Genomic DNA, 125,811 nt, shown 5'->3' with positions numbered 1-125,811 from the left:
AAAAACACCCCACCTCCTGATCAAAAATCTTGTATATGGCCCTAAAACAAGGCAATATGAACTCGAAAAAAGCCACTGAGTAATTATATCAAAATCAGCAAGTTCTATCCTGACGGTGTTTGCACTTTGATGGTTACCACAGTAGCCAACGCAGGAGGAGCTTTGAAATAAAGAAAGTGCATTTTCGAGCCATGTTTTCCCACTATCTATAAGGGACAGGGATGCTTTGGGCCAATATCAGAGACTGGAACTCCCTCTCCTATCTATACCCCTATGTGTCCTCCTATGTGTCTTCCTTGGATAAAGTCCTCCGATTTTTTCCCAAGGCCTGGATCTACATGCACATCAGATTAAAGCCATGTAAGAACTGTGAAAACGCAGTTTTTGGGAGTAAAGGGCACTGGGGGCCGGGTCTTCTAGTCTAATATTAGGCGAAGATCTCTCTCCGTATTCCTTCCTATGCGTAAGCATATGACTATTACGCAGAATAAAAATATAACCTATACATTCTAAAACAACCGATTTAAGTGCACAAACACGACCTCCAAACACTTTTCTGGGATGGGGGTCTATAAGAATGTAATTTCCTATAGAAAATTATCAAATTTTTTCTTAGGATTACAGTATTATGTGCGGAATTACATTAAAACTATGTTAAACTAGTTTGGTGATGGAGATAGTTTTTGTTGGTATAACAATTAACTTAGAAACATGATGAAGCGTGGGAATTTTAGGTGGGGTTTCCTCAAATAAAAAAAGTAACTAAAAGAAAAAGCGGGAAAATCTATTTGAAGAAATAATATATCAGTGTAGCATGTTGAGACATAGTCCGGATTTCACGTGGCGGAGTCACTTAAGCCGACTTAAGCCTGGATTAACTGTGTTTTATTTAGAATTCAAAATATCCTGGGATAACCTGGGAATTAATCAAGTCAAGGGACGAAGCACTTAGTCAAATATTTGAAAATGGCGATTTAAGCCACTGGCTCACCATCCAACCCATTAGATATAAATGAATAAGAAATCGTGACGTAGGTTCACAAGTAAGGTGATTTCTTCACAGAAGTATTGTTTGATCCGCACTTTCTTACTTTTGTTAATTAAATCAATAAAACAAGTTTTTTAACTAAAAGTAAGGAGCAACGTTAAAAATTAAAACGAACAGAAATTAATCCGTATATGAAAGGGGCGTTTCCTTCTCAACGCCCCGGTCTTTACGCTAAAGTTTGACTTTTTCTCTTAAATCTACTTTTCAAAACAGTAAAAAACTTAACAAAATAGGTACTTAATTTTACTTAATTTTAAAATTAGTTATAGAATAAACACGCATCCGTGGTCTGTCTTCTGGCAAAAATGCGAAATTCCACATTTTTGTAGATAGGAGCTTAGAACTTCTACAATGGGGTTTTTCGATACGCTGAATCTGCTGGCGTGATTTTTGTTTAGATTGTATTACTTTTTGAGGGTGTTTTCCCCTATTTTCTAAATAAGGCAAATTTTCTCAGGCTCGTAACTTTTGATGGTTAAGACTAAACTTGATGAAACTTATATAATTAAAATCAGCATTAAAACGCGATTCTTTTGATATGACTATTGGCATTAGCATTCCGTTTTTTAGAGTTTCGTTACTATTGAGCCGTGTCGCTCCTTACTACAGTTCGTTACCACGAACTGTTTGATGAAGAGAAGCGACTGTCACATATCGCAGCCAATATCAAGGTAGTGTACTAAGCTCACTTACCTTTGACGTCAAAGAGAGGTGCCCCAAGAGGAGAAATTTTAGCGTCCAATTTTGAATGTTTGTATATGGGAGCCGACGTTTACTCTCTCTTCGGAAAATACTCCGCCGAAAAATGCCCCCCCCCCCCCCGCCGATGGTTGTGGAGGTCAGGATGAGGAAGGGACAGTTTGCCCATTCTGTGCGGAATAAATTCTGTTTATATTGGGGTTTCCTATTACTCTTTACTTTCATAATAACGGTGTAGACGAGAAGTTTTCCAAGAATTATAGAGATATGAAATATCAGGTTCACCGGAATGACCCGGCTCAATAGTAACCGATACTCTAAGAAACATAATATTGATCCCAAGAGATATACCAAAAGAATCAATTTTTTATGCTGATTTCAAATATATAAATTCCTTTAATTTTGGTCTTGCCCAACAAGGGTTACGAGCCTGAGGAAATTTGTCTAATTTTTGAAAAAAGGGCTTTTCCTCCTCAACGCCCTGCTCTTTACGCCAGAGTTTTTTTTTACTGTTTTAAAAGGTGGATTTAAGATAAAGAATCAAACTTTAGCGTAAAGCGCGGGGTGTTGAGGAGGAAAAGCCCCTTGCAGTCAAGGATGAATTTCTGTTCATTTTGAGTTTTAATGTCGCTCCTTACTTTCAGTTAAAAATTTTTTTTATTTAATTCCGTACTAGAGGCGGACTTTCCCTTCATCATCCTCACCTCTAGCTCATGGACGCAGAAACTCTGAAAGGAGCTCCTTACGTCGAAAATTGAGAGTTAGTCCTTTTTTTTATAAGTTAGTTTATATATATATATATATATATATATATATATATATATATATATATATATATATATATAATATATATATATATATATATATATATATATATATATATATATATATATATATATATATATATATATTATATACATATATATATATATATATATATATATATATATATATATATATTATATATATATATATATATATATATATATATAATATATATATATATATATATATATATATATTATATATATATATATATATATATATATATATATATATATATAATATATATATATATATATATATATATATAATATATATATAATATATATATATATATATATATATATATATATATATATATATATATATATATATATATATATATATATATACTAGCTGTTGGGGTGGCGCTTCGCGCCACCCCAACACCTAGTTGGTGGGGGCGCTTCGCGCCCCCCAAGCCCCCCCGCGCGCGTAAGTAATTACGCGCCATATTAGTTACGCGCCATTGTATTTGTGTCCCTATGTCCCACCTGTGAATATATATATATATATATATATATATATATATATATATATATATATATATATATATATATGTTTTTAACTACGTAAAACTTGCGAATATACAACATTCTTTGCTGTCCCATTGTCTGTGCATATAAATAGATTGTCAGGTTTACCGACTCTTGAACATGCAACATATAATGGTCCATGGAAAACAATCCGTATTCAGATCTATACCTCATGATTCTAATGATTGCCCTTGAGCTTTGTTGATGGTGATTGCTAATCGACCATTCCCTGAGTCGCCATCGTCATTTATATATCCCCCTGTGCACCCCGGCGTCCCCTTTGTAGTTATGTCCCTGTGTCCCGGTCGTCATTTATATTCCCTGTGTCCCGGTTGTCATTTGTGTCCCGGTGTTCCAGTCTGTGATTTCTCTTTGAGTGTCCCGGGCGTCATTTATATTCCTTGTGTCCCGGTGTCCCGGTGTCCCGGTCGTCATTTATATCCCCCTGTGCCCCCCGGCGTCCCCATTGTAGTTGTGTCCCTGTGTCCCGGTCGTCATTTATATTCCCTGTGTCCCGGTCGTCATTTGTATCCCGGTGTCCCGGTCTGTATATACATTCGTTTTTTAGTTTTGTTTTTCTCCTTTATTTTTTTCCTTTTTTCTTTTTTTTCTTTTTTAGTTTATTTAGATTTTTAGATTTTTTAGTTTTTTTATTAGTTTTTAGTTTTTTTGTAGTTTTTACCATTTTTTAGTTTTTTTAGTTTTTTTTTTTTTACTTATGTCCTGGTCGTCATTTATACTCCCTGTGTCCCGGTCGTCATTTGTGTCTCGGTGCTTTGTTGATTGCTAATTTATATTATATTTATATTTATATTTTTTATATTTATTAATATTTTTTTAGTTTTCTTTTTCTCTTATTTTTCAGTTTTTTCTTTTTTTTAGTTTTTTCTTTTTTAGTTTTTAGTTTTTTTTTGTTTTTTACCTTTTTTAGTTTTTTTAGTTTTTTTTAGTTTTTTTATTAGTTTTTAGTTTTTTTTTTAGTTTTTGCCTTTTTTTAGTTTTTTTAGTTTTTTTTAGTTTTTAGTTTTTTCCTTTTTTTAGTTTTTTTTTAGTTTTTTAGCTTTTTTAGTTTTTTTTCTTTTTAGTTTTTTTTGTAGTTTTTACCTTTTTTAGTTTTTTTTCTTCTTCTGTATTAGTGTGAAATAATTCAGACGTCATATGCGGACAAACACGACGTCACTCGACAGACAGACAGACAGACATAACCCACAAACAACTTATTTTTATATATATTTATTCATATTTTTTTAGTTTTCTTTTTCTCTTTTATTTTTCAGTTTTTTCCTTTTTTTTTAGTTTTTTTCTTTTTTAGTTTTTAGTTTTTTTTAGTTTTTTACCTTTTTTTAGTTTTTTTAGTTTTTTTAGTTTTTTAGCTTTTTTAGTTTTTTTATTAGTTTTTATTTTTTTTGTAGTTTTTGCCTTTTTTTATTTTTTTCAGTTTTTTTTTTAGTTATTAGATTTTTACCTTTTTTTAGTTTTTTTTTAGTTTTTTAGCTTTTTTAGTTTTTTTTTCTTTTTAGTTTTTTTTGTAGTTTTTACCTTTTTTAGTTTTTTTCTTCTTTTGTATTAGTGTGAAATAATTCAGACGTCATATGCGAACAACCATGACGTCACCTGATCCACAGATCCACACACAGACAACTTATTTTTATATATATAGATATATATATATATAATTCTTAACTTTTTTTCAATTTTTTGATTAAATAGCTACGGCCAGATTACGATACTGAACATGGGACATATTATAATAAAAATATAATTTAACTGTTAAAAGTTTGCCGAGTAACTAGATGTTCCTGGCTATTTTTTAATTCTTCTCATATATGAGATCGAGTTTTTCTCATCAATTTCCCATAATCTTTGCTTAATGCTTCAGATAAAGACTGCGGATTTAGAAAAAGTAATTTAGTTGTTATACTCCTGAGAAGATTGGAAGGAGCTGCGTGTCATTATTAGATGCACTTTGTAGTCCTAAAGAAAAAACATATTGAGTACCGACAATGTAAATCCTATACTTCAAACTTATTTTGGCTTTCCCTGAACATCGCCTGGTATTTAGGGTATTAAAACATTCATAGCCTTTCATAAATCTTTATTGCACCAGTACAGTGTCTAATGATCCATAGACACTGCAGTGTTGCCAGTTGCTTGATCTAAAGTTGCGCCACCCAAAAGTGAAAATGCGCAAAAAACTTCATTTTTCCTTGTGAAAATGAATTTTTTTCAATAAATTTGAAGTGATATATAAAGACATGAGAAAAAATCACAACGACAGAAAAAGAAACACTTCTGATCAAGAAAAAAAAATAGATCACAAACTGGATAGTAAGCTTATCTCTTATAGAAATCCAATGTGTTCATTAATCGAGTCGGTTTGTATCACTGAGAAATTGAATCACCAATGACCGAAATCACTAATTTTCAAACACTAAGTAAATATAGATCTAATGGCAAAAAAGATTAATATCTCGTTTAAGCATTTTATCAAAAGCGAGAAGGGAAGAAAATAATTAGCACATGCAAAGAGGAGGTAATAGCGATTTTCACCACTACCATGTTTAGCTGAAAATACGTGAAAACCGGGCTTGAGAAGAAATTCAAGTTCTGTCTTTAGTATCTGATTTTGCATATCTAAGGATTATAAATGATAGATCTTTTTCAGATTGGAGCTGACGGAAGGCGGAGTCAGATATATCTAGCCATGTCGACTGCTGCAGATTTTAGGGACCACCTTTCTACTTTTAGTGATTACTATGCATCATTAGGTGAGATTTGTGACTTTCTCAGTTCTGACACTTACCCTCTTCCCTTTATTTTCGTTTTCGTTGATTTTCGTTTTTTAGGGACCACCTTTCTACTTTTAGTGATTACTATGCATCATTAGGTGAGATTTGTGACTTTCTCAGTTCTGACACTTACCCTCTTCCCTTTATTTTCGTTTTCGTTGATTTTCGTTTTTTAGGGACCACCTTTCTACTTTTAGTGATTACTATGCAATCCTTAGGTGAGATTTGTGACTTTCTCAGTTCTGACACTTACCCTCTTCCCTTTATTTTCGTTTTCGTTGATTTTCGTTTTTAAGGGACCACCTTTCTACTTTTAGTGATTACTATGCATCATTAGGTGAGATTTGTGACTTTCTCAGTTCTCACACTTACCCCTCTTCCCTTTATTTTCGTTTTTGAATTGCTAAAGCTATAACTAATTTTTGTTTAATTCTTGCTTGGTCAACAAAATGTCGACATTTCCAAATATGATATCCGATTCATCGTCTCTGGTGACTATGGTGTCGACAGAGAAAAAAAGACAACAAAGAAGGAAATGACAATCTTTTCATGTCGTCAAAAGATGACATTTCTGTCGACAGAGAATGAATTGAACACTGCATCGTCAGCAATAATACGAATAAAAAACACACATTCTCTGTTTCATCGACAGGTAACATTGAACAAAGAGGCTCAAGTCTTGTTAATGACCGCAATGAGACCGTAGACTGTAATTACGAAGCTATATATTTTCTTTGATAGTTATTTTTTGTCGGATTTGAGTTTTTGAAATGGAAGCTACTGGTTTATTGGTATGCTACCCTCTTAATAAAACAAGACTGCTGAAACCTATGAAAAAGACTAAGTGAAAAAGATCTTCTGGCGTATGACAAGTGTGTTGCCTTATTTCTGACCAGGGCCATATCCAGGGTTCTTTTTTTTTCGAAGGAAAAAAAACATTTAAAAAAACATTAAAAACGCATCAAAAATGTGCTTATATTCATTTTTGCTATGTTTTTACGAGTCGGACAAACATTTCGGCTGGGGGTTTAAACCAACCCCATTAAATATAGCCTTTTGTTTGGTCCTCTTTGTGGTCAAGTTTGTGACTCGAAGGCTATACGAGGCTGTAAGTACAAAGATATACTTTTTTAATGTTGTGATTTTATCCGATTTAAAGTTGATCATGTTTTTAATTGTTTTCAAGGTGATGATGGAATTTATAACTACTGAGAGAAGTTGTTGCGCATAGGAGTTTGTGGCTCCGGCATAAATTAATGAATGTTGAATTTTGCTTAAATGAAAATGCATACGTTGGCCTCAGTGGCAAACCGAAAATATGGCCCAAGAAAACCCACCCTTTCTTTTTGTTTCTAGAAAAAGCGAAGGTGGCCTCGATTATTGACTGTTGAATTTTGCCTAGTTAAAAAGCAAAAAAAAAAGCCTAAGTGGGCACCCAAAAAGCTGATCTAAGAAAATTCCATTTTTTCTTCTTTTTTTTCTAAAATAAAAGTGGAAGCCTCGATTAATGAATATTGGCTTTTGCTTAGTAAGAAAGGAAAATGTTCCCTTCGGTGGCCGACCGGAAACTTGGCCTTGATCAATGACTTTAATCTTGCTTGATAAAAAAGGGAAGAAGTAGGCCTCAGGGGCCTACAGGGCCCTAATTACGGTATAAGTTTGTTAATAAAAAAAGGAAAAGTTTCAAGGTGTAGCTGATTTCGTTCGGAGACCATGACAAGAATCTGGAATCAATCTGTTTATGGAAAATGGAATCAATCTGGAATCCCACTAAGATGCTGGTTTTAGTTTATCTGGCTCTTTTTTTAAATCTGGAATTATAGGCCTAGGAATTCTATGAAAACTGATATGCCTAACCTGCCATGATAACTGATGGGCCTAAGCTATCCTATAGAATCTGACAAACTCAGCATGTGATTCAACAGAGACATTTGTTAAGAAATATGTAAATTTAGATGGCAATTACCTAGAGCAACATTTTCCCCATCTGCAAGGCTGTATCCAGAATTTTTTCTTCGAGGGGGGGGGGGGGGGGTACAAAAGGATTTTTAGGGGGTACAAAAAGATTTTTCGGGGGGGGGGGGGCTACCAAAAAAAAACTTTTAAAAATCACATCGAAAATTGGTTTGTATTCATTTTTGTCACATTTTAAGGAGTCGGACAAGCATTTCGGAGTGGGGGGTGACCTTTCCCCCCAGATACGGCGTTGTTCATTAGCCCCCCCCCCCCCCCCAAAAAAAAAAAACGATAAAGCATGGGCATTGGGTTTTGATACCTTGTAACTTCCACCCTGTTTTATGGACATCATCTGAAGTGACAATTTCTGGTCCCTGGGAATAAAAAAAAAAAAAATGCAAAAATTATCGGGTTTGCTGATTTGGCAACACATATAAAGTTAATTCTATGATGGACAGTAGTTTTATATTATCTAAGCAAATCTATTACACTGGTGTGTGTAAGCAATTATGAATATAAACTTTTTGTTGGATTTTTTTTTCCCGGCTAGCTAAGCATAGACAATTATACGGTTCGTAACGTAAACAACTTAACGTAAGTACCAATTTGAACCACTGTTCATGAATAATCTACAGGTGCAATAAAATTTCTGTGAAAAAAGTTATTTATGAGAGATAACTACCTATTTAGGGATTATTCAATGAGGTAATTTACCTATTACCGTTTGGTTGCCTTTTCACCAGCGTTGGCGTTTTTATCATAAGATGTTAATCAACGGTCGTCTGTCATTAGTAGTTTATTTGGAGTTTTTATTCTGTTACCGGTAGATGGTTGGTTCACTGAGAAAATCTACTTTGGAGCAATTCAAAATTAGATGGCACTGTCATCCATAAAGAACTTGAATTTTCAAAATGTCCAGTTCCTTCAGTATGCAAAAACTTATCTTTTTTAATTTTCAGTAGTCTTTAGGTTAAAATATCTTGATTTAAATTCAAGGCAAGTTTCAAACTATCAGTAACTCTTAAATTATGTTATGTTGGTTAAGTTTTCGCAAAAAATTTAAAGGTGATATCACTGCCCAAAAATATAGTCAAGACTCTGTTCTACTTAACAAAATCAATTTAGAAAAATCCTCATCACCTTCCTTTGTTACTGACGTAAAAAACATTAAGGCGATGGCTTTTTTTTTTTTTATATATATATATATATATATATATATATATATATATATCCGAAGGTAACCAACTTACAAGGTATAATACCTGGCTTTTCATTCTAATGATGCCATCTCCATGGAGACGATATCCTTGGAAGAAACAATTTTATTATAGTTTAACCTTCTAGTTTGTTTCACCCCCCCTGGAATTTGTACACTAATCGTTGAACCTTCTTGAGGATAAAATCTTTTATTTTTAACATAAATTTTCTATGACAAAAAGAAACATATTTGACCAAAGAGACTAGTGCTTTTCGTCCCCCTGGAATTTGAATGTTTATCTTGGACGTTAACTGAGAGAAAGAATTTTATATTTATCAAAGTCTGTGTTTCAGAACTAGGATGTTTTATAAAATGTTAGAGTAAAATAGTTAAGACTAGAATAAGGTTTTCCCCCCATAAAAAAATAAATTTTATAAATAAATAAATAAAATAAAAATAAAATAATAAATAAAGATAAAATAAATAAATAAAATAAAATTTTTAGTTCGTGCCGAATGTGTATTTTAGATAATATTTATAATTGCCGGAAATTGAAAAATAGAATTTTGTGTATATTCAGTTAAATCTGTGATTTGGATATAAGGATGTTTTATAAAATATTAGGATAAAACGCTTTTTTGTTTTAGAACATGGCTTTTCCTCATGTAAAATAAAATTTAATTTCTTGTCTGAAGGAACAAACGAAATACATCTAATCGTCGGACCTTTTCGCACTTTAAGGAATTTGTTCGCGCCTTGGTTTTTGTCTTTTTATCTCTGTAAGGTCTGAATGAACCACTACATTCTTTGTACTAACGTGGTGATATCCGTTGCTGCTGTCGAGCCTTTAGTTGAAAAGAAAGTAAAAGGAGTAACTCTTATTTATTTAGGCTCATCTTGGTTTGTGCCTAAAAACTGCGATTTTCTAGGTTTTTGTTTTGGCTGCTTTAAGTTATGACGTTTTCAGGACAGTACCACATTTTCGTTTGTGTTGCCATGTTGAACGAGCAATACTAATCAGTTGAATTTAACGGCACCTTTCCTCCGTAAAAACTTAAACATTAACAATCTATTGACTCCCAAAGACAACTACATTTTCAATGAAAAACTACACCTTTGTGATATATATATATATATATATATATATATATATATATATATATATATATATATATATATATATATATACATATATATACATATATATATATATATAAATCACCAATGCAACAGCACAAACACATAAAAAAAAGAAAAAAAAAAGAAAGAGACAGAAGGAGAAAAGGAAGACTGTTTTCCTAAATTAGTGATTAATATAGACCAGCACTTGAATGAGGTCTTAACCCTACTCATCCATACAATCACATAATGTTCATTATAGAGTATATTTAATTTTACCTAATGTTTTGTCTGGTGGCTTAGCGGAACGAATTTTCTTATAATGTCCATTTTTCGCACATTTACAGAAAAGCGAATCTTTAAGGATTCATTGAGTCTAAATTTCAAGTAGGTGATGAGAAACTGGTTGAAATAGTATAAAGATTTAAGCTCGTTTAATTTCACAAAATATATTGGGCCTGGTGGCTTAATTGAATGAATTTCCGTTGTTCTAGAGATGCTTACGTATAATCTCATCACCGGAATCAAATTCCGGCCCTTGCAGCGGGCCGGGCCCTACAGCCGGGTTCGAACTACCGATACCATATTATCAAGTAGAGAACAATTCCATTGCGCTACTACAGGTTTGAATTTTAACGTAAAATAGGACAAAAATGCTCCATATATGTAAAAAAAAATCCATTTTAACAGAGATGAAAGTGACTGTAGATCTCAGGCCAAACTACGCTAATATAGTTTGGAGGCATTTTTTTTATGCTTAAAGTTAGGTCATAGAAGTTATGCCTAAATTTTGGCCTTTTTATGCCTTTTATAAGCCTTTTATGCCAAAAATTTTGTCAAATTGTCTAACTGTCTAACTTTTAAATTTAAAATTGTCTAACTAACTCAGCTTTTATATTTGAACAGAGATGTAAATGACTGTTGATCTCAGTTCTCTGTTTGACGTGTTGATCTTACCGTTAGGGGAGCCTCCCCAGATAAATTTCTAGTGTCAATGCTTATATAGAATGCTTGCTTAAAGACCCTTCTCGATTTTCAGGACCACCCAATCCAGAGAATTTGCCTGAAGATGGCAAGCTCAAATCAGAGATGATAACGAAAGATAATCGCCGCTATTACTTAGACTTGAAAGAGAATTCTAGGGGACGATTTCTTAGGGTAAGCTCTTATATTTTAAATGCCCCTAAAAGTACCCTGGACAATAAAACCCTTTAGTTTTAATTTTTTTTTAATAAGATTTGAACAGAATAAACAGTAAATAAAGTAATTTAGAAAAAAAACTATGAAATGTTGGAATTATATAAAAACTATGAAATGGTTTGATTATGCTTAAGAAAGGTAGAAAATAAAATCGTAAAAAGCATTTATAAAACCTTAGTAACTTTTTGTTTTATGCCTTCTTTGTCAAATTATACATTGTTGTTTGGGTCTTAGGTTTGCCCGTCAGAGGTGAATCAGAATATTTTCTTGAGAGGAGGAGGGTAGAAGATAAATCTGAGATCATATAATCATGTTTTTAAATTGAACGGATGAATCTATCGTGTGACTTTTTCTTTTACGGTTACTAGAATGCTACGATATCCCGGCCGAAAAAATGTCCCCTCTTTTCTCATCTTAACAAAGTTATTTCTACAGTATGCAGTGCTAGAGTCATGCCTAGTCAGATTTCCCCCTCCCCCCTTTTCCCAGTTGAAATGCTGATTTTTTTTTATACAAATATCAGTTTTCTTTTAATATGCATGTGCAGAGGGGACTTTTTCTGGGAAGGATGTGGGGCTTTGGTCCTGGTCCCTACCCCTTTTCATCGCTTTGTGTTTTCCGCATAATTGCCTTTTTGTGTTTTGTAAGAACTTTTCCCAACCCTTAGTGTATTGTCACCACGTCTTGCTGAAAAATAAATTTCGTTGTACGTGTCTTCAAAATTTCCCTACCTTGCACCAAAACTGGTACAACCCTCTTGCCGAAAATATTTGAGAAAGCAAGTTAGAATTCTGAAAATGTAGATATATAGAGCCGAAAAAGGCAAAATACTTTGCATTTAAAGCATTTTCAATGATGCTGTTTGGCTACTTGTTTTTTGTTTGGAAGTATGTCAACTAGGAAGCAATTATAATCGTAGTCTGCTTAATGATCGTCAGTGTAACTATTGAACAGAAACCAGTTATCCTTTTTAAAACTGGCTTTTTTTTGTACTGACAGTTTAATTAGTCCGGAGTGTACTGGATACTTTTATTTAATAATTAAATTCGTAACAAATTCTAAATTTATGAAATTTAATAATTGAAGTTTTGCATTTAATTAATAATTTACTTAATATTTTTACTTACATTTTAAGTTGACTGGAGTGTACTGGATATATTTAATGAATAATTTTTAACAAATTAAAATGTATTAAATTTAATTAATTAGTTTAATATTCTAAATTGGTGTTTAAATAATAGTTCATTTAATATTTTGTAGTTTTTTGTACTTACATTTTTTCACAGTATTTTGTACTTACAGTAATTGGTTCTGGGTTTAGTTAATATTTGTTAATTAATCATTTGGTTTTAATAAGTAATATTTTATATTATTTAATATAAATTTCATTTAATTAGTTAAATGAAAGAAATAATATTAATAATCTAGTTAATCTTCTGTGCCTACAGTTTAATAGTTATTTTTGTATTATTAGAAAAGTGGTATAGTTTCTACGGTCTAATTTTTAGAAGGTTCCAGAAGGTTGCAAGCAGGGTTGTATCCAGAATTTTTTTTCGGGGAGGCGGGTTTTCTCTTTTTTTTAAACGCATCAAAATTTGTTTTGTATTCATTTTTGTTCCGTTTTTACGAGTCGGACAAACATTTTGGGGGTGGTGGGTCAAACCTCCTAATCCCCCCCCCCCATGGATACGGCCTTGGTTGCAAGTACAACCAGAATTCAAGTTGAAATAAACCTATTTTAGGGACAAGCCGTCCTAACCGAGTGGATTGATGCGCTGGATTCAGGACCCTTTGTCTGAGAGGGCGAAGGTTCGAATCCTAACGTACACAATTATTTAGTTTGGGACGGGGGTCAGTGGTGTGACTGTAAACTCAGCCAGAGTCGAACCAGCTCTAAATGGGTACCTGGAGAAATCTGGGGAAGGTAAACAGGAAGGGTGTGCGAAAGCACAGGATGGTTGGCCTCCAACCCCCCATTGCACTTCCTGGCTGAAGGGCCAAGAAACGGAGATCAGCACTGCCGATAGGGACTGTAAAGTCTAATGCAGTATTCTTTACCTTATTTTAGGGACAGATGTATAGATTTTCCTGGGTTTTCTCATGTGGTCCTTGGACGTTTCTTGGGGGATAATTTATGATATTTCCTGCTTTGTGGAACACACATTAGTTCTTATTTGGAGCCTGATACACTTAAAATATTCTTGCCTCACTAAACTTTGCTATTAATTAAGTCAAGGATTGGAAACTATTGCCTGTATTAGGGCTTGCTCCTACCATTAATTTGGTATTAATTTGGAAAATTGGTATTAGTGGTTGCTCCTACCTTTAATATAATGGGAATAATTTGTCATCACTGGAAGCTACTTGAGACAATTTTTCTTGGGCGCTCTTGTTAATACTACTACTACTTACAACTCATTGCAGCACCCAGCCGCCTAAGGCCAACATAGCTACGCATGCTCCTTGTCCATCCAAAACCATTCTAAGCCTTCCTCCTTACACAGGAAGGGAACAGGGGAATGGAACAGGAAGTTCCATTCCCCTGAAATCTTTCTTTCTGACAACCTCCCACCTAAATCGTGGACGATCTGTTTTCCGTTTAGCCCTAGACGGTTGGTCTAGAAGGACAATCTTCGGCAATCGATCATCCTTCATCCGTAGAATGCGCTCGAGCCATCTCAGCCTTTCTCACTTATAGCCCTAGAAAGCGGGGTCGAATCATACTTTTCGTACAGCCTACTGTTCTTGTTAATGTGAGCTAATTTAGAGCCTTAACAGAACACTAGCTGATTGATGTTCATTCCTGATAGGTCAGAATCTCTTCATATCTAATCAGCGAAATATGAACTGGTAGAATTTCAGTAATACATATTTCTGTATGTATGAGCCGCGTTTTAACAACATGCACCAAGGCCGTATCCAGGATTTGTTTTTCGGAGCGGGGGAGGGGGTACAAAAAGCTGTAAAAGTGTATCGAAAATGCGTTTATTTTCATTTTGTTACGTTGTTACGAGTCGAATATTTTTTTTGCGTGGGGGGGGGCCAAATGGGAGATCAGCCCCCCTCTCCTGGATACGGTCTTAACACGTACAATGTTCAACACTTTGAATCCTGATCAAAGGAAATCAATTATAGCTTTAAGAAAAGCTAAATCTACTCGTCTATGAATACAACTAACTTTACATTTATCAGTGACCCCAGTTCACAATAATGTAAAGGTCGAGAGGGCAAAAACTATTTTTTTTTTTTAAACATATGGGGGGAATGAAAACAGAAATTTATTTCAGCATCATTTACTAAAAAAAGTACATACGTTACTATTATTGCTTCTCATGCAGCATCTAAGCCCCTCCCCCTTACCTTAGACTCGCTACTACACCTTGGAATCTTCCCCTCCCCCTTTTCTTTTACACCCGAGTGTTAATGCATTTAGTATCTAACAGAGATGTTTAGTGCATAGCCATTTTATTTCTCCCTTTATCATTTATACCTGTTTATTAACCATAGTGCAGGTAAAGTTGCTGCTTTGTCGAATTAAACAAAAAAACACGTTTTTTTAAATGAAAGTAAGGAGCGACATTAAAACTTAAAACGAACAGAAATTACTCCGTATATGAAAGGGACTTTTCCTCCTCAACGCCCCGCTTTTTACGCTAAAGTTTAACTCTTTCTCTTAACTCTACATTTTAAAACAGTAAAAAAACTTTAGCGTAATGAGCGGGGCATTGAGTAGGAAAAGCCCCTTTCATATACGGAGTAATTTCTGTTCGTTTTAAGTTTTAATGTCGCTCCTTACATTCATTTAAAAAAACTTGTTTTTTTTTTGTTTAATTTCTGGACGTTTTTGAATTAATGCATTTTTTTTATCTTGGCTCTCCGCGCATAAATAATTAAAACGAAATTTGTATATTAATTTTTTGGGGCTAAATGGCTTTTTCATAGTTTTAATCGGAAGATTTTGAGAAAAAAGAAGCGAGAGAGGAGGCCTAGTTGCCCTCCATTTTTTTTACTTAAAAAGGTAACTATAACTTTTAATTTTTTACGAACATTTTCATAAGTAAAAAATATACGTAACTTACGAATTAACTTACGTAGAGAACTTCTATATTCGTATGTTTTTATTGGGTATATAAGGGGGCTCACCCTCGTCGATACCTCGCTCTTTACACTAAAGCTTAAATTTTGTCCCAATTCCTTAAGAATGACCCCTGATTCACAAAGGCCGTAGAATAAATAGTTGAAATTACTAAAAAATACTTTAGCGTAAAGAGCGAGGTATTACGAGGAGGTAAACCCCTCATATGCATAATAATTTTTGTTCGTTTTAAGTTTTAATGCTGCTCCTCACTTTCAGTAGAAAAAACTTTTCATATTTATTTTTTCATTGTTTTTTTATATAATGCTAGAAAATCCTACGCCCCCTCCATTGAAAGTCTCTTCCCCCATGAGAAGTTCCTCCATGGAAAGATCCTCCCACGTAACTCCCCTACTCTGCCCCCAAACCAAAAAATCCCCCTGAAAACGTCTGTACACTTCCCAGTAACCAATATTATATGTAAACACAGGTCAAAGTTTGTATCTTGCAGCCCCTCTTATGGGGACTGCGGGGGAGTAAGTCGTCCCCAAAGACATAGTTATTAGGTTTTTGGACTATGTTGAAAAAATGAAATCTCAAAATTTTGATCCGGTGACTTTGGGGAAACAATGAGCGTGGAAGGGGGCCTAGGTGCCCTCCAATTTTTTTGATCACTTCAAAAGGGCACTAGAACTTTTACTTTCCGTTAGAATGAGCCCTTTCGCGACACTCTAGGACACCTGAGTCTATACGATTACCCCTGAAAAAAAAAAAAAACAAAAAAACAAACGATTTGTCTTCTGGCAAAAAAAAATGCGAAATTCCACATTTTTGTAGATAGGGGCTTGAAACTTCTACAATAAGGTTCTCTGATACGCTGAATCTGATGGTGTGATTTTCGTTAAGATCGTATGACTTTTAGGGGGTATTTCCCCCTATTTTCTAAAATGAGGCAAATTTTCTCAGGCTCGTAACTTTTGACGGGTAAGACTAATCTTGATGAAACTTATATATTTAAAATCAGCATTAAAATGCGATTCTTTTGATGTAATTATTGGCATCAAAATTCCATTTTTTTTTTAGTTTTGGTTACTATTGAGCCGGGTCGCTCCTTACTTCAGTTCGTTACCACGAACTGTTTGATACGGGAGATGTATTTATGCCCTGAATAAGCCATTGATCTTCGTTTCGTTTCTGTCGGCTTGGTTTTGATATAAAAGAGGCCAGGGGCTATTATACGGCTCATTATTTTCATTTCATTGCTCCCAATCTGGAAACTTTTCCAAATCCTATAAATAATTGATAATTTGTTATACTATCCAGAAAATGAAATGCGGGACCTTCTTCGCAATGTAGTCAATAGGAAGCTTTCCGCAAATATTTTATCCTAGGGAACAAGATGTATAAAGAAAAACAAATAGAATTTCAGAAAAAAAGTAGAGAAAGCTACAAATTATTAACTCTTAGAAAGCCAAAGATTCTTTAGCTAAAGAATTCTTCATTCTTAAGCTAAAGTTTCCACCATAAAACGAGATAGAGGTTTTCTGTCTTTTCGTTAGTTACGTCAGATTTGTTACGTCAGATGATTAGCTGTATGCCTGAAAAGATTTTGCAGTCCCTCCCAAATCCTCTTCATCCATCATATATTTCTGGGAACTAACGTTGAAATTAGCTTACCTTTGTAATAAGATTTAAAAAGGCATTGAACCTACGAAGCATTGATCCTTGAAGTATCGCTCTTATTCTAATACTTATTATTTACAATTCGTAACATTCACTGAAAGACGTAAATAACGACGAAGACCACACTGCCTTTCCATCACAAACACCAAAAACAAGAAGAACAATAGGGAATTTTTAAGACAGTGGGAAACAAAATAAATGAATATTTGAATATTTTATAATGAATATTACATAACAGTCCTGGTTGAACTTCGCTGAGGTAAGGATGCTAGGACTTGTATATCGCCAAAGCACTGAACCCCACCCCCTAACTCCCCCAAAGAGAGTGGATCCAGTCCGGTTACGTCAATCACGTATCTACGACATTTGCTTATTCTACCCACCAAGTTTCATCCTGATCTCTCCACTCTAAGCGTTTTCCAAGATTTGCGGTTTCCTCCTCCAATTCATCCCAATGTCAACAGGTCCGGTTGGTATTTGAAATAAGAGCTCTGAGACACGATATCCTTCCAAACATCAAATTTCATTAAGATCCGACCACCCGTTCGTAAGTAAAAAAAAACCTCATTTTTTCTAATTTTTCCGATTTAACCGTCCCAAAGACAATTTCTAATTTAATCTGGTCTGGTTCCAGATCCGGCTGCCAAATTTCATCATCCTAGCTTACCTGGAAGTGCCTAAACTAGCAAAACCGGGACAGACAGACCGACCGACAGAGTTTGCGATCGCTATATGTCACTTGTAGATACCAAGTACCATAAAAACCAATAGATAAATCCCTGGGACGTGAGATAAAAATGACAACTTTAATTCTGCCTTGACCTCCACATTTTTGAAAATCCTGATCATTTAGTTCTTTTTGAAGAGGCAACTTTAATATCTACTGTAAAATGCTTACCGGAACCTTTTAGAAAGGCAATTGAGATTAAGAAATATATAAATAGAAATACCTGAGACATTTATTTAACTTTTTTTTCCTAGTATCCTCAGTTTTCAAATTTTAAACTGCACTGGAAGAAGAATGAAACTTTCTTAGCCAAACACAATGTCTTTCCGTGACAAACACCAAAAACAAGAAGAACAATAGGGAATTTTTTAAGACAATGGGAAATAAATTAGAATGAATATTTCGACCTTATGTCCAAGGGCCGTCCTCAGCAATACAAATAAGAAAAACCAACTTACAAGAGTCCTAGCATCCCATATATATATATATATATATATATATATATATATATATATATATATATATATATATATATATATATATATATATATATATATATATATATATATATATATATATATATATATATATATATATATATATATATATATATATATATATATATATATATATACTAATTTAGGAAAACAGTCTTCCTTTTCTCCTTCTGTCTCTTTATTTTTTTTTTTTTTTTTTTTTTTTTTTTTTGTGTTTGTGCTGTAGCATTGGTGATTTCTCTTTTCATGATATATATATATATATATATATATATATATATATATATATATATATATATATATATATATATATATATATATATATATATATATATATATATATATATATATATATATATATATATATATATATATATATATATATATAGAAGACAGAAGGAGAAAAGGAAGACTGTTTTCCTAAATTAGTGATTAATATAGACCAGCACTTGAATGAGGCCTTAACCCTACTCATCCATACAATCACATAGGTCAAACAGCATAGCCATATATATATATATATATATATATATATATATATATATATATATATATATATATATATATATATATATATATATATATATATATATATATATATATATATATATATATATATATATATATATATATATATATATATATATATATATATATATATATATATATATATATATATATATATATATATATATATATATATATATATATATATATATATATATATATATATATATATATATATATATATATATATATATATATATATATATATATATATATATATATATATATATATATATATATATATATATATATATATATATATATATATATATATATATATATATATATATATTATATATATATATATATATATATATATATATATATATATATATATATATATATATATATATATATATATATATATATATATATATATATATATATATATATATATATATATATATATATATATATATATATATATATATATATATATATATATATATATATATATATATATATTATATATATATATATATATATATATATATATATAATATATATATATATATATATATATATATATATATATATATATATATATATATATATATATATATATATATATATATATATATATATATATATATATATATATATATATATATATATATATAATATATATATATATATATATATATATATATATATATATATATATATATATATATATATATATATATATATATATATATATATATATATATATATATATATATATATATATATATATATATATATATATATATATATATATATATATATATATATATATATATATATATATATATATATATATGACTGCGTGAGTTTCTTCAATCGATTTTAATATGGCACCATCTACTGCCAAAAATCGCGTTTATTTATTTATTTTATTTATTGAAAAAAATATTTGCAACATACATAACAACATTGTGCTCTTCTGGGCTGCCCAAGAGCCCGACTCAAGGCTGTCCAAAGGGGTTGTCCAGTAAACGTTGAAAAACAAATATACCCTCGTCAAAAATTCGATTCAATCCAAAAGTAGTAAATTCTTAGTAGTAAAAGTAATTCTTAGTAAAGTAAAAGTAGTTAGTAAAAGTAGTAATTCTTAAATTAGTAAACTCTACGGAATCTTTAAGAAGGGGTGGGTGTTCGATAGAAAAAACGGGCGTTCAATTGCAATATTAATCCTTAAAACGAACATGGAATTATTCTGTATATGAAATGGGGTGTCCCCTCGTCAATATCCCGCTCTTTACGCTAAAGTTAGAATTTTTCTCACAAATATATTTATTTAATTTCGTTATTTATTTATTTTTTTATTTATGGAACAAAACTATTATAACATAATACTCTTGTGTGCTGCCCAATATGGCTGCTGTCCAAAGGGATTGTCCAGTAAACATAGAAAAACAAATAAACCCTCATTCAAAATTTGATTCAACCCCAATTTCACTGATTTAACTTATCAACAATGTGTGCACATGAAGGTTTTTTTTTTCATTAAGAAATTAAACTCCCGCTTCTTCTAAAAAAAAAAAATTATGACGCATATGACTGCGCAAGTTTTCTCTTAATTAGTTCAAACAATAAGATATCATTTTCGTGTCTTCAATACCTCAATCCCCTAGAAACAATGTAATTCATAATTCGCACGGGTTAATGGTCGCTTCTTTCAAGGAATCGATTTTATCCTGGCAAATTTTCTTGTTGCTAACTCTGGGCTTCGTCTGGTCCAGTTGGGAAGCGAGAATTTTGGTGGAAGCGCGTCTCTGCAAATTTTAGGAATTATAAATCAATACGAAGTCTGCTTTGGTGAATAATTTGTCGGGAATTTCCGTATAGAAACTGATGAATTATTATGTTGAGTTACAGACTTTATTATTTGAATGAAATTAATGGTGAAGCGAAAATACAAGGGCTACTTCCAGGGCCGTATCCAAGGACTGGGGGTTACTCGATTTGAACCCTCTTCCCCAAATTTTCGTCTGGCTCTTATTAAAGTAGCAAAAACACACGTAAACAAATTTTGATGCGATTTGTAAAGCTTTTTTTTTTGCCTCTCTCCGAACAGTCTCGGATGCGACCCTGGTTACTTCACGTAGACACGTTTCTAAGACTACACTGGTTATACGCGACGCTAGGTTTAAAAAAGAAGAAGAAGAAGAATACAAGTAACGAGGGTGGTTTTCAGCCAGTTGATAAAAACGGATATTTCATTGTTTGAACTGAATCGACCTTTCGACTTTTTGAACTGAACTAGAAGAAGACGGAGAGTTTCCTCTAATATTTCTTCTGTCTCATACATAACTGAATATGAAGATCTTTTTCGTTAAAAACTGAACTTCCTATGTTCCCACATTTTAAAAATACTTATTGCTGTGCAAGTTTCCACTTAACCAATTCAAACAGTCAGATTTCATGTTCACTGTTCTTGGTACTTGAAGTTCTAAGGCCTTAGATCGACTAATACAAATATGAAGTGCCTGAAAGACCTCATCGGTGAGACCTTGGATCTAGAAAAGAGCTTCCATTGACACTGTCAAATAGTTTGTCAAAAAAAGGTGTAAATCTGTGCACTGCCTTTTGCCTTTGAATTAATTACATATTTCTTGGCATAAGATCTAAGTACGGAGCACACGGAATGGCTGAAAACCTAAGCTGCTAATTTTACTTTCTTTTTGTCACTATTGGATGGAAACACGTGATGCGGGCTAAGACGTAGGGCAGCCATGCTTCTATAACGGGAATCGATTTTAGAAAGGTTAATAATATCAACCCACGACGCTTAGCTATCTTCAAACAAAATGACATTTTTCAGCAGATTATTCCTGACTCTTTTCAATAAGTGGGGCAGATCATAAATTTAATATACTTGTTCTCCACTGGCCTCAAAAAATGTTGTTTTTTTTTCACTGACACCAAGATTCTTTGCAAGTCCCCTGAAGTTTCCCCTCTGATCAGAGATCAAAGCCTTGACTTGTAGTCAATATTTTTACACCGCTGACCACATTATTTAATCAAAGTTAGCAGCTGGTCACCTTTTGGCCCTTTCTCAGTAAAATATTAACCAACTGGCTGCCTCTATTTATCCGTAATGCCTTGGAACATGAAAATTGTTGCAAATTGTACGTACTTTCCACCACTACCAAGTCTGGTAATGGCATCCCTAAATCGATTGTGTAAATTAATCCAGGTTTCAGTAATATGCCATCCACAGCTAATGTGCAATATCTATCAGCTTGTGTCTCAAGTTTAGCTTCTAGCAATTGGAATACGTACTAAGCCATTTCGCACTTCGAGTGTTCTTAAATATCTACGAAGAGTCGGAACCGAAGGCATCTGAAAAAGAGCAGCTCTCATTATTGTTGCATATTTTGAGGGTGAATTGAAGTAGGGTGACCAAGCGATTTTTTTCTAATCTTCTGTATATGATAGACGTTTTTTCCTCTCCGAATTTCAGACTGGATCATCCTTGGTGTAAAACCAGTAAGATGGGTGTCTGCTACATCAAGAATCCTTTCTTTTTGATAGCTTCAAAAAACTGTTTCAGTTTTGGTTTCACTCTGCAATTTCTAGCATGACATCTCGATACTATTTTTTCTTGGTTCTTGATGTTTTGTCTAAACCTCTTCGCGAGGAGTATACCTAAGTTGACTTTGTATCATTGTCTTCTTCGAGCTTGGAAACTGCTCCCTGCACCTTTCTACCCTGTCCCCCATCCCTAATTTTCCACCTATTGAGTTTTGAGACAGCTCGTCAAACAACCTTTTAACTTTTTCTAGGCAAGGGTGAGTTGTTCGGTACAGAGCCCTTTCCTTTTTGGCGTTGTTCCTATTCTAGGAGTTGCATCAAACTGGTTAGATGAGGTAGAAGCGTTTGCCGCCATTAAGAAAAAGCCTCCTTCTTCCCGGTCTAGCAAGGTCATCACTGATTTCATGAACTCTACCCAGTCTGAAAGAATGGCATACCCGGTTTAGTCCTTCTGGGGAACTTCTGGATTCAAATTACCAGTTGCGACGAAGGAACAGCTAGAAAGCGGCAGCAAAAATCTACTTTGTTTAGAAGAATCAGCTATCTTTGAAGAATGGGACACGTTTTCTTCTTCATTGATGGTCTCTAAGGCAGGAACGAAAGTGAAATTAACTTCATTCAGCTTGTGACTTTTTGGAATTGCAACCATAGAATCACTTAAGTTTGCTGTGACACCCTCTTTTAAGGTCTTGGACTCCTTCCTCACAACACAGTTTGTTTGCAGAAACAGCGTCTGGCCTTCGATGTCTTCCGTCAAGAAACTCTTCCTCACGAACAAGGTCCGATGGACCAAAATGGCGGTTGCATACAACGGCATACTTCCTTATATAAGTAGTAAAATCGGTTTTTCCCAAAATGTCTTCCCGGCCACATACTGTTAGCCATTCTGTTGCCCTGGAAAATCTATCGTAAAATTTAGCGGCTTAAATCTTTGAAATATATCACTAAAAATGTATTATTCCTTGTAGTTTCCCTTTAGAAAAAAGTTTTAGAAATATTCTAGAAATTGTGCAAAGGTCTAAGATTGTATAGACTCGGCAGTAAGAAGTGCCATTTTATATATTTACCGGTAGACAAACTGGATAAATATTCTCGAGCGGGATTTTCTAGCGTAAAGCCCCTGAAGTTTTTGAATATACCACTAAAATGTGTATTTGTTTTTAGGTTTGCCTCTCATGTATCTTTGCTAGAAAATAAAAAACTATTACTTTTTAGTTTGACATATCTGATAGGAGAGAAGGTGGGGTTAAAGAAAAAAATAACACGAGGACCCCATTATACGGAGATGATGATTTTGTGCGAATTTCTTTCTCGTTTTGAAAAGGAAATTATTGTCGCACGAAATTCTGCTTTTGGACCGATAGAAAACCCTAATCTTAGAAAAAATAGAAGTGGCAACACTATATTTATCAATAGCTAAGAAAAAAATTACGTCAATTGCACAACTTCCTCCGGAGGTCTTGAGGATCTTTTATAGCGTTATGAACAAAACTTCATGTTTTTTGTGCAACTTGTGAGAAACGAAGAGGATTCCACAAAGAGATTCAAAAACAGAAAGGGGCATACAAAAATTATGTTAGCTACCGCTCAAAGCCTAAGCGAGGACAGTTTTCTTAGAAAGCGAAGCTAATTATGGCAAGACAGCTAAAACGAAAACTGAATGTAAAGAATCAAAATACAAAACTCGACACCCTCCCTTTATTGAGAAAAGAAAATCCTAGAAATGTGCATGATTATTAAGCTAAAGCATATTGTGCAAGTAAGACCATTGTTGGATCTAATGATTGGGTCATACCCCCTCGCTCTGGCTCCAAATATGCCCTGGACCAAAAAAGAAGTTTTTTAGTAACTGACAATAAACTTCCTAACTAGAATGATTAAATAATTTTAAATAGTCTTAACACTATTTAATTAATAAATAAACGTTATTAAGAAACGTTTTAAGTTTTATACCAAACTTGCACTTAACCCGAAACTGGAAAGATCAATAGGAACCAAAACTCTAAAAAATTGAATTTTGATATCAATAGCTACATCAAAAGAATCGCATTTTAATGCTGATTTTAAATATATAAGTTTCATCAAGTTTAGTCTTAGCCATCAAAAGTTACGAGCCTGAGAAAATTTGCCTTATTTAGGAAAATAGGGGGAAACACCCCCTAAAAGTCGTAGGATGTTAACGAAAATGACACCATCAGATTCAGCGTATCAGAGAACCCTACTGTAGAAGTTTCAAGCTCCTATCTACAAAAATGTGGAATTTTGCATTTTTTGCCAGAAGACAAATCACGGGTGCGTGTTTATTTGTTTGTTTTTTTTTTTTTTTTTTTTTTCCCAGGGGTCATCGTATCGACCAAGTGGTCCTAGAATGTCGCAAGAGGGCTCATTCTAACGGAAATGAAAAGTTCTAGTGCCCTTGTTAAATGATCAAAAAAATTGGAGGGCATCTAGGCCCCCTCCCACGCTCATTTTTTTCCCAAAGTCAACGGATCAAAATTTTGAGATAGCCATTTTGTTTAGCATAGTCGAAAATCATAATAACTATGTTTTTGGGGATGACTTACTCCCCCACAGTCCCTGGGGGAGGGGTTGCAAGTTACAAACTTCAACCAGTGTTTACATATAATAATGGTTATTGGGAAGTGTACAGATGTTTTCAGGTTTTTTTTTGGTTTTGGGGGTAGGGTTGAGGGAGGTGGCTATGTGGGAGGATCTTTCCTTGGAGAAATATGCCATGGGGGAAAAAATTCAATGAAAAGGGCGCAGGACGAATGTGGTCACGTTAGAAAAAAATGTCAAATTAAGAGCTTAACATACAATGCTGGGTGTTCGGAGCCTCTCTATTATGGAGTATAATTTGAAAATAACACAACTATACGAGCGATAAAACATATATACCACAACCATAACTCAACTAACGAAAGAACTGCTAAGAGATAACACAACTATAAAGCGAAAACAGGTGAAAACTAACGGGAAAATAAACGAACTAAGAGGTGGAAGGGGCCCAGAGAAAAAATATAATCCTTTTTCAATTTTGAGCCTAACTTCCGCAAAGGAGTAATAATGTCAGAAGCCCCGAAATACCGAATTATTTTCTTTTCAAACAGTTCGTGGTAAGGAACTGTAGTAAGGGGCGACCCGGCTCAATAGTAAACGAAATTCTAAAAAACTGAATTTTGATGCTAAAAGATACACCAAAAGAATCGAATTTTTACGCTGATTCTAAATATATAAGTTTCAATTAATTTAGTCTTTGTCATCAAAAGTTACGAGCCTGAGAAAATTTGTCCTATTTTGGAAAAAAGGGGGAAATATCCCCTAAAAGTCATAGAATCTTAACGAAAATCACACTATCGCATTCGGTATATCAGAGAACTCTATAGCAAAAATTTCAAGCTCCTATCTAAAAAAAGTGGAATTTTGTATTTCTTGCCAGAAGACAAATCACGGGTGCGTGTTTATTTGTTTTTTGTTTTTTTTCCCAGGGGTCATCTTATCGACCAAGTGGTCCTAGAATGTCGCGAGAGGGCTCATTCTAACGGAAATGAAAAGTTCTAGTGTCCTTTTTAAGTGACCAAAAAAATTGGAGGGCAAATAGGCCCCCTCCCATGCTCATTTTTTTCCAAAAGTCAACAGATTAAAATTTTAAGATAGCCATTTTGTTCAGCATAGTCGAAAACCATAATAACTATGTCTTTGGGAATGACTTACTCCCCCACAATCTCTGAGGGAGGGGCTGCAAGTTACAAACTTTGACCAATGTTTACATATAGTAATGGTTATTGGGAAGTGTACAGAAGTTTTCATGGGGATTTTTTGGTTTGGGGGGTGGGGTTGATGGGAGAGGGCTTTGTGGGAGGATCTTTCCTTTGAGGAATATGTCATAGGGGAAGAAAAATTCAATGAAAAGGGCGCAGGATTTTCTAGCATTACTATAAAAAAACAATGTAAAAATAAACATGAAAACATTTTTTCAAATGAAAGTAAGGAATAGCATTGAAATTTAAAACGAACAGAGATTATTACGCATATGAGGGGTTCTAAAAATACTTTAGCATAAAGAGCGAGGTATTTAGGAGGAGATAAATACCTCGCTCTTTATGCAAAAATATTTTTAGTGATTTCAACTATTTATTCTACGGCCTTTTTTATTCAGGGGTCATTCTTAAAGAATTGGGACAAAACTTACGATTTAGTGTAAAGAGCGAGGTATTAATGAGGGTACAAACCCCCTCGTACACATAATAAAAATATAAGAATATAAAAGTTTGTTACGTAAGTTAATTCTTAAGTTACGTATATTTTTTGCTAATAAAAACGTTCGTTGAATATTAAAAGTTCTAGTAGCCTTTTTAAGTAACCGAAAAATTGGAGGGCAGCTAGGCCTCCTTCCCCACCCCTTATTTCTCAAAATCGTCTGATCAAAACTAAGAGAAAGCCATTTAGCCAAAAAAAAAAAAATTAATATACTAATTTCATTTCAATAATTTATGTGCGGAGAGCCAAAATCAAACATGCATTAATTCAAAAACGTTCAGAAATTAAATAAAAAAAACTAGTTTTTTTAACTGAAAGTAAGGAGCGACATTAGAACTTAAAACGAACAGAAATTACTCCGTATATGAAATGGGTTGTCCCCTCCGCAGTCCCACGCTCTTTACGCTAAAGTTTTTAATTGTTTTAAAAAGTAGAATTGTGGCAAAGAGTCAAACTTTAGCGTAAAGAGCGTGGGACTGCGGAGGGGACAACCCATTTCATATACGGAGTATTTTCTGTTCGTTTTAAGTTCTAATGTCGCTCCTTACTTTCAATTAAAAAAAACTAGTTTTTTTTATTTAATAATGAGAAGAATCGTGAGGATTAACTTGACGAGTTTTAAAAGTGCTTTCCGAAGAGAAGTCTTACGTAATATGCAAGTTTGTGGCAGAATATTTACAGCAGTAATAACAACAAGCATTACTTTATATTCTTCTTACAATATAAATACAATTCTTTCGATGTCCTTCAGTTTTCTGAAAACTCATTAAGAATTTCAAGACAGACAGCTCTTAACAGACGTTTGGCAATTTCTTGAATAGGGCTATTCCACCAGTTATTAGAAGAAAAACAAAGGTCGTACATCAAATTTCGAAGGACATTTTTATGGCAAAAAACGAGCACAAAGAAGAAAAATTCAAAGGAATATTTTTCCTTACCAAGAAGAAAAAGTGTTGACGCTCTAAGGTGCAATATTCCTACCTAAAACCACAGATTATTGTGAAGCCCAATAGAAATCTGTGCTAAAACTATTAGTTTGACCATGTGTGGTATAATACTTTGTGGCAAATTTCAAATAGTCCCGCCATATCGTGAATCCATATCCGAATTTCCGGATAAATCCGAATTTCCGGAATTTTATGAAATTCTGGGTATTTTTCTGTTGCAGTGCTGATTAGAAGTTAGCACTATGAATTTCCGTATTTGCTATAATTTAATCCACCACCCCCTCTTTTAGAAACCACGGATAGGCCAATCAGTTAAGTCGTACATGTGAGATGGGACAGTAGCGAACCTCTTCGCCGGCTTATAACATTTCTTTTTGCTTTCCCAATTATGTATGTATGTATGTATTTATTTATAACCCATCATACAAAATAATGAAGTGATGGGATGAATGCAAATTCGCACCATTATTCAGTGACTGTCAAATATACAAGGGGCCGCTGATGGTAGGTTAAATGGGAGGAGCTTGTATACGCGCCGAGAATGTAGTAGCCAAATATAAATGAGTTTTATTATCCTGTCAAAATGTATCTACAGTGGTTTGAGTCCTGTAGAATTGCGAACATCATAGGTTTCCCACCATCGTTGGCTACATAATGTTCTCGAGTCGAACGACGAATCCCAATACAGATTGCTTTTTTTTAACTTTCGACTGCTGTGCGGTTGCTCTACCAATTTGGATTTAGATCTGGGCATAGTACTCTTCATTATTTGGTTGCATTGTTTGATACTATCCTTAAGCACTTAGAAAATAATGGGGTCTATGTTGATGCAGTATTTGCAGACATAGTTAAGGCTTTTGATAGTCTTGATCATAATGTAGTTGTGGAAGAAGCAAAGGCTATAGGTGCCCGTCCATTTGTTGTACGAATGCTCGCTAGTTTTCTTTTTGAAAGATCTCAGTGTGTTCAACTCCCTGATCATGAGCCATCTGAATTTGTAAATATTTTTTGTGGTTCGCCTCAAGGTACTAAATTATGCCCGCTTTCTTTTCTTATTGTTTTTAACCGTATTTTAATAACAATTCGTGAGCGTTTTGAGTTTGCTGATGATTTAACTGTTTTATCACTGCGATTAAGCCCTCCGACTACTGAACAGTCTGACTTGATTGAAATCTATCATGATCTAAAAGCTGAATTAGGAAAGGTAAAACTGACGGTCAGTGAAACTAAGAGCTCTTATATGACGTTTTCCTTCCTAAAGGGTAACAACCACCTCATAATTCCATACTGCCGACAAAGAAAACTGTTAAAATACTTGGGATACTTTTGGACGATGATTTAAGATGGAATTCCCACGTTGACTATCTGACTAAAAATGGCGCCTCGCTTTTACATTCATTTTCCAACCTAAAAAGATTTGGTATGCCAACTGAGGTTTTAAAGTCTGTATATTGTAGCTATGTTAGACCTTCTCTTGAGTATGCATGTCCTGCCTGGCATCCGGAATTGACAAAGATCAAACAGATAGACTTGAGACGATTCAAAAAAGAGATGTAAAAATTATACTGGGACAAAACAACACAACATACGAGGATGTACTAAAGCAACTCAATTTGGACTCACTTGATAGTTGTAGACATGGCTTAACATATGGATTTGGACTAAATTGTTTGAATTTCCCAACTCATTGTCATCTACTACCCAACCTTGAGAGCCCCCCAACCGAAGGACCAGTTACTAGACTCCGACAAATAAAAAAGAACTGTCCACAGTTACTGACTTTCTCAGCCTATAGTACTGATAGACATCGTAAATCATGTGTTCCATATTTTACCCGTCATTTTAATAATATTGACATGACTAATATTTAATGTTTGATTAATATGTTTATGATTAATAAAATGTTTGATTAAATTTTCCTGCGAGTGTTTTTGAAGGTACAAATTATTTCTGTCATGACTTGCTAGTGCTAGCTCCGGCTATTGTAGTGAATAAATATATTCTATTCTATACCAAACGATCATAGTTGGCAAAATTGAGATTAAAGAAAAAATATATGCTAATTTATGGATTAATATATATATTTTATACTAAAACATAATACAAATGTATTACATAGAATATAATATATATTATTCCATGGGAAATACTTGGCTACGGGTTTTGCACAAGTCATTTGGTTAGTCTTTAATTACGATCATATTTTTTTAAATGTGTCTCGTGGGAAAAAAATTATTATATGAGAAATAATTTAATAGAATATATATTATATAAAAATAATATATGTAGTAAAAAAAATCACCAATACAACAGCACAAACACAGAAACAAACACCACAGGACCAAAGAAATATAAACTATAAGAAATAATAAATAATATATAACATTTAATAAATAATATTAGTAAATAATTTATAAAACGATAAATAACAAAAAATATAAAAACAAAAAAGAGAGACAAAAGGAGAAAGGAAGACTGTTTTTCTACTTTTGTAATTAATATAGATCAGAACGTGAACGAGGTCGTAACCCTACTCATCCATCCAATTACATAGGTCAAACAGCATAACCATACACAATCAACCGTAAAGAATAATCCATGGACAGGCAGTCGTGTCGTAAGTAAGTTTAAGTCGTCATATACCGAATATTTAAAACTATAAATCAAACAAATAGTTCAAAGGCGACCACCCAAAACAAGGGCTCATGAGGAGAATACACACTTATAAAAAATATATTGGTGTCTTTCAGCCTTTGGATGTGTCCTGAATGATGCTTGAAGAAAAGAAGGGATCTAATGTCTAAAACAAAATCAAGCTAGTTTTGGGTATGAAAATATAAAGTGAGTGACAATTCACCCAAATATCACCTTTTTAGCCTGTGAGGGCGGGAGGGGGCCTTTGTGTCTCTTTATGTCTTCTTCAAGAATAGCTATATTTGGAACCTTCAGAGTACAGTTATCCTTTAAAATACTCATTTCTGTTTACCCATTTCAGGTGTCTAAGACAATTGCCCGCGGAGGGCCTCGTGCCCAAATTGCGATTCCTGCTCAAGGCGTGATTGAATTCCGAGACGCCTTGACAGATTTATTGGAAGAATTCGGTACAGACGATGGTGGGTTTAAAGGCGAGCTTCCTGAAGGCAGGCATATGCGTGTTGAAAATAAGAATTTCTATTTTGACATTGGACAGAACAACAGAGGCATCTATATGCGTGTTTCTGAGGTATACTAGCTGAAATGACCTGTTTTTCATTTTCAGGCTCATTTCTTTGTTTCGTCATGGCTGGCCAGTTCGGCTTTAGATCTTTTATGTGCTCATAGTCATTGTTTATGTTCGAGCCTCTGTACAGACAAAAGCACTGTAGAGGGAAAAAAGAAAAAGAAAAACATGTTCAAAAGAAAAGAATTTCATTTTTAAACAGCGAAAACATTTAAATTATTCTTCCGATCATTCCGTCAAAAACTAATAATGTTAAGGACGGCAAACCTTCGGACAATAGTCGATTTTATTACTTTGATCTGCAAATCTATAAGATCGTATAATTATAATATATAATTATTATTATATATTATAATTATAATATATAATTATTATTATATATTATAATTATAATATGTATATAATATATATATTATGATATATAATTATAAGATGTATTATAATTATTATATTTATAATAATTATATAATAACAATTATAATAATTATAATAATATACATAATAATTATAATATATGATATAATTATAATATATAATATAACATAATTATAATATATAATATAAGATCGTATAATAATCGTATAGTCTATAAGATCGATATATTTTCTATATGAAATATTAAGAGTACCATGACTTCGGGAAACATTATGAATCCAGTTAGGGATACTAAGGCAGTACCATCAAACCTGAATAATAATAATCAGGTTTGCTGTATGTCAGAGGAGAGGAAAAGTTCCAATTAGGTGTGAAAAAAGAAAATTATGTAATATAAAAATCGAGTTATACAGTAAATTAAGCGTTCTCTTATCAAATTGGCCCTTACCCTGGCCAAGATTCTGTAAAGCAAAAACCGCAGTACATAATAGATTAAGAGTGTTCTTTTATTAAATTTGGACCTTTATGCCGGCCAAAGTTACGTAAAGCAAAAACCGCAGTACATAGCAGATCAAGCATTCTTATATTAAATTGGACCTTTACCCTGGCCAAAGTTCCCTAATGCGAAAACTGAGGTACATAGTAGATTAAGCGTTCTCTTATCAAATTGGCCCTTACCCTGGCAATAATTCCGCAAAACAAAAACCGCAGTACATAGTAGATTAAGCGTTCTTTTATCAAATTGGCCCTTACACTGGCCAAAATTCCGTAATGCGAAAACTGCGGTCTATATTTTATTAAGCGTTCTCTTATCAAATTAGCCCTTACTCTGGCCGAAGTTCCGTAAAGCAAAACCACAGTATATAGCAGGTGAAGCGTTTAAGCGTTCTCGTATCAACTTGGCCCCTGCCCTGGCCAAAATTTCGTAAAGCAAAATACGCAGTACATGGTAGATTAAGCATTCTTTTATTAAATTGGAGCTTTATTCTGGCTTAAATTTCGTAATGTGAAAACTGCTGTGTATAGTAGATTAAGCGTTCTCTTATCAAATTGGCCCATACACCGGCCAAAATTCCATAAAATAAAACCACAGTACATAGTAGATTAAGCGTTCTTTTATTAAAACGGACCTTTACCCTGACCAAAATTTCTTAGTGCGAAAACTGCAGTATATAGTAGATTAAGCGTTCTATTGTCAAAATGGCCCTTTACCCTGGCTAAAATTCCGTGATGCAAAACCGCGTTATATACTAGTTTAAGCGTTTTATTATCAAATTTGCCGTTCATGTAGGGCAAAATCCGTAGGATTTCTTAGTTCCTTGGTTATCCAAATATTCGCTGCTAAGCTGAAGCAATCAGGCGTCCGGTTCTAGTCTAGTATCCTAGAATATTGGGAATGGCGGATTTTTACAATCGGAAAGCTTCCTTTGTAATTGTCTATACCATTTGTAGTAAATATTGGTTTCCATATACATGTCTGGCTAGAATTTCTTTTTGAATTCCATAAATACCTATCTAGAATCCTTATGTCTAGAATACTAGAATAAATTAATTCATTTATTGAAAAACCCGTCAAATCGACACTCAACAAGACAGAGAATTTAAGAAATTAAGGAGAAAAGTAGCAAAAACGACTACACTGACAGAAAAAAACAAAAAAGAGATCCAAAAATACAAAAAGAAGAAGAGTTGAAATATAAAACATTTGAAGATAGGGCGAAAATTAACCTTTCAGGCCACAATTTATTTCCGTTTTTTAGTAACAGTTCTGGCTCTTCATGATTTATAGGCTAATCTATTTAGCAAGTGTTTTTTAAGTGTTGGATCAACATTTGATAGGTTTTGATTGTAAATGTTATCATTTGTTTTTTCTTTATATTATATTGTAGCGTACTCCTCATTTTTTGAGGGAAATAAAGAAAATAAAATAATAAAATAAATAAAATAAAATCACTGAATGAACAGAAAAGTAGCAAAAACAACTACACTGATATTAAAAAAAACGGAAAAGAGATCTAAAAATACAAAAAGATTAAAAGCTGCAAATAAAATCACTGAATGAGCAGAAAAGTAACAAAAGCAACTACTCTGACGGAAAATCAAAAGAATAAAAATAAAATAAAAATAAACTTGCAAATAAAATCACTGTATGAACAGATTGAATCAGTCGAATGAATCGGCTTTTCTTTTGTGCTTCGATATTCGTTTAGTGACAACGGCGTCTGTATCAGCGACTTTAATTTGGCAGTAACTTGCATATTCCTTTAACATGTGATATTCGTGTAACGTGATTTTAACGCGATTTGTGTGTTACACGTGATAACGTGTAACGCGATTTGTAACGTGATATTCCTTTATCACGGAGGCAGATGATGCAATTATTTCGAAAAACTATATATTGATATAATTTGGTTCTGGTCAGCTTTAGTGAGAAGTTTTCTGAAGGGGGTATTAAGGAAGAGCGACAGCGATGTAAATGCTTTCTAGAAGTGGCCTGTTGAATCGGAGCTGTCGGTGTTTAATGTCTGGATGGAATCAACTTTATCAAATATATTTAATAGTGATGTTCGTGTAGATATCTGCCTAGAGTTTCTTTCAAAAATTCACGAATATCTATCGAGAATTCATGCCTGGCTGGCACTGATTTTATCATTTACCTTTAATAATGGTGTTCATATTGATGTCTGGATAGAATTTATGTCTAGAACTCATGAATATCTATCTAGACTTTCTATGTTCAGAATTCAGAAGACAGTCTAGAATTGTTCTGGCACTATCTATATCATATCTTCTAAATCTAATTGAGGTGTTTATATATATGTATAGCTATTATTTATGTTTGTAATTCATGAAAATGAATCCTATCTAGACTTTTTATAATAGTATATTTAAAACCTCTAAACATACAAAAATGTGCTTAAAGGAGTATGGAGTGAGATAAAATGAAAAACGAGAAAGAAACGTACAAATAAAAACACCAATAAACATAATAAAAAAAACACTTCTCGTCACACTAAAAATACACTAGGAATGGCTCACAAACGACTAATTCAACCCAAGAGAAAATATATGACTTTTTCAGATCGCTGTCTGACTCTGCTTACTAATACACCCATTTTATCGTATATCTCAAAAACTCCGTAGCCTTTGGTGATATAACGGTCACGAGACTAGGTAGGAACACGGAGAAAATTATTTACAAAGTTTGAAGACAGACCGAATTTGTTGACGCTCCGACATGGTAAAAAAAACCATCCATAGTGGCACCAGAAAAAACACATGAGGGGGGACGAGCTATAAAGCCGTTAAGCGTTCTCTTGACAAATTGGCAAATTTTCCAATTGGCCAACTCTCCTTAAATATTTCTCATCTTCTCACTCAACACTATAATTGCTAGTGACCGTGTTGCTTAAATCAAGGTCCTGAATGCAAGCCCGAGGCACATACAGAGGCAGAAATTGTGTGCAGGCCAACCTGAATATATGAATCGGGAGTGTATGTCTGGAATTCTAGAATTCAGAACGCATTTTAGAGTTCAGGATGCATTCTAGAATTCATGTCTGGCCGGCATTATGTTTATCTTGTATATTTGATATTAGTGCGTATGCACATGTTTGGCTAGAATTTATGGCCAAAAATCATGAATATCTATCTAGAATTCCTATGTCTAGAAGTCTAGAATTCATGTCCGGATGGCACAGTCTTTATCGTATGAGTATGGATATGTCTAGAATATAATACCTGAAAATGTGGTTGATCATGTATCCATATTTAGACATGGAAATCTCATTAGACCTATACGTCAAAGGTGCTTAAAAGGTCAAACCTCTGATGATTTACTTTTATCATACCAAAAACCCAAAGCTCTATTTTGATTTGTTGTTTATAGACAAACTGGAAAGCAAAATCAACCAATGGAGTTGGAGGGAGCATGTTTGATATTTGTCATAGGCACTGGCTGATTTGCTTTCCACTTCATTCGTAAGATACTAACACACTAGACTAAAACGGCTATATATATATATATATATATATATATATATATATATATATATATATATATATATATATATATATATATATATACATATTGGTCATATATATATATATATATATATATATATATATATATATATATATATATACATATTGGTCATATATATATATATATATATATATATATATATATATATATATATATATATATATATATATATATATATATATATATATATATATATTTATATATATATATATATATATATATATATATATTTATATATATATATATATATATATATATATATATATATATATATATATATATTAATTTGAATATAACTTGTAACACCTTTGTCCTTTTTCTGAAAAATATTTACTATTATAATTGGTGGAAGAGGCTGTTAGCAGGAAAACTAAAACTTTCTCACTAATTTAGGTGAAGACGAACTATAGGACTGCAATCACAATCCCCGAAAAATCCTGGTCAAAATTTCGGGACATTTTCAGCGAGTATTGTGACAAGATGAGCGAAGAAATGGCTCAGCAACAGCAACGGACAGCTGGATCTGAGAGTATGTAGGATACAAAATGGCAGATGTTTTAGGCCCCCTCCCTTGTTTCAAATTGAAAGGACACCATGTTTAGATAATCGTATTGATGTGGATACGTCTTTGACAAGGTTTATTTCTGGGGTACTCGGTGACCCGGTCACACTATGTTACCCGGTGACATCAAAGGTTGGAATGATACTGTGATTCTTCTTTTTTGTAATTTAAAAAAAGGTACGAGTTGTGTTTAATTGATGAATGGGAATACTGTTTTATGACCCGGTGGCTAGCTGTTTGCGATCTGGTATTCTATTTAGCGTCTGACGCATATGCTAAACTGAAATAGTGTTTTAATACGAGTCCTGTTTTTTTTAGCATAGTTTTAATGCGTCTGCGACTCTTTCATCGTTTTCATTAGAATTGTTTAAATAGTTACATCATTATAGTTGCTATCCACTATTTTTTGAGTTGGTATCAAATCTAGGAGTGGGGTTGTAGATATTGTGATCAAAAATTGTAAATTTGAAAACTTTCTGCCAAATTCTCAGAGATAATTCTACTACCCGATATATTACAACATTGAAATCAGAAATGAGAATAAGCTTAGCAGGGAATTACAAGAATATCTTTTTGATTGTATAGGTTTTTTGCAAAATGTGTATTGTAAAAATGGTTGTAAAGAATGAAAAAAACGTACAACACGTCCAGGTAATATGGAAGAAGGCTTGCGAAGTTTTTTTTTTTTTTTTAATGTTAAGTCCCTATTGTTTAATTCAAGTTTCTTTCTTTCTTAATGTAATAAGTAACAAAAAAAAAAAAAAAAAAGAGCAACCAGACTAAAAATGTCCATTTTTTTCATAATCTCTAGTTTAATATTATGTCCGACTTTTGTAAGGAAAATTTATCTGAGATATTAGAATTGGTTTTCGAAGATCTGAGATATTAGAATTGATTTTCTAAGATCTAAGATATTAGAATTGATTTTCTAAGCACTTCTTTTGCAGTCTACTATTTCAATTCGACATCTTTAATTCTAGTCTTAACTATCTTCTAATGTCACACTTAATTTTATATTTTGTGTAGCATTCATTTTTTAGAGCAAATTGTCTAGGCCGGCTATGCCATTACTATAATCGTAATTAGGCTGTATATACTATTTTATGTTTCAACTAACTGATTTGTAGTGGATAGACACTGTTGTCATGATGATCTTTCTTTTTCTTTTTTCTCTTTCTTTCTTTTTCTGTTGTGAGGGTGTTTTATTTTTGTGTGTTTTAATGTATTTGTACTTGTTTTTTTTCTTCTTTCGTTTAGTGTTGGATATTCTTTAATTTTGTTCGAGTGGGCATTTGGACTGCGGTAACATATCGCCTTAGAGCTAGGCACCGAACTGTATTGTACCAAAAATGTAGGGGGATCAATGGGGAATTGAAGATACTTGTTTTGTTTGATAAATATCATTCAGAGGCATCTTTGTCACCCTACTCCTCTCCTAAGGCTAAAGGTTTTATCTAAATAGTTTCACCCTAAAATGTTCATGGATTAATGCAGTTGAGCTCCTGAGTAAGAATGCCGTTCCCCAAACTAGACCTCAGCATTGAGTTTGCTGCCATGCGGGACACAAGAACACAAGGTGTTTGCATACCCTGAATTTTTTCGTCACTAAAAAAGGGTGCTACATCTCAGTATTCAGCAATTGAATAAGCCCTTTCCCGAATTTCTCTCATTGTCCGTGCTATATAGTGAGACCGGAAAACAAATGAAGAAAATGAGAAGTAAGGAAACATCGAATCACGTTTAGCGATATCTTTTCTCTAAGAACTCTTGAGATTACTTTGCATTGCACCATTTTCTGCGACCAGAGGTTCGCTTCACTAAAATAATCTTACCGAATCGAAGAATTCTTCAAGCGAAATTCTGGACATAGGAGAGAAGTATGGGGAAAACTAGTTAATATTTTTGTATATTAAGCTCCACTTACTTTGGTTTTAGGTAATTTCGGAGAAGGTCTTCTGCGAAATCTAGGGATGAAAAAAGATCATAAAGTCTTTTTGCTTTACTGGAATTGCTGTGGAAAATTTAGCAATGAAAACTATCAAGAATGAGATCTTTTTATTATTAAACATTTAGTTTTCACTATAAAATTTTTTTAGTGATTTTTTTTTTTTCGTTATTATAATCATTTTCTAGTTTTTACTTCACTTTTTTCTTTTTTTATCATTCTCATATAAAATTAGGAAGATCTGACTTAGTCAGTTCTATAATGCCAAAAACAAGACAAGTCGAACCTTACAGTCTTAATCAGAAGAAGGTGAATAAATATACTAGCTCTTTGGCGAGAATGTGGAGAATCGCGTCGGGGAGAGACAGCCAAACCACTGCCATTTTTATTATAAAAAGTAAATCTGTGAATGTGGCATAACCATGCGATTTTTTTTTTTTTTTTTTTTTTTTTTTTTTTTTTTTTTTTTTTTTTTTTTCTGATCAATTGTTATAGCGTCAAAATAAGTCAAATTTTTCCAATATAAGAAAGAAATTAAACAAAAAGAGATTTTTGTTAAATTTGAGTATTTCATCTTTCCTACTATACTGTTTTCAATCTATGTTAATGAAACAGTATTGTTAGTTTTGACATGGTCTTGTCAGTTTATGCTAAATTTGATTTATAGATGGTCAACAGTTTAAATTTTATAGTATAAACAAAAGCAGTTTTCTGTTGGGATTTTAAATCTAAAGAAATTCAATATATCCTAAGTAATACTAGTAATTTAGGGCATATCTGGTGTGTTTGAGGATTTCAAATATCCACATAAAGCCAATTGTTTCTTAATTTTACAGGGGTACCAATTTTGCCCCTGTAAGTAAATTTTGTCCAATTTCACCCTTTTTTTTTAAATGTATGGAGAGGGCAAGAGTTTCTTTTAAATATTTTGTTGAATACACAAAAATGGTATATTTTGAAAATTAAGCAATTCTTTCAGTGAAAATGTCAAAAATATAGTTGTCGAAAACTAGGTCACAAAGGGACAATAAAATCTACATAGGACAATTCCCCCCTCCAGTTAGTGCCCCTGTCATCTTGTAAAATTTGAATTTCTGAATTAAGTTGCCCTCTTTTGTAAGTGATTGAATTATTTAATTATTAGCATTTTAGTTTTTTTAAATAGACGCTTTAGAATTAAGTTACTGTTCATATTTTCTTATTTAAATTGCTGGTTCAGTAACTGATTTTATCTTTATTTCTTGTTTCATTATGAGCCTTATTTTGATGTTGTATTCTTAATTACATTTTAGTTTTTGAATTTGGAAAGTAAATAGAAAAAAAAAACTGTTTTTGTTCTCATGACTATTTGGAAGCAAAGTTTTGGTTTTATAGTTCATCGAAATTAATTATTTTTTAGCAGTTGTCTAATCAAAAAAAATATATTCACAGGAAAACATATTTTTATTTCTAAGCGTTCTCTATCTATAATACGTTTTACTTTAAAGTTTATTGTTATTTAGAGTTTAGATTCTCTAGCTACTTCTAATGTCTGTTTCGAAATAAAAATGTTAATAAAAAATAACAATTTTCCTAATTAAATAAAAATTGGGAAAAATGTTAGTTTTCATTTAATATCTAGTAGAAAAAAGTGTCTATAAAAGAAGTAACTCTCCTTTGTTTGTTCACGGACTAAAGCTACCTAGCTTCTGATTGGTCGAACTGAGACAAAAAATTTAAAATTATTACAATGTCACAGTGTCGACAGAGCCGACTTTTACTTGGGGTTTATTGAGTGTTTATCCAACCATCGTTTATTCCTAAGTAGTTAACGCTTTTTATTTTCATAAACAGTTCTTTTGGTTGCTAAAATGCCCATTCACAGTGAGATTTAGCTAACACTGGACCCATTTACAGTAAGAATTAGTTGATTAACTAGTTTTGACTAGCTCAGATAGAATTACTCAGATTTTACTCAGAATTACTCAGATAGAATAGCTGAGATTTTTTTTACCATTTTTTCTTCATCTTTCTCCATTGGAGATTATTTGGTGACATTAATGCACAATCTCCATGTATTTCCAGGCTCTCCGGGGAACCCTGGCTAACACTGGACCCATTTACAGTAAGAATTAGTTGATTAACTAGTTTGGACTAGCTCAGATAGAATTACTCAGATTTTACTCAGAATTACTCAGATAGAATAGCTGAGATTTTTTTTTTACCATTTTTTCTTCATCTTTCTCCATTGGAGATTATTTGGTGACATTAATGCACAATCTCCATGTATTTCCAGGCTCTCCGGGGAACCCTGGGTTTGAAACTCCTACACGTTTTTGTTTTTACTTTTTTCTATACAGCTTAGGATCGATTAACCAGCGACAGCGTAGTGGATTGATCCTTGCTTGGCAATACAAGTCCTAAAATTCATTCTCACTTGTTGCAAGGTTGGGTGATAGACTAAACTACCTGTCGCTGTTAAAAAAGACCTGGCAATTGAAACATTGACAATTATATACGTAATGGGCGCCATAAATGGCCCTGCTGGATTCTTAACCCATTCTGGATCCTAAGGATTTACAATGAAGCTCTTTGATTGGCTGGCCCTTATTAAATTCTAAAGAGTCAAATAATTTGAACTTTGGTACTGGCGCTAGCCAGCTCTGAAGTTCAATTCTAGGTGTACCCCCCCCCCTTCCGTTGGATTCCCTCGTGAAAAATGCTGGAATTCCGAAACCTCTCGGAAGCTTTAGAATTTTGAAATTCTGGGAAAATTCTTGAAAACTGTGGAATTCACCTGGAATCTTGATAAGAATGGGTCCAGTGTTAGGTAAATTTTGTTGTGAACGGGTCTTCAAGAATATGTGAGCTACTGCCTTAACATTCTACAGAAATATGTAGTTTTTTTTTCATGTTTAATTGACCCTCTCGATTGTCTTTCGCACAGCTGCATAAATAGATATTAGATTTTAGATAAAAAGAAATTATTGTTTGAGATTGTTAATATATATGTAACCGTTAAGTGAAAAGGTGGATATGTTCATTTTGTGTTATTGGGGAAGAAGATCCGTAGATAATTAAAACTAACAAGATTACGATTCCTACGAATCTTCATTTGGTAAGTGTGCGTAACATCTAGCCAATTATGGAGGTTTATTGGCCAATTATGGCCAATTATTTTATTGGCCAGCTTATAATGGCCAATTATGGCCATTATAAGTGCTCTAGGGCACTTATAATGGCTTTAGCTACCCATCGTAGTATACTCTGTTTTGTATCGCTGTGGGGGATTAAGTTAAACCTTTCAGGAAATTTCGTTTATTCGGGGGGGGGGGATGGGTAAATAGACCTGGACTTCTGACTTTGTGAACGGGGAAGGGGGCAAAATATTTTTTTCCAATCGTCAAAAGGGTACATGAGACAAGATTTTTTTTTTTTTTTTTATGTCTGTAATCGGACAGACTCATTGTCTAGTTCCTGTATATTTCGGCCAATATCAATGAGCATGGGACCTTTCTAAAAACTCAACCTTTTGAATTAATTTGACGTTGACCTTGGGAAAGAAATAGAAGAGAAGAGGGATTGTTTTAAACCGAAAATAAAACAATAGAAAACTATTGCAAAGAGAATGTTTTATATTTAGTTGTGAGTGTAAGTTTAAGACAAGAAAGAATAGAATTATTTCTGTTATATTCTTTAGAATATCTGAATTTGGTCTCTATTTTTCTCAAAAATACCACTCAAAAATGAAAATTTCTAGAATAGGGCTTTGTCCTGTAATTGCTAATTTTGCGAGACAAATTTTGCTCTTCAAGTTTTAATTGCTCTTGACAATATATTTCAGCTTAATTTGTATTGAGTTTTTTAATTAAACAACAACAACTTGTAAATAATTAAAACAATAATTAATGATAATTAAAACAGTAATAAATAAAACAGTAAATAATTAAAAACAACAAATTGAGTTTTTTTATGTTGTTTTTAAAAAGAGCTGTTACACTTGCACGAAGCTAGATTTTTTATATTAAATTAATATATTAATTTATAAAAAAATTCTTCGGTTACAGTTTAATGAATTAATAAGATAATATAATTTTTCGTTGATTCCTGCAAGTCTATATGTAAGAAAAAAAAGAATAACAAAATAAAAAATAAAAAAATTTATCAGTGGGAGCTGAAAAGAATCTGAACAAACCTGTTTTGTAGAAAGGGCAAGTAGTTTGCAAAGGGCAAATAGAAAGGGCAAGTAGAAAGGGTAAGGGCAAGTAGTTTAAAATATTTAAAAGATCGTCGTCCCGTTCAGTGGGTGTCATTTTACCACAGGAGACCTCTACCCTCTATTTTTCAGTCAGCAAAATAGATGTTGGATGAAAATGAAGAGATGCATGATATAGGCACTTAAATTTTTCAGTTGGAAATTAAGAACTTACCTAACTAGCTCCTATAATTAGTTCTTATGAACTAATTTATAAAAACAATTAAAGAACATTTATATAAAATAATAAAGGTATTATAGGAACTAAGCAATTGATCAGTATATTTACTTGATTTAGTATATTTACTAAACAAAGTAATTTACAAAACTTTTGTGAAGAAATAAGTTCTAATTAATTCACTTGTAATTGGGGCGATATTTTCTTATTTTGGTTTACTCTATGGAATCTATAAACCAACCTTATCTAACAAGCGTGTTGATCTTGTCTCAGTGTTTTCAGTATCCTTGAATTTCCCAGATTTCCTCTTAAAGACAACCATGCTCTCAGAAATGGCCCTGGAAATTATACTTGTAAATATGCGAATCTTATCGAAAATATTGGTAATTGTCGAAAAGATTGGTAATTATCGAAAATATTGGTAATTATCGAAAAGATTGGTAATTTTGGTTAATGTTGATTTGATTTCTTGGGAGATTTCTGAGAATATTAATTTCTTTTGGAATTTTTTTTTCATTGCCAAATACTCAAGCATTTTTTTTTTTCTAGACCCATCGAATCAGTTATTATCCTATAATTCATTTCGAAACATAATTATTCTATTAAGCCGAATACCATGATTTAAAAATTTCTTTGACCCAGGTTCACACGTTCGGTTTGGGTTGATATTCAAATCGTTGGTATGTCCGAAATTTCATTAGAAACTGGTTTTTATCCCCTAGCGGCCAATGGATGAAAACCCTAACAATGTTGGGACATCGCAATCACTGATTTGTCTTTTTTGTAAGTATATTTTTCAATATATTATATATATTGAATATATCTATATATATATATATTAAATATATATATATATATTTCAATATATATCAATATATATTTTTCATTTTTTTTTATGCATATTTCAGAACAGTTTTTACGATAGTAAAGATTGAAATATCAGTAGCACATGCCAGAGTGAAAAAATAAATATCTGGGTAACTATTTAACAATAGGGCGGTAAAACGGAAGAAAAAAAATATGAGAAATATTTGGAAAGTAAAGGTAAATATCAAGAAAAAAAATTATAAGAGAGAAAAAAGTAAAGATAATGAGATTGAAATAAATTTGCATATTTTCAACATGGACCTAAAAATGTCCATTGAAAAATCATAGTCTGAATTTGATCTCAGATTAATTTGAAGTATATTAAAATCAGTTAGTTTTCATTAAAAACAAAAAACAGTAAAACTTTTGATTTTGTTCTGAGAGATCTTTTTATCAAAGCTATTCGGAAGGAGTATTGGGCTTAAACCGTGTTTCTATTTGGTGTTTTACTGGCAAACTGGAAAATCAGCCAATGAAATTGTGTGAAAACCGTTTCTCAGTTTCATTGGCTGACTGCAGTCTGTTGAATTAATCCGAGAGCTTTTAAATTGAATATAGATGAGGCTTAATTTTCACCCATTGGCCGCTAGGGGATAAAAACGAATTTCTAATGAAATTTTGTACATACCAACGAAGGTTTGAATATCAACCCAAACCGAACTTGTGAACCTGGGTCAAAGAAATTTTTAAATCATGGTGTTCGGCTTAATATAATAATTATGTTTTGAAATGAATTGTAGGATAATAACTGGTTCGATGGGTCTAGGAGAAAACTACTTGAATATTTGGCAATGAAAGAAATTTATGTTTTTCCTAAAAAAAAAATATATATATATATATAAAGGAACAAGCATTTTACTTGATAAGGATATATTGATGATCAATGTGTCCATTCTTGGCGTAAGTGGAATAAAAAAAAAGCGAAAGAAAACAATAGTTTATTTAAATTTCGGGACGTGAGAAGAAAGAATTTATACTTTTTTTTAAGAAACTAGAGCAACCCCTATTTATCCATAAAATTGTCAGATTTTTGTAATTCTTGTCTTATGTTTTATCTCAAAGAAGAAGAATATGCTCAATGTTTGGCCTACAACCAATTTTAATTAAAATTGATGTTTAAGTCGTACTTCCCGTATTGTTTTTCTTATATGTTTTGTTATTTTTGTTGGGGGGGGGGCGTTAACACGTTTAACCTCTTTAAAATAATAGCTTACCTTGGTTAAATTTTGAGGTTATGTTTCATGATTTATTTAATCTTTGGGACATTTAAGACACTTTTTTGCTTACGGTGCGCAATAGGAACAAAAGTAGTTTAAACGCATCTGTTTAATTTAAAAATTTAAATTGAGTGGCTGTGTTGTTTATCATTAATTAATTATTTAATTTAATGATTAATCATTAATCATTTTCTCGGTTGTCTTTCGCTTTAGCTGTTAGAAGGTCTCGCTCAGATATATGCTGTCATACCATTGGCGCACACACTGAGATGGGTGAAAAGGACAAGAGACACTACCCATCCTTCCCAGAGCGATTTCTAAGATTGCTTTCTATTTATTCAAACAACATCTATAATCTTGGGATTATTGGTTATCTCATATCTTGTTAAAAAAAAAAAATCATTACCGCACACCCCCCCCCCCCTTGTCTGTGTAAATAAGTTTAAAACCCCTTCTTTGTAGACTAGTACTAAAAAAAAGTTGCCAATTAATTGAGAAATGTCTGCTTCTTTTTCATCAATAATGGAAATCGACAACAAAAACTAATAACTAAAAAGTAGCCAATTCAATGAGAAATTTATTCTTCTTTTCATGAATAACAGAACTTGGCAACAAAGTCTAGTAAATAAAATGTAGTCAATTTATTGGAAACTTCGTGCTTCATTTTCATCAATAATAAAAATTGACAACAAAGACTAATAACTAAAAAGTACCCAACTTATTGGGAAGCAGATGCTTCTTTGACGAATGTATGTTTCATTTTCGTTAAATGCATGATTCATTTCCATTAATAATAGAAATGAGCAATAAATAACCATTGAGAACTAAAAAGTAAACACCGAAAAAAGGTTGTTTAATTTTCATCTAAAATAGAAAATGATAACAAAGATTATTTCTGTTTGAAAAATGTAAGCTTCATTCTCTTTAAAAGTGAAAATTGACTTAGAAATACTACATGTTTAAAGGTAAAAATATTGTATGTCAATTTAATTATATTCTTACTATCAAAGATTATATTTAGCTAATAAAGATGTGTTTCTAGCCACCCCTCCCCTTAAAAAATGATAACCTATTACAAGTGATCTTTTCATAAAAGTAAAAATTCCTAAAACTGAAAAGCTCCTGAATAGCAATGACCATACTCTTGGTACCAAAACAGGAGAGATATCTTTTTTTTTTTTAAATATAATTTTTCTGTTTTTAATTTGATCATTATATCTGTTTGGGTAACTTAATCTTATCTGTTTGGAGGGATACGCCTTGTGCCAACAGTCGTTTGCTTCCTTAAATCCTATCCCCACCCTCTCCTCTAACAAAAATCCTGGATATGGCCTTGCTTGAAGGAAAGCCAAAAAAACTATTTTATTACAAAGGCAAATAAGGGGCATTCAAAGTCGTAGTATATAACCGGCAAGTGGACACTTAATTTAGACTTAGGGGGATGGGTTTGAAGGAGAGGGGCTAAACATTATTGTCCTTAATCAGTATAAAAGCTTTGAAAATACAGAAGCTTCATCTCTATTTGCTCAACCAATCCTAAGATACGAAAATTAGCATGTGGGAAATCCCTCCTTGTTTGAATGTAGCAATAGTAATGCCATAGGCATTCGGGGAATTAGCTCAAGGTCCTTCATTCCAGGGATGTCAAGGACATTCAGAGAGTTCACTCTACATCAAACATATCTGCCAAATTCACTCAAGGCCATTGGGGCATTATAAATCATATCCTTCAATAATATTGGGGCTAAGCATTCTTGTCCTCAATCTACATAAACGTAGGTTTAAAAGGTGGTGGCTTCAGTTTGACTGCTACTGTGGTCCTTTTTTTAATCCAAACTCTGGGTGCGCCACTGGTCCTGCTAGAAAGATATAGTTTGAATTGTAATCATTTGTTTCTTTTGAAATTGACATGATTTTCCTTGATTTTTTCGCCTAATTGATTTGTAAGCTGACAAATGGGTAATATCTGGATTTGTATTGAGTTGGTGTGCAGTGATATTCGCTTTTTTCATTTGCGAGAAGGTGCAAGACCTCTCTCCTCCTGTTTTAATCTGTTCTTATTCTTTACTTTATTTTAAATTTTGTTTCCAGTTTTCAGTTCAAAATTCTGTGCTGTGTCGAAAATTGCGTCTGTCACTACTAAAGTCAATTTAAAATAAATGAATAAAAAATTGACATATTTGATTGGTTTGATTATTTAAATAGCTGTATTGTTGGAGATGTTAAACGTCCCTGTTGTATTGTTTATTCCTTCTGCATATGCATTCAAAAGTGTACGAATGGAAAGGGACTTGAGATCCCTCCATACTTCCTACTCGCCTTGAGATCCCTCCATACTTCCTTCAGCATCTTTGTATTCGTGTCAAATTAAGATTCGGGTGTCTGAAAAAAAAACAACAAACAAACAAAAAAACACCTTCTCTTTGAAAAATTATCTCCTCGGGTTTTATCCAATTCGTTTAGGTCCTAAATGTGAAGTTGAGCCCTATAGGTTTAAGGGAGGGTTTGCCTGTATGACTGTTGCTTAAATTAATGAAAATCACACTATCAGATTCATCATATCAGAGAACCCAACTGTAGTTTCAAGCTCCTATTTCAAGTTTCAGTTCCAAGTATATTAGAAGTTTTAAGGCTGTACAGGCAAACTCTCCCTTAAACCTATAGGGCTCAGCTTCACATTTAGGGAAAAAAATTCTCATTGAGAAATTATCTCCTCGGGTTTTATTCAATTCTTTAGGTCCTAAATGTGAACTTGGGCCCTATAGGTTTAAGCGACGGTTTGCCTGTATAGCCTTAAAGCTTCTAATGTACTTGGAACTGATTGCAAGAGTTTGTGCCCCTCTGGACTCATCTGAAGTCTTTCCATACTTGGACACTGGGATTTTCAGAGGTTTTTCTGTGGGTTTTTTCTAAAGTATGGAGGTTTTTAGGGCAGAATCACATTTTCAGTGGTGTTGCAACATTGAATTGTGCAAATAGACAAGTAAATTTACTAGATGTTTGGTGCTATATGGTTTTGGCTTATTTTTCCACTCGCATTCCTTTTTTTCTTAATTTTGCGCCCGATACTACCAAAAACTGCATAACAGCAAGTAGAGGTGTTGTCATTAAACCTGATTTTTCTAATTTTTAAGATACATATGGTTGTAGGTTGTCCTTTAACCAATACAAACAATAAAATTTCATTTTTTACTTGGCACTTTTAAGTTTGGGCTTACCACTCGAGAGGAATCTACGTAACGAGAAAATCGTTTCTAAGTAACTCGGAAGTTACTAAAAGCTTAATGTCCAGAATATAAAATTTGATATCTGCACAAATTGCAATAGAAAAAAAAAATATCTGACCAAAAGTTTTTGTAAAATTTAAAATTCCGGAGCTAGTACCGAAAACTTGTTAGTAATAATAATTTAAGGCGCATAGAAATTTGAGAAAATTCTGTAAGGATAGTTTCGATCATTTCACGAACAGAAGTTGAATAAAGTAGTTGCAAATAAATTTCAATAAGCTTTCAGTAAAATGCTAGGTTGAAAATTTTGGTGCTAAGAGCAGGGATTAGTAGAATCCCGTCTTTTTAAATTTATGTTTCGTTTCCTTTTCAACGTCGTTAATTACTTTTATGTGCACAAAAATGATTTTTGTTTTTAATTTGTCTATTTTTAAGTTGCTTGTAAAAGGTAATTATGGACTGCACAATGATGCGCCTAGGAATGAAACGCATCCCCGCTTGATAGTGTAGCCCCAGAAACTAGAACCCTTCATAAGGCTTTTCAACACCTAAATTGAATGGCTTTCTCGCTTTTTTTTTTGTCTTGTGATATTTTAGCCAAAATTGTGCTCCGTGGCCCTCCCCATCAAACGAAAGACATGCTATAATCCCCCTCGTAGTAGTTGATGTGCAGCTATGCAATAATGCACATAAATAATTATAGTATAGAGTGAATCAAGCCGTCAAATTAAATCTTACAAGTAATTTTCTGTAATAACTGTTCATTTTGTATAATCTGCATGTATGTTTAGGAAAGAATTTATCAAATATCAATATGTATCCTCAAACTGGAAGGTTTTCTGCATAGCCTTTCGATATTTTATTACTTAAAAAAGATACTATTACATGAATTTTTCGTTCAAATTTTTGTCTTTTAATATTCTATGACAACTGGCTTGGTGCTATAATCCCTAGGGGCAAGGCTGCATCCGGGGGGGGGGGAGATACTGCGTTTAACCACCTCCCTAAAAAAGTGAATTTAATAACGTAACGAAAATGCACATGAAATAATTTATTATGTATTTTGTTGTTTTGTCACCCCCTCCTAAAAAAAAACCTGGCCCCGAACAAATTTCCTGGATATGCCCTTGCTTGGGGGTGAAACTGCAAAAAAAAAAAAAAAAAAAAAAAAAAAAAAAAAAAAAAAAAAAAAAAAAAAAAAAACACAGATCAATACGAACCTTTTGGAAAGAAAACAATTCCGTGTTTTCGTAGATAATTGACTGAAACCCCCCGTTTGTGGGCTCTGAACAGACATGTTGAACTTGATTTCGTCGAAGTTACAAATTATATTTTTTTTATGTTTCAAACTTCTTTTTTTGGTAAATTTGCAATTTTCAACACTATTTAGCTCCGGTGAAGTGAATATATCACTTGATGCCATTTCTTATGCTCTTTTATTATTCAGTAATCGTTTCTGGGGGAAGTTATATTTTGAGTCCTTAATGGGGGCAATAAAACGTAAAATAGTCTGTATAGCCAAAAGCATGTTTCTAAAGAAAAACTGTCATCTGAGGAAATATTGCCATATGCAGTTGATTCAGGAATGGTAATTATTATTTTTCGTAGTCTTAATAGTAAAGTGTCATTTTTAAAACAAATTTGTAGGAATTAAAAAAAAAGACCCCGAAACCCCTCAAAAGTCAAGAGCGCGAAGCCCAAAACCCCTCGAGTATTTTTTTTTGTTTGGTCAAGTTTTATTCTTAACGTAGCTTTTTTACTTAACGTATACTAATGTTTATCAAACGCATTTTTTTAAATAAATTCCATTTTCCATAAGAAAATTTTCCGACAAATTTATTTTTTTCATCAGATTTTGATATCGTAAAATTTAAAAATCGTAAAATGCGTGAACATAAACTATTTTATCTTTAGCAGGAATTAACAAAGAGTTGGAAAGCTACTTAAGCAGTAAAGTTTGTTCTTCCAGTTTATACGCTAAATTTTGGTTATCACGTTTTTTTAATTTTAAACATTTATTTAAATTTTGTGCGTTTATAACGTTAAATTTTGACCTAATAAACTGATGTAGAGGACTGATATAAATTTATAAGCAGCAACAAAAATATACATTCCAAAGGCTTCTTATATGCATGTAAGCTTGAAAATGACCTTACAAAACAATCATAATAAAAATTCTGGCTAAAAATATAAAAATACTAACTAAAAATATAAAACGAAAATTGATACTTATTTTTAGCAGAAAACTATTCCCACCTTATTTTGGTCAACGTTTGGGTAAAATTCAAATTTTAAGGGCTAGAACCGTATTTTTTTCGAGACATTATACCCATATCTTCTGTTCTCCAGAGAAATCTTCAGTTTATTAACCTACAACTTCAAAGGAATAAACCGTACTGTACCCAAAATTAGATTCTTGTGCTATTCTCTTTCAAAGTGAAGCCATTCCTCCATCCGCGCCGTAAGAAGCAGGCGTGTCAATGGGGGAGAGAGTTGTCCCCGTATGATTTTTTCCCACGTCTCCTCCTCAGTTTTGAAAAATACATTTTTTTTATCTTCACTGAAAAATGCCCTTCTATGGGTCTTTTCCTTAAGAAAACAATGAAATTGCCCCTCCCCCTTTTATATTTTTGTGAGTAGACGTTCCTGGTAAGGGGAAATATACCAAAAACCAGAATCTGGAGTAAAGTGAGGGATGTAGTGAACTTCATAATGAGGTAATAACAATGTTGACTTTCTTTATGTCAAATTTATTGGAAAAGATTGATCTTTGATCCAACTGTAAAATATGAATAAAGGATGCCTCACAAGTGCTTAATCTGTTCCAGTTTCCGTTTGAGTTTTGAAAATATAGACAAATAATCTTTAACAATCGACTCAGCATAAAAGTCTGCCTAAAGATGTTTATAAATGAACGAGCCATTTGTGGTTAGGATGGAAAAATATGGGATAGTTGCACGATAGTATGAACCAGAAGCATAGGTAGGCTTTTCAACACCCAGAGGCAGGTACATTTTTGTACCCATATCCCCTTTAACAACGTAAGTGGGTCTGCCTCTCATAAAATGTGTGGTATATGCCCCGGAGTTTTATCTAAACCCAGATGTAAGTGTATCATTTCCTGGATCGCTGAAACCTGTATCAGTGCCCTGAGGTAAGTATCATTTCCCGACCTCACTGTATAGAGCAGGTTCTCGTAGAAAATTGGAAGTTGTCGTATCCGATCATGAATGCTAAGATTTTGCACTTACTGGAGCACCCAACAAAACTGTGCCCATGATGTCCCGCATGGCTTTATGCCAAAATTTCAACACTGAGGATTAGCTTGAGGAATGCATAACTGTAAGAATAACTTTCGGTCCCTAGCTTTCCGTCAATACGTTACTGTAGTCAATATACCCGCTCGAACAAAATTAAACAATAGCCAAATTAAAAAAAAAAGAACTTCTAAAACACTTAGATATGCATTCATATAACAAAAGAAAAGAAAGATCGTTATCGCAATGGTATTCGTCAAGAGCTTATCAAGAATTTTTGTTGGGGAGGGGGGTTACAAAAAAATCAAAATGCATAAAACATTTGTTTATATACATTTTTCCGACTTTTTTAAGAGTCGGACTAATATTTCGGTAGGGGTAGGGGCTCGAACCCGGTACCCCCTTAACGTTTAGATACGACTTTTGTATTTATTCACCGCGAATCAATAAACCGACTCATGAAATTGTAGTTACAGGCCAGTGATGGATAAAGCAATGACCTAATATCAGTAAAAAGAATTTGTATTAAAAAAAACAGATATGACAAAATTGTATAACATTAAGTATGACAATAAAAGATAAATAAACTGCAATTAAAGATTTTAACCCTCTCGTGGGTGCTGGTGCTTTTTGAGAACACTTTGTCTTAATTTCCTCCAGCTTAAAACTCAATGTTGTTTTTTTTTTTTTATCAGAAATTCAGTGCTATTTCATCTCAATAGGCGTTTCTATCGGACTGTAGTAGACATCTATCGAAAAGTTTCAAAAACTGCAAAAGGTAGCAGGCATTATCAGGAATATTTATTGTGCTTACAAACAAAAGGTGAGTTCAAATTTTGATTTTTTTGAATCAAATCCAAAACTTTTTGAGCTGCTTGAATTTTTCTCCAGAATTAAATAGCCTATTCCCTATACTCTGGTTACTCTTTTATGTTTTAGAGGCATTTAGGCTAGGATTTGTGGCCATCATCTTTTTGTCCACTCATGAAGATATTGCCCAAATTCGTTCCTAATGCAGAATCACCACTGTCTACGTCTGAGAACAGTGCCTTACTAATAGTAATACATCTGGAAAGGTACTCAACCGGGCAAATTGGCATTATCACTCTGATTTAGGCAGATGGTGATCATGCTCATTATGTCCACGTTTGAGTATTATGCCCCTTTGTTTTCTACCGTAAAAGGTGAAAAAAATGATAATGATAAAGTCAATTCTCTTTTGCAGATACGAAGTAAGTTGACTGAAGAAGAAGCCATCAAAATCATATTTGACGAGGAAAGTGACATCAATTACGAAGCATCAGATGTCGATCTTACAAGCGATGAAGAAGACGGTTGAGACCCAGCCTGGGTCTCATCTGGAGTTGCTGACACTTTCTTCGGTCACAACGTAATTACTCAACCGAGTGCCGAAGTTGAATCTGAAAGAACTTATGCTAGTAATCAACCAGCTGCTAATATATCAACCAAGCCAACAGATAGCTGTGACACGGTTAGAAACGACAATTATACGCCATCAGTAAGCAGTGTCGCTAGGAAAACTAAAGTGAAGAAGGCGAGGCTATGGAAATTAAGCAGGGACAACCCTATTGGATCAAGTGTACCCCCTTTTTCCGGTGAGCACAGCGTTTTCTTAAATCTAAATGAAGAGGTAGACGCTGTAGACTATCTCGAAGCATTGACGACTTCTGATATCCTGGAGATGACAGTCTGCGAGTCTAATTGCTTCGCTATGAGAAAAATGGCTATGAGCTCGGTCTTACCGTTGCTGAATTCTGCATTTATCTTGGCTGTTTATTGGTGATGAGCTACGTTCGCTACCCAAGACTTGAGAACTATTGGCACAGGTCTTTGCGACTACCGTTTGTATCCGACTACATATCTAGCAAGTGTTTCATAAAGATCCGTGAATGCCTGCATTTCACAAGCGAGGAAAAAAGCAACGGAGACAAGTACTATAAGATAAGGCCTTTCTTTGAGCTCCTTCTCAGTGCCTGCAAAACCGCCTTGTCTGATAAAGAGTATCATTCACTTGATGAAATGATGGTACCTTTCAATTGCAGGAGTAGTCTAAAACAATATACGGTGTCAAAACTGACGAAATGGGGCTTAAGCTTTGAGTGCGTTCTGGTGTTTCAGGATATGTTTACAACTTCGAACCTTACCAGGGAAGCAGCAGTCGCATTCAGACCTCCAAATATGGCTTAGGTGGGGATGCTCTTTTTCGCCTTTTTTGTGGTTTTGAAAAGAAAAATGCGAAGGTGTATTTTGACGACTTTTTCACTTCAATCACTCTCTAGAAACCTTAGTAAAAGAATATATTTACAGCGTCAGTACACTGCGTGTGAACAGACTTGGCAACACTGCGAAGAAACTGGTCAAAGAGAAAGAAATGAAAAAGAAACACCGAGGATCCGCCTCATATGCAACGTCAGTGGAAGGTATCACTGTGTTGCGGTAAAAAGACAATAACCGTGTTACGTTATGCTCCTCATACGCTGGGTACCATGCAGTTGATATTGGAGAGAGATGTAGTAGCTCGAAAAAGGAGAAAGTAGGCATTGAAAGACCATTTTCTGACAAAGAACACAATAAATGCATGGGAGGTGTTGACCTCTTGAACTCTCTCACATCACACTGTAAGTATATTTTAGGAACAAGAGGTGGCATATGCGACTAATTCATCATTTTAGTGACGTTACTGTTGTCAATTCCTAAATTATTCATCGCAGACTTGTGCCTGGAACCAGATCTGACCTTCTGGAATTCAAAGCATCTGTCGCAGTGTTGCTTCTGAACAAGGGCATGGTTAGGATGCGCACAAGTCCTGGGCGTCCAGGTCGTCTGGCTCTTTCAAAGCGGATTGTGACCCAGTTAGTCTCAAAAGAAGTCAGTTTGGATAGGATGTCAGGACATTGACCATCGAAATCGGAAAAGAAAAATGCATCGATGTGCCACGACCAGAACTGTGAACGATAAACATGTTTCGAGTGTAAGAAGTGCCAAACTCCTGTTTACCCTGAAAGCATTGAATGTCTTCATGTACGTCCGTAATGGGCAACATCCACAAGTGAGAGCGCTTTCAAAATTAAAAGTTTTTCATTTTCAATGCCTTTTCTGAATAAATATCTTAAATCTTCGCTATTTTTTGGTCTTGGAAAAGTGTCTTCAAAATGTGGTTCCAAAAAATTTCGAAATTCGCCCGCGAGAGGGTTAAGTTCATACAGCAAACAGTCAAACAAATACTTTAAAAATCAAATTCTAGAATCTCAGGTAAAATATTCTCTCCTGAAAGTGGTAAAATTATATTAGAGTAGAAAAAAATGATTAAAAAACTACAAAACTTGAAGTTGCCAGTTTCAGCACTAAACTTGCAAACAACCCTATTTTCGCCAGAGAGTGAAATTGTCCTACCACTTAGAAGCACTTTCTAATATACTGATATCCTACACCAATTAGTTCTATGAACGCGAGTGCCGGAGGTGCGACCCTGTTATAAGTGAGAGCCTAAGATCAAAAGCCTTATCTTGTAATTATCAAGGGCCGAAGAAGTGACCTGAAAGTTAGCATTTTGGCTGGTATATTATGAATTAAAAAAATCTTCTCTAACTAGTTTTTATAACACAATACAGAGAGAATAGTATAGGAAACAACAAACTATAGTAATAATCGCAACGGGTTTGGTATTATCAGGGATGGGAAGGGACTGAAAGCCCCCATAGGACTCTAAAATAACAACCAAATATTGTATTGTTTGACACAGAGATAAGCATGCCATAATATACAGTATAATATAATATACAGTATAATATAATATATAATATCCAGTAACATCTTCAAAATTTGGTTCACCGTAGAATAGGAAATTTTCGTTTGAGTTCGTTGGTTTCTTCCAAGAATACTAACAGCGATAGCTACAATTTTTCATTTGCTCATTCACTCAAAATCATTGGCTCACTACAATAAACGGAACGAAAATTATAGGATTTCTTCAATTCATCTAAAATCTCAGTTTGGTCTACCCCAGAAACAATTACCCCAAAACATCTCCATAATATATGATTTATCATTCTTTGCTCGCTTACATCATTAGAATTTGTCTTTTTGAGGATTTCGCTCAGTATTTTTGGGAAATGGAGAAATAAAACAACAATGTCAACAGGATTGTGATTTACACCTTCATAAATCAGGCTGATATTATCCTCCTCAGATTCAGATAAAAGAGCTATTGGCTGGAGATGACTCGGATATTTCATCCAAACTTCAAGATTGATTTCCTGAAAGATATAAACTGTCACCATTGATGTATTTAAAAATTCATTATCAGCATTGATAGTAGGCTTTTAAGCCTCAGAATTGGGGGGGGGGAGGCAAGGTACCTTAATAGGAGCGTAAAAATATAAAATAAAAAGAAATAATGTCTGATCACAGAAAAACTGGGGGAGATAGGGGCAGCCGCCCCCACCTTGCCAAGGCCTAGAGCTACTCCTGCATCGATATCAGCATTTATTAGATTGTCAGCATTAATACCCTTAAAAAATGAAAAAAAATACTGGCTGGAAATAATCCTGAAAGATATTTCGATATCGTAAATACGCGAAATTAAAAATTACCATTGATATTATTGAAAATATAAACGAACACAGATACTTATTCCATACTTTAACACTTACAAATACAAATTATCAACGCTAGAGGATAGAGTATTTGTGCATCATGAGGTAGTAAGCCATCCAAGAACACCTGGAGAATTTTGATCGAGGGGGGGGGGGCTGAGGTTTGAAGAAGATTGCAATGGAAGCAATTAAATTTTCTACAAATGTTACAAAATTACTCTTTATGAATATTTTATTCAGGGGTCTGAATCCTCCCTCCCCCTGCTTTTTACTTTGGACGCACATAAAGTCACTAAAGCGGGTTTTTCACCAAAGTGGCCTATTTTTGAATGAATGAAGTGGATGTTTTTAAAGACAGATAAGTGTTAAGTAGAAACGAAAAGAACATAAGCTAATAGCGACAGTCTGAACTAGTACTGAACTAGTTCAGTACTTAAGTACTGAACTAGCTTTCATGGTGTCAACATCTAAACTAATCGGATTATTTTTCATTTTCACATACCTGATAGTCTGAGGTATGAATTTTAATCCCACTTGCTAGATCTCGCAGTATTTGGCAAAATACCAGTTTTTAATTAAAACTTGTGTGACGGTTTATTAAGGTGTCAACATCTATTGATTTCACATATTTGATATTCTGTGGACTTAAATTGAATGCAAGGAGAGAGGGAATAGAAGGAGAGGAAAGAAAAAGAAAAGAAAAGAAAAGAGAGGAAAGGAGGAAGGAGAGAGGAGAGAGGGAAGGTGGAGTAAAGGAGTGAGACAGGCTAATTTTAGAAAGCATTTGGTGAGTGTAAGATGGAAGACAAATTAATTTTGGATCCTGTTTTGAACTTTTTAAGCCGATCTCTAACTGATGGAGTTAGGCAAGAGTTAATCCAAAAGGCAGCTGTAACTTATTTTGATCGCGATACCATCATCCAAGCAAATAAAGTTCTTTATGCCGAACTAAGTGTTACAACTCGAATGGTGACTCACTCTAAAGACGAAGATAATATTCTTAACATGTGTAAAACTTTAGTTGCTGCTGCCAAGCAAAACACAAAAATCCCAAAATTTATTATTCTTAGTCCATGTGAAGTCCCAACTATATCCAAGGTCAATGAGTTATCGCGTAAATTGGACAGCGTTCTGGCAAACATATCTCACCCTTCAAGTAGCCTCTCTGACCAGTCACTGGTCTTGCCCCAAAGTCATGACTCAATGCCTAAACCCTCGTATGCTGTAATACTAAAAAACCCTCCAAAAGAGCTAAAAGGCCCAACGGAGCGTCAAGCATTTATGGACAGTCTTTGTCCTAGCCCTCGCAGCGATGTATCTGAGCTACGCCGTGGCAAGAATGAATGGAAACTTGTCGTCTCGTCTAAAGAAACCGCTAGTCTAGTTGTTGAAAAGGCAAAGTGTTCTGACCCAACTCTAAATATTACACTTAAGGAGCCTGCTTTTGTTGCTGTTGTTAAACAAGTACCGGACGAACTAGTCGACTCGTCACTGAAGGAATTAATCCCAAAATGCATCAAAACAGCTAAGTGTGGTGCGTCACGCACATTCAAAGTGTATTTCAAATCAAGAAAAGACTTAGATCAGTTCCTTCAAGAATCAGTGAAAATCGGCTATGAGCGGCTTGCCACCCAGGAGTTTGTGTTTTTGCCTCTTCGATGCTTTAACTGCCACATGACTGGCCACCTTGCAGCAAACTGCACAAACGCCACCCGGTGCTCAAAATGCGGAGCTAGTGACCATAAGTCTAAATCTGAATCCCCGTGTAAGAACAGTCCTTTTTGCGTTAGTTGTAAAGCTCCAGGCCATACGTGCTACAGCATTAATTGCCCTAAAAACCATAAAACCGTGAGCCAATGACTCCTGTGATAAATTTCATATCTTGGCATATACATGGTTCTTTCACGATTACATTACCAGTGGTGATTATTTGTTTATTTCTTGGTTTTTCCTTGTTTCTTTTTCCTTCCCTTTCCCTACTTTTTCTTATTTATCCTTACCTCGATTATACTATTTTTTATTTTTTTCCTTATATTTTTTCCTTATACCTTTGGTCTGGTGGGTTTGGTCATGGAGCGGAACTGCCATCCACCATGAGTAAATCGACGATTTCTATTGGTGACCAGGTTGGTATCAACTCTTTGGGGGAACGTTTAATTGAATTACAAAATAATCCTTTAGATATTGAAAATATAATTAATAATTCAATTGGAAGTAGAAATCTCAAGAATACTGATTCTAATTCGGCTAATAAAAGTAAGTATATTTCGCATTCAAATAGTTCTGCCTCCTCTAAACGTAACGATGTCTTCTCTGTGTTTCATCTTAACATTCAGGGACTTTGCTCGTCTTTTGATGAGCTGAAACGGATCGTCAGTGGTGGAACTCCTGATGTTATAGGATTATGTGAAACTTTCCTAGATTCAAAAAAGGATATCCTTTTAGATGTTCCGGGATATAAAATGGAGAGGCTGAATAGGAAACAGATGGCGTGAGATGGCCTTGTCCTTTATATTGCTGATCGTCTTACATATAATGTCCGAAGTGATTTGAGCAGAAATGAGGAAGGAATCTTTGAATCCCTTTTTATTGAGATTAAATCAATGCGTAAGTATTTAGCTGTGGGTTTGGTTTATAGGTCCCCCAGTGGATCTATTCCTTCGTTTTTAAAAATTCTGGAAGAAGTTTTGGACTCAGTCCAAAAACATCCCAATGAACTAATCCTTATGGGTGATTTTAACCTCAACCTGCTGGATCAAAAATCTGCTTCAGCTATTGATTTTTTGTCGATGATGCTCTCTTCGGGAACTCTACCTTTAGTTTGTATACCAACCCGAGTTACTGACACGCATGCGTCTCTTATCGATAATACTTTTTCGTCACTAGATGTTTTAGATAATTTGGTGCTGGTTAGTGATATTTTTGACCATTTTCCCGCTATTTTCCAATACAAGAGTGACGATAAAACACAGTGTATAGCATCACCATCTACTCTCCCATTTTTCCGTTATGGTGATGCTGAGCTAAGTCTACTTAATTCTCGTCTAGCTGATCTACCATGGGACAGTTTGATTTCTGATTCAGATTTTAACCGCTCTTTTGATTTCTTTTATGATTTAGTGAAAGAAGGAATACTGGAAATTTGCAATCAGGGTCCAGCGCCCCATACTTCGAAAAGGATAGCACCACTGAATCCATGGATGAGTTCAGGTCTCCATAAAAGTTGGAAAAGGAAAAATTATTTGTGGAAGCTTTACAAAGCTTCGTCATCTGTAGCTCATCACGAACGTATTATCATAGGAAATTTTCTGAATGTGGGAAGGATGTTAGGAAGACATGGTATTTAATTAATTCAGTTCTTAGACCTAATCCTCCTCTGCCTTCTGTTCCATCAATGTTGATACTCGATGGTAAAACCGTTCAAGGAGATGCGGATGTTCAGCTAGAGCTTACCTCTTATTTTTCTAATATAGGGAAGGCAACTGCTTCCTCTGCAAGCTCTGCAACTTTTCGTTGCGATTTCAGGTCCTTTCTTGGACCCCCGTGTTTAAAGTCGATGGTCTTGAATTCTGTTACTGAATTTGAGGTAGCTCGTATCGTGAATGCTCTTAAAGGATCATCCTCTTCAGGACCAGACAAAATTCCTACAAGGGTTATCCGTGCCATTCTGCCAGCTATTCTGTCACCATTGACTAAGCTTGTCAATCTGTCTTTCGAAAAAGAAATTTTCCCTGAATCTCTCAAGCGAGCTAAGGTTATAGTGCTGTATAAAGGTGGTTCTCGGAGTGATCCTGCTAATTATAGGCCAATTTCTCTCCTATCTGTTTTCAGCAAAATTTTTGAGAAGGCTATGCTATCCAGGCTTCTTAGTTTTCTGGATGCAAAAGAATTTTTGCATGATTTCCAGTTTGGATTCCGAGCGAGTCACTCTACGGAGCATGCTTGCGCAGCTTTCTCGAATTTCATTCATTCGGCAATAGATTCTGGTCATATCCCGGCAGCTTTATTTTTGGATGTTCGTAAAGCTTTTGATTCCTTGACTCATCGGATTCTTCTTTGGAAACTATCGCATATTGGTATGAGATCAAACACCTTTTCTTGGTTTGATTCATATCTTTCTGGTAGGCTTATTTCAATTGATCCGCTTTTCCGGAGCCCTTCTGAAGTATATTATGGTGTCCCTCAGGGATCTGTTCTTGGTCCCATTTTATTTTTGATTTATGTCAATGATCTGATTTCAGCGGTAAAAAAAAAAACCACCAGGCCTCTGGCATGCTGCAAGCTGTGTCATCCTGACACTCGGTCGTGTTCCAATACTACTTCTAACGAAGATTTTCTTCTTGCTTTTGCTGATGATACCACTCTTGGGACCATTGGGAGGACAGAATGTGATATCAAGTCTAATCTTGTGGCATTATTCGAGAGAGTTATTTCATGGTTTAATGCGAATTACTTGGTCTTGAATGTTGATAAGTCACATTTTCTTATTTTTTCTCGAATTCGTATAGCTTTTCCTCAGCTTACACATCTTCAGGTGTCACAAGGCTCCTTGTGTAGACCAGAGAATCGGGTGGTCCGGTTTCTTGGTATCCTGCTTGATGAGAATCTTTCATTCAGAAACCATGTAGCCATGATTAGGGTTGAAGTCTCACGGAGTTTGGGTATCATTCGAAAACTTAGACACACATTTCCTGGATCTATTCTGAAACTTCTTTTTTTCTGTCTTGTCCAGTCATATGTTTCTTATTGCCCCATTGTATGGATGTCTGCTTTTCCGTCTACGTTGCGGTCACTTTCTGTCACGTATAATAAAGCACGGCGTCTGGTTACGGACACCAACCGTTCTTCACCAACACCGCTCTTAAGTCTACGGTCTATTTACATTATTTCTTGTGCTTCTTTTGTCTTTCATCAGCTTCACGGCAATCTTCCAAAATCTCTTCGGAAAACTCCTATGTTTATTTCTGATTCAGCTCCATATAGCCTTTGTTCTTCAAATAATATCTACATTCCGCCTACCCCTACTATTCGATCAGACTTCAATCCCCTCATTGCTTGTCAACAGGTCTGGAATTCACTACCTTCTTCAGTACAGAGATGCCGCTCATTTGGGGCTTTTAAAAGGATTCTTAAGGATCATTTAATAAAGAATCAAATAGAATAACTTTTTTTTCCTCTGAGGAATCGTTGTACCTTGAGTTTTGTTCATGGTGTATGGTTGTCTTCTCTGCGCTTTGACTCCCAGGCCTCAGGTATGTTCTCTATGTTTAGGTATGTTCTATTGTTCTTCTTTTTTTTTCTTTTTTTTGTAGTTGTTGCTTATATTGTATACCACTTATATATATATTGTTTATATTGTAGTTGTTATTTGTATTTTTTGTCCCCCTTGTATCCCTTGCCATGGAGCCTTTCGAGGGGTACTAAGTGTATTGTAATTCCATTTTGAATTGTATTTTGTATTGTATTGTATAATAATAATAAACTTCTTCTTCTTCTTCTTCTTATATGCAGCATGGAGGTATTCAATTAGGGCAACATTTAAACTTAAAGCGAACAGAAATTATTCCGTATACGAAGAGGGCTGCTTTTTCTAAACTAATCTCGTTCGTTACGCTAAGAAATTTTAGTGCTTTAAGAAAAATCTTAATTCACTTCAACAGTACTAGTGTTTCAGCAGTCGTTCTTAGAGATTTTTATAAAAAGTCCAACCTTAGTGCAAAGAGCGATCAGTTGAGGATGGGGCAGCCCTCCTCATATATGGAATAATTACTTTTCGCTTAAGTTCTAATGTTACTCCTTCCTTTCAGTTTAAAAAAAGTTTGTTCTCTTTAACTTCTGATCGTTTTTCAAATCATGGCTAGACCTAACTAAAATATTATGTGAGGTATCGGCCCCGTAAACCCCGATTTCCTGATGATAAATTATACGCAGCGACAATTTTGAATTGATTGGTAGCGTTCCGCATTTTCCATTTTTCTGCTTAAGAATTAAAACTTCGGACTGTGATTAAAATATTGGACAAAATTTGATAATTTGATCATAATTTTCAATGAACATTAGTTATGTTGAATAAGCCCTTAATAATATTTTCACTAGAGAATTTAGGGTGGACGGAAAGTGGTATTATTGTTCATATAGATGCAATTCTGCGGTTAATTTTGATCTTTTTACGCGACTCAAGCTATCGCCACTAGTGTTTGGCGATAATTTGAGTATACGATATATCGATATTTTTACTTTCGATATTCGATAACTGTTTTTATATTTCTGATCAGTTTTTTTTTGTTCAGATTAACTGTAGGTTTTGCCAAAATTCAGTAACGAAAATTGTAATAAAAGAGTATTTTTCGCAATATTTTACAAATTTTGAATAAATACAAAAACTTCCACTACATGAATGAATATCAAAGAAACCCTGATTTGGAATTACTCGGGCTCAGGATAAAGAAAAAGAAGATACCGGCTATTTTTGGCTTTTAAAATCAGCCGCATGTCCATAGTTTCCCCTGAAACTAGGTTCTGTCTTTCAGCGATTAAACAAAAAAATCCACTGAATGCACGGAACAACATTAAAACTCAAAGAACAGAAATTTTTCTGTGCATGAGGGGGATAACTCCTCCTCAATACCTCGCTCTTCACACCAAAATTTCTTTTTGTATTTTAAAAATATCGTTGCCCTAATTAAACGGCTCTTTAGTTTCAAGAGTTGTTCTTAAATAATTGGGATACAAATTTTCAATTAGCGTAAAAAACGAGGTATTGAGGAGAGGGACCTACTTCTCATACACGATACAATTTCGGTTCGTTTTAACTTTGGATTTTACTCCTTAGTTTTAGTTGGAAAAAAATGTTTTTTTAATTAATTGTTTTTTGAATAATACAGGAAAATCCGCCTTTTCTCCCCAGGGAAAATGCCCCCCAAGAAAATTCCTCCTTAGGAAGTTCCTCCCGAGTGAGATCCCCCTCCCCCGGACAATCCCATCCCTGCTCAAATTCCCCTCAGAAAACTTCTTCCGGACGATTCCGCCTGAAGAATTCTTTGAACCAACTTTCGTTGAAAAAAAGGCTCGTTTTTATTTTAATCTCTAATTATTTTTCAAATCATACCGGAAATCCTCCTTCCATGGAAAAAGTTTCCTGGAAATTCTCCCCTCCTGATGTCTCAATAGAAAGTTTCTCCCTCTTAAAATTCCCCACATAGAGAACATTTCCCGTGAAAAATCCCTCCAAGGAAAAATCCCCCATACAATTTCAATTCCTTTGAAAATTTTCCCTGAGTAATTTCCCCGATATATCTCTACGCGTAAAATCAAATTGAAAAAGATAAAGTAAGTCAAAAAGAATTTAGCATAAGAACCCTGGTAAATTCCCCTGTGTATGACCGGGGGAATTACCCCAGTACACATCTCCCACAAAAATAACACGAAGTACAACGTTTACTACCTCCTATTTTTAGTATTATCTGAGAAAAAGTAGATTTATTAATATAAATAAACAGAACAAAATAACCAAATGGCCCGAAGCAAAGCCTGTCTGGGCTTACATCCCTAATACACACATAAATAAAAACAATATAAAAAGGAGAGGAAAATGAAAAGAAAAGAAAAAGAAAAAAAAATTCAATTATCCTCCGTTTCGATTGATACGAGAATACATTTTAAAAAGACAAAAGAAAAAGAAACTAAAACCACTGGAAGTATCGCCTAAACCAAAACCAACATCTTGGCTCCACTTGAGGTCCACTCAACTATCAAAACCATAAGTATTAAGGCAACCAAATTAATTGATTGGTTATTTCCTTAAGAGCTTTGGATAAAGAAACTTATAAATAGAAATCAACGCGTTGAGAAGGGGTGTTGAGAAGGAAAGTTTGCCCAACGTCTCGTTAAGGCAACAACCAGACGCAGTTTCTGGCCCTAGAAGAGGGGGCAGCCTTATACTTCGAAGCAGATGATATATTATTTTTCGTGGCTTTTTACCGTCTGTCCCATAAGCCAATCAGTCAATGATATAATGCAATTCTGATCGTTCCTTTGTAGGACGAGGAAAGGCAAACTTACAATATGTAACCGATTGAAAATACTGCTGAGATCCCCTGATTTTTGACTGAACAGACTGAACCGAAAACAAAGTTGCTTCCATCTCTCCATCTCGGGAATAAAGCCAGTCTATAAATTGACGAGCATTTTGATTTTGATGTCACACTGCGCAACAGATGACTGATGCTATTACACATGTAAGAAAGTTCTTGCAATTAGAAGCTAAGAAAAAGAAACTGTTTGTCAAGACGAAACTTTGTATGTCTGCTAAGAGGCCTTGATTTAAAATATCCTGCATCCTTAATCCGAAAAGGTCTTGCCTCGCCACGCATGCTATTTTTTCCCACCGAGAAAACATCTGGAAACACTTTTAGATCAAGTTCTTCCTGAAATAAGTCTTCGCTGTCACCTTCTAATTCCTTGACTTGAAATTGGTCTATACCGAGATCTTTCATTTGTTTAAAATCGTCTATAAAATCTTTTGAGACCACTGGATTCAGTGGCTGAAGAGAAAAATGTTTCTGAAGGATTCTGAAGGATTGCAGCTTCTGATATTTCAGGTATATTATCAACACCAACCACTTTTTCAGCAACACGCGTTTCAAGTATTTTATTTAAATCTTCTAGGCTGAATGCGTGCATTGTTTTATAGAGACTGTTGTTCTCTCTTAACCCCAACGATGCTTCATGGAATTTTCTCAAATCTATTAGTGCAGTCCAGACATTCTTGTTGTAAGTGGGCTGATTATTGACAATGATTATAAAACTATCAATGTTAAGAAATTTTTCAGGTTGAATGTCTGCATTTGCTTGCACATCAACAGGTAGATATACTATTCTCCCCTTAAGAGAGTCAACACGTTCTGTTCTAGGTCTCTTCAACACAGTTACTTGCCCTAATCTGGTGATTGTAAGACAAGGCATTGTCAGTCCGAATCATCACCATTTCAATCTTTTTGAGACATTTTATACATCCCGATGTATAATCGATATGAAGGTTATTTAACACAGATCAGTATTCTTCTGACTTTTCAACATTTTCCAGAACATTTTCTTTGGAACAGATTAAGCACTTGTGAGGCATCATTAATTCATAATTTACAGTTGGATCAAAGATCAATCTTTTCCAATAAATTTGACATAAAGAAAGTCAACATTGTTATTACCTCATTATGAAGTTCACTACATCCCTCACTTTACTCCAGATTCTGGTTTTTGGTATATTTCCCCTTACCAGGAACGTCTACTCACAAAAATATAAAAGGGGGAGGGGCAATTTCATTGTTTTCTTAAGGAAAAGACCCATAGAAGGGCATTTTTCAGTGAAGATAAAAAAATGTATTTTTCAAAACTAAGGAGGAGACGTGGGAAAAAATCTGACTTTTCAACATTTTCCAGCACACTAATCACAGACTGTGATTGAACGTGTGACATCCTCTTTGCAACCTGTTCAGTCAATCAGCTGTTCTCTGTCATCTTTGGGTAAGTAATGTTGGACGTGTTCTAAAATCGTGTCCAACATTACATCAGAACCTTTCTTATTTGGAAGGGATCTTAGAGGCTTCAATTGATATTTTGTCTTAATCTTCTCGTAACAGTCATAATGCATTATGGGGCATTCATCACTGACGTTAGCCACCCTCATCATCAGGACTAAAATCAAGTATGAATACCCCACAATGTATTGTGACTGTTGCGAGCAGATAAAGACGAAATATCAAGGCTCTCACCAAATAACTTCATTATTGTATTTTCATCTGCAGAAACTCTAATATTTCTATCGCTATAGATGACGAACTTGACTTCTTCTAAATAATCACTTAATCACATGTACGAACCCTGGACTTTAAGTGTTTGTCGTAAAATCTGGGTTTTCGAAGCTGGCTTATATACATTATTAATAAAAAAGGTCAAGACAAGAAAATGTGGAGCTAGTGTTCCTAGAGACCGCAAAAAGTATGACATCCGTCGTTTGGACTACAGTACAAGAATTCCAAGCTTTCTTGTGACCCTGTAATTGATTTTACAATAATACAAACCGTCAATGTTGAAATTAACGGTTTTATCAGTCGAACATTCTAATGCTATAGCATTTTCAAGGATTTCAGAAAGAATTTGACATGTTTCAATATCCCTTGGATAGAGCTTGCATACATCGGGATGACATTGTCGGGTCACTAGATGCTCATTTTCTTTTAGAATGTTCACCGAAATTGTTAAAGGTGAGTTCAGTTGTCATAATCTCCATGTCAAATCTAGTTTCAAAATACCATTCAACAGTTTTCTTTGACACAGACACAGCTTGTTCTACGACACAGAATTTTTTTTGCCGAATATTCAGTAAAACTAACAGAATTTTTGAAAAAATAGTTAGAAATACGTTTTTCTTGAGGAGAAATTCCGGGAATTTGTTCTAAATCATCAGTCTTACAAATACATATGCTAATTACACTAATGGGTTCGGTTTCACCATAATTGAAAAACGTAGCTTTTTGTTCGTTTTTCATTAGCATGCTTGTATATATACTGGTATTAATGCTACATAATCTGAAATAGCTCCTTCCAAAATCAATATGCGAATTATCTAAGAAGTGAGCCTGTTTATATTCACAGTGATGTCTAATATTTTCCATTGCATCGGTTTGAATATTTTCTATAGTCCCGATGTAACATTCGTAAAATTATTCTCAATTTACGAAGATCAGCCTACGTTTTTGCCATTTTCTTAGACTTCTGTATTAATTAAAGAAAGAAAAAAAAGATGCCGTATATTCAGAATATCCTGGCTGCAATCATTTTTCTTAATTCTCATGAAAATACCTTTCCCTTGTTGTTAAGGCCTAGGGACGGTAAGCTTCCTATTTAGGGGTTTTGGACAAGATGGTTCTAATAGTGCACTTCTTGTTTTTGTCTGACTCCATTTTTTAGAGTTATGGGTTATTATGTTGTATCAGCCTACAACTTTGCCATCTTTTAGGACTTCTAGTTGCACTTTTTAACTTTATCTTTAAGGGTTCTTTGGTACACCATCGCATGATCTTTTGCTTGGCTCTCTCCATTTTCGCTTCTTGATGTTCCTGGTCTGTCAAATACCTTGTTTTCTCTATTCTTAGAAACCCTGTTCTCTTTTCTCTGTTTTTTGCATTATTTTCTTAAAACCTGGATTATATATTCTCTGATATTTCAGGATGTTATCTCTATTTTTCGTGTAGTACGGTTTATTTAAAGTAGTTATTTAGATTGCACGGTTCTGATAGTTTTCTTGTTTTTTTTTCTTTTATCTTGTTCACTTGAGACCATATCTTTTCAATGTATAAAATTCTACAAAAAAACAAAACTAATTTTGAAATTGTCAGGTATTTTTCTAGTTTGAATTAAAAAATTAAAATTATTGCTCAGACATTTTGCAATCTACACAATAACTTTAGTGATTCTGAACTGAAAGCTAAAATAGAATAAAATAAATTTAGAATTTTTCTTTATGGCAATATAGCACAACGTTATAGATATGCCCACTTTAGGAGTTAAGCCAAAAAAGTTTGGTTCCAGGAGACAATTATAACTTTGAAGTGAGAGATGAAATAAAATTATTTTATCTAAAACTTTTATGAATTATTCTAGTTTCAGTTGGCAAATCAGATTTTTGTTAAAACCTTAAAAAAAAATACTGCATGTTTTCCAAAATACTTCTATAATGTTAAAGATACTATTTTGATCTTTGCATGTAAGATGATGTTGGTTACATTTGCTACTCCAGTGTTTTACAAAAATGCAGTTTTCTATAAAAAACTGATTCTATTTCAAACATTATTTTTGTTAATTACAAAAAGTTTTAAATACATCAATTTCCTCTCAAATGAGCTATAAAATATCTCTCTATGATGTTCTAATGCCCCGCTATCTTGGGAGAAGAAAAAGCAGAAAAAAATCCTGATGCAGAATATCCTAGATGCAGTCCTTTTTCTTGTTTTTGGTCCTTTCGTAAACCGGTCCTCTGTTTTTGGCCTTTCGTAAACGTCTCATTAAATAGAAAATTGAAAAGGCTAGAGCCCTTTTTAATAGTCGAAAGTGATTGGAGGACGACCAGTTCCCCTCCCAGGCCCATCCCCAAACAACCCTTTGAGGATGACAACCCCCCTCCCACAGCCCCCGGAGAAAGGGTTGTAAGTCATGCCCTGAGGCCATATAAGGTTTTAAAGAAAGGGTGGTAGTATAAACTTTGGAGGGGGCTCATTAAATTTATAATCAGAAGTTGTATTTTCTTCTTAAAAGTCAAAGTGATTTGAAGGCTGATATCCCCCCCCCACACGTCGTATTTTCCCGAAATGCATCTGATGGAAATTTTGAGATGGCCATTTGTTGTCGCAGGAAGTTCAAAAAGGGCTCATTCAAAGTTCAAAAGGGACTTTGGAAGGGATGGTGCCCTTTTCAATAGTCAAAAGTGATTGGAGGGTAATAAGCCCACCCCGCCCCACGCCAATGATTCTCCAAACACATCCAATCAAAATTTGAGATAGCCATTTTGTTCAGCATAGTTGAAAGGTCCGGAAATTATATCTTTGAGGATGACAACCTCCCCACAGCCATTAGTACATGGGTTGTAAGTTATGCCCCGAGGGCATATAAGGTTTTTATGAAAAGGACGATCGTATAAAATTCGTTGGGGGTTCAATGGATTAGAGATAAGAAGTTCTAGTGCGCTTTTCAAGATTAAAAGTGATCGGAGGGCAGCCCCCCCCCCTGCGTCGTATGGATTTTCACCAATGCATCCGATAGAAATTTTGAGACAGGTATTTGTTCGAAAATAGTCCAAAGATCCTATAACAAGGCCTTTGGGGTTGATACAATCCCCCAGAATCTGGGGGTATGGGTTGTAAGGGATGCCCCAGGGGCATATAAGGTTTTTATGGAAGGGATGGGGGTTGTGTGAACTTTAGAAGACTCATTTGACTGGAAATGCATAGTTCTAGTTCTCTTTTAAGAGTCAAGCGTGATCGAGAGCAACTTCCCCCCTCTTCTCTGACATACTTTTTTCCCGAAACGCATCCAATTAAAATTGTAAGATAGCCATTTTTGTTACAAATAGTCCAAATATCATACAACAAAGCCTTTATGGGGAACACAACCACCCAAAGCCCATGGGCAAGGGTTGTAAGTTATGCCTCTGGATATATAAGATCTTATGGAACGGGTGGTCATATACACTTTGGTTTGGATGGAGTTCATTTGGTTGGAAGCCGAAAATTTTAGCGCCCTTTAAAAAGTCAAAAGTGAATGGAGGGCAATCAGCCCCCCTCCCTCCAAGCCTATCATTCCCAAAAACATATCTGATCTAAATTTGAAGAGATCTATTTTGTTCAGCATATTTGAAGAGTCCAGTAATTATGTCATTGGGGATGTCAACCCTCCCACAGCCCTCAGGGCAAGGGCTAAAAGTTAGGAAATTCATTTTACCTGTAGTATAGGCTATTGAGAAAGGTGTGAATGTTTGACCTTTAATTTTTAAAGGAGACGAAGGGCATTCAGGCGAGGCTTTCAGAGAATGTTGAGAAGAATGTTGAACTAAATCAAAATACGTTATGTGTATATGGATTGTCAAGGGCGTAACTCAGGAAATACTGAGTATGTTAATTTGGAAAATTCAGGAAATGATAAGGGAGATGATTAGAAAGGCAATATTTGCAAGCTATCAGTGCATCTACAACTACCATCACTACTATTACCATACTACTCCACTTACAAAATTGAGGGGAAATTCGAACTCAATCAAAAGACACTATGTGCATGCACATCGTCAAAAAAGCATGCCTCAAGAATTGATTTGGGTACTAAGTTGGAACTTCCAAAGAATGCTTGAAGGGAAAATCATCTGACCAAAAGGTAAATATTTGCACACTACTGCTAATACTATTGTTATTGCTACATTTACTACTACTACTACTACTACTTCTATTGTAAATGCTTGTAAGGCTAAGAGCATTGAGATGAAAATTTCAAGAAGTAGATGAACATACAGGTTATCAAAAGAACATATCAATAATGTCATAGCAATGGCTAATTGTATTAGGTTTAAACTTCAAGGACTGAATGAGATGGATGTTCTACTGACCAAAAGGCAATATGTTAATACTACTGTTGCTACTAGTACTACAGCAATTACTATTAATACTATTACCAGTACTATCAATACAACTACAGTGACTACTATTGCAACTATACCTAAGGGTATGGAGGTGAAATTTTCAAAGAATTTGAGGGGAAGACGAGCTGAATCAGAACACACCCTCTGTAAGTAGGTTGTCAAAAGGATGTAACAGCAATATCTCAGGAAGAAAGATTTGTGTGAAGTTGAAACTAATAGGGCTTGTTGTGTGGGATGCTGAATGTGCCCGCACAAGTTGTCAAGCGGACGTATCAGAAATGCTTCAGGAACGGTTGGTATTAAGTTGAAAATTTGATTGTGTGTTAATGGGAATGTTGAAGAAGCCAAAGGTGCTATGCGCATGCTGCTACTGATCTTGCAACAACTATTGCTACTAAGTAAGCTAAGGGTTGAAGCTTTTAAGGAATATTTAGGTGGATGTTGAACTAAATCAATACAAACTATGAGCATGCGGACTTTCAACAACTTATATTATTAAGCTAAACCTTTATGAGTAAGTTGTAGGTGATATTGAACTAGCCAGAAGGCACTATGTACATACTTTTAATACGACCACTTCAGTTACTGTAACTAATGACGCTAAGGGTATTAAGGTGAAAATTGTAGGGAAGATTTAGGGGGAATATGAATTAAACAAAAACCTGTGTCCATGCATATTTTCAAAAAGGGCATATAAGCAATATCAATGGCAACAGCACTTTATAATAGCTAGATATATCATCAAATTTTTTAAATTCTTGATTTTGTGCTCTTTTTAAGAGTAAGAAGAGATTGGAGGACAAGCAGCCCTTCTATCAAGCCCATTAATTTTCTAAACACATCCAGTCAAAATCTTAAGACAGCCATTTTGTTCAGCATAGTAGAAAGATCCAGCAACTATGTTTTTAGAGATTTTGGGCATGTCAACGCCCCATGATTATGCAACTGGCCCCTTGCTTTCAAAATAAATGTTGTTTTAAAAATAAATCAAATGTCATTGTGTTTATAGTCACCAATAAGGCCACCCAACAATATATCGAGAATGACTGGGAAGTTAAGTTGAAACTTTCGGGGGTACTACTATTACTACTTCTGCTATTTCAATTTAAATAAACAAAAAGAATGTAAGTGTATTTAGGCTGTCAAAAAGCATAGACATAACCTTAAAAATGATATTAGGTTTATTTTACAGGTCAACATGAGGAGACATAAAATTAAATTAAAAAATACTGTATGTGTCAGGATTAAAAATTATTGAAACAGTTTCTCAGACATATAAATAGCAAGCTTAACTACGGATTCTTATCCAAAAAAACAAAACAGAAAATATATAAATATTATTTTTTTTCCATGAAAAAGACTATGTCAATGAAAAACACAGGGAAATAAATTTAGAAAAGTTTTTCCACAAAACAAGCTTTTTAAAGAAAAGTAAAGAGCTCCATTAAGCCAAAAATGAGCAGAAATTAATGTCAAATAATCTTCAAAGCGTAAAATCACGATAAATCACTATCAATAAATAAATGAAACTAAAAAAGAACAGAACTTACACTAAATAGCTGAGTCAAATTCAAAACGAGCAAAAATTAACATGAGAAGGGTTGATAACTACCATGTCTTCTCAAGACCGGAAATTAATTTGCGCTTAACTGAAAACAAAATATGTTTTAAATGTTTTCGCTTTTTCTACTTCAATAAATAAAAATCGAATTAATAAAAAAATGGTATTTCTGTTCATTTTGAGTTACATTTATTTATTGATACTGATTTGTGGCAATTTTACACTTCGAAGATTATTTGACTTCACTTCTCCTTATTTTTGGCTTAATCGAACTCTTTACTTTTCTTTGAAAAACTTGTTGTGTGGAAAGACTTTTTTTTTCATTAGTTAACTTAAAATGACAAAAATATTAATAAAAAAACAAAAATTAAATTCCAATTTAAAAATGTAAGCATAGATAATGAAAATGGTGAAACTTGACACATTCCGATTGGCTATATTTGAAAATCCTCGACTTGGAGTTCTAGAGCCCATGACTGGATGCTTGGCTTTAACTTGTTTAGTTAAGCACTAAATTTTACTTGTGAATGGTAGTTGCCTAGGCATTGATTTCTGGCCAGACACGTGTCTAGACATGGGATTATAGCTAGACACGCATGTAAACACTGCTTAGATGGAGAAAATGTGGTCAAAGTTCGATAGTATTTTTTAAATAATTAGTTTTTTATTCATTTTTTGGATTTATTCCATTCAAGGGACATGATTCGACAAGAATAATAAGACTGGGTAACACTTGAAAGGCAGTTCATCTGATGGCATTCGATGCCAAAAAATGATTTGATCATGCAAAAATACTAATAGCGTCATTTTTATCTCGTGAAACCTGGAGCCTAAGACTGTGAATTTGAATCTAGAATTCTTTTGAAAAGAAAAACCAAGGGTAAAAAAGACCCACAAAACTACTTTGGCTTCAGAGTGATCTTATTCTCAATAACAGGTGGTCAAATAAAAAACTTTGAATATAGTAGACAATGGCGTAATTTCGTCAAAATCCTGGGATGGGGGGGGGGAGTAAAGTTGAAGCCAATTTTCCCAAATCAAGTAAAAGTGACAGTAAAAACTTAAAAAACTAGCAATTTGGTACCATGAAGGCATTATATAGTACTAAAAAAGTACTATAAGGATACTTTGTAGTACTATAAAGGAAAAAATATACAAAAGAAAGCTGATCCGTAACTGTTGATGCTTGAATTATTCAGGCTTATCTTAGTTTTCACAGTAGTTTTGAAGAAACTAAATTCAGCTGGGGAGAGTAAACCGAGGTCGGGGGGGAGGCAAACCGAGGTCTGGGAGGGACAATTGCCCTCCCCCTGCTCCAAAGCAAAATACCTATATAATTAGTAAGTTAATTTGAAGGTAACTATTTTTATTTCAAATTAATTTTGTTCGAACTAACTCGTGGTTAAACAAAGAAAAGTGGTCAAATAAGGTGCCCGAATCGCAAACTTTAGTTGTGGCAGATGAATGAGCGCTTATTAGCATTTATCTAATTTTTTTCTCGTAAAATTGGTAAAGACCGATTCACAATGAGATTTTACTAATATTAATAATTAATTACTGCTAATTCAAACCAATCAAATTTTTCGTAGAATTTTCAGGCTGGCTGAATTTTTTTTAAATTTTGATTGGTTCAAATTGGCGCTAGCTAAATCTAAATATTAGTAAAATTTCATTGTGGATGGGTCTTGAGCTAACCTGAAACCAACTGTTTTAGCTTCAGATTAATTTTATTCAAAGTTGCAAGAGGCCAAACGGTGGAAACTTCAAACATGGTAGATGGATGATGGTTTGACTCATTTATAGTTGTTTTATTTGTAGTTGTTGACTTACGGCTCTTGCCATGACGGCGTAGAGACCAGACGCCTTCAGGTTAACCGTTTGTTTACCTTTACCGCTTGGCCTTTATCGCTTACCTTTTTCGCTTGGCCTTACCATTTATGTTTTATTTTGTTGTTTTGCATAACAACATCTGTCTGAATAATGTTGTTTGGCCTTACCTTTAACCTTTTATTTTTGTTTTTTTGCATAGCAACATCCGTCGTAATAATGTTGTTTGGCCTTACCTTTAATCTTTTACCAATATTTATCAATTGTATCGTATCATTTTCCGTCGAAATTGTTGTTTTGCATAACAACATCCACCTAAGTAATTTTCTTTAGCCTTACCATCAATTTTTTATTTTTGTTGTTTTGCATGACAACATCAATCGAAATAATGTTTGACTTTACTATTAATCTTTATTTTTTGTTTTGTTTTGCATAACAACATTCGTCGTAATAATATTGTTTGGCCTTGACTTTAATCATTTATATTTGTTGTTTTGCCTAACAATATCGGTCGAAACAAGGTAGTTTGGCCTTACCTTTAATCTTTTACCAATATTTATCAATTGTGTCGTATCTTTTTCTGTCAAAATTGTTGTTTTGCATAATTCCCAAGTAGAAGACAATAGCTTTCCACTTCTTGAAATATAGTTATAAAGCACAGTTGCCTCTTTTGATTCAGGTCCATACTTAGACAATATCTTCTCCATTAGAAAGCTATATCTTGACAGGAAATCACAGATGGCTCTGAAATCCACCAAAAACTCATCTGAAAATTATTCATCATCTTAATAATAGTAACGACAAATGGCGTTAAGAATGACATAATCAGAGTTTTAAGGGTATCATTTCACGAATAGTAAAAAAAAAATCATTATACCATTTCAGGTTTAAAACGTTTTCCTAATTTTTAAGTTAAAAATTTTCCCATTTAAAATTTCAAGAATTTCAGACTAGTGTAAATGTAAGCATAAAGATATGCAAAGCGATTCTTGAAAATAAACATATTATGTTTTTTAGCCCCCTGCCCATTTTTGACCATAGTTTTGCCACGATAGAGCTCAGGCTATTCTATGCAATCTCTAGCAGGAAAATGTCTCTAAAATCTAAATAGAATTCATGGTAAAATAGAAATTAAAAAAAGGATTTTTGTTGTATCCTCACGGCATTCGGAGGTCTTAAGGATAAAATGACATAACAGGGTCCTCTTTATAGTTTCAGAAAAGGGGCAGGGGTAGTTATAAAACATATGTTGCATTAAAGTTTCATACGTCATATTTGAATATATTGCTTTGGCGTTTGCTTTCATAATACCCCCAGGCGTTAAAATTGAAATTCTACTAGCATAGGACTCTATTCCCTCGTGGCTGGATCTCTAAGGATACCTTTAAGGGGCTCTTTGTGTCATTATAAAAATTACAATATAAACATTATATTACCAAAAACATATAAGTAAAATAAATATTACTGTTAACTTTATAATTGTTATAATATAAAATTTATCTTACTATATAAACTGATGATTAAAGGTTAAAAGCGAGGGATATGCCATACGAAGTTTTAAGGGTTTTAAGCCCTTAAAACCTTGTCCTTCGACTTGCAACACGCGTGCAAGTTTCGGAATAAGGTATTGAGCTCCGGTTACTTAGAATGATATCCTAGCTGGCATTCGGGAGGCTGAACACATTGAGTCATTTAAAGTAATGTTTAAGAAATATTTTTGGGAGAGGGTATTTATTTTTTTTTTTGTTTTTTACTGTTATTTCTTTTAGATTTTTGGTGTTAGTTGTTAGTTGAGTGTGCTTTTGCCCCTTTTTTTAATTTTTTGTAAACAACTTTTGTTATTGTTGTGAATTAGAGGATTGCAGCCGTCCATCATCAGGCTTTTCGAGCCTTCCCCTGGCGGTTGTGTGTATATATAGTTTATTTTGTAGTTCTGCAGTCAATAAAATAAAATAAATGAAAAAATAAATAAAAATCACATTTTTTCTTTACGAAATCTACCCTTTATAGTAGCGCAAAGTCGTAATTTAAGTATTTACGCTTCCAAAGACGATTTAAATACCTTGAAGTATACCTTGAAGCTATGACAGTAGTTTCAGTCGCAGTAGAAGTAGTTGCAGGATTAGTATTAGTGGTAGCAAAGGACATGTAGCAGCAGTATTAATTGCGGTAGTACCATGTGGATATTGCCTTTTGGTCAGTTGAACATCGCTTTGATGATGCCCCGGAAGTTTCAAGTAAGTAATCAGATTAACGACGCTTCTTGACTACTAAGGTCCCTACGTCGGCCCTGCAGTGCATTGCTGCAGCATGATTCGATCTCTGGGTCCCGTATTACCAAGCTAAAGTCAAACCCACTCCACCACCACAGGACCCCGGAAGTTTCACCTTGACACGTTAAGCCGTTTCAAAAATATTGCTGAAATGCACTTTCGATACTCTTTTGACGCCCTTTTCACCTTAATACTCTCAGCTTTACAAGTTGTTGCAATTAAATTAGTAGGACAGTTGGAGTAGTTTAGTAGCAGTAGTAGCATAAGGAAAAGTAGCGATAGTATTTATGTTAGTAGTGACATGTGATATATTACCTTTTTGTCAATTGCTTTTCCCCTTTAATTATTCTCCGAAAGTTTTTACTTAACACCCAAATCAATTCTTGAGATACACCCTATTGACAATCTGCATGCGCATAGTGTGTTTTGATTTAGTTCAAATTTGCCCTCAATATTCTGTCAAATTTTCACCTTCCCACGTGTAGCCTTCATTGTACTAGCATCATAGCAGTAGTGGTAGTAGTAATAGTGTATAATTATTAATAGAAGCAGTATTAATAGCGATGGTAACAGGTACATTTTGCCTTTTGGTCAACTAAACGACGCCCACTCTGACGCCCACTAAACCCACTAAACCCACTCTAAACCCACTAAACCCACTCTGACGCCCTTGATGTTTCCTCTTGATATGGTAGGCCGTTCCAAAATTATTGCTGATGCGCTCGTATCAGTATATACATAGTATATTCTTATTTAATTCAACTTTCCCCACAACATTTCCTCAAATGTTTTTTTTTCAGTATTATCAGCCTTAGTAGTACTTGTTACAGAAGTAGTAGTTTTAGTAATAGTAGTGGTAGTAGTAATAGTGCTTGTGGCAGCAACAGAAGCAGAAGTAGTTGTAGTAGTAATAGTAGTGGTAGTAGTAATAGTGCTTGTGGCAGCAACAGAAGCAGAAGTAGTTGTAGTAGTAATAGTAGTGGTAGTAGTAATAGTGCTTGTGGCAGCAACAGAAGCAGAAGTAGTTGTAGTAGTAATAGTAGTGGTAGTGGTAGTAGTAATAGTGCTTGTGGCAGTAACAGAAGCAGAAGTAGTAGTAGTAGTAATAGTAGTGGTAGTAGTAATAGTGCTTGTGGCAGCAACAGAAGCAGAAGTAGTTGTAGTAGTAATAGTAGTGGTAGTAGTAATAGTGCTTGTGGCAGCAACAGAAGCAGAAGTAGTTGTAGTAGTAATAGTAGTGGTAGTAGTAATAGTGCTTGTGGCAGCAACAGAAGCAGAAGTAGTTGTAGTAGTAATAGTAGTGGTAGTGGTAGTAGTAATAGTGCTTGTGGCAGCAACAGAAGCAGAAGTAGTTGTAGTAGTAATAGTAGTGGTAGTAGTAATAGTGCTTGTGGCAGCAACAGAAGCAGAAGTAGTTGTAGTAGTAATAGTAGTGGTAGTAGTAATAGTGCTTGTGGCAGCAACAGAAGCAGAAGTAGTTGTAGTAGTAGTAGCGTGCAAATACTGCCTTTAGGTCAATTGATCATCTCCCTTATCATTTCCAAATTAATCACATTAATATAATTAATATATCAAAATTAATGTATCAAATTCCAAATTGATATACTCGGTCATTTCTGAAAACCCACTTACCCTCTTTTGAAAACATTACCCCCTTTTGAAAACCCATATACACATAACATAATGACGCAGTAGGTTTTAGACTTTTAGAGCGAGAGAAGGAGGCGATACCCAAACTCTTGTTTGTAGTGATTTTTTGTTCGTTTCAAGCTTGATTTGCATATTCAATTTAAGCTTCACTCATTCTAAGATTTATTTGTTCATTAAATAATTTCTTAGACCACACTGCTTTTCCATTTACGAAAAAATAATTGAAGAAAAAACGGGTTTAATTTTTATAAAGCAGTGAAAAATGCTTTTTTCACTTTTTTACTTTTTTTCTGCAATTATTTTTTCGTTACTTGTTCAATTATATTAGTATTTATTGTATATTTGTTTGCATTGATTGTTTATTTAATTTTTGTTTGTTTTGGGTTTTACTTATACTTCAATAGCAAAATACTTTTTTTTGTTTTAAGCTTGATTCGCATGCTCAATTTTAGCATTACTCACTTTAAGATTTACTTATTCATTTATATTATTACTTGTTGTATGTTTTTATGCTATGATTGATTATTTAATTTCTGTTCGTTTTGGGTTTCCTTTATTCTTTAACAGTAATTTCTGGTCGTTTTTGAGTTTAACAGGTATTTGTATCTGCTGATCTTAAGTTCAAAATGGCCTTTACTTTTTTTTTGAAAAACTTCTTTTTCGGAGTTTTTTTTTTTTAAATAAATTTTTGCTCGTTTTTAATTGAAAAAAGTTTCAAATTTCTAAGAATTCCTTATTCCAAAATCAAACTTTTTTCAACATCAAATATTCAATCAAAGCATCAAAATTAGCATCAAAGTAACAATATCAAAGTAAAAAAAGAACAAAGTAAAGAAAGCAACAAAATAAACAAGGTATCGAAGTAACAAGAAGCAACTTGCATAACTTACAGCCCTTGCACCGTAAATCGAAGTTGCGACGTAAATCACTAAATCCAAGTATTGAAGTAAACAAAAGGTCGACATAATGTCAAAATGTCAACATATTAATAAGCAAGTTCCATAACTCAGAGCCATTTACCCGGGGTTGGGGGGGAGGTCAATCCTGGAAGCGTAGTTATTTGGCCTTTGAACTTTTTGAACAAAACGGCAATCGACAAATTTTGACCAGATGCCCTTTGAAAAAGTGAGGCGTCGGCTAAATTGCCCATTGATCACTTTTGACTCTTAAAAAAGAACAAGAAGTTTCAATTTCTGATCAAATGAGCCTCCTCCAAAGTTAATACGACCACCCCTTCAAAAAAACTTATATCTATATATATATAAAAATAAGTTGTCTGTGTGTGTGTGTGTCTGTCGAGTGACGTCATGTTTGTGTGTCGACTGACGTCATGTTTTCGACTGACGAAATTACAGACCGGGACATCGGGACACAAATGACGACCGGGACACCGGCACATCTATATATATAAAAATAAGTTGTCTGTGTGTGTGTGTGTGTGTGTCGAGTGGCGTCATGTTTGTGTGTCGACTGACGTCATGTTTTCGACTGACTTCATTTTAAGGATTGAGCTGTATGCGTCATGAAGTTGTTTGTCGACTGACCTCATGTTTGTCAACTGATGAAATTACATACCGGGGCACCGGGACACAAATGACGACCGGGACACAGGGAATATAAATGACGACCGGGAACCTCAAAGAGGACACTCAAAGAGAAAGCGACCGGGACACAAGGAATGTTCGATTAGCAATCACCATCAACAAAGCACCGGGACACAAATGACGACCGGAACACAGGGAGTATAAATGACGACCAGGACATAAGTAAAAAAAACTAAAAAAAAGGTAAAAACTACAAAAAAAACTAAAAAGAAAAAAAAACTAAAAACTAATAAAAAAACTAAAAAAGCTAAAAAACTAAAAAAACTAAAAAAGAAAAAAAAACAAAACAGGAAAAAAATGAAAAATAAAGGAGAAAAACAAAACTAAAAAATATAAAAATAAAAAAAAACTAAAAAGAAAAAAAGGGGAAAAATACAAAAATTTATTTCATCATATACCATTTCAAAAACGACTGTATATACAGGCCGGGACACCGGGATACAAAATGACGACCGGGACACAGGGAATATAAATGACGACCGGGACACAGGGACACAACTACAACGGGGACGCCCGGGGGCACAGGGGGATATATAAATGACGACGGGGACACAGGGAATGTTCGATTAGCAATCATCATCAACAAAGCTCAAGGGCAATCATTAGAATCATGAGGTATAACTAAAAAACTAAAAAAAGGTAAAAAACTAAAAACTAAAAAAAAGACCAATTCAAAAACGAATGTATATACAGACCGGGACACCGGGACACAAATGACGACCGGGACACCGGGACACAAGGAATATAAATGACGCCCGGGACACTCAAAGAGAAATTACAGACTGGGACACCGGGACACAAATGACGACCGGGACACAGGGACACAACTACAACGGGGACGCCGGGGGGCACAGGGGGATATATAAATGACAACGGCGACACAGGGAATGGTCGATTAGCAATCACCATCAACAAAGCTCAAGGGCAATCATTAGAATTATGAGGTATAGATCTGAATACGGATTGTTTTCCCATGGACCATTATATGTTGCATGTTCAAGAGTCGGTAAACCTGACAATATATTTATATGCACAGACAATGGGACAGCAAAGAATGTTGTATATTCCCAAGTTTTACGTAGTTAAAAACATATATATATCTATCTATATTCACAGGTGGGACATAGGGACACAACTACAATGGCGCGTAACTAATATGGCGCGTAACGACTTACGCGCGCGGGGGGGGCTTGGGGGTTGCACGAAGCGCTCCCACCAACTAGGTGTTGGGGTGGCGCGAAGCGCCACCCCAACAGCTAGTCTAACAATAAGAATTTAATGCTATTAATGCATTAATAGCGTTAATAGCAATGCTATCATAGCATTAATGAAAGATTCAATGCTATGGGTTGTATCATTTGATTCCCGTCTAAAGTTTATACGGCCACCTCTGCCATAAAAATCTTATATACCCCCACAACATAAGTTACAGCCCTTCCCCCGGGCTCTGGGGGGTATATTAACCCGTAGTTTTTGTTAGTTGATCGTCAGACTACTTCAAACAAACTGGCAATCTCAAAATGGATGCATTTGCGAAAAAAGGGTGGGGGGTAGATGCCCTCTGACACCTTTTGACTCATAAAAAGGTAACTAGAACTTTCAATTTCGAATCAAATTCAATATCCAATATTCCATTCAAATGAGCCACTTCTGAAGTTTATATTTCCTCTCCGTAAATAAAAACCTTATATGCCATGGGGCATAATTTAAAACATTTGCTCCTGGGCTCTAGATGTTTGTGTCATCCTCGGAGTTTTTATACTCTGATGTTTGAACTACTTATAAATAAAAAATGGCTATCTAAAATTTTTATCGGACGGGTTTGGGGAAAAGGGCATGAAGGGGGGCTAATTGCGCTTCGATCTCTGTCGACTCTTTAAAAGCAAACTAAAGCTTTCACTTTTCAATCAAATGAGTACTCTCAGAAGCTTATACGAGCATCCCTTCTATAAGAACCATATATACCCCCAGGGCATAACGTACAACGTCTGTCCGCGGTCCCTGGGGGGATGTGTCGATCCCGGAGCTTTGATATCTGATGTTTGAACTATATTTAACAATACGATGATCTCAAAATTTTTATCGGATGGGTTTGAGGAAAAAAAGGTGTAGAGGTGGGAGGGACTTAACCTGACCTTCGAACTATTTTCAACAAAATGGCTATCTCAACTTACATAACTTACAACTCCTGCCCCAGGCCCTGGGGGCCGTTTCGACACGGGCGTTTTGTTATCTGGTTTCAACTATTATTAATAAAATGTCCATCTCAAAATTTGTATGTGATGGATTTGGAAAAAAGGCGCGGGGGGGGGGGGGCTAGCTTCCCTCCGATTACTTTTGACTCTTAAAAAATGAACTAGAAATTTTAATTTTCAATCAAATAATTTCTCTCTGAAGTTGATTCCAGCATCCCTTCCATAGCAACCTTATATGCGCCCAGGGTATAACTTACAACACCTACCCCCGGGCCCTGGGGGGAGGGTTGTGTCGATATCAGAGTTTTTTTTATCTGACCTTTGAACAATTTAAAAAAAAATGGATATCTCAGAAATTTTTCTGATGCATTTGGGGAAAAAAAGGCTTGGGGGGGGGGGCTAGCTGCCCTCTGGTCACTTTTGAATATTAAAAAGTGAACTAGAACTTTCAATTTCTAATCAAATGAGTCCTCTAAGTTTATACGATTATCCCTTCCAGAAGAACCATATATGCCCCCAAGGCATAATTTACAACGCCTGCATCGGGCCGTGGGGGCCGTATCGACACCGGAGTTTTTATTATCTGACTCGAACTATTTTTAACAAAATGTCTATCTCAACATTTTATGTGATGCATTGGGTGAAAAGGCGTGTGGGGAGGGGCTAGCTGCCCTCCAAAATGTCTATCTTAAAATTTTCAAATGATGCATTTGGGGAAAAAAGAATTTTCAAATGATGCATTGGGGAAATGTGTAGGGGATTAGCTACCCTCCGATCACATTTTACTCTTGGAAAATGATGTAAAACTTTTAATTTCCTATTAAATGAGCCCCATGAAGTTTTATACGAGATTCCCTTTCATAATAACCTTATATGCCCCCAGGGCATGACTTCAACACCTGCCCCGGGCCGTGGGGGTCGTGCCGACACCGGAGTTTTGTTATCTGACTTGAACTATTTTCAAGAACGTCTGTCTCAATTTCCGATCGAATGAACCCTTTTTCTAGAAAAGCACATTACATAATATAATGCATTCTATAAAAAAAACTTATATGCCCGAAGGGCATAACTTACAACCTTTACGCTGAGGACTGTGTGTGTATGTGGGAAGGGGTTGTCATCCTCAAAGGCGTAGTTTCCAGACCATTCAACTATGTTGAACAAAATGGCTATATCAAAATTCTGATTGGATGTTTTGGAGAAATGTTGGGCGCGAAAAGATTTTAGTTGCCCTCCATCCACTTTCGACTATTAAAGGGCTCTAGCCCTTTCAATTTCCATTTGAATGAATCCTTTTTGAAGTTTCTACGGCAATTCTTTCGATACAAAGTACCCTGGTCTAAGACAAGCCATCCCCCCCAAAAAAATCATTGTGCCATTATCGTTCTTTACTTTGACAGTGCTATTGCGCTGCCTATGATCTCAATAGCATTAACACATTAATTATAAAGAATTGATACTATCTATTTTTCTTAGCAGACAAGAAAAAAACCAGCATACTACGATGAACGGTAAAACAAAACTGATAAGTATGCAGAAATCTCAGGATTCCTTGCGTATTTTTGGGGGTGCATCTAATTTCAAAATAATATCGCCACGATAAATAGCTTTCCACATAGCTACTAGAATATCTTCAGTGGTTTCTATATGAATTGGGACTGTCGACACTGAATTTACACTGTCGACACTGAAAAGAATTGACACTGTCGATGTTTCTTAGCAGACAAAAAAAGAAGAAAAGAGAGGCCTACCATGATGAAAAGTAAAATAAAACTGATAAATATACAGAAATCACAGGATTCATGGCATATATTTTGGGATGCATTTAATATCAAAATATACTCACCATGGGAAAGAGCTTTCCATACATCTATTAGAACGTCTTCAATGGTTTCTATTTGTATTGCGACTGGATACTTAGACAGTTTGGTAAAGATTGTACTCACAAGCTGACCTCTAAACCTCTTGTCTAATACGAGGTTTGAGAGATCTAATATCTTCCTGCATTGTTCCAAGTACGACTGCGGTGATGATCGATCTAGTGATCTCATCAGTAATCTGCAGTTGAACTCGATAGCCTGACTCGGTGTGGCTGATTGAAAAATATAAGACTTTTTGGGTTTTTCTATAGCTAGGGTCTTCATATGAATCTTCATAGGGTAACTTTAACCTCCAATAGCCTTTTCATAAATCTTGCATTAACCTTCAAAAAATTAACTGTAAATAAAAGTACAAAGCATGTGTTACTGTGTGAATACATAATTTTACAGACGTTGGATAAAACTGTCTATACACTGCTAAGAATTAATGCGTGAAGGTTTTTCAAGAAGCCCTTGAGATTTATAAAACATAGTCTTAAAAAGATCTATACCAAAAATTAAAGATGGTTCAAAGGATCTGATTTTTGGGTAAATGACTATGGGGGAGAGAAGAAGACCTACTAACTACTAATAACAAACTCATTGCAGCCCCAAGCCGCCAGGGGGTAACGTAACTACGTAAGCTTCTCGTCCATCCCAATCTATTCAAGGCCTCCCTCTTTACACCCTTTTAAGAAGTTTCCATCGCTCTCAAGCCCTTCCTAACGACATCCTCCCACTCCAACCAAGGACGAACTTCTTTTTCTTTGGCCCTAGACAGTTGGCCGACTAGGACACTCTTTAGCAGTCTGTCGTCCTTGGTAAAAACATGTGTTAATGTATGAAACATGAATGCATAATGTTACAGACGTGGGATAAAATTGTCTATTGACTATTGACTTGAGAGCGATGGAAACTTCTTAAAGGGGTGTAAAGAGGGAGGCTTTGAACAGATTGGATGGACGAGAAGCTTACGTAGTTACGTGAGTATGGCCAAAGAAATGAAGTACGTAGATTTTTTAAGAATATGTTTTATAAATACTAAGAATTAATGCGTGAAGGCTTTTCAAGAAGCCCTTGAGATTTATAAAGCATATTCTTAAAAAATCTACGTACTACATTTCTTTGGCCATAGACGATTGGCCGACTAGGACAATATTTGGCAGTCTGTCGTCCTTGATACGCACAACGTGCCCTAGCCTTCTCAGCCTTCCTTTTCAAGGAGGCACACTCGTGCCTCTTTAAAGAGGCGAACCACGACAATGTTAAGCGATCTTCAGTTCCAGTGGTCGCAGAGGGATGGGGAGGGATGCATTTAGTAGCCCGATCTCCAACTAAGAAACCTGCCAAATTTCATCCCCCCTCCGACTTTTCCTTCATGGGGAAAATCTGGCCGAAAGTTTCGACCACCCAACCCCACCCCCCTTTAACGTTGTCCGATCGGGCTGAAATTCACAAGTTCAGGTCCCCTAGGGCCCAGGAGCTTATCCGCAAAATTGCAGCTCGATCCGATAACTCCTTCCCTGTTTTCCAGAAACCACGCATAGCCACTTCATGTTCTTTTTTTCGCCACGCCTACAGGTCACAGCCGACATCGGATCTGGGTGTACGAAGGCTCATTCGACGCGGAATTCTCCGATAAATTTTCCTGGAAAGTTTCGTCGGAAAATCTTAACCCCCCGATTTTCTAGCTTAGAGAAACCCATTTCCCCATAAGAGCCCATGTTAATTTTTGAAATTCTTAAAAGTTATTTAAAAGTTATATTTATACACATGCAGGTATTTCGACTTCAAACATGCCCGGTTAGCTCAGTCGGTAGAGCGTGGGACTTTTAATCCTAAAGTCAAGGGTTCAAGTCCCTTATCGGGCGGTTTTTTTTCACAAAATATGAAAAAAACTTCGTTTTCTTAAAGAGTTAAAGAGGCTGCGTCCCAAAGTCGAACCTTAAAACGTACAGGAATTAGGAGAGGCAGTCCTATTTCCTGTACAAGGAGTACAGGAATTATTAAATTACATCCACCATGGATTGTAGAAAAACGTACAGAAATAATATGAAGAAAAACTTCGTTTTCTTAAAGAGTTAAAGAGGCTGCGTCCCAAAGTCGAACCTTAAAACGTACAGGAATTAGGAGAGGCAGTTGGGGGGCTGCCACCCCCCAAACCCCCGCTTTTAAAGACTCTTTTGTACAGGTTTTTTGTTTTGTTAATTAAAAGAGGGCCTTTCCGAAGCCAAGAGCGGGGGGTTAGGGGGGCGGCAGCCCCCTCAACAAAAAACCTGTACAAAAGAGTCTTTAAAAGCGCGGGGTTGCCTCTCCTAATTCCTGTACGTTTTAAGGTTCGACTTTGGGACGCAGCCTCTTTAACTCTTTCAAGTTCAAGTTCAAGTTCTATTTATTACTACATAATTTCAATATAAAAAGCCAATTTGGCAGAGAGAGGGCTCGAGGCCAAATGGCAAAAGAAAACGAAAATTTTTTCGTTTAAGAAAACGAAGTTTTTTTCATATTATTTCATTATAGCCCTAGAAAGCAGGATTGGACCACACTTTTCATACAGCCTACTGTTTGTGATACGGTCAGTCTGAAGCAGTAAGTCTCATTGAGTCAGTCTTATCGTGAGCCTAAAATCCTGCTGAGAACTAGAGATTTTTAATGTTGTATTTTTTTCCATATAATTAGCAAAATTTCTTGTGTTATTTAAGATCCCCCCCCAAAAGTTTGATCTCTCAAAGTAAACTACTGAGCTGCTTTTCATAACCATCAATTGTTTATTTCGTCACAATAACACCTAAAGGTAGCATCTGACATTTTTTACTCATCTGGGACAATTATCAAAAACAGAAGATCAGCAGGAGAGTGTAGAGAAGAAGGACCAAAGTCTGATTGAATATACATTTCCTAGCTGATCTTCTCTTTGAGGACAGCCGAGAAAATCATATTTGAAATTAATCTCAGAAACCTGAAAGTGGCAGATATGACCTTTATGCGGGGCAGCAAGAATTTATCCTTTAGGTAGTATACAACTTGCATTGTGTTTTCTGCATATTCCTGCTCAATGAAATTCTTCATTTCTATCATTCAGTTCTTCTGCAACATGCAAAATAATTCAAGTCATTTCCAAACATAGTGGAAACGAAAATATTTTAAAACGGGTAACATTTTTAATAAGAAGGTGAAAAAAAAAAAATAATTCTAAAATAATAACAAAAAATCGAATATTTTTGGCTTCACATCTGGAAGCTGCTATGAACGGAAAAAAAGGAACAAAAAACTAGCCTAAACAAAACATATAAAGAAAAACAACAATAAATCTGTATATAAAAAAAACAAGAAAAGCCAAAGGAACAAGAGCTAAGAGCTCATATGGCACTTGTGGCGAGGCAAGAAGAGCTAAGAGCCAAGAGATCATATGGTATGAGCTCTAACAAAATTCTATGAATCAACAGATTGATTTAAAAGGAAATACGAGGCTTAATGCCGGTCAGTATTTAAAATAAGAGCTCTGAGTCACGATGTCCTTCTAAATATCGAAATTCATTAAGATCCGATCACCCACTCGTAAGTTATCAATACCTAATTTTTTCTAATTTTTCCTTTCCCTTTAGCCCCCCAGATGGTCGAATATGGGAATTCGACAATTTGTCGAATATGGGAGACAATTTGTGCAGCTCCCTGACACGCCTACCAATTTTCATCGTCCTAGCACGTCCAGAAGCACAAAACTCGCCAAATCACTGAACCCCTCCCCCTAACTCCCCCAAAGAGAGCGAATCCAGTACGGTTCCGTCAATCACGTATCAAGGACATTTGCTTATTGTATCTACCAAGCTTCGTCCCGATTTCTCCACTCCAAGTGTTTTCCAAGGTTTTCCCCTCCAAATCCCACCAATGTCAAAAGATCTGATCGGGATTTGAAATAAAAGTCCTGAGACATGAATTCATCCGAAATATCAAATTTCATTAAGATCCGATCACCTATTCGTGAGATGAAAATACCCCAATTTTCACGTTTTCCAAGAATTCCGGTTTCCCCCTCCAACTCCCCCCAATGTCACAGATTCTGGTCGGAATTTAAAATTACAGCTTCAAAGCACAAGATCCTTCTAAATATCAAGTTTCATTAAGCTCTGGTCACCCTTTCGTAAGTTACAAATGCCTTAATTTTCAAAATTACTCCCCCCCCCAACTCCACCAAAGAGAGAAGATCCGGTCCGGTTATGTCAGTCACGTATCTTAGAAATGTTTTTATTCTTCCCATCCAGTTTCATCCTGATCTCACCGCTTTAAGTATTTTCTAAGATTTCCAGTCCCCCCCAATTGCCCCCCAATTAAACTGGATCCGGTTGAGATTTAAAATAAGAGATCTGAGTTACGAAATACTTCTAAATATGAAGTTTCATGAAGATCCGATCACTTCTTCGTAAGTTAAAAATACGTCATTTTTTCTATTTTTTTAGAATTAACCCCCCCCCCCTAATAGGGCGGATCCATTCCAATTATGTGAATCACGTATCTAAGACTTCTGCTTATTTTTCCCACCAAGTTTCACCCCGTTCCCTCCAATCTAAGCGTTTTCCATGATTTTAGGTTCCCCTACCCCAAACTCCCCCCAATGTCACCAGATCCGGTCGCGATTTAAAATAAGAGCTTTAAGACACGATATCCTTCTAAATATCAAATTTCATTAAGATCCGATCACCTTTTCGTAAGATAAAAATACCCCAATTTTCACGTTTTCCAAGAATTCCGGTTTCCCCCTCCAACTCCCCCCAATGTCACAGGATCTGGTCGGAATTTAAAATTAGAGCTTTAAAGTACAAGATCCTTCCAAATATCAAATTTCATTAAGATCTGGTCACCCTTTCGTAAGTTACACATACCTCAATTTTCAAAATTACCCCCCCCCCCAACTCCACCAAAGAGAGCAGATCCGGTCTGGTTATGTCAGTCACGTATTTTAGACAGGTTTTTTTCTTCCCATCCAGTTTTATCCTGATCTCACCGCTTTAAGTACTTTCTAAGATTTCCTGTCCACCTTTTCGTAAGATAAAAATACCCCAATTTTCACGTTTTCCAAGAATTCCGGTTTCCCCCTCCAACTCCCCCCAATGTCACAGGATCTGGTCGGAATTTAAAATTAGAGCGTTAAAGTACAAGATCCTTCCAAATATCAAATTTCATTAAGATCTGGTCACCCTTTCGTAAGTTACAAATACCTCAATTTTCAAAATTACCCCCCCCCCCCCAACTCCACCAAAGAGAGCAGATCCGGTCTGGTTATGTCAGTCACGTATTTTAGACAGGTTTTTATTCTTCCCATCCAGTTTCATCCTGATCTCACCGCTTTAAATATTTTCTAAGATTTCCGGTCCACCCAATTAGGCTGGATCCGGTTGAGATTTAAAATAAGAGATCTCAGTTACAAGGTCAGGCACGTACGCCGGAATTTATTTCGGGGGGGGTCCAAAACCTTCGAAACAGCAGATATAAAGTAGCACTTTTTTATAGTAATTAAATAAATGCAAAAAGAACGTATATCGGAAAATACAGATTAACTTTAATCAGTAGTATTGTAGCGAGAGGGAGGAAGGAGACTGAGGCCTCAAAAGAACGTTTTAGACTCAGGTTATGTTCATAGCGATTTAGAACCAGTGATTAATCTATTATATCCTACAGAAAGGGAAATTTTAGGGTTAATAGTGCAATACGGTTGCTGTGGGGGTAGTTCTTCTATTGCAAAAACGTCGATTTTAATGAAAAATGATAGTTTCCAAAATTGATCCATTAATAGCTGTACTTTATCCTGAAAACGCCATAATATCAAGGATAATGCTATTTTGCTGTGGAAAGCAAACTCTTTTTACAAAACAAAATAACAGTACAATCGCTAATTACTTCAAAGAGAGTAGAAAGTTAGACAGAAAATGGGTTAATAATCGGGCAGTGACTTGATCAGATAATTGCATGATGTAAAATCCCAAAAAAAAGCTTCATACACGTATCTAGATTCTTAAAAAATGTCCTACTTTTGCCAGAAATCCCAAGAAACCATGGGGAAATTAAACATTTCGAAAAATTTCGGGGGGAGGCCCGGGCCCGAAGGCCCCCCCTTGCGTACGTGCCAGTACAAGGTACTTCCAAATGTGAAGTTTTTGTAGTTTTTCAGAATTAACCCCCCCCCCCCAATAGAGCGGATCCGTTCCAATTATGTAAATCACGTATCTAAGACCTGCTTATTTGTCCCACCAAGTTTCATCCCGATCCCTCCAATCTAAGCGTTTTCCATGATTTTAGGTTCCCAAACTCCCCCCAATGTCAACAGATCCGGTCGGGATTTAAAATAAGTGCTTTGAGACACAATATCCTTTTAAATATAAAATTTTCACTGAGATCAGATCACCCGTTCGTAAGTTAAAATTACCTCATTTTTTCTAATTTTTCAGAACTAACCCCCCCCCCCCAACAACCCCAAAGAGAGCAGATCCGTTCCGGTCATGTCAGTCATGTATCTAGGACTTGTGCTTATTTTTCCCACCAAGTTTCATCCCGATCCCTCCACTCTAAGTTTTTTCCAAGTTTTAGGTTTCCCCCTCCCAGCTCCCCCCCATTGTCACCAGATCCAGTTGGGATTTAACATAAGAGCTCTGAGACACAATATCCTTCTAACTATCAAATTTTATTGAGATCCGATCACCCGTTCGTAAGTTAAAAATACCTCTTTTTTTCTAATTTTTCAGAATTAACCCCCCCCCCCAAACTACCGCAAAGAGAGCGGATCCGTTCCGGTTATGTCAATCATGTATCTAGGACTTGTGCTTATTTTTCCCACTAAGTTTCATCCCGATCCCTCCACTCTAAGTGTTTTCCAAGTTTTAGGTTTGTCCATCCCAACTCCCCCCAATGTCAACAGATCCGGTCGGGATTTAAAATAAGAGCTCCAAGACACAATATCCTTCTAAATATTAAATTTCATTGAGATCCAATCACCCGTTCGTAAGTTAAAAATACCTCATTTTTGCTAATTTTGCAGAATTACAGCTCTGGGACACGATATCATTCCAAACATCAAATTTCATTAAGATATGATCAACTGTTCGTAAGCTAAAAATACTTCAATTTTTCTATTACTTCCGAATGAACGGGCCCCCCACTCCCCCCCAGATGTTCAAATCGGAAAAACAACGATTCCTAATTTAATCTGGTCCTTTCACAGTTTTTATTTTTTATGCGCATAAAACCTTTGATTTGTCTCATCAAACAGTTCGCCCTCAACAAACTGTAATTAAGGAGCGACTCGACTCAACACTGCACTCTAAAAAAAAAAAAATAGAATTTGCCAACAATAGATATCTCCAAAGAATTAGATTTTTATCTCAATTCCAAATATGTGAAGTTCTTTAAGTAAGTTTGGTATCGAACCAGTGATCTAAATATCGGGAGAGGGCTAAATTGATCGGAAATTAAAAGTTCTAGTGCTCTTTTTAAGCGAACAAAAGATTGGAGGGCAACTAGCCTCCCTCTAAAGCCCCCCTTTCCCCAAAGACATCCGATCAAAGTTTGCGAGAGCCATTTGATTTATGACGGATAAAAGGTCAAATAACCATACTTTTCAAGATGACATAACACTACTTGATTCCTGGGGAAAGGGCTTTAGGTTACATATTTTTAACTACATATTTTTTAGGCCCGTTGTTTATATATAATACTAGCTGTTGGGGTGGCGCTTCGCGCCACCCCAACATCTAGTTGGTGGGGGCGCTTCGCGCCCCCCAAGCCCCCCCCGCGCGTAAGTCGTTACGCGCCATATTAGTTACGCGCCATTGTAGTTGTGTCCCTGTGTCCCACCTGTGAATATAGATAGATAGATAGATAGATATATATGTGTATATATATATATATATATATATATATATATATATATATATATATATATATATATATATATATATATATATATATATATATATATATATATATATATATATATATATATATATATATATATATATATATATATATATATATATATATATATATATATATATATATGTTTTTAACTACGTAAAACTTGCGAATATACAACATTCTTCGATGTCTCATTGTCTGTGCATATAAATAGATCGTCAGGTTTACCGACTCTTGAACATGCAACATGTAATAGTTCATGGGAAAAACAATCCGTATTCAGATCTATACCTCATGATTCTAATGATTGCCCTTGAGCTTTGTTGATGGTGATTGCTAATCGAACATTCCCTGTGTCACTGTCGTCATTTATATATCCCCCTGTGCCCCCCGGCGTCCCCGTTGTAGTTGTGTCCCTGTGTTCCGGTCGTCATTTATATTCCCTGTATCCCGGTCGTCATTTGTGTCCCGGTCTGTATATACATTCGTTTTTGAATTGGTCTTTTTTTAGTTTTTAGTTTTTTACCTTTTCTTTAGCTTTTTTAGTTATACCTCATAATTCTAATGATTGTCCTTGAGCTTTGTTGGTGGTGATTGCTAATCGAGCATTCCATGTGTCCCCGTCGTCATTTCCATATCCCCATGTGCCCCCCGGCGTCCCTGTTGTAGTTGTGTCCCTGTGTCCCGGTCGTCATTTATATTCCCTGTGTCCCGGTGTCCCGGTCTGAATATACATTTGTTTTTGAATTGGTATATGATGAAATAAATTTTTGTGTTTTTCCCCTTTTTTTCTTTTTAGTTTTTTTTTAGTTTTTTTCTTTTTCTTTTTAGTTTTTTTTATAGTATTTACCTTTTTAATTTTTTTTATTTTTATTTTTATTTTTTTAGTTTTGTTTTTCTCCTTTATTTTTCAGTTGTTTTCCTTTTTTATTTTTTTTCTTTTTTATTTTTTTTAGTTTTTTAGCTTTTTTAGTTTTTTATTAGTTTTTAGTTTTTTTCTTTTTAGTTTTTTTTGTAGTTTTTATCTTTTTTTAGTTTTTTTAGTTTTTTTTGGCTTGAATACATTCGTTTTTGAATTGGTATATGATGAAATAATTCAGAAGTCATATGCGGACAGACAGACAGACAGACATAACACACAAACAACTTATTTTTATATATATATATATATATATATATATATATATATATATATATATATATATATATATATATATATATATATATATATATATATATATATATATATATATATATATATATATATATATATATATATATATATATATAGAATATATATATATAAATTTATATATGTATAAATATATATATATATATATATATATATATATATATATATAATATATTATATATATATATATATAGTATATATATATTCATTTATATATATATATATATATATATATATATATATATATATATATATATATATATATATATACATATACATATATATATATATATATATATATATATATATATATATATATATATATATATATACATATATATATATATATATATATATATATATATATATATATATATATATATATATATATATATATATATATATATATATATATATATATATATATATATATATATATATATATATACTAGCTGTTGGGGTGGCGCTTCGCGCTACCCCAACACGTAGTTGGTGGGGGCGCTTCGCCCCCCCCCCCCAAGCCCCCCGCGCGCGTAAGTCGTTACGTGCCATATTAGTTACGCACTATTGTAGTTGTGTCCCTGTGACCCACCTGTGAATATAGATATATATATATACATATATTTTTAACTACGTAAAACTTGCGAATATACAACATTCTTGGCTGTCCCATTGTCTGTGTATATAAATAGATTGCCTGGTTTACCGACTCTTGAACATGAAACATATAATTGTCTATGGGAAAAATAATCTGTATTCAGATCTATACCTCATTATTCTAATGATTGCCCTTGAGCTTTGTTGATAGTGATTGCTAATCGAACATTCCCTGTGTCCCCGTCGTCATTTATATATCCCCCTGTGCCCCCCGGCGTCCCCGTTGTTGTGGTTTCCCTGTGTCCCGTTGTCCCAGTCTGTAATTTCTCTTTGAGTGTCCCGGTCGTCATTTATATTCCCTGTGTCCTGGTGTCCCGGTCGTCATTTTTGTCCTGGTCGTCATTTGTGTTCGTGTGTCCCGGTCTGTAATTTCTCTTTGAGTGTCCTGGTCGTCATTTATATCCCCTGTGTCCCGGTCGTCATTTGTGTCCCGGTGCTTTGTTGATGGTGATTGCTAATCGAACATTCCTTGTGTCCCGGTCGGTTTCTCTTTGAGTGTCCCTGTCGTCATTTATATTCCCTATGTCCCGGTCGTCATTTGCGTCCCGATGTCCTGGTCTGTAATTTCGTCAGTCAAATTCGACAAACATGACGTCAGTCGACACACAAACATGACGTCACTCGACACACAGACAACTTATTTTTATATATATAGATATATATATATTTAACTACGTAAAACTTGCGAATATACAACATTCTTGGCTGTCCCATTGTCTGTGTATATAAATAGATTGCCTGGTTTACCGACTCTTGAACATGAAACATATAATTGTCTATGGGAAAAATAATCTGTATTCAGATCTATACCTCATTATTCTAATGATTGCCCTTGAGCTTTGTTGATAGTGATTGCTAATCGAACATTCCCTGTGTCCCCGTCGTCATTTATATATCCCCCTGTGCCCCCCGGCGTCCCCGTTGTTGTTGTTTCCCTGTGTCCCGTTGTCCCAGTCTGTAATTTCTCTTTGAGTGTCCCGGTCGTCATTTATATTCCCTGTGTCCTGGTGTCCCGGTCGTCATTTTTGTCCTGGTCGTCATTTGTGTTCGTGTGTCCCGGTCTGTAATTTCTCTTTGAGTGTCCTGGTCGTCATTTATATCCCCTGTGTCCCGGTCGTCATTTGTGTCCCGGTGCTTTGTTGATGGTGATTGCTAATCGAACATTCCTTGTGTCCCGGTCGCTTTTTCTTTGAGTGTCCCTGTCGTCATTTATATTCCCTATGTCCCGGTCGTCATTTGCGTCCCGATGTCCTGGTCTGTAATTTCGTCAGTCAAATTCGACAAACATGACGTCAGTCGACACACAAACATGACGTCACTCGACACACAGACAACTTATTTTTATATATATAGATATATATATATTTAACTACGTAAAACTTGCGAATATACAACATTCTTTGCTGTCCTATTGTCTGTCCATATAAATAGATTGTCAGGTTTACCAACTCTTGAACATGCAACATAATAATTGTCCATGGGAAAACAATCCGTATTCATATCTATACCGCATTTTTCTAACGATTGCCCTTGAGCTTTGTTGATGGTGATTGCTAATCGAATATTCCCTGTGTCCCCGTCGTCATTTATATATCCCCCTGTGCCCCCGGCGTCCCCGTTGTAGAGTAGTCCCTGTGTCCAGGTCGTCATTTATATTCCCTGTGTCCCGGTCGTCATTTGTGTCCCGGTATCCCAGTCTGTAATTTCTCTTTGAGTGTCCCGGTCGTCATTTATATAGATATATAGATACAGTTTCATTTCAGTTTTTTTTTCTTTTTTAGTTTTTTCTTTTTTTTAGTTTTTTTCTTTTTAGTTTTTCTTTTTTAAGTTTCTTCTTTTTATTGATTTGTTTTCTTCAATTTGTCAATGTTCATTCTAACATTGACACTTGGAAAAATCTTTACGTGCCAAGCAAGCTGAAGCTCCAACAATTTATAATAAACCTCAAAATTTTGGGTATCTGTTTTAAGGTTTTCGAATTACCTTAATCTTTTGTCAAAATATATTGAAATATTTGTGCAACTCCTATAGAAGATATAATCTGGCGTAACGGACAGACAACTTATTTTTATATATATAAGATATATTGTGATTCCTCTCCACGCTTTCTGTTCTTACTTTCTCTATCAGCCGCAAGCCTGTTTTCTTGCTGTTCTTGTGATTCCTCGGCACGCTTTCTTTTCTTACTTTCTCTATCAGCCGCAAGTTTTTTGGCATAGACTCTTTGAGCAGCTTCCTCGGCTGTTGCCATTGTAGGTTCTTCAGTCATTTTACAATTAAACATTTTTCCGTCCACGATCTTCTTACAATTAAAAATTTGTCTTTGAACGATTTTCTCAAATACCTTTAATGACGCCATCGCCATAACAAACATGACGACAACTATCTTCATGACGACATGACGACATGATGACATGACGTCACTCGACAGACCCACAGACAACTTATTTTTATATATATAGATGTGTTATTAGATGGCAAACGGAAACTTTTTGTAGTGTGTTTTCTGAGGAGGGATTTTTCACGGGGAAAATTTTCCGTGGGGAATAAAATTTCCGGGGCAATTTTCCAGGGAAAATTTCAGATGAAGGAGGAGGGAATTTCTAGGCATTATTTGAATAATGCCTGTATCTAATGTATTTGAAATGGATTGCTGTTTATTACAGTGTTATAACACATTGTTAATAATTAAGTTGAAATAACACATTGTTATTTATTGACTATTTTGTGGTTTACTGGATAGCAGCTTTGGATGTCAGAGTACGGCAGAAATTTCTAGCAGGTCTGAAATTTGATATTTGACTTCTTATTTTTTTAAGTTAAGTTAGCCATTTCTGAAGTTTGAAATGAGCAAGTTCAAGAAAGGGGACTTGGCGTTGGCAAAATTCAGAAATTACCCGCTTTGGCCAGTAAGAATTGTAGACGTTAATATCCAATCAGAAAAAGCATCAAAATTTCTAGTTTTCTGTTATGGATCCCATGATCTTCAGACAGTCTTAGAAGTAAATTTAGTTCTCTATGCGGAAAATTCTAAAGAAGCATCACATAAAACAGAACGGAGCGTTAACAAGGCATTTCAGGAGCTGGAGATTTTCCCGGATATCTACTTACAGTTTTTAAAAAAAGCTCCCTCCGCTCAAATTGGCTCAAATTCTGAAAAATCATCGGTAGCTGTTCTTGTTGAAGAGTTAGTTTCTACGGAACAAGAGTTAGCACAAACAAAGCAAAATATGCTCAAGGACATCGGAAAATTGGTCACAGAAAAGGTAGCACAAAAAAATAGTATCAACACAGGTACCGCTGAACAGATAATATCCCAAATTTATGATGGATTATCAGTCGAATACAATGGAAAATTTGATAAGATTGGCAAAATACTTAAGGGGTTAAGAGCTCAAATAGAGTCGCTGGGAAATCGTATTGCAAAAATGGAAGATAGACTTGATGAATATAAACAAGAAGCTCAGATTGATTCCAGATTGGATCAGACAGATTGGAAGGGTGTAAAATGGCACTTGGAGCTAATGGCCGGTAGCAGTACATATTCAAATAGCTTACTAACAAAACAAGACACAATGATAGGACGATAATTAGAGCAAGCACTGGGGTCCTTACCCCTCTTGACCATGGGAGATATACAGCCGGACAAAAAACTATCTGGAACAACGGACTGTGCCAAACACATCTGAAACAATAATTGCAAATGCTTCAGCAGTTAAGGACAATCATAAGCAAAAAACTTGAAGCAAAGACCATCACTATCAAGAGACTCAGACTTATTCACTTGCATAAGTGCTCGGAGTATAACACCAGATTCCACCGACAACACTTGAGATTGGTTGATACGAATTGAGAGGATTGAGTTGACAAGCTTTGTAAAATGATTTTGGAGATTAATATTAAACTAAAGCAAAATATTTTTATAATGAGAAACGAAGTCACATAGCCGAAGAGACGAATTAATTGGAGGTGAACACTTAACACTGTTTATAACACGATCCCAGGATTTCTTGTCACAAGGACCATCCCAGGCATTCAGTCTCGCTCTAAGCAGGGAATATTTGTACTCTCGTTTGGTTTTCTGTTTTATTTGATGTACTGAACCAGAAGAAGGACGATTACAGGCTATCCACATACGGAGCCAGAACTTAGCTTTTTTTAGCTATCTTCACTTTAGGATCAACTTTCCAAAAGGGATTGCGAGTACCCGTTCGCACGCACTCGGAGGGTACAGCTGTTTTAGCGGCAGACTTTAGACAGAACACTATTTGCTGATAATACGAGTGGATATCTATCCGAGTTGAAGTTGTAGATACAGATGTTTGCAATAAGTGGAAAGGCACTTTAATAGATGATAATAACTGGGACAATGTCAATACATAAAGTGGAACATTGGTATTTTCCCAATTTAACTTTGAGAACCACTTGGAAGAGTTACGTTGCACAGAGGTCGCCAGGGAGCAAGATAGTTGGCACGTGATTGGTAAATGATCGTCGTCGATTTTAGAGTCTGCCACATGATATACTGATGAAAGTAGAGTTGAATCTGACACAATTACATGATCAAGGTTGGAAGTAAGACCACCACGATTGTGAATATAAGTAAATAGAAGATCTTTATCAGCAAGATGGAATCCTCCAGGTAGTGAATCGAGAAAGATTTCAGATCGGTTAGAATTAGATAATAAGTCAGTGTTCATGTCGCCGGCGAGAAACCATTTCGTATTTTGTTTTGAAAGGGCGCTAAGTAGTGTTCGTAGGCGATTACATGCTTGTGAAAAACTAGACAATGACTGCACAGTCTTTTTATTACAGGGGAAATAAGTTTTTATAAATGCGGTATCACCACATTTTATCGCTAAGATGTTAGCGTCGCTTTGCAATAATATCGGCTGAGTCTTGTGTCTGAAATAGATGGCCAGACCTCCTGATGGTCTTCCACGGGTTTTTTGGGCGGCTCTCAAGAAGGTATAATGGGTCCGAGAACGCTTTAGGCTATCAACATTCACTTTAGAGAGAACGTGCTCATGTAGAAACACAATATCATTTTCAAGTAGCTCACTTATCAGTAGATCCTTGTCTTTTGTACCATTAATATTAAGGGAAACAAAGCTAAACGGAGTTTGAGCATTCATTTATTAGCGTTGTTGAGAGCCGATCGGAGAACTTTGCATTTCAGGCTAAAACTTACGTGTTCCATAGTGCAATTTGCACATTTTGGTGAGGCTTGGCAAGGGTTTTCCTTGGAATTCACATGAGGGCCAGAACATTTGGAACACTTGGGATATGCTGGTGAGCTGGGACAAGCTCTAATCAGGTGATCAGTACTTTGACAGCGAAAGCATCGACGTGGAATGGATTGAAAGGGCTTAGCGTGAAAAATTTCATACCCAATACGGATTCCCGACTCCAGAATCGCGTTCAGAGTAGTCTTGTCGACGAACTCGAGGCGAAAAGTACGAGAGTCGCCGACTTGACTAGCACTAATAAGTCCTTCCACTGAGGCCTCCAAATCAGCTCTTGAATAATTATGGGGTATATCCCGGACCACAGCTAAAGGCTTTTTATCAATCACTCTGGCTCCAACGTTAGGGATGGAGCTAGTAACAGCTTCAGCAAGCGAGTCGGCTGAGCGTTTATCGCGTACCATCACAACCCAGCTTTTGCTATGTGGCTTAGATTTTAGACTTATGATTCCACCATGACCATCCAACGTTTCGAGCTTCTTCATGCGAAGGATAGGGTCGCTGAGCTCCGGGGGTGGGTTTCTTACAACGACAGCGTAGGACGGTTTTTTCGTATTTTGAGTAGGGGCTACAAGCTTAGACTGTCCCTCTGTAACCTTGGACGCAATATCACGCAGCTGTTCAAGGCAAGAATTCACCTTGGCACTGAGGGTACTGAAGGCATCGACAGGGATCATTGGCACTTCGCTGGGACATTTGATAACAAAGTCCGGAAGTTTTATGTTCTGGGAATCGCACTTTACAAGCGAGGAAATAATGTCCGAAGCACAGTTTAATGCAGCATTGGCTCCTACGCGCTTTGATAGGACTTCATTCGGAAAGCGCTTTAAAAAAAGCAATTTACGGGTCTCAACAAGAGAAGAAGACTCGAAGAAATCGGCCAAGTACTCTTTTATCGTATCGGGCGAAACTCCTTTAGCAAGATTTTTCTGTACAAAGCACAGGATAGGATTGTAAAAAAGTTCATCTTCGCACCAATTAACAATTCCCATTTTCTCTAGATTGAAGATTCACTTGCGAGAGAAGTAAGGGAAGCGTTGGAGGCTGCCAACCTTGTCCCCGCAATTTAAGGGACAAGCCCAGCGGGTACCACGGCTCTTGCAAACAGCTCTCCCCCACCCTTCTGCTTACTTTTCTCCTCTCATCTTTATCGTAACGCAATCGTCTATAATATCGGAAATTATAATTATTTTCGCAACTGCTTAATCCTGACCTATATCATATATAGGTCATGAAAAAATCGATAAAAGAAATCACTGTTCCCAAGGGAATTTTCACTCAAGTCTGAAAATAATCCCCTTATTTATAATTCTTTGGACACTGAATTAATTATTATGAAAATATTGGCTATATGTCAGGTAGAGACGATATACCTTTACCAAATATTAGTGATAGGTTCAATCCAAAAATAGGTCCTCACACCTTGAACTCTGAATCAATACTGCCGTTTATCAGCGAATGTTGTAAAAACTCATTTTATGTTGTTTAGTAGGAAAGGAAGTCCAGTTGATTTAAATGGATAAGTATTTCTTTGTAATAGGCCATTGAAACAAGTAGCTGTGGTGAGATACCTTGGTTTCCAGCTTGGTCAAAATCTGAATTGGAAAGCACATGGTGATCAGGTGGCAGCTATGGTATCTAGAGGGCTTCAACTGATTAGGCGTCTGAGAAATCGGTTACCTCGTTCTGCCCTTTTAACTCTTTATCATTCTATTGTCATGCCTTATATTTCTTATGGTTGTGTGATATGGGCTGATGGATTTTATACAAATTTTAAACGTGCTCAGGTTTTACAAAATAAAGTTATTAGACTACTAGGAAATTATGTCCATGGTGAAAATGATACAGTTAATAGTTACAAGAAACTCATGATCTTTAATGTTAGCCAACTTCATGATTATCAACTTGCTATATTTGTATTTCAGAGTATTTATAGTTTGTCCCCCGAAATGTTTCGTCTAATGTTTATAAGGAATTCTTCATACCACAGTTATGAGACTAGAAATATGGATGATTTGGTATATGAGTGTCACAGCTTCTCCCTTTCTTTCTCTTCTTTTTCTTTGTTTTCCTGTTGTTTTCTTTTTTCCACTTTTTTGTTTCATTTCGTTTCATTTTTTTTGTTAATGTTGTTGGTATTGGTGCTCATTAATGTTTATCAGCCACTACTAACAAGTCTTTGACTTTCTAAAGTGGCTGATGTGGTTTTTTGTATATTGATGATATGTATAATAAAAAGTGTGTCTCTCTCTATTTATTTTCTCATTGCTTTTTTAAAATAATGCTAGAAAATCCTGCGCCCCTTCATGGAAATTCTCTTCCTTCATGATACATTCCTTCATGGATCGATCCTCCCATATAACCCCCTCTCCTCGACCCATCCCCACCCCAATGCGAAAAAGTCCCCCTGAAAACTTCTGTACACTTCCCAATAACCATTACTATATGTAAACAGTGGTCAAAGTTTGCAACTTTCAGCCCCTCCCCCGGGGACTGTGGAGGATTAAGTCGTCTCCAAAGACACAGTTATTAGGTTTTTCGACTATACTGAACAAAATGACTATCTCAAAATTTTGATCCGAGACTTTGGGAAAAAATAGCGTGGGAGGGGGCCTAGGTACCCTCCAATTTTTTTGGTCACTTAAAAAGGGCACTAGAACTTTTAATTTCCGGTAGAATGAGCCCTCTCGAAACATTCTAGGACCACTGGGCCGATACGATCATCCCTGGAAAAAAAACAACAAACAAACAAAGAAACAAATAAACACCAATCCGTGATCTGTCTTCTGGCAAAAATTCAAAATTCCACATTTTTGTAGTTAGAAGCTCAAAACTTTACAATAGGGCTCTCTGATACGCTGAATCTGATGGTGTGATTTTGTTAAGATTCTATGACTTTTAAGGGGTGTTTCCCCCTATTTTCTAAAATAAGGCAAACTTTATTCGGATCGTAACTATTGATGGGTAAGACTAAACTTGGTGAACCTTATCTATCTAAAATCAGCATTAAAATACAATTTTTTAACTGTAACTATAGGTATCAAAGTTCCGTTTCTTCGAGTTTCGGTTACTACTGAGCCGGGTCGCTCCTTACTACAGTTCGTTACCACGAACTGTTTGATAGGAAAAAAGAGCACGGTGGTGTTCAGATGCTGGACCCTGTTGGATTAAGTTCCTTTCTAATTTATTCATAACTACATCTTTCTGAGCTATCTCAGAAAGCCAAACCAAATATGCATTCCAGATATTAGGTTTGGTGCTTTTATCTTTTTGTTCCTTTTGATTTGATCAGAAAGAGCTGGTATGTTTTCAATGTCGTCAGTGAGTACTTCCAGAAAATTTGTTTGGAATCCATTCCATTCATTTTCTTGTTCATTGAAACGATTTGTCTTTGTTAAATTTGAATAATCTTATGTATTTTTTTTGGTACTCAGGGCGCATCGTAGGTTCAGCGAATAGTTGTAAAAAATATCTTTTTCGTTCAAACTGACGTCGTCGCAATAGATAGAACGATACAAAAGTAACTTTGGACTTAGTTTATAATAACTTTTGCAAAAAATAGTTGACCAGCAACATTAGTGAAGTAAATTCACATTATTACCATCATCAGTATTATGGATACATTTGCAGCTTGTGAAGATTACGCCCTTATAAGCTTATAAGTCCTTAGTTACTTCAAACATTTTCCTGGTGGATGTCAAATTTCTGTCAATTCATTAGTTATTGTGAAGTTACTGCGGGCCAAAACCTTGATTGAACCCTCATCCTCATTACTGAAGGTGGTAGAGTGAAGAAAAGTCAGGAGCTTGCTTTGAGCTATATTTCGGTTTGTGGGAAACCGCAAAAGCTTTGTGGATTGCAGACAATTCTTTACCAGCCATTTTCTAGAGACACGCAAATCCGCATATTCGGGAATCAAATGAGCAGTGGATTTTTCAATCATTTATGTGGTATGATCTGTAAATTGCCACTTCTTTGTGGCAATAATATAAGTTCGACCAGAGTCATTCAAAGGGGGGAGGTAACCGGGACAGCTGCCTCGAGCGCGGTGGCTAGGTGCCGTGGTTAGGGAATCGCCCACTTTGATTTGTTTTTTTGCTTATATTTGAGTCGAAAGGGGCGTTGCAATTAATTTTTTCCCGAGCACCACTAACCCTAGGAACGGGTAAGAGTTCAACAGCAGCAACTAGATAGATGCTAAATATCTGTAGGATAATTCAAAAGAAGTTGCAGTTTTTCCGTATCATGTCTGCAATTCTCTCAATATTTGTTTGTTTTTTAGGCAAAATAAATGGGTTACTCACATTTAGCTTTTCTAAAAATCACAAAATTTAAGAACAAGGACAGAGTCTAGCACACAGAGTATGGATAACTAACAGTTACCTATAAATTACACCTTACTTTTCGGTCCAGCATATAAGTTCTGTGCATAATCTAGTTTCAGGTACAGTACTAGCCTAATAAAAAGGACAAATAAAGCACTACCTATTTCGAAATATTTCTTTTTATAGATGGCAGTTGAGATTATTTTGACTCCGCCATTGAAATTCCATAAGCGAGAATACACAGGAACTTGTTTTTCTAAAAGTTAATTTTTCGTGTTTTTCTTAGCTGTGGTGGATAAACGTCAACTCCTGGTAGTAGGGCAAGTAGATAATTACTGTTTTACTTACTGTGATAATCGGTTTTTTGCTTCTTTCGTTCAGAAATCCTTAAAATTGCTTAGTCTTGAATTCTTTTCTCAGAACTTTTACGACACCATATTCTCTTTAGCAAGCTATGTAAATAAGGGGTCGATAACTCTACCGTATATTGGTAATTCCTACATTTGAGCTGCTTAAATGTACATAAATACCTGTTTTCAATTTACTTTTACTGTATAGAAAATGAAATATTCTTTTTGCTTAGGTTATAATTATTAGCGTATTTTCAGGCAGCTTGGTGCTAAGGCATAGGCGGAATCTTTTAGCAGGGTAGCAGGTCAGAAGGAACCGATTATTTTTTAGGAAGGAGGGGGGGGGGGGTCTATGAATGGGAAAGGTTTGAAAATAGTGCATACTGAAAAGACCTTTAAATATTAAAGTACTATATTTTTCTCCCAAGATTACAAAGTTTCTTCTTGTTGCTCTATTTATTTTTGATCATCCAAAGGGAAATTGCGAGGAGGATAGGAATTCCCAGTTGGTCTTCATTTGGAGAATAGTTTTTATGAAAAGTAAAAATATGTGTTTTTTTATATATATTACAGTGTGTAAAATAAGAGCTATTTAAAAAATGGCGGTTTTTAGAAAAAGGAAAAAAATATGGCAAAACTCCAGATGAAGGCACCAAGAAATACTTTAGTTTTCAGTGCAGGCTCCTCATATAATAATCGCTTCTACTGTGAATTCCAATTTAAGCACTTTTGACCTAACCTAAACTAACCTTATTATAAATAATTTTTGCACTGAGAAAATGTAGTATTATTTTGTTGAAAACAACAAAGAAAACAGCACTGAGAAAATGTAGTATTATTTTGTTGAAAAATGACCAATAACTCATACTTTATTGAAACTTTGTTATTTTTAAGAGCTCAGATTGTGCTTAAATTTGAATTTGCGATAGAAGCGATTATAATATTTATAAAGAACATAAAAAAAGCATCGAGTGGTATTTTCACTTTATTGGTAAGTCAATTACTTGAACTGCAAAAAATTTACCCTGCTCCCTTTTCCTACACCAAATTTACCTCCACCATGAGAAATTCCTCCATGGAAAGTTCCCCCTGCATAAACCCCACCCTTCAACCCCCCTCCCCAACCAAAAAAATCCTCCTGAAAGCGTCTGTACACTTCTCAATAACCATTGTAATATGTAAACACAGGTCAAAGTTTGTAACTTGCAGCCCCTCCCACAAGGACTGTAGAGGTGTAAGTCGTCCCCAAAGACATAGTTATTAGGTTTTTTGACTATGCTGAATAAAATGGCTATCTCAGAATTTTGATCCAGTGACTTTGGGAAAAAATTGGCATGGAAGGGGGTCTAGGTGCCCTCCAATTTTCTGGTCACATGAAAGGGGCACTAGAACTTTTAATTTCCTTTAGAATGAGCCCTCTCGTGACATTCTAGGACCACTGGGTTGATACGATCACCCCTGAAAAAAAAAAAAAAAAAACACGCATCCATGATCTGTCTTGTGGCAAAAAATACAAAATTCCACATTTTGTAGACAGGAGCATGAAAATTCTACTGTAGGGTTCTCTGATACGCTGAATCTGATGGTGTATTTTCGTTATTCTATGAGATTCTATGAGAGGTCAGAATTTTCAAAAGGGTAGAAGTGTCTATGCAGAGTTCATAAATATTACTAGGATATGATGAGGGCTATTTTTGGCGTTGGGATGTGTTGAAATTTAAAATGAGTTACCCCATTCCTTCACTGAAGAATTGAAGTTTATTGTCCTTGGCTTTATGGACATTCGCTTAAGTTTGGTCTTAATTGATCCCATAGGTGCCGATTGGAGGAGGGCAGGGGGTGGCCATGTCCTCGTGGAAATTTGGGACTATAAAGTAGGCTACTTATAAGGAAACCAAGGGAAAGCAGAATAGAAATATAAAGGCTAGGTAAAAAATGTGTGTTTCCCCATTGTTGGCTGCCTGCCAATACATTTTGACCCTTACTAAGGAAAATATTACTTCTAATTTGTGATCCTTGTCAATAACGAAAGTATAAGAGCCTAACTATTCAATAAAAAAAATCAGCTTTTTGTGGTGATCCTAAATATGTATTTGTTTATTAATAAATAGTGCAGCTTTTAGTGCACAAGAAAGTTCGTATAATTATAGAAAACGCAAGGAAAGCAACTTAATAAGGGGGCAATTCTGGTAAAAAAAATATGCCGTAAACTTTTGCGTGATTACAAAAGTACCCAATAGCTGGTATATGAAGCTACTATAATCATAAATGTTCCCCTGGACGGAATGCTGAAAATTTCTCTATTTCCCCCCTGAACGGACGTTTTTTGATTTTATTAGCATTTGTTGTTGTTTTTTTTCAGGAGTGATTGTATTTATCTAGTTGTCACTAGGAAAAAGATTTAATTTTTTATGATAAGGTGTCAAACATATAGGTTTTTAGTATTCAAAATTTAAATGAATTGAACTAAAAATAATAATTTTAATGTTTTACTTTGAACAAACTACTTTGATAATGCGTTACTTTTTATAAACACTGAGTCTAAGGGCATTAAATCTTTTGGTGTTTGATAATCAAGTTCAAAACTGTCGATATTGTTAAAAAATATCCGTCCAACGCTTCGGCATTGCTCAACAGAACTGAATGCTGAACAAAAATTCAAATTTCAGCGTAAAGATTGAGGTGTTGAGGAGGGGGCAACCCCCCTCATATACGTAATAATTTCTGTTCGTTTTAAATTTAATGTTACTCCTTACTTTCAGTTGAAAAAAATTGTTTTTTTTATTTTAATTTCTAATCGATTTTTAATTAATGCCTGGAAATCTGGTTACACCTCCACGGAAAACTCCCTCTTCCTATGGATCTATTCTCTAGACAGTTCAATCCTGGTGAAAATTTACCTCCGACAATTATCCTTAACATCATCACGTGTAAAATTGAGTCAGCAAAGAGAAAGCAAGACATAAGACGAATTTCGTACACAAATTCTGGCAAATTCCGCTGGTGTAAAATTTTCCCTGAAAAAATCACTCCCTAGAAACTTTCCTCCACATGGAAAATTATCCCCGTGGAAAATCCCACCAGCTGAAAATTGCAGCACCCCCCTGCCCGAAAAATCTACGTGTACTTCCTAATAACAAATATTATACATAAACAATGGGCAAATTTTGTATCTTAAAGGCCTTTCCTCCGGGTCAGTAGGGTGTCATCATATCTCCAAATGCATAGTTATTTGGCCTTTCAATCATGCTGAACAACATGGCTATCTCAAAATTTTGATTGGGCGATTTTGATAAAAAAAAGGGGTGTGGAGGGAGCCTAGTTGCCCTCCAATTTTTTTTTGTCTCTTAAAAGGGCACCTGAACTTTTAATTTCCGTTCGAATGAGCCTTCTCCCGATATTCTAGGACCACCGGATTGATACGATCACCCTTGGGGAGAAAAACAAACAGAAAAAAGAAACAAACAAATTAACACGCATCCGTAATCTTTCTTCTGGCAAAGAAAATAAAAAAAATCCACATTTTGCAGATAGGAGGTTGAAACCTCTACAACAGGGTTCTCTGATTTGCTGGATCTGATGGTGTGATTTTCAATCAGATTCTAGGGGGCGTTTCCCCGTTTTTCAAAATAAGTCAAACTTTCTCAGGTTCGTAACCTTTAATGTAAGACTAAACACAATGAAACTTATATATTTGAAATCACTATAAAAATTCGATTCCTTTGATATATTAAGTAAAAAAAACAAGTTTTTTTATAACTAAAAGTAAGGAGCGGCGTTAAAGCTTAAAACGAACAGAAATTATTCCTTATATGAAAGGGGCTATCCCCTCCTCAACGCCCTTCTCTTTACGCTAAAGTTTGACTCTTTCTTATAACTTTATTTCATAAAATAATAAAAAACCATCAGATGTAGCATATCAGAGAACCCTACTGTAGATGTTTCAAGATTGTATCAGCAACAATGTGGAATTTTGTAATTTTTTTGCCAGAAGAAGGATCATGGATGCGTGTTTATCTATATATATATATATATATATATATATATATAAGTTGTATCCATGTTTTTTTTATGTTTTTTTTTGTAAAAAAGAGGGTTCGCATATGACGTCATTACAAGTATATAAGGCTTTGTATATCACGTCATTATAAGTTGACGTTACAGACCGGGACACAGGGAATATAAATGACAACCGGGACACTCAAAGAGAAATTACAGACCGGGACACCGGGACACAAATGACGACTGGGACACCGGGACACAGGGAATATAAATGATGACCGGGAAACTCAAAGAGAAATTACAGACCGGGACACAAATTACGACCGGGACACAGGGAATATAAATGACGACCGGGACACAGGGATACAACTACAACGGGGACGCCGGGGGGCACAGAGGGGATATATAAATGATGACGGGGACACAGGGAATATTCGATTAGCAATCACCATCAACAAAGCTCAAGGACAATCATTAAAAAAATGCGGTATAGATCTGAATACGGATTGTTTTTCCCATGGACAGTTATATGTTGCATGTTCAAGAGTCGGTAAACCTGACAATCTATTTATATGCACAGACAATGGGACAGCGAAGAATGTTGTATATTCGCAAGTTTTACGTAGTTAAAAACACATATATATATATATATATATATATATATATATATATATATATATATATATATATATATATATATATATATATATATATATATATATATATATGTGTGTGTGTCCACCGTAGGTGGACACAGGGATTCAACTACAATGGCACGTAACTAATACGGCGCGTAACGACTTACGCGTGCGGGGGGCTTGGGGGGCACGAAGCGCCCCCACCATCTAAGTGTTGGTGTGTTGTTTTCCCCCAGGAATGACCGTATCGATCCAGTGGTCCTAGAGTGTCGTGAGAGGGCTCATTCTAACGGAAATTCAAAGTTCTAGTGGCCTCTTAAGTGACAAAAAAATTAGAGGGCAACTGGGCCCCCTCCCACGCTCGTTTTTTCTCGAAATCGTCGGGTCGAAATTTCAAGATGGTCATTTTGTTCAGCATAGTCAAAAAATCTAGTAACTATGTCTTTGAGCACGATCTAATCTCTCACAGTCCCCGGGGGAAGGGCTGCAAGTTACGAACTTTGCCTATTGTTTACATATAGTATTTGTTATTGAGAAGTATACAGACGTTTTCAGGGGGGATTTTTTCTGGTGGTGGGGAGGGGATTACGTGAGAGGATCATTCCATGGAGGATTTGTCATGGGGGAAGAGAATTTCGACGAAGGGAGCATTGGATTCTCCAGTATTATTAAAAAAAACAATGAGAAATTAAATAAAGAAAATAAGTTTTTTTCAACTGAAAGTAAGGAGTAACATTACAACTTAAAAAGAAGAGAAATTATTATTATATTCGGAGGTTCGTCCCCTCCTCAATACTTCGCCACACAATTCTATTTCACAACTTTACTTTTTAAAACAATAAAATATTTTAGCGCAAAGAGTGGGGTATTGAGTAGCGGACAGCCGATATAAGCAATAAATGCAATGACTAATCAGAGTGAAGATTTAAGGCATATTTATTTGAAATTAAAAACCTAATTACTAACCAGAGTGAAGATTTAAAGTATATGTGTTTGAAATTTATAACTTAATAGCTTTTTGAATTAAATGACTAATCAGAGGTATGATTTAAGGCATAATTGTTTGAAATTAAACATTTAATGAACTTAATGACTAATCAGAGTGAAGGTCCAAGGCATAATTGTTTGAAAGTAAAAACTTAATGGTTTAATGCCCCTAATAACTAATCATAGTGAAGACTTAAGGCACCATTCTTCGAATTTAAAAAGATAGAATCTTGGATTTACAGTTTTCCTAAACGGCAAAAAGTGCGAATACATATTCGCACTTGTAGATACAAGTGTATAGTAGAGGTATCTACAAGTAGAGGTATATAGTAGAGGTATTTTGTATCGACAAGTGTAGATACAAGTGTATACACTTGTAGATACAAGTGTGTTGTAGATACAAGTGTATAATAGTAGATACAAGTGCAAATACAATACCTTGGAACAAATTAGTGTTGCCATCTATGGCTGTTACGGCTAAAAATCATATCTGACATTTCCTAACTTCTGAAGTAATTGTCAAAGTAAATTGCCAAGTGATATTCAAAGAGAGAATTGCCTCTTTGCCACTTTGATCCTTCTGATCTAATTACCATGCTGATCCACCCTTTGAGAGCAGATTAGCGAATATTTTGGGAAATTACCTTAAACGGTTAAATATGCTCGATATATACCTGAGGTGTAACAGCGACCATATATGCTTCTTAAACCAAATTCTTGACATTTAGTTTCTCGCTTTTGTAGTAGAAGTTTTGCATTAGAAATAGAAAAATAAAACATATCACCCATATTTTTTTTGTCAACAGGTGCAACTATGGTGTGACTTGGGCATAAACTTAACAGTTATTGTGACATTATCTTATAGTAGGCTCTTTCCCACGTTTGCTTTAATTTCATTTTGTAATACTTTTTAAACGTGATTATTTTTTTTTTAGGTGATGTGTATCCTGTCTGAAACATTTAAGCTAAGTTTGCTTACGAGTCACTAAATCTGGAAGCTGCCTTTCATCAAAAACCAGGGTTGAAATGCTATAAGGTAGTTCATACTTTTATGCGTATTAAATAAAAACACAATTTTTTTTTTAACTGAAAGTAAGGAGCAACATTAAAACGAACAGAAATTACTTCGTACATGAAAGGGGCTGTCCCCTCCTCAACGCTCCGCTCTTTACGCTAAAGTTTGACTCTTTCACTCAACTCTACTTCTTAAAACAGTAAAAAACTTTTAAGTTTTAAGTTTTAAAACTGTTTTAAGTTTTAATGTCGCCCCTTACATTCAGTTAAAAAAAAACTTTTTTTTTTATTTAATTTCTGAACGTTTTACAACTGATGCATGTTTTGATTTTGACTCTCCGCACATAAATAATTAAAACGAAATTTGCATATTAATTTTTTTTGGCTAAATGGCTTTCAAATAGTTTTGATCGGACTATTTTGAGAAAAAAGGAGTGGGGGAGTAGGTCTAGTTACCCTCCAATTTTTGGTTATTTGAAAAGGCAACTAGAACTAGAATTTTCTACGAACGTTTTTATTAGTAATACGTAACTTACGAATTAACTTACGTAACGAACTTCTATATTCGTATGTTTTTAGTACGTAATTAAGGGGGTTAACCCCCATGTCAATACCTCGCTCTTTACACTAAAACTTAAATTTTGTCCCGATTCCTTAAGAATGTCCCCTGAATCACAAAGGCCGTAGAATAAATAGTTGAAATTAATAAAATTATTTTAGCGTAAAGAGCGAGGTATTAGGAGAAGGTGACCCCCTCATATGCGTAATAATTTCTGTTCGTTTTAAGTTTTAATGCTGCTTCTAACTTTCATTTGATAAGACTCTTCATATTTATTTTCTCATTGTTTAAAAAAAAAATAAAATGCTAAAAAATCCTGCGCCCCCTTAATGGAAATTCTCTTCCACCATGACAAATTCCTGCATGGAAAGTTCCCCCTGTATACACCCCTCCCTTCAACCCCTCCCTCCCAAACCAAAAAAATCCCCCTGAAAGCGTCTGTACACTTCTCAATAACCATTGCAATATGTAAACTCTGGTCAAAGTTTGTAACTTGCAGCCCCTCCCACGAGGACTGTAGGGGAGTAAGTCGTCCCCAAAGACATAGTTCTTTGGTTTTTCGACTATGCTGAATAAAATGGCTATCTCAGAATTTTGATCCGGTGATTTTGGGAAAAAATTAGCGTGGAAGGGGGTCTAGGTGCCCTCCAATTTTTTGATCACGTGAAAGGGGCACTAGAACTTTTGATTTCCTTTAGAATGAGCCCTCTCGTGACATTCTAGGACCACTGGGTCGATACAATCACCCCTGAAAAAAACAAACAAAAAGAACAGGCATCCGTGATCTGTCTTGTGGCAAAAAATACAAAATTCCACATTTTTGTAGATAGGAGCATGAAGCTTCTACTGTAGGGTTCTCTGATACGCTGAATCTGATGGTGTATTTTCGTTAAGATTCCATGAGAGGTCAGAATTTTCAAAAGGTGAGAAGTGTCTATGCAGAGTTCATAAATATTACTAAGATGTGATGAGGGCTATTTTTGGCGTTGGGATGTGTTGAAATTTAAAATGAGTTACCCCATTCCTTCACTGAAGAATTGCAATTTATTGTCCTTGGCTTTATGGACATTCGCTTAAGTTTGGTCTTAATTGATCCCATAGGTGCCGGTTGGAGGAGGGCAGGGGGTGGTCATGCCCTCGTGGAAATTTGGGACTATAAAGTAGGCTACTTATAAGGAAACCAAGGGAGAGCAGAATAGGGAAAGGCTAGGTAAAAAATGTGTGTTACCCTATTGTTGGCTGCCTGCCAATAGATTTTGACCCTTACTAAGGAAAATATTACTTCTAATTTGTGATACTTGTCAATAACGAAAGTGTAAGAGCCTAACTATTGATAACATTCAATAAAAACAAATCAGCTTTTTATGGTGATCATAAATACGTATTTGTTTATTAATAATTAGTGCAGATTCTACTGCACAAGAAAGTTCGTATAATTATAGAAAACACAAGGAAGGCAACTTAATAAGGGGCAATTTTGGTAAAAAAAAAATATGCCGTAAACTTTTGCGTGATTGCAAAAATACCCAATAGCTGGTATATGAAGCTACTATAACCATAAATGTTCCCCTGGACGGAATGCTGAAAATTTCTCTATTTTCCTCCTGAATGGACGTTTTTTGATTTTTATTAGCATTTGTTGTTGTTTTTTTTCAGGAGTGATTGTATTTATCTAGTTGTCACTAGGAAAAAGATTTAATTTTTTACAGTTATGAGTGATAAGGTGTCAAATATATGGGTTTTTGGTATTCAAAATTTAAATGAATTGAACTAAAGACTATTATAGGTGCCTCTGTAAACCCCTACAAGTGCGACATGTGGATAAAGATCTATTAGAGGAATGGTGCTCACTTATGAACCCATTTTTTAAAAACACGTTATATATTCCATTTAGTTTTGGCTATGTATGTGGGTTTTGTTACAAACATGTATGTTTTCTTTGGTTATGCATTTATGTTTTGCTTTTTCAGATGGAACCAAGTGAAAAAGTTGGAAAAGATCAAACCAAAAACAGCCATGTTGTTTCTACTTTGCCGAGCTCCTCGTCTTTTTTAGCCGAACTTGGGACACCTATGGTATCGGTGGCAGGGACAGAATCACTCCTATCTGCTTTTAGTGCAACCATTTCAGGCTCAAGTTCTTGTTTTTCAACTGATCCGCTTTTATTTGCCACGAAGAGTCAACCACGACAGAGCAGTGATTTGTATACAGATGATTCATTAAAAAATGAAACTCAGCGTCTTCTCACTGATTCGATTTATCATTTGCCTCTTAATAGCCTGGTCCCTATACCTATAGTTGTTGGTGAAAATTTTGTGATTCGGCAAAGAGAATTAAAACCGACAGAAGAGTCGAGTGATCAGATTAGTATTACGAATGGTATTTCCTTTGAATCTTCAAATGAAAGAAGTTCCATCACCGTAGAAGATGATGAAGAGTCGACGAACATGATTAACATTCCTTCGGATACGGTTGACTCACAAAGGTTAGCTTTTTTAGAAGAAGTAGCAGCAAAAACTATTTCTGAATTCTGTAATATAAGAGAATATTCAAGGATAGATAATTTAGTCAAAGAAAACACTTTATCAGCAGTTAGTGAACCCCAAAGAATACAAATTGAACATGACTACGGATTCAAAATAGCTGACAAAACACCTGAAGCACATCCAAGTGAGAATTTTGAAACTGACGAAGGGGATGAAGATATTAACTTGGCGATCAAAAAACGCAATAGGCAAGAAGCATGTGACTATTCTTCGATATACTGCCATCACTGTTCATCGGTGACTCAACACACTTGTAAGAGTAAAAGCGGAAAAAGCAAAGCGGGTAAAAAGACGAAGGAAATACATTTGAAAAGAAGACGTTTGATTCCCCTTCCAAACCAATATTCATGTCCACGATGCGGGAAAACTCTGCGAGGGAAAGATGCTCTTAAAAGACATTTGACAATGCATTTGAAGAAAGATACTTTTGTGTGTCCTCTTTGTGACAAAGCGTTTGTCCGACGGTCAGCTTTTCATTCACATATATCTTCGCATGATTCTTCTAAGAAAATAGGAAAGTCTACGAAAATGCGTAAAGAGAATTGCAGTGATGATCTAACAAAAGATTCACATTCTTGGAAAATTGTTCTTCCTGTTTTGAAAAATAAAGTGACTGAAAATGAAACCACTACTACTGTGAAAAATAGTGAGCTTTCAGTGACTTATGAAGAAACACCTTCCAAGGAGGCGTGTCTTCAGCAGCTGCCTAAGATAATCCCTTTGAGCTCGCCTGAGAAAGATTACCCTGATCCGCCAGAGACAGTCTCTTCAGATCCAAAACCTGAGACACAATCACAAGCTGCAAAACAGATGATATCAGTTATCAGTGAAGGAAAAATTGAACCGATTGTGCAAGTCAGTGTTGAAGATAAAATGTACGATATTAGTTGCAGCAAACAAACGTTAAGTCTGGAAAAGGATAATTGGAATTGTAATCTTTGTAAGTGGAAATGTACCTCCCAACCTGAGCTAGTTGAGCACCAATCAGTGGTGCACGCCGACGAAGCTGTTTTCGTGTGTGAAGTTTGTGGTAGGCGGTTCTGTAAAAAAGTTCAATTAACCAGGCACAGCCGTACTCATACGGCTAAGGAATTTGAGTGTGCTATTTGTGAAAAAAACTTTGGATCAAAGCAACATTTGGTGCGCCACGAATTAACTCACAAAAATATGAAGTTTTTCCGCTGTGGAAAATGTAGAAAAAGCTTTTCCACCAAAAATGAGTTATATGATCACAAGTCAACACCGGACGATTGTTCTACCAATACAGATAGTTGCCCATTATGTGGAAGAGAATTTACTTATGAACTTGCATTAAAGAAACATATGGAGAAGCATACAAAGGAAGCCGAGATTAAGTGCCATAAGTGTGGGACAGTGTTTTCACATGTAGATGATCTCAAAAAGCATAGAAATGAATCACATAAACGTGAAAAAGCGTTCATTTGTGGAACTTGCAATAAAGCGTTTTCACAAGAAGTGTATCTGAAGAAGCACGAAACCATTCATTGGGGCTTAACCCCGTTCAGTTGTGAAGAATGTGGTAGAGGTTTCTTGACCTACGGAGATCTTCAACGCCACGAAAAAACCCATTCAAATGTGCTAGATCTAACTTGTCATGCTTGTAATAAGACTTTTAATAGAAAAGATTTATATCAGAATCATATGATTCGGCATCAGGGAGAAAGGCAATTTGTCTGTGAAACATGTGGAAAAGCATTTTACTTGCGGAAACATTTGAAACAGCATATGTTTGGTCACTTGCCCCAAAAGTCTTTTACTTGTGAAACTTGTGGAAGAGCATTTAGTTTGATGCATAATTTACAGCAGCATCGATTAATCCATACTGGCCGAAAGAAATTCATTTGTGAAGTATGCGGACGTGGCTTTATGAGAAACGACCAATTGCAGAAGCACAAGAATTCTCTTCATCCAGACTCCAAAGGGGAAGGTTCAAGTTCACAGACGGAAGGAATTCCTCAGAATATTGAGGTGGAACTCCCTGATGGCTACCAAATTGCATCATTGAATGACCAACTTGCATCCAATCAATCGGAGATAGAAAACCTACAAAACCTTAGAACTTTTAACGATGGCACTCCTCCAGAAGCTGCATTGCAATTCCACAGTGTTGATACATTTGAATCAAAATATGTTGTTGCGAATGAATACAAATTAACTGAAGGTCAGTCGTACTTCCCTGGAAAAGTTGAAGATAGCTTACTACTTCTCCAATGCTGTGGGATTAGCTTCACGAACATCAATACATTAGACGAGCATAGAAAGTCTGCCCATAGTGATAAGGATGTTCCACTTACTTCCAAACTCAAAAAGATGGATGAAACGAAGGGTAAAGACCATACAAGTTCAGTGTCGTTTAGTTCAGCACTTGTAAGACTTCCTGAAATCCGAGTGTTAGGTCGTGATTCGAAGTTTCTTTTCACGAATGCAATCAAAGGGAAAAATATAATTACTCCTGTTAAATTTGAACCGTTAGAAATCGCAGGCAGTAAAAAAGACTCTATGGGAAGTTCTAATGTAATAAACTCTGCAATTCTTCTCCCGTCTATTATGTCCGTGTCAACTGCCTCCGGTTCGTCACAGCATGAAACTTACCAATTTCTACAGTTGCGAAGGCTTCCAAATCATTTACAGGAAAGTGATAAACACCAATAAATCGAAATATTTATGTTTTTATCAATAGCTGTTTTGTTTTTTAGAGTGGGAAATCTGCAAATGAATTGTGATGATCGGTAGTGTTTTGATCAAGAGACAATTTGAATGTGGAATTTTTTTTACAGTTGTATCTTCAAGCAAAGCAAGTTCGGCTGTTTGCTTTATTTATTTCATCCTAACGTTTTCGGTTCCTACGATATTTAAAAGTTTCTTACATTTCCAAAATTGTGTTAGTTCCTCTTACGAGAGAAAGTTCGAAATAACAGCTTTCGATATCAACATTGTTTTTACAAGATTTTTTTTTTTTAGGTGTCTTTAATACCTAAAAAATCGTACTTTTACGCACAAATACACGTTAAAAAAAGGCTAAAAATTCTAACGCGGCATTTTAGTTTTTCCACTTTTGTGCAATTAAATAAGGAAAACAAGTTTGTTTTTACTGAAAGTAAAGAGCGACATTAAAACTTAAAACGAACAGAAACTATTCCGTATATGAAAAAGGCTGTCCCCTCCTCAACGCCCCCTCTTTACGCCAAAGATTTTTATTGTTTTAAAAAATGGAGTTGTGAGAAAGAGTCAAACGTTAGCGTAAAGAGTGGAGTGTTGAGGAGAGGACAGCCCCTTTCATATACGGAATAATTTCTGTTCGTTTTAAGTTTTAATGTCGCTCTTACTTTCAGTTGAATTTTTTTTCTATTTAGTTTCTGAACGTCTTTGAATTAATACAGGTTTTGATTTTGGGTCACCGTACAAGAATAATTAAACCAAAATTTGTTTATCGATTTTACTTTTTTTTGGCTAAATGGCTTTCTCAAAGTTTTGATTAGACAATTTTGGGAAAACGGGGTGGGGGGAGCGTATTTGCCCTCCAATTTTTTTTGGTTGCTTAAAAGGGCCACTAGAACTTTTAATTTTATTTACTGACGCTTTTATTAGTAATAAATATACGTAACTTACAAATTAACTTATGTAATGAACTTCTATATTCGTATATTATTATTACGTATATAAGTGGGTTCGCCCCCTCGTCAGTACCTCGCTTTTTATACTAAAGTTCGAATTTTGTTCCAATTCTTTATGAATGACCACTGAATCACAAAGGCTGTTTAATTAGAATTAATAGCTCTTTTAAAATGACTAAAAATACTTTAGCGTAAAGAGCGAGGCACTAAGGAGAGGACGAACCGTTAATGTTGCTCCCTATTTTCAGTTGAGAAAACTTGTTTTTTTTATTTTATTTCTCGCTGTTTTTTAAATAATGCTGGAAAATCCAGCATTATTCTCTTCCTCCATGGAAAGGTCCTCCCACATAACCCCTGAACCCCCCCCCCCCACCAGATAAAGTCCCCCTGAAAACATCTGTATACTCCCCAATAACCAATATTGCATGTAAACAATGGGCAAAGTTCATAACTTAGAGCCCTTCCCGTGGGAACTGTGGGGATTAAGTTGTCCTCGAAGACATAGTTACTGGATTTTTTGACTATGATGAACAAAATGGCTATGTAAAATTTTGATTCGGTGTCTTTGGGAAAAAATAAGCGTGGGAGAGGGCCTAGTTGCCCTCCAATTTTTTGGTCACTTAAAAAGCGCACTAGAATTTTTAATTTCCGTTAGAATGAGTCCTCTCGTGACATTCTAGGACCATTGGGTCGATACGATCACCCCTGGGAAAAAAACAAACAAAAAAACTCGTATCTGTGATCTTTCATTTGGGAAAACATACAAATACATAAATAAATTTGCTGACAGGAACATGAAATCTCTATAGTTGGTCTCTCTGATACACTGAATATGATGGTGTGATTTTCATTAAGATTCTATGACAATTAGGGGTGTTTCCCCTTTTTATCGAAAATAAGGCAAATTTTTCAGGTTCGTAACTTTTGATGGGTAAAGACTAAACTTGATGAAACTTATATATTCAAAATCAACATTCTTTTGATGTATCTACTTGTATAAAAATTCCTTTTTTTGGAGTTTTGGGCCGGTTTGGTCCTTACTACAGTTCGTTACCACGGACTGTTTGAAATTTGTTATGTGTAGCATACAAGGCCGCATCCAGGGGGGGGGGGTTTGCACTCCCCCTCGAAATGTTTTTCCGACTCGTAAAAACTTAACAGAAATGAATATGGACAATTTTTTTTATGCTTTTTTGAGATGTTTTCTTTGTGTAGAACTTTCCCCGAAAAAAACCCTTTGGTAAAACCCATTCCGAAAAAAAAGTTCTGGATGAGGTCTTAGTAGAATACCATCTTTAGATTTAATGCAGCTGAAGTGCTCTTGAGTACATGCGTCTCCCAATACGCTATTATAGGTGCGGCCTGGTGGCCCCCAATGTTAAAGAGCCCCCACTGTCTTCAAGCAGACCTTTGTTAAAAATGTTCCAAAATTGTGCTTCATTAAAAAATTAACTTTAGTCTTTAAAATGACCAAATTGTAGAAGAGGGATTTATGGGTGCCTTTTAGAGAATTAAATTAAAAAAAAACTAATTTTTTTTAGCTGAAAGTAAGGAGCGACATTAAAACTTAAAACGAACAGAAATTACTCCGTATATGAAATGGGCTGTCCCCTCCGCAATCCCTCGCTCTTTACGCTAAAGCTTTTAATTGTTTTAAAAAGTAGAATTGTGGCAAAGAGTCAAACTTCAGCGTAAAGAGCGAGGGATTGCGGAGGGGACAGTCCATTTCATATACGGAGTAATTTCTGTTCGTTTTAAGTTTTAATGTCGCTCCTTACTTTCAGCTAAAAAAATTAGTTTTTTTTTTAATTTAATTTCTGAACGTTTTTGAATTAATGCATGTTTGGTTTTGGCTCTCTGCACATAAATTATTAAAATGAAACTTGTATATTAATTCTTTTTTTGGCTAAATGGCTTTCTCTTAGTTTTGATCAGACGATTTTGAGAAATAAGGGGTGGAGAAGGAGGCCTAGTTGCCCTCCAATTTTTCGGTTACTTAAAAAGGCAACTAGAACTTTTAATTTTTAATGAACGTTTTTATTAGTAAAAAATACACGTAACCTAAGAATTAACTTACGTAACAAACTTTCATAACCTTATATTTTTATTATGTATACGAGGGGGTTTGTACCCTCGTTAATACCTCGCTCTTTACACTAAATCGTAAGTTTTGTCCCAATTCTTTAAGAATGACCCCTGAATCAGAAAGGCCGTAGAATAAATAGTTGAAACTACTAAAAATACTTTAGCATAAAGAGCAAGGTATTTATCTCCTCCTAAATACCTCGCTCTTTATGCTAAAGTATTTTTAGAACCCCTCATATGCATAATTATCTCTGTTCGTTTTAAGTTTCAATGCTACTTCTTCCTTTCATTTGAAAAAAACGTTTTCATGTTTATTTTTCATTGTTTTCTTATAGTAATGCTAGAGAACCCTGCGCCCTTTTCATTGAATTTTTCTTCCCCCATAACAGATTCCTCCAAGGAAAGATCCTCCAACATAGCCCCCTCTCCTCAGCCCCACCCCCAAACAAAATAAAATCCCCCTGAAAACGTCTGTACATTTCCCAATAACCATTACTATATGTAAACACTGGTCAAAGTTTGTAACTTGCAGCCCCTCCCCCAGGGATTGGGGGGGAGTAAGTCATCCCCAAAGACATAGTTATTATGGTTTTCGACTATGCCGAACAAAATGGCTATCTCAAAATTTTGATCCGTTGACTTTGGGAAAAAATGAGCGTGGGAGGGGCCCTAGATGCCCTCCAATTTTTTTGGTCACTTAAAAAGGGCACTAGAACTTTTCATTTCCGTTAGAATGAGCCCTCTTGCGACATTCTAGGACCACTTGGTCGATACGATGACCCCTGGGGAAAAAAAAACAAAAAAACAAACAAACAAATAAACACGCACCCGTGATTTGTCTTCTGGCAAAAAATACAAAATTCCACATTTTTGTAGATAGGAGCTTGAAACTTCAATTGTAGGGTTCTCTGATACGCTGAATCTGATGGTGTCATTTTCGTTAAGATCCTACGACTTTTAGGGGGTGTTTCTCCCTATTTTCTTAAATAAGGCAAATTTTCTCAGGCTCGTAACTTTTGATGGGTAAGACTAAACTTGATGAAACTTATATATTTAAAATCAGCATTAAAATTCGATTCTTTTGATGTAGCTATTTATATCAAAATTCAATTTTTTAGAGTTTTGGTTACTATTGAGCCGGGTCGCTCCTTACAGTTCGTTACCACGAACTGTTTGATTGAACAAATTTATTTAAAAAGTGTGTTATGCCGACAAAACTTACGCAGTAAAAAAGGCAAAGCCAATTAACTACTAACCACAAAACTACATGAACTGTATGACGTTGCCTGAATTCAAATAATGAATAGAAAAACTTACTGTTCCAGAGTCCTTCAACTTGTTTTGTCAAAACGTGAGACTTAAAGCAGGCTAGGACACGACACCTGAAAAGAAAATGAACCAACCTATCTTCACTTTCATCAGCAGAATGAGAGAGGAGGGATGTATTTTTCCTAGAGCAACTTAGGTTGCTTTGGAGTAGTAAGTAGTTTGCTAGTGGTTAACACAAATCATAACAAGAAGATGTGAGGCCTAACTTAAAATGCAACTCAGAACCAAAAGCTGTGTTCACTTGTTTCTACCAAGTCAGAATAAGGGAAACGGAGAACTTTCTCCGTTTTCTAAGGCTGCCATCGATCCTTCCAGGCACAAGCCTCAGTCTTGTTGAAAAGTTTTTTAATTCTAAACATCCAAACTATTTTTAGGAGGAGGGGTATCATAAAGATTTTGCATTTTTTACCAGAAAATCTTGCTTTGGATTACGTAAGGGCAACTAAAGTATTTTTCTTCTTATGCGGGCAAAACACCAGCATTTGTTCCTCCATTCTTTGTTCCTTCAAGTTTTTGGAATCTTAAGGAGTAATGTCACAATAAAATAAAAACGTTGAGATGCTTGAGAAGTATCTAAAAATTGTTAGCTGGATAATGAAAATGAGAATACATTGTGGGACTTAGTCAAGGATTCTTGAAAACAAACGAATTAAATGAAATCTCTCAGAAATAGGTGGAATTTGATAAAATTTAGAAAATTAAGGGGGGACGTACTCAGACCCCGTATCAAAAAAAAATAATGGGCAAATTTCATAACTTACAGGCCTCTTCCCACGGACTTTGGGGGAGGGGGTCTTCTTAATCTTAAAGACATAGTTATTTGATCTTTCAACTATACTGAACAAACCGGCTATCTCAAAATTTGATCAAATAACTTTGGGAGAAAATGGGCATGGGAGAGGGCCCAGTTGTCCTCCAATCTTTTTGGTCACTTATAAAGGGCAATAGAACTTTTCATTTCCGTTGGAATGCACCCTCTCTTGATCTCCTAGGACTATTATTTTAATACGATCATCCCTGGTAAAAAAAAAAAGCACAAATAAACACCCATCAGAGATTTTTCTTAAGGCAAAAATAGCAAATTTCCACATTTTTGTATATAGAAGCTTGAAACTTCTACAGTGGGGTTTTCTGGTATGTTGAATGTGATGGCGTGATTTTCATTAAATTTTTTGAATGTTAGGGGATGTGTCCCATCTATTTCGAAAATCAGACAAATTTGTTCAGGCTCATTACTTTTGATGGGTAACACTAAACTTGATGAGTCTTATATTTGGAATCAGCATAATAAGATGATTCTTTCGATGTATCTACTGATATTAAAATTCCGTTTTATGGAGCTTCGGTTACTATTGAGCCGAGTCGTTCTTTACTTGCAGTTCATGTCCACGATCTGTTTGAAAGAGTACGTGCATATGGACTAAAATGACGTGTGTAGCCAGTAAATCTTTTTGGAAGTATTGCATTGAAACAGCACACAAACGACGGACAATGCATAAAAATATCCGAGAAAACTAAGACTGGAACATAAATTTCATCTTTCTTTGCTATGTTGTGTCCTTTACGTAATATATCTATGTGCCTCCTCTCTGAAGAAGAGGGGGGCAGTTATTAATCAACGACGTGGTTTCTATGTTTTATTTTTTGGATTCCGTAATTAACAAGTTGCCACCCCAAGTTAAGATTAACAGAGATACAAACCCCGTTACTAAGGCCCCCTTCCATCTTAAAGCACGCTAGAAGGGGGATAAGTAAGATACCTTGAAGTCTTAGAGCCTCCTACTTACCTTACACTATATTTTTTTGATTTTTTTTTTAGGTTAACCTTAAAGAAGGATCTATACCAACTTGCTGAGAAAATAGAGGAATTAATCCTTTTCAGTGATTTTCGATGTATTTTTAACCTAGAGACTAAAAACTTCAAATTGAAAAAAACTTCAGATGATGAATGATGAAGATCAATCGGATCTATGGAGGGATAGACCAGTTTTTTTTTTTCACTTGCGCATTTAAACTGTAGTGGGACAAAAAATAACGTACCAGAAACTGTATTCGAAATTTTAACCTTAATAATATTTAAATTCATATCTGTGTGCCTTTCAATTAACGTAAATTTATCTTGTCTAAAGTGAAACAATATATGAAATACTTTTTTAGTTAAAAAAGTTCAATTTGCATGCAAAAATATCAACTTTCTGCATAATATCCTGCAATAAATACCTGCTTAAAATTTAAGCAAAATTAGAGGGATAATTTGAGCGCATAGTTTACCACATGTGGGTCTGTCAAATTTTGACAAATTTTCCAGCTTAAAGTTGTTATCTTTTACCTAGTGTCGAGACTTACTGGGGTTTAAACCCCGATAGTGGACTCTCTCGCTGGTTATGCTGAGGTTTTTTAGCGCTTTAAAAAAAGTTTCTCATTTCACTTAAACGACACTTGTGTTTCAGGACCTGGTCTTAAAGAATTAGGCTTAAAAGTCAAACTGTAGCGTAAACAATGAGGTATTGAGGTGGAGACATACCCCTTCATACATAAATATTCGTTTTAAGCTCTAATATAGGTGCTTACAGTTGAAAATACCTGTTTTTTTATTAAATTGGGCTTAAAAGTCAAACTGTAGCGTAAATAGTGAGGTATTGAGGAAGAGACATACCCCTTCATACACACAGTTATAAATATTCGTTTTAAGCTCTAACATAGGTGCTTACAGTTGAAAATACTTGTTTTTCTTATTAAATTAGGCTTAAAAGTCAAACTGTAGCGTAAATAGTGAGGTATTGAGGAGGAGACATACCCCTTCATACACACAGTTATAAATATTCGTTTTAAGCTGTAACATAGGTGCTTACAGTTGAAAATACTTGTTTTTTTTTATTAAATTAGGCTTAAAAGTCAAACTGTAGCGTAAATAGTGAGGTATTGAGGAGGAGACATACCCCTTCATACACACAGTTATAAATATTCGTTTTAAGCTCTAACATAGGTGCTTACAGTTGAAAATACCTGTTCTTTTTTATTAAATTATTGATCGTTTTTTTCGACGGAATTTTCATATGGGAAAATTCTCCCGGTTAAATCCATCTCCCCTAAAAAGGCTCACAGAAAACTATCTCCTAACTGAAAATTATCCTTGGGAAAGTCCGTAGGGATAAAACCAACAACTTCACACAGAACCATGTCTGGCAAAATTTGAATATTTCTTTACATTTGATATCCCGTTTAGACTTAAAACAAAACAATATATAAAACATATTTTTTATCCTAAATATCTTACAATGTATGAACACAAATTTGAATGTTTATTATTAGGGTTTAAAACAGTATTTGTTGGATTGATAGAAGAATCAAATTTGTCTACTAAGTTCAGTCAAAATCATTTAACCTCTTTCAGTTATCAATGAAGAATATAAAATTTGCTCCTACAAAAATAATATTTGTGGAGCTCTAAAATTGAGAATTAAGGATATTAAAATTAAAGATATTAGCTCTAAACTGGGAGATTTGCTTAAAGGTGGCCTGTTTTAATCAGAGCTCTGAAGCATGGACATGTTCTTGGCCTGTGTTGATTACCATTTCAATGTTCATTTGAGTATAGTTGTGCCCCCAGTTGGTGCAACCTAGTATAGAACAAACGTTTACTTTCGTGCTATAGGTGGCAAACCTGGTCATGATTTTGTGTTGATTGACCAAGCTGGTTAATTCAACAATTCTAAGGTTAAATGTTTTTAGAAGAAACGATCTATCATGCCATCTAGTATCAGCATAATGTATAAGATTTTAAATTAGCAAGGCCATACCTCATATTACTTGTCTTGTAACATTTCGTTTCTAACTAAATCTCTATTTTTATTATTTAATTTTGTTTATTGCGCATTTTTTTTTACAAAATGATTCAAAAAGTTTACTGTGAAATATCAAATTAGCTGTGCTTTAGCTAAGTTTATGCTGGAAAACAACAAATGTAAAGTTAACAAACATATCTTTACATTAGCTAATGCGATCGAGAAAACGGGCAAAATAGAAACATTCCTTTATAAGCTAGAGTGTGTGTACTAGTCCCGATCAGATAAGTACATAGGAATATATTTCAAGGTATGGGGACATGGTAATTTATGAAATATGCTAAACAGTCTAACTATTTAATAATAATTATAATTACTGAGTAATAATAATAATAATTGTTGTGGAATAATACAAATTTTAAGATCTTTTCAAGGTAAATAAAATAACTTAAAAGCATTGAGAATACAAAAACTATTGAAAAAACAATACTTTCGCAGAAAGCTTATAAAAAGTACTAATTTTACGAAAAGATATTAAAATAATACTATGGCACTAGCCATATCAACCCTGGTTACCCCAATTTGTCGTAATGACAGGGGTCAGACAATCTAAGGTGCAATGGAAAGGCCTCACCCTGGGAACACCTATTTCATCATCAAGGCAGCTCTCCAGCTGCCGTGAATTAACCGTGATTTGAAAATATTTCAGTGATAATTTTTGATATAAATTGGGTTGTCTTAAATCTGGCTCTGAAGCTCAAATTAGTGAAACAGACGCAGGCATGCACAACTTCTTTTCAACTTCAATGAAGTATGTGATGAAGTTTCTAAATTATTTTTGAAAATAGTTACGTCATATGCAAACGTTTTTATGGTTTGAATGGACATTTATGTTTTTAGGAAAAATAATAGGGGTTCCTTATTCTGTAAACAACATGAGTTAACATGAGTCAATGAAGTATGTAATGAAGTTTCTAAATTATTTTTGAAAGTATATGTCATTATTTTGAAAGTATATTCGGAAAGTACATACGGAAAAGTATGTACGGAAAGTACATTATTTTTGAAAGTATATAAATTATTTTGAAAGTATAATGTCAAAGTATACGTCATGTTTCATTTTACGATGCAAACGTTTTTATGGTTTGAATGGACAATTCTGTTTTTAGGAAAAATCGTAGGGGTTCCTTATTTTGTAAACAACATGAGTTAACATGAGCCACGAAGTATGTAATGAAGTTTCTAAATTATTTTTGAAAGTATATGTCATTATTTTGAAAGTATATTCGGAAAGTACATACGGAAAAGTATGTACGGAAAGTACATTATTTAAAATATATAAATTATTTTGAAAGTATAATGTCAAAGTATACGTCATGTGTCATTTTACGATGCAAACGTTTTTATGGTTTGAATGGACATTTATGTTTTTAGGAAAAATCGTAGGGGTTCCTTATTCTGTAAACAACATGAGTTAACATGAGTCAATGAAGTATGTAATGAAGTTTCTAAATTATTTTTGAAAGTATATGTCATTATTTTGAAAGTATATTCGGAAAGTACATACGGAAAAGTATGTACGGAAAGTACATTATTTAAAGTATATAAATTATTTTGAAAGTATAATGTCAAAGTATACGTCATGTGTCATTTTACGATGCAAACGTTTTTATGGTTTGAATGGACATTTATGTTTTTAGGAAAAATCATAGGGGTTCCTTATTCTGTAAACAACATGAGTCAATGAAGTATGTAATGAAGTTTCTAAATTATTTTTGAAAGTATATGTCATTATTTTGAAAGTATATTCGGAAAGTACATACGGAAAAGTATGTACGGAAAGTACATTATTTAAAGTATATAAATTATTTTGAAAGTATAATGTCAAAGTATACGTCATGTGTCATTTTACGATGCAAACGTTTTTATGGTTTGAATGGACATTTATGTTTTTAGGAAAAATCGTAGGGGTTCCTTATTCTGTAAACAACATGAGTTAACATGAGTCAATGAAGTATGTAATGAAGTTTCTAAATTATTTTTGAAAGTATATATCATTATTTTGAAAGTATATTCGGAAAGTACATACGGAAAAGTATGTACGGAAAGTACATTATTTAAAGTATATAAATTATTTTGAAAGTATAATGTCAAAGTATACGTCATGTGTCATTTTACGATGCAAACGTTTTTATGGTTTGAATGGACATTTATGTTTTTAGGAAAAATCGTAGGGGTTCCTTATTCTGTAAACAACATGAGTTAACATGAGTCAATGAAGTATGTAATGAAGTTTCTAAATTATTTTTGAAAGTATATGTCATTATTTTGAAAGTATATTCGGAAAGTACATACGGAAAAGTATGTACAGAAAGTACATTATTTAAAGTATATAAATTATTTTGAAAGTATAATGTCAAAGTATACGTCATGTGTCATTTTACGATGCAAACGTTTTTATGGTTTGAATGGACATTTATGTTTTTAGGAAAAATCGTAGGGGTTCCTTATTCTGTAAACAACATGACTTAGCCTGAGCCAATGAAGTATGTAATGAAGTTTCTAAATTATTTTTGAAAGTATATGTCATTATTTTGAAAGTATATTCGGAAAGTACATACGGAAAAGTATGTAAGGAAAGTACATTATTTTTGAAAGTATATAAATTATTTTGAAAGTATAATGTCAAAGTATACGTCATTTGTCATTTTACGATGCAAACGTTTGTATGGTTTGAATGGACATTTATGTTTTTAGGAAAAATCGTAGGGGTTCCTTATTCTGTAAACAACATGAGTTAACATGAGTCAATGAAGTATGTAATGAAGTTTCTAAATTATTTTTGAAAGTATATGTCATTATTTTGAAAGTATATTCGGAAAGTTCATACGGAAAAGTACATACGGAAAGTGCATTATTTTTGAAAGTATATAAATTATTTTGAAAGTATAATGTCAAAGTATACGTCATGTGTCATTTTACAATGCAAACGTTTTTATGGTTTGAATGGACATTTATGT

General features: G+C 34.9%; 3 protein-coding genes across 6 annotated transcripts; 2 read left to right on the top strand and 1 right to left on the bottom strand.

Moving 5' to 3' along the window:
- The first annotated feature begins 5,639 nt into the window (after nucleotides 1-5,639).
- LOC136033176 (transcriptional regulator protein Pur-beta-like) lies at nucleotides 5,640-46,469 on the top strand. Its single transcript, XM_065713870.1, has 4 exons — nucleotides 5,640-5,873; nucleotides 11,207-11,325; nucleotides 30,638-30,865; nucleotides 35,676-46,469. The coding sequence occupies exons 1-4, from the start codon at nucleotides 5,753-5,755 to the stop codon at nucleotides 35,817-35,819; spliced, it is 612 nt and encodes a 203-aa protein (XP_065569942.1). The 5' UTR covers nucleotides 5,640-5,752; the 3' UTR covers nucleotides 35,820-46,469.
- A 4,804-nt stretch (nucleotides 46,470-51,273) lies between these two features.
- Nucleotides 51,274-102,350, bottom strand: LOC136033174 (uncharacterized). 2 transcript variants are annotated; one of them, XM_065713867.1, is made up of 4 exons: nucleotides 102,210-102,350; nucleotides 82,524-82,880; nucleotides 73,492-73,721; nucleotides 51,274-55,046 (listed from the first exon to the last, which is right to left on the bottom strand). In XM_065713867.1, the coding sequence occupies exons 2-4, from the start codon at nucleotides 82,831-82,833 to the stop codon at nucleotides 54,702-54,704; spliced, it is 885 nt and encodes a 294-aa protein (XP_065569939.1). In that variant the 5' UTR covers nucleotides 82,834-82,880; nucleotides 102,210-102,350; the 3' UTR covers nucleotides 51,274-54,701. The 2 variants fall into 2 exon arrangements, with proteins under 2 accessions (XP_065569939.1, XP_065569940.1); XM_065713868.1 differs by having other exon boundaries at nucleotides 82,524-82,894; nucleotides 102,210-102,325.
- Nucleotides 102,063-115,594, top strand: LOC136033167 (zinc finger protein 729-like). 3 transcript variants are annotated; one of them, XM_065713846.1, is made up of 3 exons: nucleotides 102,063-102,181; nucleotides 108,774-108,874; nucleotides 111,382-115,594. In XM_065713846.1, exon 3 carries the CDS (start codon nucleotides 111,382-111,384, stop codon nucleotides 114,628-114,630), a length of 3,249 nt encoding a protein of 1,082 aa, XP_065569918.1. In that variant the 5' UTR covers nucleotides 102,063-102,181; nucleotides 108,774-108,874; the 3' UTR covers nucleotides 114,631-115,594. The 3 variants fall into 3 exon arrangements, with proteins under 3 accessions (XP_065569918.1, XP_065569919.1, XP_065569920.1); XM_065713847.1 differs by lacking the exon at nucleotides 102,063-102,181 and adding an exon at nucleotides 102,550-102,751; XM_065713848.1 differs by lacking the exon at nucleotides 102,063-102,181 and adding an exon at nucleotides 102,596-102,618.
- Nucleotides 115,595-125,811: the final 10,217 nt, after the last annotated feature.

Source organism: Artemia franciscana, chromosome 11 (assembly GCF_032884065.1).
Source record: "Artemia franciscana chromosome 11, ASM3288406v1, whole genome shotgun sequence".
Classification (NCBI taxonomy): Eukaryota; Metazoa; Arthropoda; class Branchiopoda; order Anostraca; family Artemiidae; genus Artemia; species Artemia franciscana.
This window is presented reverse-complemented; position numbering and strand designations above follow the sequence as displayed.

Coding starts and splice junctions, on each gene's coding strand:
- LOC136033176 (XM_065713870.1), top strand. CDS start 5,753: ATGATAGATCTTTTTCAGATTGGAGCTGACGGAAGGCGGAGTCAGATA. Junction 5,874..11,206: donor TGATTACTATGCATCATTAG/GTGAGATTTGTG, acceptor CTCGATTTTCAG/GACCACCCAATCCAGAGAAT. Junction 11,326..30,637: donor CTAGGGGACGATTTCTTAGG/GTAAGCTCTTAT, acceptor TACCCATTTCAG/GTGTCTAAGACAATTGCCCG.
- LOC136033174 (XM_065713867.1), bottom strand. CDS start 82,833: ATGAAGATTCATATGAAGACCCTAGCTATAGAAAAACCCAAAAAGTCT. Junction 73,722..82,523: donor ATGGAAAGCTCTTTCCCATG/GTGAGTATATTT, acceptor AATAATTTTCAG/ATGAGTTTTTGGTGGATTTC. Junction 55,047..73,491: donor ATATTGGTAAAAGATTAAAG/GTAAGGCCAAAC, acceptor TATATCTTTCAG/GAAATCAATCTTGAAGTTTG.
- LOC136033167 (XM_065713846.1), top strand. CDS start 111,382: ATGGAACCAAGTGAAAAAGTTGGAAAAGATCAAACCAAAAACAGCCAT.